Below are 134,707 nucleotides of genomic sequence, written 5' to 3'. Positions count from 1 at the left end.
GCTCACCCCTGCAGGAGAACAGGTGGATCACCCACCGGCCCCAGCCTCCAGACCCCGCCTGGGGCTCCCCGTCATCCGTGGGAGGAGTAACAGCAGCCCCGAGGGCACCGCGGACCTGGGGCCGGCCCTCGCCCAGGACGCCGGTCCTCCAGCCTTCACATCCTGAGCCGGGGCGGAGGCTGGACGCTGGAGCCGCCCCAGGGCGGGGCGGTCCCAGCTCCTGTGGGGGCGCCAGCTGCCCTGTCCTGCCACCCAGGCCGGGGTCTCTGGCCTCCGGTCGGCTCTCCAACCCCAACCTCCGCCTGGCCCTCTCAGGAATTCCCTTTGGCTCCTGTTACCAGAGCCGGCTTTCGAGGACTTCAAACCAGAGACCACGGAACACACAACAGGGGGTGACAGCGCACATGTGCTTCCATCAGGCCACCGTGCTGTGCGTGCCGTGTGTCAGCCGCTCCGTCGTGCCCGACGCTGCGACCCCATGGACCACAACCTCCAGGCTCCTCTGTCTGCGGGGATGCTCCAGGCCAGAATATTGGAGTGGGTTGCCCCCTCCAGGGGATCCTCCCAACCCAGGGATGGAACCCAGGTCTCCCGCATTGCAGGCGGATTCTTTACCAGCTGAGCTACCAGGGAAGCCCCATGGGCTATATTCACATCAAAAGAATGTGTTGAGCACCTACTGTATACCAGGGGCCCCAGTAGGTGCTGGGGAGACAGTGAGAGGGCAGGGCCTGTGCCCAGAGCAAGCCATCCGCTGGGACAGACCGTGAGGAGTATATCAAGCTTGAACCAACAAGTGATTTTAAGCTGGAAACACGGAGCAAACAGTCTGGCGGAGCATCTAGAGCTGAGGGTCAAGGTCCCCAAACAGACCAACACCCGCGTCGTCGCGCTGACGGATCCCGGGACTCAGGAATCCAGGCCCCAGCATCGAGGCCTGAGCTCGGAGCCTCAGGAGCTGGGGGTGACTTGCCTGGGGGCCAGCGGGAGGCGTCCTCCCTCACGTTTCCGGGGCCCCCGCCAGCCACCGTCCGGCCCTCTGGCCCGCTGGCCCGGCCGCCTCCAGGTGGCTGCTGGGGCTCCTCACAGCATGGCCACAGGGTCCCAGGGGCTCATCGGAGCCCTGCAGGTGGGAGGTGGAGACTGAGGCTCAGAGAGGTGACCCAGCTGCCGAGGGTCACACAGTGAGACCTGCCGGGCTGGAAATCAGGACTCAGAGCCCAAACCCCCAAGCGCCAGCCAGACACTCGCCGCAGGGGTAAATCCCCCGATCAGATGGCCCTGCGGGAAGTCCCAAAGACCCGGCCGGCCGGAGGTCACCGGGCGGGGGACACTCCAGGCTCCGGACCCCAGTCTGCACTGGCAGGAGATGAGGGGACCCCAAAGCCCCCCGAGACTCGTGTCCTGAGTGAAGCCTCGGTGGTCCTGCTGTGAGGATGACCAGAGGACCCCTCCCCCTCCGTTTCCCCACCCTGGGGCTGCTGCAGGCGTGAACTGCCGGGACTCAGACGACCCCACAAGGAAACAGGTGCAGGGAAGGGGGGGACGACCCCGCCGCAGAGCTGCTTCAGTCCAGGCCGACGGACCCCAGAATCCTCCTACTCTGTTCTGCCTCGGCGGGAGGGACGTGCCATCAGGAGTTCTGGGTCAAGGTGCTCCAGCCCATAAGCCGTGGGGAGACTACACACGCACACACACACGCGTGCACACACATTCACGCTGTCCCTGCTCAGCAGGGACCAGATGCACAGGCAGAATCAGGCTGCAGGCTTCGCGAAGAAGCGCATCCCCAGGGGCCCCCAGGAGCATAAACAAGCCTGGGGCTCCCACGGGAGCCGAGCCAGCCCAGGGCACCCGCCCTCCTGGCCCAGGGCCTTCCTGGGGCTGCAGCCAGGACGCGAATCCTTTCTCCAGTTCAGGCTTCTGTTTCTCCCTGCGCCCCGAGTGTGCCAGAATTTCTGGGGCCCAGAGCCCCCGCTCAGTCCTGATGAAGCCAAGACTCATCTCGGGCGCCAACCCCGCAGGCTGGGGCGCTGCACCCCCGAGTCCCCGGTTCGGGCCCTCCTCCCGCCTCATCCCATCACACAGGCTCTGGGGGAGCAAGACTGTCACCCAGAAGGTCAGACTCTTTGACCAATGCACACCCAGCTTGGGACAAAGTGACGCCAGCAGCAGCTTCTGCCCCTGGTCCTGCCAAGGCCCATGCAGACCCTCCCAAACACACATGGTGGGTTTTTATTAAACTTCCTTGTTAATTGCACAAGTAATGCATGAATACATCTGCAGTGAGTTTTAAAACAAATCCCAGACACCATATCATTTCACTCATAAATACTTCAGTGTACAAATGGGGCTCTAAATAATCTGCTGTTGAAATGATGTTGGTTTCTCCTATGATCAGCACAGTCCAGGCTGATGGAGCGGGGAGCGGGAGCCCGCCCCGGCGGCCCCAGCGTCCAGCGCCTCCCCGGGCTGCTCACGCCTGGGCAGTCCGTGCGTGGGGCCTCCGTATGCCATGCTCCCCTTGTGGACTGGGGTGCACACCTGCCTTCTCGCTTGGTCCCAGGATTAGCGTTTCCCCGGGGCTGTTCCCAGCTCACAGATCGTCGCCCCCCAGGGCCTCCTTGGACACCGTGATTGGGCGCGATTCTTCGCGGTTATAAACACCACACCGAACATCTTTGTGCTCCAGACGATGTGTGGTTTTTGGATCATTCTTCACAGAGAGGTTCCCAGACTCTGGATTCCACAATCAAAGCTTCCAGCCCCAAATTGCTTTCCAAGAAGACCCAAACACTTGAAACCCTCATAAATCACAGTGGGGCCCGGGCGCTGGGAGGCAGCAAGGTCGCTCTCGCCCCCGGGGTGAGGCGCGTGGGAAGGTGGCCTGGAAGGCTGGGATCTGTTCCTCGCTGGCCTGCTCATCGCCCTGCCCGTGGCGGGGCTGGGCACGGCTTCCTCCCTCCACGCCATCAGGTCCCCGTCCTGTCAGCTGGGCGCATGTCATGTGGGCTGTGTCTCCCAGGCATCCTCATGGGAGGCTGACCCTTGGCGCCCGGGACAAAGGACTGCCCTGTCCACTTTTGTGTGACTGCATCAGCTCTGGAGGAATCCAGGAGAGGGCTGGGGAGGGAAATATCCGTTCTGTGTGTGTGTGCTAAGTCCTTCAGTCGTGTCTGACTCTCTGCGACCCCGTGGACCATCACCCACCTGGGTCCTCTGTCCATGGGATTCTCCAGGCAAGAATACCGGAGTGGGTTGCCATGCCCTCCTCCAGGGGATCTTCCCCATCCAGCAATTGAACCCACATCTCTTAAGTCTCCTGCATGGACAGACAGGTTCTTTACCACTAGCGCCACCTGGAAAGCCCTATCCTGGGTGTGCATTAAAATCTGTTTTCTTTTGCTCTCTCCTTCTCCCCAGGGTCTCAGCCTTGCCCCTGGAGAAGGAAGGCAGCTTTGCTGAAACCAAGCAGGAAAGCTGAGATCTCAGTGTCAGGAGCCCCAGCCCTCATCTCTCCCCACCTGCTCATGTTCTGGGGCCCAGAGAGGGCAAGTAAGTTACCCCAAACCACACAGCATCTGGTAGCAAAACTCAGCACACACGCATCCACTCAAACCTCCTGCAGGCTTCCTCTCAGCTCTGAGGCCGGCAGATCGAGGAACTCAGCTGGCCGTGGATGAGGAGAGCCAGCAGGCAGGACCCCACAGCGGGCCCCCTTCCTGGGCGGCCTCCAGGTGGTAACACCTGGCCGAGCTGCCCTGGGGTGAGTTCTCAAGGCAGATGCTACCAGCATCCTTGTTTTAGTCGAGGAAACCGAGGCGGAGCCTGCGAGCCTGGAACAAGGGCAGTCAGCCCACTGACCCTACCCCCGCGGGGGTGTGTGTTTCTGTTCATTGGCTGAGGTCCTGCGGGGGGCGGGGTGGGGTGGGGGGGTGCAGATGGAATAAAATCAAGCTAGGTGAGAAATCCAGGGGGAGGGAATTGGGGGTGGGGTGGCAGATGGAATCGTCCCCCCGCCCGGGGTACCCCAGGGGCGAGGAGGCGGGGGGGGGGTGGGGAGAGGGCGGGAGGCCCGGTCCAGGCCCACTGCTGGTGCCTTCTGGCCTGTCCTCGGGGGGAGCCCCTGCGCCCCTCTCCCGCAGACCCCCACCCCCACGCAGACGCCCACCTCCAGGCCCAGCCCCAGGTGCGCAGCGCCGGGCGGCTCCAGCTGTCAGCGGGGCGATGAATTACACGCTGTAAGAAGGTGTTGACAGGAGCAGCTGGACGCGCAGGGGTGATGAAAAGAAGCAAATCCAGGGCGATCCCCGCGCGCGGCCTCCGGAGCGGCCAGGGCCGCCCCCTGGCGGCGGCGCGAGGAACCGCCCCTGCCCGCCCCGCCGCGCCACCCCATTTCACAGGTGAGGACGCCGAGGCCCTGCGGGGGCGCCCAGGCGCAGAGCCCGGGGAAGGGCCCCTGCGCACAGCGCAGAGGGGGCCAGTCGCTTCCCGCTCTGAGCTGCGGTCTGGCCGCTTGTCCACCAGCACGCAGAGGCCTGGCGGGCAGGGCGGTGGGCAGCAGGTAAGGACAGCTGAGTCTGGGCGTGGCCAGGGGCGGAGGGGGAGCCCGGTTCGCGAGCGCTGGGTCAGGCGCAGACTCGGCTTGACTTCCTGGACCTGTGCTCTGCACCTGCTGCCTGCCTGGGGAGAGGTCCTGGGGCTCCGGGGTAGAGGAGGGGACCCCACCAGCCTCATGGCAGAGGCCCTCTGCACACAGACACACGTTCAGAGCGGTAGGAAGAGGGGAGGTGGGCCAAAGACCCCGCACAGCTCAGCTGGGGGCTCTGCCCAGGGGCCTTCCCTGCCCCGTCCCCCCAGCGACAGAGAGACTCAAGACAGGGCGTCGGGAGCAGAGAGAAACCCGGAGTCACAGGATGGGACAGACTCTGAGACAGGTCCATGGCCAGGGAGGAGAGGGGGGTCTCAGGGAAGGTGTTCACAGGGGTTACGGCGTCTCCCTGGGGTAGTTGCACAAAGGATTTCCAAACGGTCATTGTCTAAGGCCGCCCACTGGTCGTCAAAGCCAGCAGTGACCACCCTGGGACCTGGGCAGGGCCGGCGGGTCCAGCATCCCCTCTCAGCCCCGATGTGGATGTCTGAGCACAGATACGAGTACTTCTGTCCCATGCAGGCCTGGGGTACCCGGGAAGGACAAGGCTCACCGAGGGGTCAGGCAGAGGCCAGCCAAGCAGCTACACCTGGATGGGGCCAGAGCTCCCAGCACCCACCCTGCTCAGCTGTGGAGGTGCATACACACAAGTGGTCTCCACTTGAATGCTCCTACTGATGGGGAGGTCACCACCCCCAGAGGTAGCTCAGAGGGTTAGTCTGGGCATTTTGGAGAATTTCAAAGTCCGTTCTTATTTGGAGAGAATCCTTCCTCCTTTCTCAGCCCTCTGCCCCTTAGTTTCCAACACTGAGCTCTGGAACCATTCATACCAGACATCGATTGGACAAGCATTTGTCAAGGGAGAAGGGCCCACAAGACCAGAGCAGAGGAGGCAGGGAGCAAGGTTTGACTCAGTACCCCCTGTGCCAGACCTCAGGCACCCTCATGATAATGTGGGGAGGGTGTCGCCCACTTCACAGAGGGGAAAACTGGGGCTCAGAGGAGTTAGGGCTCTGTGCTGGGCGCCAGGCAGGCTGGGGGTGGGGAGGGCATTCAGTGTCTATGGGGACAGAGGTTTCCTGTGGGAAACTTCTGGAGACGGATGGTGGAGATGTCGGCACAACCGTGTGAGTGTCGTTCCTGCCACAGGGCTGTACACCTCAAAGAGAGCCTCTGACAGACGGTGTGACGCGCAAAGGCCCTGCTGCGGGCCAGCCCGAGCCCGGGGCAGGGGCTGCTGGCCGACCCTGCACCCTTTCTGGCCAAACCTAGGCATCAGGTCCCCAGCACCAAACTCCCCCACACTTAGGAGCCCGAAACAACGCAACAGAGAGAAATCAGTTTCTTACAGTTCTGGAGGTCAGAAGCCTACGGGACATGCAGGGCCGCCTCCTTCTGAAGGCTCTTGGCCATTTCCTGGCCTTTTGCAGCTTCTTCAGCGGCCTGAACGCTTTGGCTCGGGGCCCCTTCCCGCTCTTAGCTTTCTGAGCCTAAGGACTCCTGGGCTCCGCCAGACCCGCTTGGACAATCCAGGCTCCCTTGCTTACCTCAACAGCCTTAACTTGCTGACAGAGTCTATGCTCCTTCTGCCGTGTGCGGTGAGCCGGTCACAGGACCTGGGACAAGGACGTGGACACTTCTTGGGGCCGTGTTTCGGGCGCCACACCTGGATTAGACCTCAGAGTCCTTCTCACCTCGGGGGTCAGAGGTGGCCCACGTGTTGACACAGCATCACAGCACACACGTTTCCTGGCATCCAGTCAGACATTGCCAGGAACGTGGTCAGCAGATGAAACGTTTTTTCGTGTCTACTTTGCATTTTCCAATTTTTACAGTGAACCTGTGTTCTTGCATTCAGGTAATGATCAATACATAAATGATATAGATGATAGGTAGCGGTGTTAGATGGAGAAATGGGAGATGACTGATAGATAAATGATATATCATCGATAGATGGATAAACGAGGGATGGGAATAGGTCAGTAGATCCATGACTGATGGGTAAGTGGTCCCTACACGACAGACGGATACGCGGATGGGTGATGGGTGGATGGTGCTGGCAGGGGGGCTTCCCGGGGATGCTGGACTCTGCCTGTAGCTCCAGGTGCTCACAGAGGTGGAGACGACCAGGGCGAAGGGTGCAGATGGGAGAGAGAGTGGAGTTGGTGCCCAGTGGGTCAGGGGGAGAGGTCCTCATGGAGCAGAGGCGCCGGACCGGAGGATGGAGGAGAGGGCCGGGCCGAGGCGAGCTGAGCCAGGCGGGAGCTCCTGCCAAAGCCCAGGGTCGGGTGGACCGCAGAAAGCCCCAGGAGGCGGGGTGGGGTGTGAGCTGGTCCCTGCCCTGTCTCCCTCTTATTCCCACAGCATCTGCGAGGTCAGCGGGCGCTCCCCTCACAGCAAGGGACAGGGCGTGGGGGATGGGGGCAGGCTGGGCAGGGTGCAGGGTGCCAGGGACAGGTCACCCACGGGAGGTGGCACAGGAGGAAGGCAGAGACAGAAGGGCCCAGAGGCCCGTGTGGGCAGCCCTGGGCAGGAGAGGGCCTGCTCCTCCCTGCTGGCAGAGCCCCTGGCTGGGGACTAGCCCCCGAATCCCAAAATCGAGGTGCCCGTGGCGGCGGGCCCACCGTTTGTCAGGAATTCAATTAGGTGGCAGAGTCGTTATTAATTTTATAGGCTTTTCTGGTCTGGAGGCTGTGCCGGGGGCGGAATCCGGCCGCCGCTTCCCTCGAGCCTGGGGTCAGCCCGCGCAGGCGCTGGCCGAGGTATTAATGAGATGCCTCTGGGTGCAAATAATAGTTTAATAGGTGTGACTTACCCGGGTGCTGCCGCCCGCACCTCCCCACACGCCCGGGCCGCCCGCCTTGTTGGAATAAGTAATTAGACCGTTCGGACACTCACTTTGACACTTTAATAAAGTGTCAGCCATCACCCATGTGGTACTTAATAAAATAAAATTAAACATTCATGACGTTTCTGTATGCATTGTATTTCAGATATATCAGCCCCACTCCTCGCCCCCTCCCTGCCCCCAAGGTTTAATTCCAAGGACACCCCCTTCCCACCTCTCAGAAACCGCAGCGTGGCTGGTGGGGTGTGGGGGGGAGGGAGGTGGGGGAGACCCACGGGCACCTGGGACCGCGACCCACAGGGCCCGGAGGGGCAGGAAGGGGAGAGGTGGCCACATCAGGGAGCGACAGGGACCGAGGCAGCTCCAGAGATGCCCCCAGGATCTGGGCCTGGCCTCTGGGTTTCTGCCTTCCCGTCACCCCGGCCAGCACGCTCAGCTCCCCCCGCCACCCTGGACCACCACTCGCAGAGGCCGCTGAGACCCCAACGGCACCTGCCTGGGGCCAGAGGAAACAGACTGGGGTGAGGAGGCTGTAGAGACCCTGGGCTCTGGGCATCCGAGACCCCCCAGAGAGCACCACTCCACCTGAGACCAAGAGTGGGCACCTTCTGAGGGTCTGTGGGGCCCGGGACCTGGGGCCACTCCGTCTCTCCGTGTGGACCCCCAACTCTGCCTCCCCCAGCTGAGGCCCCCCGATCCCTGCACCTGCCCCCACACCTGCTGGAGACGGAGTTTTCTTATGACGGAAGGAACAGCCAGGGAGGCCAGGAGAGCTGGGGGTGGGGGCATCGCGTGGAGGGCAAGGCCAGGGAGGGCCACGTGGTCACCGGGTCAGCCCGCCAGGACCTATCCTGGGGAGCCGGGGCTCTGTGCCCATGCCAGGACCTCACCCCCGGGGGCCCGGCGCTCAGCCCCATCCGGACGCAGCTCTCCCCGTGAGGGCAGTGCCTGTGGGACGACGCGTGTTCTCGCAGGCGGCCCCCGACATGTGGCTGGGACCGTGCTCGGACACGCCGGCCACTTGGCCAGAGGGGCCCGGGGGTGATGCCAGCACGGGCGCGGGCGCGGAGGGCCAGGCAGCGAGGAGAGGCCGCAGCCCAGGGCTCATCCCTGCCTATCCGGCTGCGAGAAGCCGGCCGCCGGACTTGGGGAGTGCGGGGTGGGGTGTCTGATGCGCGGACAGTAAGGGCACACGGTGAAGAATCCGCCTGCCATGCAGGAGCCCCGGGCTTGACCGCTGCATGGGGCAGATCCCCTGGAGATGGGAACGGCCGCCCACTCCAGTGTCCTTGCCTGGAGAACCCCGTGGACAGAGGAGCCTGGCGGGCCGTCCGTGGGGTCGCCCAGAGTTGGACACAACTGAGCGACTTTCACCTCACTGAGGGCCCGCTGAGAAAGACGTCCCAAAGGCGCCCCGGTTCCCTCTGCCAGCCTCAGAGAGCCTGCAGGGGGTGGGCCCCTAGCCCTGCTCAGGCCCGCCCCATCTCCCCACACGCACCCCCCCGGGATGGACGAGACCCTCTGCAGTGCCCGCCCGTCCCTTTTGGCTCCGGGGCTGGGGATGCCCCTGCCTCCGATGCCAACCTGAAGCACACACCCCCCTCACCCCCCACCTCGTCCTCCGGAGGTGAAAGCAGAGCGATGCCCATCGCAGCCTGTGGCCGGAAGGAGATCAGACACAGCTTTTCCTGCCTGGACTCTGTTTTCATTTGAGCGGTTCAAACACTGGACCTCGGGGCCGGGTTGGGCCTGCCCACCTCGCAGTCATCCCGGCCCGGGTAATTCGGCGCCTGGGGCCTCGCCTGGGGTTCCATCCACCCTCAGACGCCCACTGCAGCCTGTAGCGCCTAGGGGCTGTCCCAACCCGGCCCCCACAGCCCGGTCAGGCCTGGGCCTTCGGCAGACATGGGCGCGGCTGGGCTGGTTTCTGACAAATGCACAGGTTTTGAGGGACAGCTGAGCTGAGACAAGGCCACCTGATGCCTGGGGGCAGCGGGCGGCTGGCTGGCTCTGTCCTGCCCTCTCCTCTCCCGCTGTCTCTGCCTGTCTCTCTCCTCTCTCTTCCTCTCTCTCACCCCCCATGTTTGTAGCTGAATCCCTAGGGATTAAATTTACGGAGAAGATGGGCTCCCTGGCTCCCTGACGAGCGGCACCAGCTCACGAGGCACCGGCCTGCACCCTCGGGTGCTGCCCGCACGCCCTCCCTCTGCACATGGGGCTCCTGCGGACGTGTGAGGCGCCCGGCCCACCGGCAGCTCAGGCGGCGGGGGTCCCCAGGCCGACCCGTCTTCGGTCCTCAGCCCCCTGAGCTTCCTGCTGTGCCCCCACCAGCTGGCTCGTGGGCGCGCTGGACGGCCTGGAAGTGGTGACAACTTGGCATTGGGCACCGCAGGGGTGTCAGGGGAGGGGGCTTGGGTAGAGTGGGGTCACACCCACCCAGGCTGAGCAGAGGGGGTCCTGCCACAGAGCCAGGGCAGGCAGGACCCTGAGGGTGCGGGAGAGGAGGTCCCGGTGTCCCCGGCCCGGAAGCCTCCTGGACTGGTTTCCACAAGCTGCAGGGCCGTCAGGCAGGGCAAGCTGGGCTTCAACCTGGATCCCAGCTGCACCCCCCCCTCTGGGGACCAGGTTGAGCCGTGTGGGGGCCCTCCTGCTCTCTGCTCCCCCGACCCCCAGACTCCACAGTTGGGCTGCTCTACTGAGTTATGTGACTGGGGTCTGAGGGTCTCCCCACCTCCAAGACTCCTGGCAGATGTTTTGATGATATTCAATGATGCGGCCTTATTTGTCGGTTATTTGCAGGGCGTGTGCATGGGCTCTCTCCCTGCCCAGGGGAGAGGGATCTGGCTGGGGCCGCCACCGACCCCTTCTCACAGGAGATGTGAGCCCAGGATGCAAGCCCAGCCAGAGATCTTCCCACAATGCCCCGCAACCCTGGGCTATAGCAGCCACCGAGCAGAGTCCCCGCCCCGGGCTTCTGCCCATCACATCCTCCTCCTGCCCCTGCTGCCTGGCGCAGGGGTGAGTGGGCGAAGGGTTACGCCGTCAGGGCTGCAGGGCCCTCTGAGACCACCCACCCGCCGCCCACGCCAGGGAGGGACCGCCCATTGGCCCAGCCTCAACGGCCTGAAAACTCCAGGATTCAGCCTCTTGTTCTAGGTGCTAACCGCTGGCACTCAGACCCTCCCTTCGGGAAGGCTCCTCCCTGGGGCTGGGTGGGGGGCCTGTGTCATCCTGTCTGGAACTGGGTCTCCAGGCAACTTCCCAGAGGCGGGGGGCTTTGGGGGTCCCGTGGCTGCCCGGTCAGGACCCCACTCTTGTTGCTCCGAGGAAGCGTCTCCCTGGGCCTGCAGAGTCTTCTCCAGATAACACTTCCTGTGCCCGGGGAGCTGGTCCCCAGAGCTGCCCTGTCACCGCTGGGACGTCCCTGAGGCCTGTTGCCCGGCAACCGCCTGGTGCAGCCAGGGCAACCGCCATCCTGATCTCACCCAGGCCCCCGTGTTTCCACTGCGTCAGCACTCTCAGCCCCAGGAGCCAGGATGGACCGGCCCAGGGCAGCAGGGGCCTTGAGTCCCATCTCTGGGGGGCAGGCGTGGATCCTCAGTTTCTCCAGCCTCTCCAGTCAAGTGTCACACTGGAGTCCAGTGGAGGCCCAGTGGTGCGTGCCCTCAACCCAGCCACAGGGCACACAGGACCCCGTCAGCCTGCGGCGTCCAGCCCGGCGCTCAGGGCCTGTCCTTCAGCTGTCAGCCGGAAGCGGGAGGAGACGTCTGTGTAGTCAATTGGGGTGCTCTGTCTTCACCGGCCTGGGACGGGTAAACGGGGCTTCGAAAACTGAAAAGCGCCCGGTGTCCCCATCTGGGGTCCGAGTCCCAGCCGCTGTGAGGCCCACGTGGTCAGCAATTCCCAGTCTGCAAGACTGTACCAACAGCCCCAGCTGCATCTGCATCAAGATTAGTTGCAAAGAGCAATTAGCACTTCATTAATAATCAATGAGGTGCCAATTTACACATCGCCCAAGAACAAATTGCAGATTCAGTTTGGCCTGTGATGGAGAGGGCTCTGGTGCCAGCCTGGGCAGAGAGAGTTCCAGACTGATGGGCGACGGGCAGGGGCGGTTGGGCACCCCCTACTCTCCTCTGATGCCGCTGCCGTGGAGGCAGGAGCGGGGAGGTGGGTGGGTGAGTGAGTTCTCACCTGTGCAGGCCGGGAGGGCCCGCGGGGATGGAGGGGTTGACGAGCCGCCCTTGGCTGCCGTGGGACCCACCGTTTCCCCTGGCCATCAAGGGGTAAGCGGCGCTTTCCTGAGCATGTACACACGCCACGCTTCACTCTCCACGCCAGGCGTCCTTCTGTCCCTCTTCACAGGTAAGGATGCCACGCCCAGAGAGGGTGGTGGGCCTGAGCATGGCCCCCGGCTCCACACGCCGAAATCCCGCAAGTGCCACACAAGTGCTCATTTTCTGCCCCCACCACTTCATGGGCATCCTAGCACCCGACCCAGGAAGACTTGGCCTGATGAGTCTGACGAGGCCCCTGTGACCTGGGTCAATCAAGGAGGGCTCCCTGGAAGAGGAGGAGAGAGCAAGTCAGAGCCTGCCTTTGCCGCCTCCACCCACAGACCCCACTTGCCTCTGCTGCCCCCCACACTGCCCAGGTCACCCCAGTCCCATTCTGCTTTCAGGTTACCTGGAAGCCTCCTGGCCGGGGGGTACCCCTGGGTCGGCCTTCGGGCTAGCCGGCAGAGGGGCCGATCCCGAGGAGAGACCCACAGTGAATATTTAAGGTGACCTCCACGCCTGGGACGCGCCACCTAGTGGCTGGGAGGGGCTCTCCCAGCCAGCGAGGCCGCGGAGGTGCCGGCCGCTGGAGGGAAGCAGGCCTGGGATAGCAGGAGGAGGTCAGCTGAGACGGGGGTCTGGCTTCTACTCCGGGGTCTTCACAGGGACGGAGGCTGTGGCCTGGGGTCCACTGGCTGCCTTGGGGGGCTGCTGCTGGAGCCGAGAGAGGGTCCAGGTGTCACAGGGGAGGCGGACAGCAACTCTGGCGCAGGCGGGCCCACGGTGGGGGGAAGGCAAGGGCTGTGCTTCGGGTTTTCACGCCCTGGTCGGTCACTGGTCGGTGTAAGCAGACTCCCGGCCGGGGCCACGCAGGGCCTCTCCGATTCCACCCAGGACCCGGACCACTCACTGCCTCCTGCCTGCACGCGCCACCCTCACCATGAGATTGAATTTATAGCGGACTCCAACACATTTAAATCCATTTATTGCAAAATTACTTTTCAATAATTATATCACCATGCCGACTCTGTTGCATAATGAAATTAGCATGAGAGATATTAGAGAGAATATAAAATTATAAGAAATATTGAAATACCTCTTCCCGTCTGTCTCCATGAGGCCCCACAGCTTAACCGGGAAGCGGGCACACCTCACGGATGGGATTGGAATGTGTAGAGGGTAGTTTTATAATGTCTTTTGTATAAATTAATTATAACGATTATTGCAGCTCTCCATTATTGGATTGAAATTTCCGTTCACCAGAGCTGATTAGGGGAGAACAGGACCCTGGCTGGTGGCTCCAGGGTGGAGGGGCTGAAGGAGGGGCAGGGGGACAGGTCCGGGCTTTGCAGTCACACAGGTCACAGTTCAAATTTGGGCCCTGCTGTGTGTCTCCAGCAAAGTGACTTAACTTCTCTGATCTTGGGTTTCCCCTCAATTATTAAAAAAAAGAGAGAGAGAAAACCACTAGTAACTCAGTCACAGTGCAGGAGGATGAAAAGAGCATGTGTTCACTGCTGGTAAAAGTTGGTACCTCAGTTAAGTGTCTTCGCAAGGCAAGCAGCTCCTGGGCTCCACGGCTTACCACAGCAGTGAATGCTGGCTTGGCAGCAGGCTTCCTGGATCACAGATGGGAGGGCGGCTCAACTGGGGGTCTGGCTCAGGGTCTCCTGCCGCTGCTTCAGGACTCAGCTGGGCTGGGTCACCCGAAGGCTCGACAGAGGCCAGAGGCTGCCGTCCAGGCGGCTGGGGGCCGATGGCCGCGGCCTCAGTTCCTGCCTCCCAGCCCCGCACAAGCTGACAGTCCTCACATCCCCGTGCTGGCCTCCTGGAGCCAGTGACCCAGAGGACCAGCGTCCTCCATGGCCTGCATCAGGGCTCACATGCTGGCGCGTCCACCGACTCCGATTCGTCCTGGGAGGGGGCTACGTGGAGGCGTAAGGACCGGGAAGACAGCATCTCAGAGCACGTCCCTCACACCTCTCCCCTGGGGTTCGGCAGGGGGGTCCCCACGGCTGGCCAGGGCACGCTGTCCCCGAGGAGGGCCCGTGCTCTCGTCCAGCCCAGTCTGCCCACCCCAGGCCCAGCCCCTGCCCTCCAGGTGGGGGTCAGGCTCTGGGAGGGCGGGGAGGAGGCCCTGATGAGCAAGGGCAGAGCCTGGAAGACGAGGAGCGGGGGTGCAAGAGTGGGACCCGGCCCCGGGAGCCGCGGAGGCTGTGCCGGGGGAGACCGCAAGCAGAGCCTCAGCCTCCCCCACCCACAGAGGACCCCACTCTGGCCGCAGGGTCGGCAGTAGGGGCCCCCTCAGTGGCCTCACTCTTTAGACCTCATCCAGAGACCAGCTTTACTTGTGAGGCAGGGAGGCCATTTACGCAGCCGGAGCCGCCAGTCCTATCAATTCGGTGCTGAGAGTGGACGACCAGCCCTGCGGCATCTGGAGTTTAACCGCAGGACGTGCACCTTCTGGGGGGCCCTCGCCTCTGCATGCGCCCCGGAGAGCCCGGGGTTGACCGATGCGGCCCTGGGCTCCCGACCACAGGAGCCCTGAAGGGTCTTAGACTAACGCGCTTCGTGAAGCGTGAGTCTCCGATAGTGCGGCTAGCGGAAGAGTGTTCCTCTCGTGCCGTGGGACCCCTGAACCCAGGAAGAAGGCAGAGGAGGGACACCCCCAAATTTAGGAAGCATTCAGAGGGGCGCAGAGCACCAGTCGGCCCCCATGCAGACAGACACCCACCTGTGGCCCCCAGAAGCCACGCAGCTCATGAGGCTGAGGCCTGGCCCGCCCAGGCCCCTCAGCTCCTTGCCCCTGCTGCTTCTCTCTGGGGCCACACGTGGCTCTGCTCTGCAGGGTGGGCGGCCAGAGGACCCCCGGACCCCAACTGAGGTGCGGGGAGGGGGCCTTCACACTGCCCCCTGGGATGGGCCTCAACACTTTCCTCCCTACTTCCCTGACCCTCACAAAGCCCATTCCAGGGTCTATCTCCCAGCCCAGGGGCCCAGGCTCCACCAGAACATTTCCCAGTTTATTTACTTGCTGAATAGGTAATGTTTAAGATTTTAAAAAGAGAGAGGGGACTAGATGTGCATCCCAAAGAAGCCAGGGGCTACCTATGAATTTTCCATAAGCACCAGAAACTGGAAGCAACAATGTGTCCCTCCATAGGAGGATGGATAAATAAGCCTTGGGGTATTCAAGCAGTGGAATACTATGCAGCAGTGAAAAAGAACAAGGGCTGCCTGCACACCATAGATGGATCTCAGCATTTGATGATGAGTGAAGTGGCCTCACGGGGTTCCACGCAGGGGCCCCAGGACCAACTGGGCTGGACTGATGGGTCTCAGTATGTGACAATGAGTGAAGTGGCCTCACAGGGTTCCACGCAGGGGCCCCCAGGACCAGCTGTACTGGAGGATCCACTGGGCTGCTCACCTGAGAGGAGGCACTTTGTGGAACGTGGCTGTGGGGGCTTATTTTTTTAAGCAGAGAAGGGTTTACAGAGAAAAGATTTCATCTCGCTCTGTCTCCAGCCCAGTGAGCTCCCCTCTCACAGTCAATGTCAACGCTGCCTGGGAGCCGTTCCAGAAACATCCTGCACACGCACGTAAGAGCAGGTACGGCTCTGCCGGTGAAACAAACACCCCAGGTGACTGTGCTGATGGTTGAGCCTTAGATCCATCAGCCAAGACTCCGGTCCGGGACAGTGAGTTTTACACCTTCGGAGGGACAGCGAACAGAGGCCTGGGTGAGGGGGGTCCATCCTTGAGGGTGTCGACTAAGAAACTTCCATTATTCATGGATTTTCCAGGAAACCTTGAAAGTCCCATTGTGGACCATCCGTGACAAGTTGTCTGCAGAAGCATCTCCCAGGACCCAGGGTGACTGGCGGGGTTGGGAGTGAATTGAAGACACAAGTCTCTTGTTCAAAAGCTGGGAAAGGTGACCCTGGAGGGCCCCCACCCACAGCTGTTCCCGCTCTCCTGTGGCCTCCCTCCTACTGAGCGGAGACTCTCAGGACCCTGCGAAGAGATGCTAAAACACTGTTAGGTAGCAAAACACACATAACATGAAATTTACCACGTTAACCACTTGTCAGCATCCAGTTCAGAGAGATTAAGAACATCTGCATTGTTGTGCAACAGTCACCACCGTCATCTCCAGAACTTCCTCATCTTCCCAAACTGAGACTCGGTCCCCATAGACACCAACTCCCCATCCCCCTCCCCCCCGGCCCCGTCCTTGGCCTCCACCCCTTACTTCCTGTCTCCGTGAACCTGACGCCCCCGGGGACCTCACAGAAGTGGAGTCGCCCAGTGTCTGTCTTTCAGCGTCTGCTTATCCCACTGAGCATCACGTCCTCACTCCATCCGTGCTGTGACAGCTATCAGAGTTCCCTTCCGTGTTGAGGCTGAATCACAGCCCGTGTGTGGATGGAGCACACTGTGCTTACCCATCGCCCATCGACGGACACTTGGGTTGTTCCACTGTTCGGTTGCTCTGAGCGACGCTGCTCTGAACATGGGCGTAGAAGTATCTCTTCGAGTCCCTGGTTTCAATTCTTTGTGACTAGACCTAGAAGAGGGGGTGATTCCATTTCATTTTTTGAGGAAGCATCATACTGTTTTCCCTGGTAGCTGCACCATTTTACATTCCCACAGTCAAGTGATCCAGTCTCTCCATGTCCTCTTTGACACTTGCTATTTTCCATTTTATTTATGTCTTTAGAGTAGCTGTCCTAATAGGTGTAAAGTGGTAGTTACCTCATTGTAGTTTTGATTTGCATTTCTCTCATGATTCGTGATGCTGAGCATCTTTTTATGCACTTGTCAATTTGTATATTTTGTTTGGACAAATGTCTATATTTAAGTCATTGAATATGAACATGGAAATTTCTACTCTTCATTTGTTAATTGGGTTGAGTTTTCATTGCTGTTGTGGAGTGATTTTTTAGATATATTTCTGGATATTAACCTCTTATCGTATTTATGACTTTCAAGTATTTTCTCCCTCCTGTGGTAGCCCTTCATCCCATGGATCATGTTCTCTGGCGTACGAAGCTTTCATTTTGATGAATCCCAGTTTGTCTACTTTTCCTTTTGTTGCCTGTGTTTTAGTGTCACCTCCAAGAAGTCACTACCAGATATAAAGTCACAAAGGTGCTCCCATCTATTCGAAGAGCTTTATAGCTTCGCTGTTCTGTTCAGGTCTTTGATCCACTTTGAGTCGACGTTTGTATGTGGTGTGAGACAAGGATTCACCTTCATTCTAGAAGTGTGTGGATTCTCCGTTCTTGGCGTGTGGATTTCCAGTTTTCCCAGATCCATTTGTTGAAAGGACTGACCTTTCCCAGTTGAACAGCCTTGGTACCATGAGTGCCCAGTCGTGTCTGACTCTTTGCAACCCCAGGGACTGTAGCCCAGCAGGCTCCTCCGTCCAAGGGATTTTCCCAGCAAGAACACTGGAGTGGGTTGTCATTCCTCCTCCAGGGGGTCTTCCTGACCCAGATATTGAACCCGTGTCTCCTGAGTCTCCTGCATTGCAGGTGGATTCTTTATCGCTGAGCCACTGGGAAAGCCAAATGGTGGGTTTTATTTATTTCATATCATTCTAAGTAAAAAAAAATTTTTTTTAATTTTAATTATTAGCATGAATTTTACCACTCACCTTTGTATTGTACAATGTCAGCTTTAAATGAAAATATAAGGATATGTAACTCTATGCAAAATCATCAAATGACACAGTTCATATTTTCTTGCTCATACATCGTATGTTTTCTTATTACTAGAACAGTTGACGGCATTTCTCCAGGATGGCTGCTGTCCCCATGCTTTTCCAGAACCTTCCATCAGGTGGTCGAGTCCACGTCCCCTCCCCTCGAATCTGGGTGGACCTCAGTGGCTGTTCAGCCAGTTGCAGAGCAGTTTCAAAGGGAAGGTCGCAAAAATGCCAGTGCTGCCACGGTATTCTCTTAGAAGCCAGTCGCTGTGCTGGGAAGGAGCCCCAGCACGGAGAAGAACCAAGACCCCCGCCCACAGCCCGCTGGGCTCCTAGGCACGGCCATGCACACGAACAAGCCCTCACTTTGCTAAGTACAAGGAGCATGCGCCAGCTGGGGCCCCGCCACGGGCACCTGCTGTCCACCAGAGTCTCAGGGGAATCTGGAGGCCTTCCTGGAGCAGGGGACATCTGGGAACACTCCCGAGGTGAGGAAAGGGAGTGAGGCGGTGAATGACAAGACTGGCAGGGGGGAATCCCAGGACACCCTACACAGGCAGAGGCCCAGCTCAGGACCCACAGCGGACCCCTAGACAGCAGCCCCCGCCCTCTCACGGGCCCCGCCCTCTTGCAGGCCCCGCCCACACACAGGCCCGTCCTCTCACAGGCCCCATCCTCTCATAGGCCCCGCCCACACAGGCCCCGCCCCTCACAGACCCCCCCCCTGACAGGCCCCGCCCCCGCACAGGCCCCGCCCTCAATAGCCTGGAGGGTCAGCTCTCCGTCCCATGAACAGGGGTCCCAGGAGACAAAGGGGTGTGAGTGGGGGGCAGGGGCTTCTCACCACTCGCCAGTGACCACGGGTGGGGCCGCCCTCCAGCCGGCCCCTGAGCTGTCCCTCAGATCAGCTGGGTGTCTTCAAGCGCCCCGAGACCTCAGGTGAAACCACTCCCAGCTCTGGGCCACAGCCAACCACCTATTCTACCCGGGTCACCCCCACGCCCTGGGGACCTCCCCCTGCTCCACCCCGCATGGCAGGTTTGCCCTCCCTGCCCTCCTCGCCACCAGGCCCGCGCCTCCACGCAGGCTGACCCTGACGTTAGCCGGGCCAGCACCATCCAGGGCGCCCCAGCCCCTGGGAATGCGGCATCAGGCAGGCAGGAGGCAGAGGCGCTGCCCAGGGTATGTCCCGGCTCCTGGCTCCTCCGCGGAGTCTGTTTGTTTTCATAACCAATTCAATATTTAAGGCCCGGCGAGCCGCTGCCTGAGCTCGCGGGCTCCCCCTTCCTTTGTCTCAGCTCCCCTCCGCCCCTCGCACCTCCTGACAAGCCGAGCGGCTCTGATGGAAAATTCATTAGTGGTCCGGTCCGCCCTCCCGCCCGCGTTCCCAGGCAGCTCCGCGCCCGACGTGTCAGCCTCTCCATCCTGATTATCTGGAGACGCCAATTTCAAAGAGACATCTTAATAGTGATGTCAACGAATTAATTAGATGTGTTAATGAGCTAAAAGCAACCCAAATTAAATTAATGCAGTAATAAGTGCAGACAGCAAAATTAGCTCCAATTTCTCTAAATGATTCTGAACTGTACACAACACCTCATCTCACTAGAACATTACCATCCCCCAAAGCTAATCAAGAACCGGCGCAATTAACTGCTTAATTACAAACAGGCGCATGCACGGGCGAGTGCACACGCACACACACACGCGTGCACTCACGCACACGCGGCAGGCAGGGAGGAGTCAGCCTGGGCCAGCCTGGGGGGTGGGGTGGGGGCTGCAGACCCCCCTGAGTAGCCCAGGTCATCATTTCCTGCCTCCCTTCCTGGCTCCCGGAGGCTCAGCCTCCCCAGCGCCAAGCTGAGTGCTGTGGACAGTGTCAGGTGTTTGGGCCAGGCCAGTCAGGGGGAAGGGACAGCTGGAAGGCTCCCCCAGCACCCCTGGGCATCTGCCTGGTGGGGGGCCGAGGTGGGGGGGGTGGGGAGGAGGGGGGCTCGGTGGGGAGGAAGGGAAGAGGGAGGAGGGGCGTGACGGAGACCGAGGGCAGGGGAGGGGCAGTGTGCTGAGTTGTTTATTGCTTGCATCAGAATCTGAGTTGCAACTAAAGAGCTAATTGTCCAGCCTGGCTGATTTCCCAGCGGGCAGGGAGAGCCGCTAATAGCTTCCAAGTCACTCAGGTATCTGATTAGCTGTAATTGCAGCTGGAGACGAGAGAGAGGTGAGGACAGGAGTGGAGAAATGGGCAGGGAGTGAGGCCGGGGGCCAGAATGAGGCTGGGAGAGGACCAGGCAGGTACAGAGCAGGAGGGGCTACGGCCAGAGAAGGTGAGGGAGGGGGCGGAGGTGGCTTCGGAAGGCCAGCCCCCGGCAGCCTCTCCAAGGACCATGCAGCATACACACACCCTGTGTGGATCCAGGACCCCGCTGCCCCGGCCACGCTGTCTCTGGGGAGGCCTGCGCCCTGGCAGGCCCGTATGTAAAATGGGGCATGGTCCGCCTCGGGGGCTGGGCATGAAGGCTGCACCCAGGACCCCGAGCCAGGCGATGGGAGTGGGCCAGGGCTGCACAGTCGGTGCCAACAGGCAGGGGCTGGAGGAGCCTGTGGGCACCAGGCAGGCGGGTGGCGTAGCCGGGACCCCCACCCGCCTCCCGCCCTCCCGCCTTTTATAGGAAAGAGTTCTGTCTCCTAAGCCAAGAATGATTTTGTTCATGTCTGATTGATTCAGGGAGGAAGGAGATGATTGGTCAACCCTTGCCAACCGGGCCCCCTACTCCAGGCACCCCTTCCCAGAGGAGGGCAGGGTGAGGTCCCCAGGAGGACCACAGACAGGGTCGGGGGCAGGGGGCTGCCAGCCCCCATCAGTCTACAAGCTGCCCTCCCCCCGATGCAGGGCCTCCCCCCGGCCCCGTTCCCTGCCCTCCTCATTTCCTGGGTGTTTTCCCCTTGTGCGTATGTTCACTTGTCCATCTGTTTGTGTTTCAATGTGTTGATTCCTTAAAATACATTCATTTCCATCCTTGCTCCAAATGAGAAGGGAGGTGACGCCACCTCATTAACCCGTTGGCCACGCCGCAAGCTGCAGCCCCATGGTGGCATCCCCCCCCCGGGGACCGAGGTGACGGTCACACCCCTGCCCCCGGGAGCTCCTGGGTGCTGAGCCCCAACACGTGCTCTGATGATGGGCTGGAGAACCCCTGTGCACCAGGGGCAGAGGACAGGCCAGGGAGGTGGCTTTGGGGGGCAGGATGTGGGTTAGTGGGGTGGCACAGTGGGGTGCCAGATGTTACATGGAAGGAAAGTGGGGGGCTGCTGGAGCCCTGAGGGGTGGCCCCTCATAAGTCCCAGAGCCAGGCCTCACCCCCTTGGCCTCTGCTTTCAAGCCTGCAAAATGGGGGCATCGCAGCTGTGCTCTCAAGGAAAAAAAGGCTCAGCGACTTCGGGGCAAGCAGAGACTGCAGCCACCCAAGGCCACCCAGGCCACGGGCCCAAGGATGAGGCATCACGCAGTGCTCCTGAGTATGGGCAGGGCCGTGCCCCTGGGGCCGGAGTGTGTGGTCCCCAGGCTGGGGCCTCGCTCCAGTGTACTGGTGAGGAGGGTGAGGCTGGGGGCCAGGGGTGGATACGGCTCAGGGTCACCAGCCCTCTGCGTGTCCCCGTCCAATGCCAGGTGGTCGCCTTTGCCCGTGATTCCAGGACTTTATTTCTCAGCAGAAAGAAAAGATTGTTTTGCTCAGCAAGTGTTCTGACGAGCTTTCTCCTCCTGAGCAGGGGTGAGTCCCAGAGGCCCTGGGGTGGGGACAGCGGGCGTAAGGGTAGGAGGAGCTGTGGGGCCCGCAGGTGATGCAGAAGGGCGGGGCCACAGCTGGCCAATCGGATGGCTGGACGCGGCAGCCACGTGACCGCGCCTTGGTCTCCATCCTCCGTGGACAGCTTGTGTGCTGGGGGCTTCTGTGGCCGGGGAGGGTCCTGTATCAAGGCCCAGGTGCTCGTGGCCGTGCCGTTTGCATCCACACAGGTGCACACGCGGGCCGGCCAGCTGGCCTCGGGGAGCCGGGCGCACACCTGGAGGCCTCCAGGCTCCCACAGCCCACACCAATTAGGAACTCACTCTGCATTATTTTAATTTGTCTCTGGGGCCCTGAAAGGAAAGTCTTGCGATTATTATTATATTTTGGTTGCAAACTCCAGTCACCATTATATAAATTACGTATAATTGAATCCATCAGAGGCAGTTTCTTTTAAGCAATCATGTTTCCCCTTCCCAATCCATGGTCATCCTCTCCTCAAAACTGACCTCGATGCTCCTGCTGAGAATTTTCTGACCCTTTCGAGGAGGAAGGAGGCCTGTGGATCACCCGACCACCTCACCCACGGGATACTGGGTGCTTAAAATCTGACTGTCATGAGGCCCGCCCCTACAGTGCCACGTCTCGCTGTGTGACCTCCAACTAGTTGCCTGCCCTCTCTGGGCCTCAGTTTTCTCCTCTGTGACAGTCCCTGCCCCGAGGGCTGGCATGAGGCTTCAAGGCAATAGATAATGCCTGGAAGGCCCTCCGTGTGGTGCCCACTGGGAGCATCCTGCTTGGGGATCTCTGCCTCCAGCCTCCCAGCCCAGAGCGCAGGCACCCAGTACTGGGATCTGTTTTCATCAGGTGTGAGGGACACAGACTCAGACGTGCCTGTCATGAAAGAAGTTCATGCTATTGTCACGTTCCCGCAGGGCCACACGCGGAAGCCCCAAGATCAGGCAAGAGGGCGCGTGAGGGCCACTGCGGGCCTGGGGCTGCCCTTGGTGGCCTGGGACCTACCTGGAGGCGAAGGCAGGCAGACCGTGGCAGGGGGGTGCCAGCTCCTGGAGGAAGGGGTGGCGGGCTCTGCAACGGCTGGTTTGCGTCTGAAAAGCGCATCCTGGCAGATGAATGTTATCTGTCTCCAGGACTCGGCTAACCCTGGGGGGGGGGGCTCAGCCAGGCCCCCATGCCTGTCAGAGCTTCAAACAGACAGAAAACAAGGAAACAGTTAATATGAAATCCAAGTGAGGCCGGCAATGGAGCCCTCCGTCGGGGCCGAGAGAGGAGGCTGTCCCTGAGTGCAGGTGAGGACACTGAGGCCCAGGAGGAACCGCTTGCCTGAGGTCATGCAGGGGGCCGGGCAGGGTCTGGTGAAGACCAGCCTGGAGACTGCACCTTCCTTGGGCTGGGGCTGCGGGCTGCTGGGGGACGGAGGAAGGGCTGGACGTGGGAGCCATGCTGGTCTGCGTCACGGGCCGTCAAGGCCCTGGCCGTGCGCACAGGTGCACAGCCGGGGCTCCGTCAGCGCCCGCTCTCTGGGGGACCCCGTCTGCCCTGCGGGGGGTGCCATGTTGGGTCAGAGGCCAGGATGGCACACGCCCTTTGCCGGCTGCTATGGGGCCAGCAAGACACAGGGCTGCTGCTGTCCCTGTGGGGAAGGGGTCGGTTGACATGAGTCCTTGTGCAACCACACAGCCCTTCCGGATACACAAGAGGCCGCTGGCGGCCTGGGCTCCGCGGACAGGCAAACGTGTTTGTTGCTCCAGCCCAAAGTGCTGCCCTAAGCGTGTTTCTCACCACGTACCTGTGTTACTTTCTTTCCAAAGAAATTTCAAGCACTTCTAAATGTCCAGCAAGAAAACTGAGAATCTTTCTCCATGCACAAAGCTGTACACGGATATTCACAGAAGTGCAGCTCACAACAGCCAAAATGTGGGACCATCCCAAAAGTGCATCACACGATGAGGGGATAACAAACATGTTTATAGGATTCAGCTTCAGAGACAAAGGAAACACTGAGCCCGCTACAACATGGACAGGCCTTGAAGACTTACACACGAAAGAGGAAGAAGTCAACACAAAGGACACGTGTCCCATTGAGAAAAAATGTCCGGAATGAGCAAATCTCTAGAAACACAGGGGCGTCCCAGGTGCAGCTTATGGTAAAGAACTTGCTTGCCAATGCAGGAGATGTAAGAGACGAGGATTCCGTCCCTGGGTCAGGAAGATCCCCTGGAGGAGGGCAGGGCAGCCCACTCTAGCAGTCTTGCCTGGAGAATCCCATGGACAGAGGAGCCTGCAGGGCTATGATCCCTAGGGTCGCAAAGAGAGGACCCGACTGAAGCACGCATGCCCACATAGAAACAGAGAGGGCTGGGGGTTGGGGAGGATGGGAAGTGACCGCTGGTGGGGGCGGGGTTTCTTTTGGGGGTGACGACCCCGTACTGGGGTGGGGTGGTGCTGACGGCCGCACTGCTTTGCGCTCGCACTGAGAATGCTGAAGTGTACGCTTCAGAAAAGAGAATTGTGCGTCTAGCATGTGAGTTCCCCGTGGCTGCTGTAACAAAGAACCACAAGCTAGGTAGGCGGAACCACAGGTCCTGGAAGCCAGAAGTCAAGGTGTCGGCAGGGCCCGCCTCCCTCCAAGGACTCTAGGGTGTGCTGCCAGCTGCTCCAGGATTGGCTCCTGGGGCGGGGGGAATCCTTGGGTAGCGGCCACATCACTCCAATCTCTGTCTCCATCTTCCCGTGACTTCTCTTCTAGTAAGGACACCAGTCATCTTGAATCAGAGCCCACCCTAAAGCCCTCATCTCACTTGGATTACTTCTGCAAAGACCTTATTTCCAGGTAAGGCCTCATTCCAGTAGTCATGTATGGATGTGAGAGTTGGACTATAAAGAAAGCTGAGCACCGAAGAATTGATGCTTTTGAACTGTGGTGTTGGAGAGGACTCTTGAGAGTTCCTTGGACTGCAAGGAGATCCAGCCAGTCCATCCTAAAGGAAATCAGTCCTGAATATTCATTGGAAGGACTGATGCGGAAGCTGAAACTCCAATACTTTGGCCACCTGATGGGAAGAGTTGACTCATTGGGAAAGACCCTGATGCTGGGAAAGATTGAAGGCAGGAGGAGAGGGGATGACAGAGGCTGAGATGGTTGGATGGCATCACCAACTCGACGGACATGAGTTTGAGCAAACTCTGGGAGTTGGTGTTGGGCAGGGAGGCCTGGCGTGCTGCAGTCCATGGGGTCGCAAAGAGTTGGACACAACTGAGCGACTGAACTGAACTGAACAGGTTCTGGAGGTTAGGACATCTTTGGCAGGGGACAGTCACAGTTCACCCCACCGCACTTGTGAATTATATCTCAGTTATTGTTGTTTAGTCACTAAGTTGTGTCTGACTCTTTGTGACCCCATGGATAGAAGCTGTTATTTCTTCTAGAAAGTTTTAAACATTAAAATATAGAAAGAAAAGAAATATACCCCAGTGTAGGGGGCACAGAGCCTGAATCAAGCTGGGAAGTGACCAGTCTGGGAAGAGCAGACGCGACTCTCCGCTGGGCTTCCTAATAATCTCTCGAATAATGTCCGAGAAGGACAGCAGTGATAACCAGATCCCCGGCCTGTTGGTCCCGGCTGCCCTGATCACCGGGCCTTCGTGGAAGGCCCGCCCCGGCCGGGCCCTGAGCTCTGGCCCCACCCACCCTCCTGGCCCCTCCCGCGCCCCCACGCCCCACCCCAGGCCTGTCAGGGGCCCACATCCCCAACTTGTAAAGTAACAACCTGTCACATGCACAACCTCTTTGCACCCAAAATGTTCTCTGATCTGTGTAAACTGCAATTGAAGCTGCAGCGCTTGATATTAATATCTTTTGTTTGTGTGTCAGGGTTCTGCAGAATCTAATTAAGGCGTGTTCTCTGCGTATCCGGGGTGTTGGAACAATTCCGCGGAGCAGACAATGCAAGCTGTTGACCTGCAAGATAAACTGTGCTTACGCAGAATTTGGGGGCGGTGGGTGGGTGGCACACGGCTGCTCTTTTCTGCAAGGCACCAGCCACCCACTCGCCTGTCAGCCCTGGGTGCCTGAGGCGGGGGCGTCTTCACTGGGGGGCGTTTATCACTGCAGCGGTTTTCTGCGTGTACCTCTGTGTATACACTCGGGCATACGTGTGCACACACACAGATGCACAGGTACACGGGAGGCGGCCTCCCTGGCCAGGCGACTCCTGTCTCAACAGCCCCTCCCTGCCATGTATTGAGGTGGACCTAACAACCCTTATCAGAGATGAGGAAGCCAAGGCCTGAGACAGCTGTGTTAAGGTGGAGAACGGTAGAGGCCTCTGGGCGCCAGACAAGCCTGCGTCTGGGGTACGGGGAGCTGGGTCTGGGCTCAGCCCCAGTCAGGTGAGGCCACATGGCCCAACCTTCAAGGCAGGCCCAGGTAAAACTCATCTCTCCTGGACAGACGGGGAAACCGAGGCCCAGAGGGGTCAGGGGCTTGTTGGCGACACACAGCGGACTGGTGGCAGGCTGGGTCCTTCCTGACCACAGCCTGGAGGCTGAAAATAAGTGTCCTTCCATTCCAGGGCAACTTTGAGACACCCTCCACCTATGGTCCTGGCCCCCTCTGCGGGTGACCTTGGCCAGCGCCAGGCCTACTCGGATGTCAGTTACTCCCCTGGGAGGCAGGGTTGATGGGGGCATCATGGCAAAGTGACCAGCCCACCAGCCCTGCCTGACCTAGCGCCCAGTGGGGCTGCCGTCTCACTGCTCCTGTCCCAGCTCCAGGGTCGGCAGCCCTGCTTCAGCCTCTGCCCCGCCCCACTCGGGACCTGCCTGCCCACCGGGGCGCCAAATAGAGGGGTCCACTCCAGGTCTGAGGGGCTTCCTTTGGGCTCCGCATTTGCAAGTTGGAGACGGGACTGCAGACTCTGAGAGCCCCGAGTAGAGAAAACCGGAGCTGAGGTCTGCTGAAGGCCAGGTGGGGAAAGACTCCAGGACCCGGGCTGCAGGAGGAGGAGGCGGCCAGCCAGGAGGCGGACAGCCTGAGCCCGGGATTCAGCGGAGCAGGGAGCCAGTGTGGCCCTGCGCGGCGCGGGTCTGCTCCCGTGTGTGTATGTGTGTAAGGGAAGCGCAGGCAAGCGGCTTACGTGTGCACAGAACCGGGTGCACACGCACCCGTGCACACGGAGCACCTGCCCCACGCGCCCGGCCGGGCCTCGCCGCCCGCGCGCTTTAGGAGACGCCGCAGCGCCACCTGCTGGCCCCGCTCCCGCCGCACGGAGGGCGCGCGGCGGGACAAGAGGCCCCGCCCCGGTGGCCCCGCCCCAGGCCCTCCTCCCGATGCCCCGCCCCCAGGCCCAGGCCCCGCCCTTTGAGGCCGTGGCCCAGGAGGCGGCCCTGGGACCCTGACCCACAGGTGCCTGGGAGAGGTGGGCACCGGGGTCTGAGCTTCTGGGAGCCCGACTGAAGTGGGGACCCCTGCGATGATTAAACGTGCACCAGGGGCACAGCACACTGCCCTGACATGGCCCCATTTTACAGATGCAGAAAATGTCACCCACCAAGTTTCCACGGGGGTGGAGGGTGGGGTGAAGTTTGAGCGCAATGTGCGTTCAGCCACGACCAGCAAACCGAGATGCATTTGTTAACTATTAATTAGTAGTTATTTACAAGTAGCGACCCCGTTAGCCCTGCACCGCTTTGCAGTGGGTGTGCTGACAGCGCTCCAGCAGCCCTTGCGGGGCTCTCCGTATATCTCTAAGTGAGGGGTAGGGGTCACCCTGCCTTCCGGGCTGCCGCCAGTGCCTGACAGGAGCAGGGATTGGGGTTGGGAGCGGAAATGGTCAGGAGTTCAGAGCAGTCAGTAGGGTTGACCCCCACAGGCCTGGCTTTTCCTAGGAGTACAGTGTTGGGGGGTGGCTAGAATAGGTATTTTCTCAGGTTCTGTCCCTGCCGCCCGCCTTCCCCCCCCCCCCCCCCACGACCCCGCAAGGCAGTGCAGGATGCCAGGAACCTGTGAGGGACTGAGCAGGTCCAGGGACTGGCAGTTCGGGACGTCAAGCGTCTGGCCCCCTGCGGGGTCCCTCCCGGCGTCCATGCCAATCCCTGATGGGAAGTTCGAGCGCCTCTGCCTGACCAGGCCCCCACGCCCACCATCCTGCTCCAAGGGAGGGGCCTCTTGGAAAAGAAGGGGCTGCCAGGACAGATGGTGTCGGCCCAGGTACCAGCCCAGTTAAAGTCGCCAGAGGAGCCGGGAAGAGCCTGCTGCTGGGAAAGCCTCTGCCAAGTGCATGGCAGGCCCTGCACCTGGGGGGCGGGGGGCCACACCAAGAAGACCCTGGGGGGTGAGCGGGAGGGGCAGCTGCTGGCCTGGCTTGGCGATGTCCCGGACAAGCTTGACCTTCGGCGAGTCCCTCTGCCAGCCCTCCTTTCCCAGGCCCCCAGGCCCTGCTGTCCGAACTCCTGCCCACCAGCTGTGTGGGCACCTGGTCACGCACAGCTCCATTTGTACCCCACTGGGCTCCTGACTGGCTGTGCGGCTTTGGGCAGGCTGCTTCGCTTCTCTGAGCCTCAGTGGTATCATCTGGAAAATGGGCTGATGCCTGGGCTGGCTCTGGCTGGGGCGTGGGTCCAGATCCAGCCTCCGAGACCCTACTGTGGGATGTCGTGGCGACAGGTGCAGGTCACTGCTGGTTCACTCCGTCCACACAGCCGGCCCGACAGGCCAGTGGGCCTTTGTTTTACAGGTGGGACAACGGAGGCGCGGGCAGTGCGTCTTCCCCATGGAAGCTGTAAACAGGGCTTGAAGTGGATCACTGCACCCATCTTCAGGCCAGGATCCCCCGCCTCACCTCTGCCTGACCTGGGGGCTGGACTCGGGACCCCAGGAGGGAGGACGTCTACACGGCTCAAGGGCTGTGGTGCTGCTGAGCCCTTCAACCCGGTTTACAGTCAGCCTGAGGCTGGGGCAGAGCTGGGGGAGCCTGAAGTATGCGTGCCCCTGATGACCACTGCAGGCTGGACATGCCATGGGCGGGACAGCCACCTGGACCCCCAGCCACATGGCACGCAGCACACACAGCCCAGAGCATACCGTGGCCACACCCCCATGCTGATGACAGGCTCCCCTCTGGGGCCCCAGAGAACAGCAGGAGCCGAGGGGTCGGGGCCTGACTTCTTCCATCCTTGGGTTCAACCCCCAGCTCAGAGCGAGGAGGCCTGAGACCAAGGGCCCAGGACAGAGGTCCCTCCAGGCTGTCACCATTTGCCTGATCCCCCCACACAGACACACGTGCACACACATATGCACACAGGTGTGCCCAGACTCACACCTGCCCACCCACCCACCACAGGTGTGCCTGTAGGCTGTAGGCTGAGTTAAGTCAGGTACCTGCTTTCATATGTTGACGCTGGGCAGACAAATGTCCACTGCAGTTGCTGGAAGGATGGACGGATAGACAGGGAGGGAGGGACAGACAGGCAGATGGTGGGTAAAAAAATTGAAGCTGAGTGCACTGCTCACACCCCTTGTTTCCCGGTCAAGACCGGTTACTCTAAGGCCTGCTATGAACCCATTTCATAGATGAGGAAACAAAGGCAGGAGGTACGATGTGACTGGCACGGGGTCACACGGCGAGCTCTCAGTGATGCCCAGGACCCAGTCTCCAGGGAGGCGTCTGCCTGGCCTGGTGATGCAGGTGGTGTTGGCACCATAGCCATGCAGATCTCAGGCACTGGTTTCAGCATCTCCTGCAGTCCTGTACCAGGGGCCACCTGCTCCCCTGGGCCTGCAGGTCAGGCCTCAGTGGCCTGGGGACCTTCCCCACCTGGCTCTCTAGACCCCCTCCCCACCTAAGCCGGACCCGAGAGGCTCAGAAGCAGTGCACAGCGGGATGAAGCCTGGAACTCTCCCCGCCCACAGCGTTCACAGCACACGGTACTCAGAAGCTTGTAATTAAACACTTGAGTGTCATCAGATACCCCAGCACGGGGCCTGATGAATTCATCACCAGGACACAGACCCCTCGCTTTCCTCCTCCCCACCCAGTGTGCAGTGGTGGCCCTGAGCTGCGAAGTGGGGGCGACGTTCTAGGAGAGCAGAGCCCACTCACCCCACCCCCACAGGCCCGCTCCCACCCCCAGCTCTAGCAGCCGCCCACCCAGGCGCCAAGGCCAGAGACAGGGGTCCTCCTGGCCCTGCTCAAGACTCAACTCCTGAGCCGCCCACCCGCCCCTCCCTTACTGTCCCTTACTCCCACCCACCCCTGCCCCCGAGTCCTGTCCGGCCCACCCTGAGGGGCCCAGATGCAGCCCCTCCACCACCTCCCAGGCAGCCAGACTCGTTCTCAAAACCCGCATCTGACGACGGGACTCTTCCTCCAGAAAACCAGAACCCCAGAACCCCAACCTAAGCCCAAGAAAAGCTTCAGATAAACCCAAACGAAGGGGCGCCCTGCAAAACGCCCACCTAGAGGCCCTCAGAAGCAAGGACTGTCACAAAACAAAGGAGACGCGGGGATGGAATGTCACGTGGGATCGCGGAACAGGAAAGGGGATTAGCGGAAACAAGGAAATCTGAGTCAAGTGTGGGTGAACTACCAGGAAGGTACCAGCCTGGGTGTCTCCGCCAGCGCCCACAGCCCACCAGATGAGGTGAGATGTTGCAGGACGGGGGTGGCCTGTGTGTGCCCAGGAGCCCTCCCTGCCATCTCCGCACCTGCTCTGTAAATCTAAACTATCCTAAAATAAAAAATGTTTGAAAAGGAGATAAAGTGCGTACCAGGGATCTGATTAAAGTGTGGTGAAATGTTCACAGCTGTTTAATCTTGGTTGGGAGTGGGGGTTTCCCGGGGGGCGCTCGTGGTAAAGAATCAAAGAACCCTCTTGCCAATGTAGGAGAGGTTACGAGACGCGGGTTCGATCCTGGTCGGGAAGGTCCCCTGGAGGAGGAACTGGCCACCCACTCCAGTGTTCTTGCCTAGAGAATCCCATGGACAGAGGAGCCTGGCCGGCCACAGTCCATGGGGTCACAGGTGTCGGACACGACTCAGCGACTGTGGTGAGGCAACGGGTATCTGTTATATTGTTTTCTGTGTGTTTGAAATGTCTCATAATTAAACATTTAAGAAAAAAGAAACCCAAATCTAGTACATTACCCAGCCCTGACACCCTCCAAAGCCCCCCTTAAACTTTAGGATTTAGTGCAAAATTCTTAACCTCCTCCACAAGACAGCCCAGGACTCTCCCGCCCACCACTTTACCCTGATGTCACACAGGGCCTGGCCAATCCCTAGGGCTCTGCCCTCTGACGTCACACAAGGCTTGGCCAATCCCCAGCATTTGGCCTCCGTGTCACACAGGGACAAACGCCTTCAAGTTTGCCTGGTTCTGGCCCCTGGACCAGGCTGCCCGCCTGCAGCTCTGGCAGATCCAGCCTTTGTAGGGAGGGGTCACCTCACTGGACATCACGAGTTGTGGTGCGTGAAGCTCTCCCTACCCCCAGGCCCAGGTCTAGGGGCCACCTGTGAGGCAGGCGTTGTTCTCCCATTTCAGAGATGGGGAAGCCGAGGCTTCCCAGTGATTAGAGGGGTGTGGGCTAGAAGCCAGAGTCTGTCCTGTGGACCAACGCTTTCCGCCTCACTGCCTTCCTGGCCCTGGTTTCCCATCTGTGAAATATTTCCGGGGCCACAAGGCCAGCCTGGGTGGAAGAAATCTTGGGGCCCTTGTATTCTGGGCCCTGTTGCCTCTCAACACTAGGGTGAAGGACACCATAGTAATTTTACTGAGCACCTTCTATGTGCCAAGCCCTGGGTTTACAATAGCATTGATTCAAGTCCTGGGTGGGGCTTGTGTTCTGGAGGTGGGGGGCAACTGACAGCACACAAACAGGCGCATACTGTACTGACTGGAGGTCTGTGAAGAATGCAAGAGGCCAGGCGCCTGGGAAATCATGGCAGTGAAGGAGGATGTCCCAGGAGGCCCCTCGGAAAGCCAAGACCTCCTTGAGCAGGTGAGGGAGCCAAGCAAGGACTCAGGGAAAAGCATGACAGGCCGGCGAGAGCGGGTGCGAAGGCCCTGAGGCAGGCGCTCCTCTGCTCCGCTTGAGAACAGCAGAGAGGCCAGCGTGGCTGCGGCAGAGTGAGGGGCCTCGAGGAGGCCAGGGCCTCCTGGGGGACAAGCCCCCCGGTGGGACATCCGTGGTCCCGGTCACACGGGACCAGGCTGCTGCAGTCTGGGGGCTGGCCGGCTGGTGGGCCCTGGATGTCTTGGGCGCCTACTGCGCCAGGCTCTTCCACCGTCTTCAGAAGTCTCCCTCTGGCTTAGTGAGTGCCACCCCCCCCCGCCCCTCACAGGGCTGGCAGGGAAGTGGGGGCCAGCAGGGATGGGGCAGGAGGGGTGGCCAACAGTCTTCAGAGTCCGGGCAGCCTGACTCCCACCATGCCAGAGGGAAACTGAGGCCCGGAGGAGACTCAGAACAAGCTTCTGGGACTAGTCCTGCTACACCTGCTTCCCCGGCCAGGTGTGTACAGGTAGGCAGGCAGGTGCATGGCTTACCTGCTGGGCAGGTTTAACAGGGCACAGCCAACTGTTCTGATGGGAGAACCAGTCAAAGTGCCAGACAGAGCTAAAGGCCCTGCGAGGCCAGCTGGGTCCACCAGCTGGGCTTCCAGAAAGGGAAACTGAGGCCCGGAGCAGGCCTGCCAGCTCCTAAGAAGCTACAGCGCACCTGGGTCAAATGGTGCCCCCTCTTCCCGCCCTGTCCCCCGGCCTCGTGACAAAAAGACGCCTGGGCCGGGGGCTGCGGCCCACCGTGGACTCACCCTGCCCCAGCCCCCAAGGAACAATTTACCTTTCAGAGCCGGTCCAAGATATTAATTAAGATAAATCTACCTCAATTTTGAGATTCTCTTATCATGTAATTTATCAAAAGTATGTTAATTATTTCTGTAGGGCAGCAAAATTATTACCTCTTTTGTGTCTGATTTGTATTAATATTCATAATTTAATAATTCAGCATCCTGGCCATCTGGTCCAGGAGCAGCTCCCTTCCCTCCCTTGGTCCTTGCAGAAGCGTCCCCACCACGCTCCCCGTGTCCCCGGGGCCCGGCCTCCCTGGTCCCCACACCTTCTTGCATCCAGTTCTGTGGTCGCCGCTCGCAGCCAGCCCGCCCGGCCCAAGGCCCCCGTGGCCTCAGCCTGCAGGTTGAAGCGCAGGTACCGCGCGCACACCGCCACCCCCGCTTGGCAGGTGAGCCAAGCTGAATTGACATTTTCCACACTTTGTGAGTTTTACACTGTAATTTGACATAATTAATGCCTACATTACTGCTGATAATTTAGCTAGTTAATTAAACTCGGAGGAGATAATTAAGGAAAGGCTACTGCTTGGATTGCTAATTGTTTTTGTCATTATTTCAGGGGCCGACAGCTGCCGGCTGAGTCATCCTGTTTTGTCAGCTGACAGGTCACATGATGCGGGGGTCCCCTGGGGGGCCCCCCACTTCCAGGGGAGGGAGGCACGCAGCCGGCTACCTGGCTGCTGCCTGGAGCCCGGCCAGGTGCTGCTGGCTGGTCCTGCCCCTCCCCCTCCTCCCCCTCCCCACTCCTCCTGCTGAGGTGACAGCCGCCCCCACCCGGAGCACTGGGTCTGGGGTCACTCCAAGGTCAGCCTGAGCAAGCCGGGGGAGGAGGGCAGCCCTCCCAGCCCTGCATCCAAGCCCATGGGCTGATGTGCCTGGGCAGCACCCGAGCCTTCTGCAATAGGCAGATAGAACGGGGGACTTCCTGGGCCTGCTGGAAGTCAGCACAGATTATCCCACGTGGCGGAGAAAGACTGGAGACCGTGGGAGCAGGTGGGGGGGCGGGACTGTGCGCCCAGCTCTCTGACATCCATCAGCAGGTGGAGCTGGCTTTGGAGAACTACTCTGACTTTGCTCCAACCCTCCCAAGGGTGGAGGGCTGCCCACCCCCTGTGGCAGGTAGACCTGAGACCAGGGGAAAGGGGAGCCGCTGAGATCCGCCCCCGGCGGGCCACACTCCCCGATGAGCCGACAAAGCGCACACAGCCACCTGCCCACGGCACAAGGGGTGTCACGCTGTCACCGGCGCCTCCACTTTCGGGGAAGCTCCAGGTCGCACCGCAGACCCGACGCAGGCCCCAGGGAGGGCAGGGAGTGCAGGAGGGCGAGCTGCTGGTCCCGGGCCACGCTGCCACAGATGGGGGACAGCCCTGAGGGAGTATGTGATCCCGTGGTCAGGGCCAGGGCCTCATCTCCATGGGGCTCACACAGACAAGGGGAAGGACTGCACACGTAGCTGGGCGTCCTTAGAGGGCTCGACCTGGCTCTCAGAACATGCAAGGCAGAAGCTGAGACAATCCTGGTTTATCATCCCTTGGAACAACAAGTCTCCACGTAGGAAAGTTCTAGATCAGCTCATTCGGGGCAAGGCAACAGCCACAGGATGTCAGCAAACATCCAGGAGCCTTCCCTGTCTCCGCCCTGCCAGTCTCTGTGTGGTGACCGTATCTTCCCTCGTGGTCCCAAGCTGGCTGCTGTGGCACCGTGAGTCCCAAGTCCCACCCTGGCACCCCCACGTCCCGGGTAGCACCCAGCAAAGACGGGAGGGGGGTGGTGTCTCGCCTAGTCACATGACTGTCTTAACGGCAGGTTTGCAGGGAGGCCTAGAAACGTGAGCTTTTCTCCCCATGAGCCTTCCTCCTTTCTGCTTTTGGCAAGAGCTCTAGCTCGGCCCGTGAGAGCTGGCTTCCCTCCCACAGCAGAGCTCCTTCGTGGAATGCTTCACCGGTCTGGATGAAAGTGCTGTTAGCAAATCTGCAGTGTCCTTCCTCGAGCTTTCGGCTTGGCTACCTTCACCCCAAACACCTCTCTCATAAGACTTATCAAAGGCACAAGAAGCAGTCAGTTAACACTGATATTCTGACTGTTTTCCTACTATTTCCCCAGCTTTGATGAATCTGTGGTCTGGAAGCTAAGGCAGCACAGGTTAACAGCTGCATCTAACTTTCCGTGAGTTCATCATTACGATCACCAACTTCCCAACCAGAGCGCCGGGCCTCACTGCCCGCTGCCCACCGGCCCTCCTGCAGACAGTTCCACAGTCTGAGGTTCTGCTAGTGGCCACACCTCCATTCCAGGAAATAAATTTCCAGTCATCTACAAATATCAGGAAATCTGAGTAAAACAAAAAGGGGATGATTTTCCCATACAGAGTAGGTTGAACGATGCCCCCTAAAACTTCATGTCTGCCAGGAACCTCACAATGCAACTTTATCTGGAAATGGGGTCATCAGAGAGGGCCCTGATCTGGTGTGACGTGTCCATGTGAAAGGAGGCGTCTGGACCCAGACCTGCACTCCGCGGATTGCTGGCAGCACCAGGAGCTAGTGAGAGGCCCAGAAGAGGCCTTCCTCACAGCCTCAGAGGGAGCCAACTCCACAGACACCTTGGCTCCGGAACGGGGTACTTTCTGGCTGCACCACGTGGCTCATGGGACCTTAGTTCCCTGAGCAGGGATTGTGTCCAGGCCCTCGGCAGTGAAAGCGCAGAGTCCTAACCACTGGGCTCCCAGGGAATCCCCAAATGTCTGTTTTTCAAGCTAGCAAGTCAGTCGTACTTTGTTCTCACAGCCCTAGGAAACTCACACACCGCAAGAAACCCAGAGATACAGAGGATCTGAGCGCGTACTGAGACTGTCAGTCGTGTCCGACTCTTTTGTGACCCCGTGGACTGCAGCCCGCCAGGCTCCGGTGTCCATGGGATTCTCCAGGCAAGAACACTAGAGTGGGTTGCCATGCCCTCCTCCAGGGGATCTTCCTGACCCAGGGATCGAACCCTGGTCTCCTGCATTGCAGGCGGGTTCTTTACGGTCTGAGCCTCCCAGAGCCTCCTTTACCGGGGATGAGAATGGCCATGATTGGCTTGTACGAAGTATGACTCATTTCCTAGGGTTGGGGAGGGGGCCATCTGCCCTGAGCCAAGGATACCAGAAGCCATCTACCCTGGAGGGGGACAACCAGACGAAATGGGGAAGCCAGCAGGGTCTGCTCTCCGGCACACGCAGGGCCCGCTCTCCGGCACACGCAGGGCCCTGGGAGTGAGCAGCGGAGGGGACGCTGCGGGGACTCTGGTGGGCAGCGGGTGGGAACAGGCCCCCTGTGGGAACTAGACAGCAGCCACTCAGGCCGCTGGCAGCAGCCCGGTCAGAGCCGCTGGCCCTTTGATAAGAGGGGCGGCGGGGTCTGGAAGGAGGGCAGGGGCAGGGGTGGTGGGCGAGGGTGGTGTCCGCACCCCTAGAGGTGGGCAGGAAGAGAGGGCCACCGAGCCGGCGCAGGTGGACGCCCCCAGTGGGCACGCGGGGTCATAGCCACTGACGGGGCAGCAGCCCTGACTGCCAGACAGAGGGTTCAGGCCACGGCCGCGAGGGCCGGGCGCGCGACGGTGGACTCTCTAGCTGCTGCACTAAAACAATGAGCAAGAGACGAGATCAGTCTCGTAACATATCTTATGGAACCCAATATGTGTGAAATGTCTCCATTTCAACATGTGATCAACATAAAATGCTCTGAACGGGCGGTCCTGTCCTTCCTGCGAGCACAGTGTGGGAAAGCCCGGCCGCCTCTCACCCTGGGGCGAGCTTTCCCGGGACTGGCCCGGCTGCAGGTGTGTGACGACGCCCCAGCCATCACCCAGGCCGTCTGAGCGCCCCTCTTCCCCAGACTGGCGAGTGGGGGGCTCTGCCAGAACTCAAGGCTGCAGCCCAGCTTCTTCTGCCCCAAGGAAGCCCAGGTGCACTCAGGGTCACCCCTGCTGTTCACCTACCTGCCCGCCCTCCGACCCCCAGCTCCGAGGGGCTTCCTTCCCCTCCCATGCGCCCCTCTGGCCGCTCAGCTTGTCCCTCACGGTACCAGCAGTCCCTCCCTCTCCCCCTCTGTCCTAGAGACAGCATTTTCCCGCTAAGATGCCCCCAACCCCCCGTGGAGCCTTGGACCCTGGCCCCAGCCCCCGACTCACAGAGAGAGGCGGATCCACCCCGGGGGGCCAGCCCTGGACGCCCCCATCCCCTCTCCCCAGCAGGTCCTCCCGCCTCAATAAACGAGAGGAGAAATGGCCCACATGGAAGCATCACATTGTTAAAACCACTGATGAAGTTTCACACAGCCGTGCGGTTTCAGCTTTTTAATTTAATACGATATAATTTCAATTTGTGATAAGATAAGATGTCCTCAGACTGCACTCCGATTGGACTAGGGTTAGGGTTAGGGTTTGGGAGGTGAGGCGTGTGTCAGGGGGACAATCTTGGCTAACAGCATAATGGGCCAGCGGTCACACCATCCGCCCTCATCAGGGTCTCTGGCCCACCTGGCAGAGCCTGTCAGCACAGAGCCTGGGACCCCGGGATAGGATGGCTGGGAGAGGCGCCTGGGTGGGCCTGCAGAGGGGCTCCCAGGCCCCCGGCCCCCAGGCACAGGTCTCTGCTGGGAGGGGTGGGAGGGGGCATGGGGAGGCCCTGGAGTCAGAGCGCTGCTGTTGGGGGTGACTGGGAGCCCCAGCAGCCTCAGGGGCGGGGAGGCTGCACGCGAGGCATGAGGAGGGCCCCCATCTTCCCGCCGCACCCCTCCTGCAGGGCTGGGAGCCTGTGGGCCGAGGGGTGTCCACCCTGAGCTCACGTCCACTGCCCACACAGCGTGCTCTGGGTCCCTGGGCTCAGGGTGCCCTGATCTGACAGCCTAGCTCTGACACCCTCCTTGGGGTCTTCACGAGCCCCCATCCACTGGTGTGCATGCTCCTAGGCCCACCCCTGCATCTACCAGGGGCGAGGAGACCCCTCCCAGGGCAGGACAGGCCCCGTGGGGAGAGAAGAGTGTGGCACACGGGCCCCGGGGAGGCCCCTCCCCCGAGAGACCCAGCTCGACCTCCGGCGCCTTCACACTGACTCCATTAGGAAGGGCTGCAGCCAGCCCTGGGGTCGGTGGCCCAGGAGGGACTCGGAGGGGCTGGCGGAAGCCAGGCACACCCTGCCCGTGTCCCCTAGAGGCCTGGGCAGCCCCTTCTTCCCGGGAAGCCTGAGATGCTGAGAGGTGAAAACGTGACCACAGCGGTGACCACAGACTTTGTGGGGCGACTGTGGCTCCTGCCTGGGCCCAGCCAGACAGGGCCCCTCCCCAGTGAGGTCCCAGACAGGAGGGGGGCCTGGAGTGACTCCAGGCTCTGCTCCCCACACCTCCCAGATGGAGGCTAAGGACACCCGAGTCCAGGCCCCGCCATGCCCGCCACGTGACCTGGCCCTCCTCCGGGACCCACTCACCTTCCTGGCAGAGGCAGTGATGCTTCCCGAGGCCATGCCTGCACGCTAACCCCAGGACCGGTCCCGCCCCAGGTGCCCACCCCGCCCCGCCCCGCCCAGCCAAGGATGGCCCTGTTGACCCCTCCTCCTCCTGCCTCTGATCCAGGGGGGCGCTTCCCCCCTCTAGGGTGGGAGTGCAGGTGGCTGGGGCCTGGGCGCAGGGAGCCCGGGCTGTCCATGGGAGGGGCCGTCACAGCCCGAGACTCCTGCCCAGGGCACGCCCCGCGGGCCCCAGCCCCGCGGACATGGCTGAGAGAAGCGAGTCTGGACGAGCCAGTGGGGGTTGCGGGGGTGAAGGAGGCCGTGGGGCCCCGCTGAGGTCTCCGCTGTTTACAGCCACGGGGTCCTCGTGTGCGTGCTCGTCCCCTACTCCTGCCCACGGGCTGTGCTGGGAGGGGGTCCCCAGAGGGAGACCTTCTCTCTGACACTCCAGGGGGCCCGGGGCTCCCCAGGCTGAGCGCCCTCTGGGCTCAGGAGGCGGGGCCGCCAGCCCTGAGATGCCCCAGGAACCCCAAGGCCTTGACCCCTGCCCTGGCTCCCTCAGGTCCGAGCAGGGCAGGAGGGGCCGCCCACCTGTGGGCACTCTGCCCCCGAGCCCACGCAGCTCTCCAGCCCCGGGCGGCACCCCCCACCCCCCACCCGCAGCAGTTCGGTGCCAGCCCGGGGCTCAGGCTGGCTCTCCGGGGGCCGCGGCTGCCCAGCAGCATCGCGAGCCCCTCCCCGGGCGAGAAAGCTCAGGCCCAGGAAGGGTGAGGAGACAAAGCACCTAAACCAGGGTGACCTCCGGAGCCCAAATGGGCCAGGGTGGTGGGCAGCCGGGGGCTCAGGGAGCCTCCTTGAAGAGCCAGGCTTGTGGAGGGCTGGGCTCCAGGCGAGGGGCAATCAGGGCTGCCCCACCTCTGCCCGGGGGGCGAGGCGGGGGTAAGGAGGCCAGGGCGGCGGAGCCTCCGGCGGCAGCAGAGGGAGAAGGCCGGGCTGGAGGGTCCCAGTGGGCTCGGGGTCTGGTAGACAGGAGCCCCTGCTGGGCCACCTCACCCTTCCTCCTGCAGCCACCACCCACTCCCCACCCTGAGCTCCCCTCAACACCCCGGACCCTCCACGCAGCCAGGCCTGTCTGAGGGTCGCCTCTGCCCTGAAAGTCCGTCGGTGAGGCCCCGGGCCCGCGTGTGGGCCCCAGGAGGGCCCCGGGGAACAGCCTCCAAACACACAGCCCACCACCGTGTCCGCTGAGGGAAGCACGGTTCCTCCGGGCCACGTCTGGGAAGAGAAAGGCCGTATTAAGCGCCTCCTGTATGCACAGGTGAATCTCAGAGCCCGAGGAGCTGCCCAGCAGATGTGGCCTTGGGTCCAGCTAAGCCTCCCACTCAGCGCTGTGACCTCTGGACACTGCCGTGCCCACTCCCGCCTGGGCTGCGGGCCCCTTGCAGTCGTCGGGGTCCCCTGAGGCGGGAGCACCAGCTGATTCCCCTCCAAGTTGGGGGCAGCAGTGAAGCCGGGTCCCACCTATACCCCTCGAGAGTGATCCCTGTGGCCCCTCCTGCCTGCCCTGTGGATGGACGCTGTATGACCTGGTACCTCCTCTGCCCCCAAGGACACCGCCATGACCGGGCATGGACAGCCTGCCAGCAGCTCAGACCCTGGGGGTGTGACCGCCAGCAGGGGCTCTGCTACCCTGAGCCCCCCAGCACCCCCAGGGTGGCCCCCAGGACCCAAGGAGGAGCCATGATGGAGGGCAGCCCCCTCTCCCCGGGGGTGCATGTCCTCAGAAGGTGCATGTCCCCAGCGGGGCCGTCCCCTAACACACGCCCGGAGGAAGCCTTCCCACCCCGTCTCGAGACGCCCTGTGCACCCACCCGCCCGGGCCACGTGGAGGGCACTGCCGCAGGAGTGCTGGAGGAGGGCCGCAGGTTCCAGCCCCAGGCCTCACCTCGCTTGCTGTGTGACCCCGGGGCTGGCCTCACCTCGCTTGCTGTGTGACCCCGGGGCCGGCCTCACCTCGCTTGCTGTGTGACCCCGGGGCCGGCCTCACCTCTCTGAGCCCGTCTCCTTGTCAGTCAAGTGGACCTACCGGCTCTGCTGAGCGGCCCTCTGCCTCCCCCTGGTGGTAAGAGGCCGCGCTGCCGCGGGGGCCCGCGTGGGAGGATGGCCTGGGCGCTGGCGCTCAGGGAGAGTCAGACTGACCGCCAGGCCGCCCTTCCCGGTCCTCCTCCTAACACGCGAGGGCCCCGGGCCTCTGCTCAGAGCCACCATGGCGCCCAGCGCCTGCGGAAGGACGTCTGGCTGCCCTACCTGGCCAAGACCCTGCAGGGCCCAGGCCCCACTGACCGCCCCACTGACCGCCCCGTCACCCCGCCCTCCAGCGGCATCTGGCTGCAATGGGGGGGTGGCAGGAGGTCTCTGAGCCCCTCCGCCATCACTGCTGGGCCAGGTTCAGCCCATGACCCCGTCAACCTCACAGGGAGCACGCAGCCGTCGCCACCAAAGGCTCAAGGAGCGCAGGGCCCTGGCCCAAGGCCACGCGGCTGAGCAGCGCGGCCGGGACAGGGAGTCCACCTCCACACCAGGCAGCCCCCCGCCCGCTCAGGTCACATCCTGACCCCAGCAGAGACCCCACAGCCCGTGAGGACAGAGCTGAGAGCCGGTGGGCCCGGCAGACTCAGCCGGGGGCTCCCACCCCCATGGGGACCCAGGGGTCCTGATGCCACCTGTCACCGGCTGGGGGAGTGTCGGTGCTTTGCTGTCGCAGGGGGCCCTGAGGCGAGACCACCATGGTGGGCTCCGCGGTGGCTGCAGACCCCACAGAAGACACGGCTGTGGCCCGGCGTGCCAGGCTGGGAGGCTGAGCCCTGGGAGGGAAGGGGACTGCAGTCCAGGGCGCTGGGCTGGCGCCACCAAGGACGCAGGTCTGGGCTGCGAGGAAGCTCTGCTCCCTCAGGCCTGCTCCACGTGACCGTGGCCCCCTCACCCAGGGTTGGGCAGGGCGGTACCCGGCTCCCTTGCTGGACGCCAGGAACGCGGCCCACAGGGGCCCAGCTGGCCTCCACCTCAAAGGTCAAACTCACAGATCTAGACCGCAATCCCCAGGAAGGGGTGCGGTTTGCAGAGACCCCGCCCTGTCCTGGCTCCTGGAAGGCTCGCGTCAGCCTGTCTGCGGAGCCAGGCCAGGAAGCAGCCAGTAGGCCCATCCCAGAGGGCCCAGGCCGGGCCCAGAGAGGCAGCAAGCGCCCGAGGCCACAGGCCGGTCCACGTGGCGGCAGAGGTGGACGGTGGCTGAGACCTCTGTGCTACCCAGGAGCTTAGGGCCGGACAGGACACGGAGCCCAGGCCACGGGTCAGTTTCTTTATTGAGGCGCCCCAGACCCCGCAGAGCGGGCAGCGTGGGTCCCACCCCACCCGCGGGCAAGGGTCTTGCAGCGCCGCCAAGCGGCTACTCGGGGGTCCTGCTCCGGCTCTTGGGGGACCAGATGCTGGACAAGCGGAACCTGGGCTTCCTCCTCTGCTCCTCGCCGTTCCTCTGCAGGTCTGGGGGTGAACCCAGGGGCCTCGCTCGCCCACCTGGAGGCCGGCTCCCCACGGCCTCCCACTCGCGGGGCCTCCTGGGGCCCCAGCAGAGCCCACCCGCCGCCCTCCCCAGGGGGACACGCCAAGAGCCTGCCCCGAGAGCACCCGCCTGGCTGGGCACATCTGGGGGACGAGGCCTCCCCTCGCCGCGACCTCGGGGCCCCTCAAGCCTGGGGGACGCACTCCCTCGCGGTGAGCCTTCCTGACCCCGCGCGCGCCCCGCCCCCCGCGCCGGCGCCCCCAGTCACCCAGCTTCTGGATCATGCTCTGCAGCACCTCGTCCTCCTCCTGCTCCCTGAAACGGAGCGGCCGTGAGGGCACGCGGCGGGGGTGCGGGCCCCCCCCCACCGCCCGACCTCACCAGCCTCTGACCACATGCCCGCGGGCCACACCACGGAACAACCCTCTCCCGCCCGGCGCAGGTCCCTGCCTCTTGGCCCCGAAGGACCTGGGACAGTGACCCGGGGCCGGAAGGGCCAGGATGCACCAGGGGCCTCACTGGGGAAGACCCTGGGAGCCGGGCTGCCTGGCAGCCTCGGGCCCCACCTGCAAAATGCACAGGGTGGGCCTCCTCCGGCTGATCAGTAGGGGAGGTCCTGAGCCCCCCCCACCCGGACCCCCCTCACCTGGACCCCCTGGACACCTCACCTGAGCCGGTCCTCATCCAGGAAGTCGATGATGTCGCTGCGGTTGTTGACCGTGTCCACGTACTGGTCCAGCAAATCCTGCTCCCGCTGCCGGTCCTGAGGGGACTTCAGACCCTCTGCAGGGACAGCTGGTGTCAGCGGAGCGCTGCTGTCCCCACTCCCCAAGGGCCAGGCTCCTCCCCCGGTGGAGAACGGGGGTCCCCAGGCCCGTGAGGGGCAGCGCTGGCTGAGGGAGTGAGTGAACAGCGCCTGAACAGGAGGCGGGCGCTGCGGGCCCCTCCCAGCTGTCACAGCCACACACACAACACCGCCCGCCCATCCCAGACATGGCAGATTCGGGGTGCACACAGCGGGCGGGCGGGCCTGCCAGGACCCGGGCCCCCAGCCCAGCACTCAGCCGCGGGGACCACGCTGCCAACAGACTCTCGTCAGCTGCTCCCTGCACGCCCTGCACAACCCTCACCGCCGCCGCAGGAGGGGTGCTAGAACTACCCCCACTTTCCAGGAATGAAACCCAGGCACAGAGAGGTTGAGAGCTCAGCCAGGCAGCCAGCCCAAGGGCCTGGGGAAGCCTGCACCCGAGCCCCTCAGCCCCACCCCAGCCCCGCCGGCCCCGCCCCAGCCCCTGGCTGGGCGCACCTGGTTTGGCCATCAGCCGGCGCAGCTCCCCCTCGAGGTCCAGCTGCCGCTCCTCCAGGCGCTGGGCCCTGGCCCTGCCGAGGGGGTGTGGCTGTGAGCCCGCCGCCCGCGAGCACGCACGCGAGCACGCCGTGTGCATGCCTGTGTGTGTACCCATGCACGTGCACGGAGAAGGCCCGTCCAGGGGGCCACGGCCAGACACTCACTTGTACATCAGCTCTGACTCCAGCCTCAGCAGCAGCTGCTTCTCGTGGACGAGCCGGAACCAGTCCACCATGAGGGCATCCTCCGAGTCATCTACGGAGAGGAGCGGGGTGGGTGTGGGCGGGCCGAGGGGCCCAGGGCCATGCTGCCCGAGACCAGGCCAGGGTGCTGGGCGGGGAGGGGAGGCCTGACCGGGGGAGGAAAAGGGGGGCCCAACCCGGGCTGTGGGGGCGCTCACCCCCCTCAGCCGCTCGCAGACGCTTCTCCAGCTCCACGCCCCGGAGCTCCAGGGCGTCCAGCTGCCTCTCGATGTCCTGCACCTGACGCTGGATCTCGGGCGGCACGTAGTCAGTGTGCAGCTGGGGACGAGGCGGTGGTGAGAGGTGGGGGGTGGCCGTGGGCCCGGGGCTGCGCTCCTCACCCACCCGCACCCCAGCCCACTCACCCCGACCGGGGAGGTTGCTGACTTGGCAGGTGGAGCGGCTACGCTGGCTGGGCCCGGGGGCCTCCCTGGGGAAGGGGCAGGACAAGCCTTTTCAGGAACCAGGCCCAGTGTGACCCAGACGTGGTCTGGAGAGGGCCCACCCAGCTCTGCCCCCCAGAATGCCCTGGCATCCTGGTATGCCTGCCAGGCCCAGCAGCCCCTGCTGGTGCCCAAAGGGTGCGAGCTGGCAGACACATCCTGGGAGACACCGTGCCCACCCAGGCCCTGCCCTCCTCCAGGACAGCAAGGACACCCTGCCAGCACCCCAGCCGTCCTTCCCGTGAGATGCTGGGAGCAAACGCCCCATCGCCGCCAGGGTGGCTCAGGCTCCAGGAGGAAGGCAGGGCCTGTATCCCGTCCGGCTGTCCCTACACGTGGGAAGGGCCTGGGGCCCAGCCCAGACCCTCCAGACACCCAGCCCCACCTCAGATACACAGAACCCAGCCACCTCCGGGTGTGCTCGAGCCTGCTGGCACTGGAGGCCTGTCTTCCTCCATTCTGGGCTCCACGAGCTCCTATGCACCCTCCAAAGCCCCATGGGGCACGTTCTCTAAAGGAGCCCCCTCCAGCTGCCACCCCAAGCAGGAATGCGGTGTGCCCTGGACTCACCTGGTTTGCCTTGGGGAGGGCCTTTCTCCTCCTCCTTCTGGCTCCGGGCAGGGCCTTCCTTCCTCGATGGTTCAAGCTGCAGCCAGTCGCCAGAAATATCCAGGCTAGCTGGGACGGCCAGCTTCTTGAGAGGGGATGCAGACGCAGACGTGGCTGCCCACGGGGGGGACAAGCCATGTGTCAGGCCAGTAGGTCCGGGCCGTCCCCCTCCTGCTTTCCTGAGCTGGGCCCCATTGGAGGGGCACCCACACAGGTGTCAGGCCACGATCCATGTCTGCCTGGCTGGCCACATCCCCAGGAGGGGAAGGGGACAGAAGGCTGACCCTTGAGAGCACCGGGGACCTGCTTTGGGGAGGCAGAGCGCGGCTGGGAGCAGACATGCACAGTCACACCTCACACATGCACGCACGCCTGCCGGGACCACCGGCTCCTCTGCCCCCGGGGAAAGGGCCTGCTACACCGGGGCTGCCTGGCTAAGGAGGGTCGGGGGCCTCCGGCCAGCAGTACCTGGGAGGCTGGCCCCGGGGCCGGCTGCGCCCGGCGTCCTGTCCACCCGCACGGAGGTCACCGTGATACGGACGCCCCTCTCGGAGCTCCCGGAGGCCTTCCCGGCTGCGTCGCCTGCCCGTGGCTCTCCCAGGACCCGAGGCTCCTTTGGCTCTGGGACCCTGGGCAGAGAGGCAGGAGGTCAGTGGAGGGAGACAGGCCTCCCTGCACGCCCCATGCAGACCAGCCCGGAGCACACGTGCCAGCTCCCGGCCCCAACGGTCTCACCTCCTGGACCACAGGTGCACACGGCCGACACACACACGGGCCCCCTGGAGCATGTATGAGGGCGGGTCCCCGTGGCTCACACAGGCGGCCATCCCGCACCGCGGACCTGGAGTGGCCCTCTCACCCTCCCCGCCCCTCTCTGCCAAGCCTGCGGTGAGTGGGGGTCCCGGCTGGGCTCTGGGGTCAGCCCTGGGGGGACGCACATCAGGTGCTCTCATTCCCCAGGGCCTCCAGGCTGGTTCAGTGAGGATCCAAGGGCTGGGGGACCCTCCCTGGAGCAGTCTGATCCCCTTGAGTCCAGCAGCCCGAGGGCACGTGGCCTGTCCACGCAGGCTTCTGCTTCCACAGCTGACCCGCACGGGCTGACGGCACACGGCCCTGCCGTGGGTGCCAAGTGGCTGCCGTGTGGCTGGCCTGTGAGAAGCAGGTGCCGTGTGCCCACCCTGGCTGCAGGCAGGGGATGCTGGGCGCCCCCGGGGGAGTCCGCCGCACGCACCTGTCCTCGGGGCTCTTCTCCACGGGCTTCAGGCGGGCCCTCCACCCCGCCGGCCGGTCCTCTGGGCCGTCCTGGGGGCTGGTGCCCGGGCCTGGGTGGGAGCGAGTGCGCTGCTGGGAAAGGCTGCCCCTCCCCCTCCTCCCACGGCCCACCTTCGGGTGCCCCCGCAGCCAGCCTGGCTCCTGGGAAGGGGCGCTGAGTTGGGCACAGGACTCCTCCGATGCTGTGTGCCTGGGGGGTCCCTGCCCGCTTCTGCTGCCAAACAGGGCATGTGAGCCCTGGGGACCCCGCGTGGGTGTGGGGTGACCGTCTACAGCCTCTTCAGCTCCGGGCAGAGTGGCCTTCAGGCCGGGGGCTCAACCACGAATGAGTGGGAAGAATGCTTTGGGTCCTGCGTTCTCTGACCCGCCCAGTGACCCCACAGGTGCCCTCGGGGGCAGCCCCGGAACCCAGAAAAAGCCAGGTCCACAGTCCTGCAGCAAAGTGTCCGCAACACTGGCCCTGGAACACGAGGCCCGGGCAGTCCAGGGGCCTCGGGGCCTTCAGAGAACAGGGCCCCCGTGGCCAGTTCGGGGCAGTGATGAGGGACACAGGCCGTGGGCGCACCCCCCACAGGAGGGGGACCCTGCCGGGCACTGTCACCACAGAGCGGCGGGGTGGGTGGGCTGGGACAGCAGGTGACCGCCCCCCAGACGGGCCCCCAGGAGCCGGGCTGTGAAACAAGACCGCGGGCCGGGAACAGAGCGGCTGGCTGGGCGCGGGGACCCTGGGGACCCCACCACCCCCACAGCCCGGCCCTTGCCCCGCCCACATCTCTTACCCTTGGCCAGCGGGGCCTCCGGCTTCAGCCGGGAGCCAGCACCAGCTCCGACGGCCCCTGAGGAGACAGCTGGGCCCTTCTTGGCCTCCTGGGACGACTGTGAGGAGCTGCCCACACCTGGGGCGGTGGGCGGCCCCGTCCTCGCGGCGGGGCTGAGGGTCTGTGGGGACGTGGGCTGTGACACCCTGGCTGGTGGACTGGCTCCGGGCCCCTCGAATCTGGGATGGGAGCTGGGAGCGGGGACAGTGGCGGTGGGGGACCTGTGGGGGGGCACGGGTGTCAGCAGGGGTGGGAGCCCCCTCGACCCCCAGGCAGTAAGCAGCCCCTCATCTCCCTGAGACGCTTCCCGAGGCCCACCCTCCTGAGGGCCGCCACGGGTGTGGGCATCGCATCTGGCCCTGGCACGCGTCACCCTCCTCTGAGCTCTGGGGTCGGCTGGCACTGAACACCCCCCGAGGCACCACGTGCAGGGTGTGGGGGAGGGCAGCACCAAGACCTCCCTCCCTGACCCCCCGGCCTGCCTGGAGCAGCCAGGCCTGCACCGTGGAGTCTGCGCTCCATCCTGAGTGACACGCACGAGGCCTGCCCACGGCCACCGCGTCCCCGGGGGCGCAATCGGGCAGGAAGTGGGGCTTGGGCGCCTCAGGCAAGGCAGTTCTCTCCCCCAGCTCCCCCAGACAGGGCTCCCCGCAGGGGAGCTCCCCCGGGGAGCACTCACACAGCCACAGCCCCCGACAGCTCTGGATGCCCCTCAGCGCTGTGGCCGCAGGGGGTCTGCCTGCCCGTGCCCACCCTGGGAGGCCCCGGCACCCGCCGGCATCAGCAGCTCCGAGCCAGGAGCGCCCCCCACGGGAGGGGCAGCTCTGGGCAGTGGGTGCAGCCTTGTCACCGGAATGGTGTGGACCCTCCAGCGGTGTACCGGGCGCCACAGTGTCCCCCATTTTCCCGTCCCCCCCGGGGCTCCAGGCATGACCTTATTTGGAAACAGGCTCTTTGCAGGTGAGATCAAGCTAGGACTTGCTCATCCTGGACGGGGGGGGCCCTGACGCCAAAGACAAGAGGGAAAAGGAGAGGAGAGGACAGACAGACAGACAGCAGCCCGTGAAGACAGCAGAGACGAGCCGGGGGCCACGAGCGCCCCGCGAGCCTGCGTTGGGGCGCGGCCCTGCCCACCTCTGGAGCTCGGACCCAGGGCCTCCAGCTCTGTGAAGGAACAACGCCTGCGGTTGCAGCCACCCAGGCCCTGCTTGTCCAGCAGCCCCAGGATGTGAGCGCAGAGACCTGCCTCTACCCACCACCCCCTGCCCTGGGTCCCCACGCACCGAAGGTGCTGGGCCGTGCTCAGCCCCGCCGACACTCAGACCACCATGGCCCTGCTTCCTCATCTGTGCACAGCGTCCTCACGGTGGACTGAGCGTGGCCAGGCGCCCCGCACACACGCAGCCAGCTCTACAGGGCCAGCCACGGACCCTGCCTGTGGCCACCAGGCTCTCCGTGGTTGGCTCAGGCTCCACACCCCCCGGTCGGGAAACAAGCTGGGGACGGGCAGCCCCGGTGCCACACGCCAGGCAGGGCCAGAGCCCCGAGCACCTCCCTGGCTGCCCCAACCCCGCCGGGCCCCAGGCCCCTCCTGCACCCACCTGCCGGGTGCCCCGAGCTCTGGGAGGGCCTTGCGGAGGAAGCTCAGCGCCTGCTCCCTGCGGCTGTCCCCGGAAGGCGCGTCTGCAGTAGCCGGGCCAGGGCCAGGGGTGCCTCCGGGGGTCTGGAAGAACCGCTCCCGGGCCTGCTGGGTCTTTGAGGACGACGGGGTCCAGGCCAGGGTGCTTGCAGGTACCGGAGATGCTGGCCTGGAACTGAGCTTGGTCTGGGGGGCTGTGACTCGGGGCGTGGCCCAGCCTTGCGGTGTGGCCGGGCAAGGGTCTGGGGCACATGAGGTCCCGGTGGGCCGGGGGCTGCCTGCTGGTGATGGCCATATCGTCAGGGAGCTGCTGGTCACGTGAGTGCTGGGTTTACCCCCCACAGGGCCCGCCATGAGCCTGGGTGCAGCTGGGCTCCCTGCGGGGACTCGGGATGAGGCAGGGGCCGGCGGGTTGGTTGCAGCTGGAGCGGAACCTCTGGCAGAAGCACTGCCTGCCGCAGGGTCCCCGCCAGGCAGCCTGGCCTTTGGCCCCGTGTCTCTCTGTCCGCTCGCCTCCTGCGTCTTCCTCAGGCCTCCAGGGGTCTCTGAGTCCGTGGACGTGGCTCCAGGCCACCTGGAGGCCAGGCTGGGCGATGTGGGGCTGGCAGAGGCGGTTTCGGGGCGATGGCTGGAGCAGATGAACACGCCGGGCTCTCCTGTGGCCCTGTAGGCCCCTGAGTGCAGCGTGCCGGAGCACTGCTTACACCTGGGGGGTGGGCGGGGAGACCAGGGGAGGCTCCAACCACATACGTGTTCATTCCTTCCTCCCCAGAGCACACACACGTGCATCCCGTGTCCCCTCGTGTGCCTGGCGAGTCACTCAACACCCCATCCCCTAATCATTTTTTTTCCCCCTAATCATTTTGAGGTAGTCTCCCCCAAGGCCCTCAGGGTTGTGGACACCCTGGGAAGTGCCCATACCTGTCAGCACACACACGGATGTACATGTGCACACAGGCACTCACACACACGCACGCACACACAACTGCACACGCACACACAAATGCATGAACATGCACTCACAAGTGCACACGCTCACAAGTGCACACACAGGAGTGCATGCATACGCACAGACACGAGTGAGCGCACACACGAGTGCATGCACACACAGCGTACATGCGCTCACAAGTGCACACAGAGTGCACACGCTCACAAGTGCACACGCTCACGAGTGCACACACACGAGTGCATGCACACGCACATAGACATGAGTGAATGCACACACGAGTACACGCGCACACAGCATGCACATGCTCACAAGTGCACACGCTCACGAGTGCACACGCTCACGAGTGCACACAGAGTGCATGCACACGCACATAGACACGAGTGAACGCACACACGAGTGCACGCGCACACAGCATGCACACGCTCACAAGTGCACACGCTCACGAGTGCACACACGAGTGCATGCACACGCACATAGACACGAGTGAACGCACACACGAGTGCACGCGCACACAGCATGCACACGCTCACAAGTGCACACACACGAGTGCATGCACACGCACACAGACACGAGTGAACGCACACAGACACGAGTGAACGCACACACAGCATGCACACGCTCACGAGTGCACACAGGAGTGCATGCACACGCACACAGACACGAGTGAACGCACACACGAGTGCACGCGCACACAGCATGCACACGCTCAAGAGCACACACGCACACAGCACGCGCGCGCCCACCTGAAGCAGCCGCGGTGGTACAGCCTCCCGTCCGCCAGGTGGCGCTGCACGAGGTGCACGTGCTGCCCGCAGACGCCGCAGGAGCTGCTGCGGGAGCCCCCCGCGGCCTGGCCCTGGGGGGTGGGCACTACTGAGCTGCCTCTGGCGCCCCCTCACACCCAGCCTGGCCCAACGGGAGGGGGGCTGGGGCTGATGCTGGGGGCCCCTGAGGACCAGGACAGTTTCCAACACCTCCCGTTCCCACCCCAAGGTGCAGAAAGCCAACCCCACGCCCAGCGCCCCGGGCGGGGAAGCCTGGAGTGACCGCCTACCCCGTCCTGTCTCCACCTCACCTTGCAGGGCCAGCCTGGGAGCAAAGGACACGCTGTGTGTCCTCTGGGCCCGCTGGGCGGGGGAGGGGCTGGGGCAAAGCAGCTGCTTGCAGCCTGCTGGGCCTGCGGGGCCTCCCTGGCCTCTGTTAACCCGTCTGTACAGTGGGCATCACACCCCCACCATCACACAGCATTGAAGGAGCTCAGAGGGCCAGTCTTGCGGGCAGCTGGGGCCACGTCTGGGCCCCAGGGGGACTGCCCCACCCCAGGCGCACTCAGGCCCCAGAGCCCTGCTCGGGGGAAGCTGACAGAGAACCCCTGAACCAGAGGGAGGGGTGGGGCGCTTACAGCCTTCCGCGGGGGGCCCTCCGAGCCCCCATCCTTCTGCTGGACGGTGCGGTTTAGGCTGACTGGAGATAGCGGCTGTCCCCGGGCAGGGACGGATGCAGGCTGGGCGGGCTGGGATGGGGCCTTCTTTCCAGACGGCTCCTCACTGGTGTTGGACGAGGGCCTTTTGACACCGGCCGTGTGCCCAGCTGGCATGAGACGCAGGGTCAGGGCCCAGGCCCCACACGCTGGCTCTGAGAGTCCAGGCCCATTCCCCCCCCATGCGGGTTCCCTGGAGGTGCCAGTGCCAGCTCGGGAGCTGGAGTGGGGGGCAGGGGCAGGGGCCGGGGTAGGGGGTGGCCCCAGTGGCTTCCACTCCCAGCAGGGCCTGGCCTCCCCCGCTCCCAAGAGCCCTGCTCTGCGGTCAGGGAATAGGGACTTTCTGCTTCCCCACCAAGTGGGGCTCTAGGGCAGGCTGGCCCCGAGCCCAGAGCGATCTGGGGATTTCTGAGCCCGAGTGAGGCTAGGCGAGGCGGGAGGCGGGGGTACTGCTGCACGAAGTGTCTGGAGTGACGGCCCCCCGGCCAGCCCCGCCCTGTCCAGCCTGCTCGCAGCCGCACGCTGCCAGGGCCAGCTGACCATCAGCACCAAACGGGGGGTCTCCGCGTCAGGCCTGACAGCCTACGTGGGGTCGGCCCCGCTGCCTGAGGCAAGAGCTGTGGGCGCAGACCCCAGGGGTGCAGACAGGCAGATCTAGGCCCGGAGGGGAATGGGGGAGCTGGGTGTGTCTGCCCACGGACAGGGAGGTGCATGGCTGAGCCTGTGTCCATGGGGGTCACCTGCAGGCCCGGGGCGGGGCCTCACCAGGGGCATGCCTCTGGAAGTAGTTATAGTATTGGGACACGTAGGTCAGGATGCTCAGCCGGTCGGGCACCTTCAGGGCCACCATGTCCTCGGCGTCCAGCAGGGCCGGGATGCCCAGCTGCTCCTCCGCCACACGGAAGGCCTGAGGGAGGGCGGCGGTCAGCGGGGGGGTGCCGGGAGGCCCCAACCCTCCTCGGCCAGACCACCAGCTCCCCCTGGAGAGGGAGGGGCTCGAGGCAGCAGAACCGCCTGGAGCCCAGAAAGGTCTGGTTCCTGTTCGCGGTCTGCTCGGCCTGTGTGGGCTGCCTGGCCTCAGTTTACCCTTCTGTACAACGGGGTTTGCACCCCAACGACAGGATTGAAGGAGTCGGGGGCTGGTCCGGGCCCTGGTCCTCAGGGACTCCAGCCCATCACCGTGGCCCCACCGGCGAACCTGTGCGCCCCAGGCTGGCACGGGCCTTACAGGTCAGGGGGCAGCTTTCTCCATGGGAGAAGCCCTCCCCAGGCCAACGGGGCCCCGTGTCCTAGGAGCCAAGGCCAGGGGCGGCGGGAGGGGCTCCCCACTGGCCGCGGCCTCTGCGCCTCCCGGCCCGTGCCCGGCTCTGCGCTGTGAGGGCTCTTCCGGCCTCCCCTCCTGCCTCCCCCCTCCTGCCCGCCCAGTGGGCTCCCGCCTTTGCGTTCCAGTCCCCCCCTAAACTACCATGACTTCCCCAATCTCTGTGCATCCAAGAGGCTCCTGGGCCCGCAGACTTGCAGCCCCCCAGCAGTGACGGCCCCTCCACGCCAGATACAGAGGCCTCCCACCGCCTCTAACTCCTTCAACACACAGGCGGGATCTGGCTCCTCTGGCTGCCCCCCGCCCTGCACAGACCCTGTGGCACCAGCGGCAGCTCCCAGAACAACAGCCTTCAGAGAAAAAGCCACGTTCTCCCCACACCCCGGCTGCCCGCGGCTCCAGGCTCCTCCCTGCTCCAGCCTCCCCTCCAGCTCTGTTCCGGACTCCTGCCTCAGTGCCAGCCTCCCCCTCCACCCCGGCCTCCTCTTTCTTTTCCAGCCTCCTCCCTCGTCCCACTCCAAGCATCCACGCGTGGCTGGCTGGTGAGGGTCTGAAACGTGGCCAGTGCCACTGAGAAACTGAAAACAACATTTCATTTCATCTCAATTAAGTTATGTTTAAACTCCCATCGCCCACGCCGAGCCGCGGCCGCACCCGGCCGGGCCTGCAAGGGAACGTGGGGACACAGGCAGGCACGCTAGGCCGTCGGCGGGCAGTCAAGAGCTCGCTGAGCAGCAGAGAAGCTGAGGCCAGCCTGGAGCGGTCCATGGTGGGAGGGCCAGGCAGCACTTGAGGCCATTAGCCTGAGAGCAGGCCCGTCCCAGGACCCGCGGAGCCCTGCCCGGACCGCTCCCCCTGGCTCTGCTGTGGGTGGGAAGGAGGGTCCAAGAAGACGGACTGGGAAGGCCTGGCTGCAAGATCAGGGGCTGCTCTGGGAGCGGGGGTCACCCCGCGTGGGCCGGCCCTTCCCCGACCGCCTGCAGGCAGCGGCGACCCTGAAGCAGGCCCTGGGGATGTCACTCCACGAGGGTCCCTGGGACACAGGCCCGGGAGGCACCAGCGGGCACTCACCAGTTTGTTGTTCTCATAAACGTTTTCCTTCCTGAGAGCATCGAAGTTTCTGGAAAATAAGAACACTGGTGTTCAAAGCAGCTCAGGGTCCAAGAAAGGGAGGGGCCAGAAGGGCCTGGGGGGAGGGGAAACTGAGGCCAGGGTGGGGGCCAGGAAGGAACCAGGTCACACGGCAACCGTGAGGAGGGCAGGGCTGGGCAGCAGGCTGCAGGCTCCGGCCCCGCTCTGGCCCAGGGAGGCCGTCCAGCGCTTCCGCCGACCTGGGCCCCCGCGGCCCATACAAGCCCCCAGCTGCAGCCTTCACCTCTCGCCCTGTGGAGGACGAGCCCCGAGCACCACGCCGCCTGTTAGGTGTGGCTGGAAGCAGGCCCCGGGTGGCAGAGTGGTCAGCCTGGCCAGGCCCCCGCTCAGGGAAGGCAGCCCCCCAGCAGGCAGCTGACAGGCCTGTGGGTCCCAAGAGGCCAGCATCCCAAGCGAGTGGACCCACAGACAGAGGTGCGCACGGCCCAGTGGTCAGGGCAGGCCAGGCACCGCGCCAGCTCCGGGCTCCCTCACTCCCTGTATGAACCCAGCGCCGCCTGAGCACTGCTGTCCTCGGCTCCGTACAAACACTGCCCCGCACCTGCAGGCTCTGTCCACGCCCCCCTCACAGACAGGGAGGTGGCACAGAGAGCCTCCGTAACACGCCCGAGGCCACACAGCAGGACGACAGGACCAGAGCAGGGTCAAGGCCCCAGAGTCCTGGCATTTGAGGTTTAAGCGTGCCCACCAGTGCCTGGCCGTCCTCCTAAGGGGGGCAGACCCTCCAGGCTGAGAATGTCAGAGCCCCCACGCCCACCCCCACCCTGCACTTTCCCGAAAGTGTGCAGGGGCCCCAGGCCCGGCCTGGAGAAGCACAGAGGTCGCTCCGGAAGGGGGAGAAGCCTAGCACCGGCTCCAGGCGGGCCCTGGGACTCCGCATAGCACCACATGGCAACCCCGGGAGGAAGGTCTGGGCAGAAGACGCAGCCGGGCCCCAGCAGGCAGCCTGGACGCTCAGCTGGGCGGCCCAATGCCTCCAGGAGGCCTGGTCACATACGGGTTCATCTGTCTGTCCACGTGCTGGGCGGCAGCCTTGCCACTTTGGGGTGAACTGCTCCGGAAGCCTCGGGGCACAGCAGAGAGCTGAGCGCTGCACCCCAGTGCTGCCCGAGCCGGGCAGGGCCCTCTTGTCTTGGGGCCCCACCTAAGAGGGCGACCACAGCTGCTGACGGCCACAGCGCCGGCTCGAAGCTGGGAGGGTCACAAACGGAGTGGAGACCCCGCAGCCACCTGGCCCGGGAGGCCCTGGCTCCCAGCCCTGACTGTGCACAGACCCCCTGACCCCTGACATCCCGGGGAGGCCGAGCACCCAGGTGAGGAAACTGAGGCGGCCCTGGGCCACAGGTCGGGAGGGGCCCCCAGGCTTCCGGCTGTTCATTGCCCTGCCCGGCTCCTTGGGACCCTCCCGGTCTCCGCCTGGACCCCCACCTCCAAGGTAACGTGTCCCAGATGTGAGACCACCCGGGAGAACAGAGGTGCTTTGTGCGGACAGGGCGGCCGGCAGACCTGTCTGCGGGGACAAATGACGGCGGGGCGGGAAGGTGGGCGTGGCGGCCTGGCCTCCCCTCCCCCACCGTCCGTGGCCCGAGGACTGGCCGGGCTCCGTCCATCACCCGGGGACTCCCGGCCAAGCTGGCCCTTCTGACCTCAGCATCTGGGGGCTCGGGAGCACCCCCTCCCCGCCGCCCCCAACCATCCCTTTGAAAGCCCAATCTCTTCTCCAGACCTGCCCTGGGTCACTGACCAAAACGGCCGTGTCCTCAGCAAGATGGTCGGCGCTGCAGGGCAGGATAACAAGGTCTGTTTTGTCTCCAAACAAGCAGAAGGAAGCCCTCTGCCCCCTGCGGTGGCCTCGGTCCACCCAGGGGGCTGCAGAGGCTCCGTCCTGCGGGGAGGGCAGCCAGCTGCTCGCAGGACCCTGTCCGCCTGCAGACCCAGAGTGAGCGTCTCAGAGCCCAGGGCAGGTCGAGGCACCCACGACTGGGGCCAGCTCCGCGAGCAGGCTCAAGGTGTGCCAGCCAGAGCGTGCAGAACCGCCCTTCCACTCATGGTGCAGGCCACCACCCTCAGCACCAAAGCCAACCTGCCTCCTGAAGGTGCCTTGGCTGGGCCAGACCACCCTGGTCAGGCCCACAGCGACCATGCCCCACCCAGACCCGGTTCTCTCCAAACTCCCTGTCTCCTGCCTCCGGGCCTTGGCTCACGCTGTTCCCTGCATGCAGAGCGCCCCTTCCCATCTCCCGGAACCTGAGCTCACAGCTCCCTCAGCAGGGGGTTCGGCCAGCATCGCCCTGGTCCAGCGGGGTGGTGGAAACAGCCAGAGTCAGAGAGGTCTCGCAAACCCTTTCAGAGAGCGCCAAGGAGCGCCCACCCCAGGGCGCCAGCGAATCCCCTGAGACGGGCGGAATTATCCTCCTCAAGGGGCCCTTTGGAGCCCTAACCCCCACGACTTCAGGACGTGACCCTGCTGGGAAGCAGAGATTTCACAGAGAGAATCAAGGTAAGTCAGCGGGGGCCCTAACCCAAAACGCCTGGCGCCCTTCTAAACGGGAAACGTGGTCCAAGAGAGGTGCAGAGTGAAGGCTCGGGGAGCAGACCGCATCCGCATGTCCAGGGCGGAGGCCCAGAGGGAACTGGCCCCGCAGACAGCCGCCTGGGGCTCCTGGACGGGCCGGTGGGGCGGCTTCCTTCTGTGTCTCAGCCACCATTGGCAGGACCTTGTCCAACAGACCCTGCGGGCTGATCCCTTGGTCTGACTCAGGGAGGCCCATCGCCAGCTTGTGTTTCGGTTTAAGGCCTGGAGGGGTCAGAACCTGCATACTTGTGGGCGGGGACCCGGAGCACCACCCCCCTGCCCAGGTAAATCAGACATGTTCCCGGACTTTCCCATCGGTGCACTGGTTAGGACTCTGTGCTTCCCCTGGGGGTGGGGGTGGGGACACTGGTTTAATCCCTGGTTGGGGAATAAGATACCACAAGCCACTTGGTGTGACCAAAAATAAAAATAAAATAACCACAGCAACGATAAAATCATGGATGTTCTGTTACGACTCCAAGGCACACAGCTGGCGCTCCACAAACGCCACTGACGAGCTCCTCTGTCCAGTGCCGGCTGAGCGAGCAGCCCCGGCGGCATCTGTTCACTGTTGCAACACTGGCCGAATGAATGAACTCGCTGGGTCTGCGTGCCCTGCCCTGGCTGGCGCCCAGCCTGGCCGAGTGCCTGGGCACGCACAGCCCCTGCCGGCCTGCCCCCCGTGGCCACAGCTGAGCAGGGCTGCTGACCTCCAACGCCCCGGGGGCTCTTGGGAGGGTGTACCCTCTTCCAAATTCTTGGAGGGCTGACCTCACACTGTTTATTTCCTGGAACTAAAAGCAGCTGCGTGGGGGTGGGCTCTGGGGCTGGGGTGGGGGGTGGGGAATGCCAGAAGCAGAGCTTTTTTCCAGGTGACCCCAGCACATCTGGGGTTAATCCCACGGGGAAGGGGAGCAGGAAGCAGAGGGGGGGACAGACGGACAGACAGGCCGAGACACAGACGGAGGGACACGTGGGCACCAAAGCATCAGGGAAGAGACGGGAGAGGCCATGGGGCAGAAGAGAGTGTTGGGGCGGGGGGAGCTGGTTTGGGGCCAGAGACACCAAGGCAGATGCCCCAGAAGAGGCCAGGGGAGGGCGGACGGAGCTGGGGGACCGGGGTGAGGCGGGGTGTGGTCCCCACGCGTGGAGCTGGGTCCTAGGACGCCCTACTGCTTGCCGTCCAGCTGCAGGTCTCCCCCAAGCCGGAGCAGACCGACCCCCACCTGAGCAGACGCAGCCAAGAGGGGTCAGCCTGGGGCTCCTGCAGCAGCGGACTGGGGAGTCGGGGGGTGGGGGTTCAGACCCGAGCCTCTTCCCACAGGCACCCTAAAGAGCCGGCCGGAAGGTGGCAATGGGGCCGGGGCCGGGCTGCAGCCCTCAGGCCAGAGCCAGGGCCGGGTCCCCAGGTGGCTTCCTGCTGAGCACAAGGGGGTGGGCTCCAGTGGCCTGCCCGCCCCAAAGGCCCTGGAGAAGGAAGCCCTGCCTCTGGGAAGGGCTCCGCCCTGGCACCATGCCTGCCCGCCCGCCTTCCTGCTGGCCTCCTGGAGCCTTGGTCCCTCCAGGTCCAGCCCCACAGGTTTACTGCCTCGAGGCAGAACGGGAGTGTTTACTTTGAGCCGTTCCTGAGCTCACCTGGCTGCCGGGCAGGTGTGGCATCAGTCGGGAAGCAGACCCTGCGGGCAGGCCCCTCCAGGCCCAGCTGTGAAAGCTGCAGCTGCAGAATGGGCTCGGCAGGCGGGCTGGGGGCAGGGACAGACCGCTGGGACTCTGCAGGCCTGCCGGGGCGCCTGCAGGCAACCAGCGCAGGGCACACGGGAGCGCCAGGTCCCGCTCGGCAGCGCCGCCGTGAGGCCCGCTGGCAGGCTCAGCGCCCCCTCCTCCAGAGCTGTGCTCCTCCGCTGGGCGCCAGGAGGAGACAGGCAGCAGGAAGGCCTGAGATGAGATAAAGGGAAGGCCTTCCTGGTGGCAAAGCTAGGAGACGCGGAGACAGGATGTCCACTTTCCTGCAGCTGGGGGGTCTCACAGGATGGGGAGGGAGGGGGCAAGTGTCACCCAGGTCTGACCAGGGAGGACAGCCACGCTGCCAAGTTCCCACGTGCTTCCTCCCCATCCTGCACCATGGGGCTGGCGGGACGGCTCAGAGCTTCTTGGGGAGGCCACCCCCTTGCCCAGAGGCATGGCCGGAACCAGAGGTGGCGTAGGGGTGTTTAGGGCACAGACAGAGGCCCGTCACGCACGTGGGCCCACGCTCATGGGATCCCACCAGTTAGTAGCTCTGGAGTCCCTTCCAGGCCCCACCATGTACAGGAGCCTGACCCATCGCCCACAGCTGCCGTGATGAACATCCGAAAACAGGGCGGCTGAGAGTAACAGATGTTTACTCCCTTTCACGCTGGAGACCGGAAGTCCAACATCAAGGTGTCGGCAGGGCTGAGCTCCCTGCGGAAGCTCCATGTCCCTCTAGCCTCCGGTGGCCTTCCCCGGCTGCAGCCACGTGCCTCCATCCGTGCCTCTGTGGTCACAGGCCGCCTCTGCCCCCGTCTGCTGCTCCCAGGCTCCTGCAGAGCCCTCACCTGGCAACGACAGCCGTTGGCCCCAAGCACCAGCCACATCTGTCGACCTCCAGCTGCGTGCTGTTAGCTACTGGGCGCCTGGCACATGCCAGATATGGTTCCAGGCACTGGGGACACAGCAGTGCACAAAGCAGACATCCCCACCCCCTGGAGCTGAAAGTCCAGTGGGGGCAGGTGACACCAAGCCAGCAGGAAGGGGCTACTCTACCCCTCCTCCTCCCCCCAGCAGCCCCTGCCCCACCCTCACCACCCCCCGGAGCTGCCCGGAGCCTCTGTCCGTGTGTCTGTTTGCTGTCCGTCTCTACATCAGTCCCTGCCTGAGGCAGGGGCCAAGGCTACCTTGCACAGTACGCAGTGCTGAGTATACAGCAGGCACTCAGTAACGGTTATCGGAATGGCTGTAAGACACCAGCTTGCGCCAGGACACAGACACACCCATATGTGCACTCCTGTGCTCACCTGTGAGCAGTGCATGTTGGGACAGGCTTGCGCGCGCGCGCACACACACACACACACACACACACACACACACAAAGGCCTCCAACCCCAGCTCAGCTGAGAACAGATGGGCACTCCCGGGGCTCGGAAAGGCCCCAGATTTCCAGCTACACCCACGCAGTGTCCTGAGGCTGCGGGGCTGGCAGAGGGCCGCACCCGCCGGTTTTTCCGCCAATGGCAGACTCCTCCCACTGACCCCATGTGGGTTTCCTGGGCTCAGTCACCAGCCAGCCTTCCCCAGGACTCTGCCTGCCCCAGCCTCCACGACTAGTCCGTGCCCCAGTCTCCAAGACACCAGCCCATCCCTCAAAGCCCAGCTTCAGCTGTTCAGTGTGGAACACTCACTGCCCTGATATCTGGCTCCAAGGACGACCAAGGCACATCCCCAGGCCGGGGCTGTGAGGAGACAGCATGGCCCACCAGCTCCACACGTGCATTTCACAACCCCCGGCTACAGGAGGAAATCCTTGCGGGCCTCTTTCTTAAGACCAGCTTCCCTCTAGAGGCCCTGGGGACAGTCCCCAGGGATACAGGGGACATCTGTGTGTGGGGGGGGATGGGGCATGTGCCAGCCCTGGTTCTGCCTGACATGCTCTGTGTCCCAAGCAAGGATGCCCCCTCCCCGGGCCTCAGTCTCCTGGTCTGAACAGCAGACCCCTGAGGGCGGCACTAACGTGGGAGGTGTAGCCTCAGGCCTCTCCCACCCGCGGGCTCCCTGGAAAACCCGCTCCACCCACCTCTGGCTCCACCCGCGACTTCTCAGGGAGCACTTTGAAACACCCTGCTTCCCCAGAAGGCATTTTCTGAGGACACCCTTCCCAAGCCTCTGTTTGGCCAGCCCAGGCACCCGCCCGGGCAGCTTTACTCATTGTGAATTCTCACGATGCGGGGGGCCAGGGCCTCACGGCACAGAGCTTTGTCCCAGCCAGCTGGGTCCCAGTCCCAGCCAAAGAGTGTTTGCTGACTGAGTAACAGATGGAGGGCCCAGAATGGGGACAAGGCTGGCAGCAGGGCAGGGTCCACCTCCCAGCCTCGGCTCCGAGACCTTCCTGGGGGGAGACGACCTAGTCCCCAGGCCTCTCCACCTCCCAAGGCTCCTGCCTCTGGCCCTATCACCCTCTGGTACTGAGGCCTGGCCAGTGGGACCTGGACCGGGCAGTCTCAAGCTTTTGGCTCTGTTGGCCCCTCCCCCACAGTGACCCTGGGCGGCATTCCTAAAGGTGCCTAAACAGGCTCGCGTAGGGGCAGTACCCCACAGTCATTCCCATCAGTAAGGACCCCTGATCTGGTGGCTAGGTCTCAGGACAGTGGGGGGTCTCAGAGGGCCCAGAAGGGCAGCTGTGCCGGCCCTTTCCCAGGGAGACCGGCCAAGAAGGCTGGCTGTGGCCACAGCCCAGGTCGCTGGCCTGAGTCACAGACTGACTAAGCCGGCGGGGGCGGCCGGAGGTCCTGGCTCCGGCCGAGCTCCATTTGGCGGTCGGGCAAACTGAGGCCGCCGGGGGCAGCCTGCGGAGCGTCCCGCCGGGCCGGGAGTCCTGACCGCAGCTCACTGCCCCGCCCCCGGCCCCGGTCTCCCCGGCGGCGCGCGGGCGGCGGGCGCACTCACATGAGGTCCGGCCGGTGGCGGTGCAGGATGGCGCAGAAGGCCAGGCCGTCGCGGAACGACGTGGTCATGTTGGTGATGCTTACGTCCCGGTAGCCCTCGCACTGCTGCCGGCACCACTGCTCCAGGGCCTTGATGGCCGCCATGCGGGCGGCGGCGTCCGCCCGGCCGGGGCCAGAGCTCGGACAGCGCTTCCTGGGGGCCGTCGCCCGGCCCGAGCCCGGGGGGCGGACGAGAACCCCGACCCCGAACGCTGGGAGGACGAGGAGACGCGGCCGAGGAGCCCCGAGAGAGCGAGGAGCCGGCGAGAGCGCGGCCGGAGCCCGCCCGCCTGGCCCTGCCCCCGACGAAGCCCCGCCCCCTACCACGAGGTCCCGCCCACCAGGCCCCACTCCTCCAGTCAGGGTGCGTCTCGGAGAGGCCCCGCCCCCGGGCAGGGCCGGGCCCCGCCCCCGCCTGGCCCTGAAAGGCTTCGGCCAGAGCAAGCCCCGCCCCACAGGCCCCGCCCAGGCCCCGCCAGCCGCTCGCCCCTCCCTCCCGGGGTCCCGCGGAGGCACTTCGACGCTTTTTTTTTTTCCTACCCGCTCCCGCACCCTCCTGGGGCGCGGAGACTGAGGCCTGATCCGGGTGCCGCCAGGCGGGCCGGCCGGTGCCCCCCCCCCCACGCCCTCCGGGCGCGCGGCAGGAATGGCCCTTGCATTTCTGGCCTTTGGAAGGACTTTCCGATCCGGCTTGTCTTGCAGGCGGGCCCGTGAACCTTCCGGATTCAAGGAAGAGGCAGCAGAGACCGTGGAAGGGGCGTGGTGTCGTTGGCGGCCCTGCCGGTGGGGCGACGTCCTCCAGGAGTCTCCCTGCCTGAGACCCCTGGGGGGTCTCGGTGTTCTGATCTGTGTCCCAGTTTTCCACTACGAGCATCTGAGACCCAGGTTATTAAGGAAAAGGTCCCCGTGGGGACCTCAGTTACGGGGCTGCTCCCGGCCGTCCGCGTTCTCAGGGAACCCTGTCTGTGTGGAGGACAGCTGGTCAGAAACATTGACACCAGACATGTGCGGTGACCCCGCCCACCCCGCCGGGCCCAGGGCTTGTCCAGACAAGGCCTCCGGAGGGCAGGAAGGAAGGTGTTTTCCCGATAGAGGCCCAGCAAGGGGACTGGGTGGCCTCTGTGCCCACTCGAAGGAATGGAGACGGTCTTCCCGTGCAGAGCCAACTCCTTTCTGCGGCTGGGCCCAGTGGTGGTGAGCTCCCCATCACCAGGGGCAAGCAGATACTAGACAGGGAGCCCCTGTGACCTGAGACCGTGGCCGCTGCCCTGACCTGCTGGGGTTTTCCAGATAGAGGACAAAGGGTTATGTCCTGCCAGCTGGGCTGGGCTGGTGGTTAGTCCTAGAGCCAAGTGGGTTTTCCTGACTCCAGGGCAGAATTTAGAACTGGAAAAGCCAGTGAGGCAGGGGAAGGCCAAGACCACGAAGGGGCGGTCAGGGCTGGATGAGGCTGGGGGCTCAGAAGGAAGAGGGAGGTGACCAGAGCTCTGACTCTTAGGAGTTTAAGCTGCACCCTTGCCCACATGGCTCCCTCTGGGGACAGTGACGTGGAAGGCAGCATGTGTGGGGTGTCCCCTTCAGCATCTCACAGAGAGCGTGTCCTTCCACCAGCTCCGCTCCTCTCCAGCCCCCCAGCCGGGATACCCCCAGTCTGCCCACGCCTCCCAGCTGCGGCCCCTTCCGTCCAGGCCACCAACACCTGGCCCCTGACTGTGGGCCCGTCTCCCTCAGCTCCCTCCCGTCCTCCTGCCCTCTGGCCACCATAGTCCACCCCTCCCCCGCAGCCTAGGGATCCTTCCAGAAAGCCAGCAGAACGAGCCCTTTCCAGCTTGGCCCCAGCAGCACCCAGAGTGAAGTCCTGCCTCTTATCACAGCTCTGGCTGCTCCCTGGCCCCACCCTCCCACGCCCGCCCTGCCCCTCTGGCCTAGAGCCTCTGCCCCAGGGCCCCCTGCACTCGTCAGCTCCTGGGCCTCCCAGCCCCCAGCCAGCCCCGCCCGCAGCCTGCCGATGTGGTCCTGTCCTGCGGCTGGGGCTGCAAGCCTGGGCATGACCCTCGCCTCCTGTCTTCTCCCTGCCCACATCCAGTCCAGCCGGAAGCTGACCATTGCCACCACCTCCACAGCCACCAGCTGCTGCAAGCCTGTGTTTCTCCAGGAATCCAGGAATCATCTTAGCCATGCCTCTGCTTCTGGCGTGGCACCTTCAGTCTCTTCTCAGCACAAAATCTTTGACAGCAGTGGGGGCCAGAACTTGCCCCCCAACTTCTCAAACCCCTCCTCTGACCCCTCCCCCCCCCACTCAACAGAAAAGCACTGTCTTCAAAACGGGGCCATCCACCCCTCCCCCAAAGTCAACTCTCCACGTCCCCTCCCTCCACTGCCCCTCAGACGTCCTCCTCTTCCTGCCGTTTCCGCTGCCTGGGGCTGTGTCTCCAGCCTCCCCCGCAGGTCAGGGGGCTGCTGTGGCCCACGGAGGCGGTGGGTGCACTCGGCCTCCATCTTCTCCGTGGTCTGCTGGCTGGGTGGAGAGAACTTACCAGGTGATGGGGCCGCAGATGGAGGAGCTTGGACGATGCAGGTCGGGCAGAAGGTCATCACTGACCAGGCTGGCCTCTGGGTAGTGAGCAACACTGGCGGGCTGGATCCAGTTGCTGGAACTCTGGGACCTGTTTGTTACAGCAGCTAGCATTCCTACCTGATTGATACACGTAACAGACAAAGGCAAAACTGTCCCCATGACAGCGCCCCAAGGGGATCCGCAGTCCCTTTAGATGGTGAACGAGGGGCCCCTGTGTTGAGCCAGAGGCAGGAGATGGCTTCCCTGGGGAGGAGACAGGAGAACTGAGACCTGAGGGTAAGTGGGAATTGGCTTGTCACAGAGGAAAAGGGGGAGTGTCCCAGGCACAGGGACTGGCCTGCATGGAGCTCGGCAGCAGGAATGAAGCCAGAGGAGCACCGGAGGGATGGAGAGACCCAGCTGCGGGGGCGGCTGGCGGGGCTCAGGGAGGCAGCAGGGCCAGGCCGGCCCCACTCCAACCTTTTCTAGCATTTCCACACCCATTTTTTCACGAAAAGTGGGTTGACCCAATCTGTTCTGCAGCTCAGGAAAACGAGGCTCTGAGGGGAGAGGGGACCACCGGGTTGGCAGACAGAGCTGAGACCTCGGAGCCCCAGCCCTGGCGTAGGGGAGGGCCGGGGGAGCCTGGGTCAGCCCGGCTGGCCTCCTGCGCGGGCGGGGGACACCCTGGTCCAGGGCAGGACTTCCAGGCCAGATGTTCTCGATCTGCCCCCTCCTGCTTTCCAGACCTCTTGGTGACACTGGGGGGCCCTCCCTGGGAGGAAGGCTGGCAGGCCCAGTGCTGGGGACCAGGGACATTCCGGCCACAGGCAGCGCTGATTTGTATCCAAAAAGCCTGCTGGGCCCCTAGGCAGGTTCGCGGTGGGGGGACCGTGGAGTGGTGGGGTGGGGTCTGCAGACCCTTTAACCGGTAGATTGAACGGCACATAACAGATCTGGTCAAGGCTGATGGCCTGAGCTGGAACAAAATGGGGGGTGCCTGTCCAGACACGGCAGAGCTGGCAGTGTCTGGAGCCTTGAAGCAGAGGGAGGAAACCAGAGCGGGAGTGGGGGGCGGGTGGAGAAAGAAGGGAAAAGTGCCCGCCCACGAGGCCCTTCTGCGGGACTTCTCAGAGCCTTCATCCCCTGCCGAGCAGCGTGGCGCCCAAGGGGGTGGCCGCGCTGCACAGCGGTTCCCAAACTGACCCCCTCGCCAGGGCTGTCGGGAAGCAGCGCTGGGAGCCCGGGCCTGTGAGGACGACACGCTCGGGCCCCATCGGGCAGGCCAGGCTGGCAGCCCCGCTAGGCACAGCTTTGCCCCATCCGTCACCCCCCTTCTCTGAGCCTCCTGCGCTTCTGCCTGGGTGCCCTCACCCTGAATCTCTGCTCCACCCCGGGGTCCTCCAGTCCTGCTCCCTTCAAGGCCAGGGGCAGCCGTGTCTGAACTCTCAACCCCAAGCTGGGGGCTGGTGACTCGGGGCACCCCAGGCCTCCACGGCCAGCTTAGCACCCCTGACTGCAGCCTCTGCGTCCACATAATGAAATGCGACAACAACGCCCGGGTCTGGGTGGCTGAGAACAGGGCCAGTGCTCAGTGAAGGGGGTCTGTCCTTGCAACCTGCTTTTTGAACAGAGAGATGGTGCGATCTCACCAAGGACACACAGTCACTGCAGGCAGGGCTGGGCTTCCTTTGGCCCTGGTCCCACTGGCTGGTGCCTCCACCAGCCCCTGCGTACTGTTAACAGGATGGGAGGGCTGGGCCCTATTACACTGGGTTCTTATAAATGGCATGAGGAGAATTAATAATGTATTTATAACACATCGTCGTGGTAGCCGAAAATGATCTATAAATGTGCGGTTAATGTTTTATAATGTTTTTGTAACCTGTTATAAATGATAAATGGCAGACTATAGATGCTGGATCAAATATTTATAATGCATTGTGTGCAATGTTGGGCTGCTACAGTTCGGGAAAGCCATTAATAATAAAGTGGATGGAAATGTAAAAGTTACCGACATGCCCAGCAAAGCCATTTATAATGAAATGTAAAATTCGGCTATTGGAAGCAAACCACGAGTCCCAGTCGAAGCACCGGCTGGGTTCCCCCAGATCCCGGGGAAGGAGCGGATTGTGAATTATTCCTGAGGTGTTCGGACGAGAATGTATACTATCCATAGCACGCTGTATAAATATGCTATTAATATACCCAAGGCAGTGTGCATTATTCATGGAGCCTAATTAATTAATAGGTGGCCCCTTAAAATGGGGCGTCACAGCTTCCAGCTCCCTCCTGCCTGGGGTGCTGGCATCCACAGCCGCCCATGTGGGCCATCGCGGAGCTGACCGTGGCCTTGGGAACCAGGGGAGGACGGGACACCCCTTGGATGCTCTGCTGTGAAGTCCATGTGACCCCCTGGTACCCCTGCAAATGGCTCTGGCTCCCCTCGGGGTGCTCCGCTCAGCTGTTCCCCACAAGCGTCCGGCGGCCACAACCGCAGCTGCCCTCACTTCCATGGTCAGTCCCGGTGCTGCTGGGGACAGCCGCCCGCCTTGCCCTGAACCGCAGGAGGGGTCCGGTGGGGCCCGAGCGTGTCGTCCGCACAGGCCCGGGCTCCCAGCGCTGCTTCCCGACAGCCCTGGCGAGGGGGTCAGTTTGGGAACCCCGGTGCAGCGCGGCCACCCCCTTGGGTGCCACGCTGCTCGGCAGAGGATGAAGGCTCTGAGAAGTCCCCGCAGGAAGGCCCTTGTGGGCGGGCACCTTTCCCTTCTTTCTCCACCCGCCCCCCACTCCCGCCCAGCCTGTCCTCCCCAGAGCCTTCCAAACAGGACACTTCCCCAGGGAGGGAGGGGCTGGCAATCCCTGGGGAGCCCCCCGCCATACCCCTCGTGGCCAAGACGCCTGAAATAACCCCACCTCAGCCCAGCCAGACCGAACTGCATCAGTTTTCAGCTGCTCTGAGGGAGCATCCTGGCCCAGGACTCCGCGGCAGCTCTGCCTCGTGTGACCTGAACAACTAACTGGGCCTTGGGGCCTCATCTGCAAAGTGGGGCCATGAGCCGGCCCTCCCCGGGTGAAGGTGGGGCCCTGCTGCTGGGAACCTCCGTGAGGACACCTGGGCCCTGGGCCCCCGCCGCCCACGCCCTTCTGGCCCTCTGCCTGGCCGCCTGGCCATCTGCAGGTCAGGGTCCACCCCTTGCCAGGACCGAAAATGAAACCAGGAAGCGTTTGTTAAAGAGGCTATAAGGAAACAGGTGAACTCGTCACCATGGCAACGGTGCATCTGGCCCCACCCCTCAGCGTCTGGTGAGGACAGCCGGGTCCCCTGCGCCCTCCGACAGACCTCCCTGGACAGCGAGGGGGCTGCGGGCTGGCGGGACTCCTCAGCTCACCGCCTCCCTCTGCTGTCAAGGGGCGCTGAGGCCCAGGGAGGGTGCGGGGCTCACACGTCTGGACTGGGACTGGAGCCGGGGGGCTCCACCCCACCCCCGCTGGGCCCTGTGGGTCCAGCCAGGCTTCTGGACCTTGGACATCCCCTGGGCAGCTGAGCCCACCCTGCTCTGTGGGGAGAGGCCCCGAGTTTCCGCCTTGTAGGGAGCTAGGACTCAGGCTGCCCCCCGCATGGCTGTGCACACACAGGTGCCCATCAGGCGGCCTTGCTCCCCCGAGGGGCTCAGTCGGCGTCCCCACACCCTCGCTCGCCCCACACGTGCACACTCCGCCCCTGCCCCCCTCCACTGGGCCCTGTCTAAGATGGAGCTGGCCGAGGGCGCTCACGGGGACAGGGGCCAAGCCAGGAGGCCACCCGCACCCCCGCTCTGCCCTCCCCTGCACATGGCCACGTGCTCCCCAAGCCAGCCCCGAGGGCCCCACGGCCCCCACCCACCAGGCAACGCTACAGCACGGACACTGCACTGCCGAGCCCCAGCCACCCGCCCGCAGCCCCGCCTCTGCCCCTGTGGGTGGGGGCAGGCAGCACCCCTCCCCCAGGGCCCGGCCGCACCTCCCCCCAGCCTCGGCCCCGACCTTGGGACTGGGCAGCAAGGAGCCCCAGGCTCCCCGGAGCCTGCCTGCCGGCTTGGCCTGTCCTCAGCCCATGCTGGGGTGAAACGCCCCAGCCCCCATCCTCCCAAACCCCAGGGCACCTGTGTTCCCAGCCACCCTGGCCCGGGGTGAGGCCTGCGGGTGTCCCCACGGCCGCCACCCAGGCTCAGATGGGGGGCTACGGCACTGTGGAGGTGCCATGGGCCCCCTACAGGGCGCCCGGGCGGGGAGGGGACTCTTCAGGTCCACACCTGTCTCTGCAGGGGCAGCAGCAGGGCTCCAGCCCCCAGGAGGGGCATCCATCCCATGTGCCTGGGGCAGGAGCCACACAGACAGGACGGGAGGGTCTCCCGGGACTCCACCAGGGAGTGGGTGGGACCTGGACACCAAGGGGCCGTCGCACAGGCAGCTGTGTGGCTGACCCATGAGGGGCACGGGGAGCAGGGAGGCTGGGTGTGGGCGCAGGGGTGGTAGGGGGCCTGGTGAGGCCGTTCTACAGCGGACAAGGCCCTGGCTGCCCCGGGGCCCTGGGGCAGGGAGCAAGGCCCTGTCCCTGGCTGGCTGGAGGCACTGCCCGCCCCTGCCCACGTGGGCCTGTTCGCCTCACCCAGGCTGGGCCTCACCGCCCCCTAGTGGACCCGGGTGAGCAGGAGCCCGGTGACCCTGCTGGGGGGTGGCAGTGATGAACCCAGGGGGCAGCAGGAGGGAAGATGGAGGCGCCCTATGTGCGGGGAACACCCCGCTGCTATGAGTGTTGATGGGGTGGGACAGTGTCACCCTGCGAGAGGGACACTGGCCTGGAGAAACCAGTGCCGCCTGGGGGCCCGGGCCCTCACTGGACACGGCCCTCCCCCGCCCTCAGCGCCCCAGGCCAGATTCTCAGGCAGACCATCCTCCAGCACTGTGGCTCCACGGGGCTGCAAGCCACCCCCACCCCCAGTGGACAGATGGGGCTGGCCGACCCCTGCAGCTGGAACACAGAGGCTTCTGAGAAGCCTGCAGCCTCAGGCCCCAGGCCCTGTGGTCCCTTCTGGGGATGGAGCGGGGACTGGTTTGCACCCCCAGCACGCCCCACTCCCCTGGGAGCCGATAAGGCCGGGCCCGTGGGCAGGGGGTGCCCGGGCACCGTCGTCTCTCTCCCCCCAGCGCTGCCAGAAAGGAGAATCAGCTGGAGGGCCAGGACCGTGCCCAGGCGGGGGGCCCTCCTGTCTCCAGTTGGACATCCCCCATGCCCCCCAGGGGCAGGAAGGCTGGGTCTAGGGGCCAGGCTCCCGGCTCCCACTCACTCCCCCCGACCCCCTCCTCCAGGTCTCCAGAAACCACACAGGCAGCGGGATCAGGGAATTCAGCACGTTTCATTTGAACCCGCAGGATGTCAGCACCCCTTCCCCTGGCTGCACCCCCAGCAGCCGCAGGCGGGACAGCCTCTGGGGCGGGCAGCCCCCCACTGCCAGCAGGGCCTGGGTGTGGGCTCCAAGTGCCCGCGGCCCGCCTTGGTGGTTCTGAAACTCGGCTCACATCACGGCCTCCAAGTGCAGGATCCTCAGGGCCTCAGAGATCTGGGCGCTGGTGTCCATCTGGCCGTACATGCCCACCAGGAAGGCTCGGTGCAGTAACACAGCCGCGTGCTCTGTGGACAGATGAAGGCCTGTCAGCTCCGCCCCCGCACCCCGGCCGCTCTCGCTCCGGGCCAGAGGACTGAGGCCCCCAGGGGCAGCAGACGGACCTTGGCAGAGGAGGGTGTACTCGGGCAGGTTCCTCAGGGCCGTCTGCACCACCTCGAAGTCGCGGCTGCCCAGGCAGTACATGAATGTGGGCAGGAAGTCGGCTGCGATGCTGAAAAAGCCACATGTCAAGGGCAGCCTCGGCCCTCCATCCCTAACCCAAGCCAGGACAGCTGAGGCCCTGAGGCCCCCCACAGCCCCGGTCCCAGGCAGGGATGCTGGCTCACCCAGGGTTGTTCTGGATGGAGCGCAGGGCCAGGCTGAAGGCCAGGCTTCGGCAGGACTCCTCAGCCGAGCTCATGAGCCGCTGCAGGCTGGTCTGTGGGAGGACACACGTCAGAAGGCCACCTCCCGTCGGGGCTCCCTCCTCAGCAAGTGCAGCCGAGGACCCCACTCCCCCAGCCCCGCTCCGCCTTGCTGGGCTGCCTCTGTTCCAGGCTGGCCGGCGAGGCGCCCTGCCCCCGCAGGAAGGGGGGTGGGGGTGGCCGTGCCTCCCGTCCCAGCCCCCTGGGGCCCGTGGCCGCTTCTCACCGAGAAGAAGCCCAGGATCTCCGGTCTCCGCCGGGACATCTCGTCCACGTCGCTCAGGACCTCCAGCAGATCTAGGTCGGGCAGAAGGCGCGTGTGATGGAGCTGTGTACCCCCTACCCCAGCAACCTGGAGGCGGGAGGTGGAGTCCGGGGCCGGCCCACTGCCCTCTGCACACCGGCTGGGCAGGGATCCCAGATGCAGCACAGCTGCTCAGAACAAGGCACCCGAGCCTCCTGGGACCCTCCACACTGCCTCAGCGCTCGCTCAGGCGAGGGAGACCCCAGCACCTCCGGATGCCAAACACTGGGGTTCTGCTGCCTTCCCAACTCCACAGTGACGGCGTCTCTGGTCTGGGATCGACCAGGAGGTGCCCGCTCCCCCAAGACCCTCCTCCAGGTCTGCAGGGCCTGGATCTGCGTGTGCACATCCCTGGGTGTCTGTTCCTGGCCACCTCAGAGTCACGCTGCAGACTCACCGCCCTGCCCTCCCCCAGGGGCCATCCGGGCTCAGCTCCCCCGGGGGGGACCAGGGGCCACCGGCCAGCTCCTCCCTTCCTCGGTGCCCACAGGGACTCCAGAGGGTTCCCCAAGAACACCGGCCAGCAGAGCAGCCCCCACTCTGGTCTCCAGCTTCCTCCTCCAATCCCCTCTCTATGGCCCCTCCCCCACTGTGAGCAAAGACCCAGCCCTCCCAGGGGCCCTGCAGTCTCCTGGATGCCCCCCAGGAGAAGCTGCAGGGCTGCTTTGGGACCCAGGACTGCGGGGACAGAACGGGAGACCACCCCCACCACAGGGGCGCCCAGCCTGGAGGAGCCACACCCCCTAACTCACCCTCGACCGTCTGGCCCCTGGACAGCCTCTTCATGTAGGGAGCCATCTCGGCTGCGGTCAGAGGGGTGAAGATGCAGACACTGACCAAAGGCAGGGGGCCGGCTGAGCTCTCGTCTGCAGGACAGGAAGCCAGGGCCAGTCATGGGCGGGGGGCAGGATGGCCCGCCCCCGGCCGCCGAGGGCCTGTGCAGTCCAGACACACTCAACGCCGCGGCCACAGGACCCCGGCGTGGAGGGGAGGGGTGTCCCTGCTGAGCAGCATCTGGACTCACAGCAGACCCCCGAAGACGCGGCCCTGCCCAGGCGGGGCAGAGCGCCTACACGCAGCGGGCGCTCAGAGTGAGGAGCCCAGAGGCCTGCAGGGGGGCGCCTGTGAGGCGCGCGCTTCTCCCAGAGCTCTGCACTCCCCGCTGCCGCCGCGCACACAGCAGGCACTCAACAAAGGCACCGCTGTGCACAGCACCGTGCCAGACGTGTCGGTGGACGGCTGAGAGTCATACTCAGCACCGACAACTGGGCAAAACCGGGGCAGGATTGCCGTGAAGGGCCAGCATTGGAGCGGTCCCTGGTCCTCAGCCTGTTCACGAACCCACCACTCTCCGGACACGCTGCTGCAGGTGCCGGGTTGCCGCCGGGGCAGTGGGGGCTGCGGAACGGGGGCAGGAACGGAGATGCAGCCAGGCAGGGGGACAGAGGACCCGGCTGGTCCCAGAGGGCAGGTGCTGGAGGTCATGCGGGCCACGGCGCCACCTGGGGCTGCGTGCGCATCACAGAGCCGGGGCCAGTGACACCCCAGGGCCACCCAGGGCAGTCCAACCCACCCCCTGCCCAGCAGAAGTCCAGCCCCACTCACCCTCACCCTCCTCGTCCAGGACCCGGTCAGCCCCACCGTCCCTGCTGGGAAGGCTGAGACCTGCCAGGAGTGACTTAAGCATCACCAGGTCGCTGCTGTCAAGGGACAGGTCACTAGGGGGACAAAAGGCGGGCGGGACAAGGCTCTGCGTGAGGACCACACGGGGGCGGGGGGCAAGGCTGTGCCTGAGGAGCATGGGGCTGGGGGGCCCAGGGAGGAGGGAGTCCGCTCAGGACAGCCCTGGAGCAGACCCAGCGTCTGTGACCCGGGCACCACGACCCTTGGAGCTCGCAGCCCTGAGCCCCGCCACGCTGCGCCCAGACCGAGACAGCCCGGACGGGGGCGCACTCACTGGAGCACATTCAGGTGCTTCTGCAAGAAGGCGACGGCGGCCACGGGGCTGCAGCTGATGTACTTGTGCGTGAACCGCACGAACTTGCTGGCGAAGGGCACCAGGTGGCGGGAGAACTTCCGATAGTTCTGCAAAGGGCATCGTGAGGCAGCGCTCAGAGCCGGGTCTGCCCGAGACAGAGGCCGTGTCACCGGTCCCGCTCGCACCCCTCCCGGAGCCTCACAACACAGGCTGGACACCCCCAGATGCCGCCCTCTGCTGGGTCCCTAAGGCTCAGGAGTGGCCCACACCCTGCAGGGGCTCCCCAGGCTGGGGGGCAGCTGGGGGGGCCTGGCCCTGCCCCCCCCCCCCTGCGGCCCAGGGCTCTGCTCTCCTGCAGGGCTCCCTGGAGCCGCGTCTGCCCTCACCCAGCGGCCTCTGGGGACAGACTCCCAGTCCTGGTCAGGAGGACCGAGCCTGCCGGAATTGTGGAAGCAGGACAAACCGACTGGGGAGAGAATTCAGAATGGGGGGACGGGGCATGGCGGCGGGAGTGGGAAGCCGGGAGGCGGGGCGGGGCCGGGCGTGGGGTGGGGCGCGGCGTGGCGGGCCAAGCAGGCAGTGGGAGCGGGGCAGGGCCGGGAGGCGGGCGTAGGGGCGGGGCGAGGCGGGCGTAGGGGCGGGGCGGGGCGGGCACCCACCCGCAGCAGGCGTACGAAGGAGAGCAGGCAGTCCCACAGCGCCCCCTGGTGCTCGCTCTGGAACACCTGCGGCTGCAGCAGCTCCAAGACCCCCAGCACGTGCATGAAGAAGGTCAGGTGGTTCTGCTGGCGGAACTCCTGGAAGTTGAGGTGAGTGCGGCCGTGCAGGAGGGCAGCGATCATGGGCAGGTGCCTGCGGCCAAGCAAGAGCCGCCTGGTCGACAGCGTCCTCCAGTCCCTCCTCTCAGAGACCTCATCCTCTGGGACCCAGACCACCAGCAGGCCACGGATGCCCGCTCGACTGACCAGCCCAGCCCCGCCCCCCAAGCTTGGCTTGTCAGCAAGCAGCCTCCGGCCCTGACCGCCCTGAGGATGACCAGCGCGTAACCCTCGGCCACTTTCGTCCCGCAGAGCCCACTCTTGTAGGAACGCCAGGTGTGGGGCCTGCCCCTGGCTGGGGGTGGGGAGACACCAGGCCAGATGGTCAGGCGGTACCTCAGTAGCAGGAGGGGGTGGGCCACCGCCAGCTTCCGACAGGCCATGCTGGCATCAGCCACTCGGCTCTCGGCCGCCCGAGAGTCACTGGTGTCCGCCAGGAGGGTGATGAAGCGGTGGATGAGGCCATCCAGCTGAGAGGGGCAGGGAGTCAGGGCCAGGGCCCCTGCAACCTTCGCGCCCACCTGCCCACCCAGGCTCAGCCCTGAGACCCTGGCATGGTCCCTGAGGGCCCACATGGTGTCCCAGAGAAACCTGCCCCCACCACCTTCTGGGGCTTCGGAGGATCAAGCTGGCCGTAGCCGGAGCTCCTGGCCAACCTCAGCACGTGGTGTGACGTCAGCCACTCCCCACAGACAGAAGCCCTGAACTAACGCAGGTGAGAAAGACCAACCTCACAGGTAAAGCTTAACTTCAGGTGCGTGAAACACAGCACACACAAAGGGAAGGAAACACGGCTGGAGAAACGCCGCCCCCCCTCGTCCTGAGAAGCAGCGCTGGAGGCAGAGCCAACTCAGGGAAGACGGGGCGGGGGCAGGGAGACCCGCTAGACCACACGGCCCCCGCACCACCGAAAGAAGGCGAAGGCAGACACTGCACACGGAGGACCCACACTAGGCAGGCAGGGGAGGCAGGCAGCCAGGAAGGGACATGCTGTCCACACGCGCCCAGCACGGCGGCTCTGAAGCCACCACACCGAGAGCCTGCTGACATGCAGGGACAGAGCACGGGGCTGGGGCACAAGAGACATCACACACGTGCAGCCTGCAGTTGTCAACAGTCCCCATCAGGGAAGAAGGGGGACATGGGGGGATGCCCACTCTGCTCTGCTCCACACCTGGAGGACTTCTTGGAGGAGGAAGGACCCTCCAAGAGGTTAGATAGGAACGGGTGGCAGGGCAGGCTCCACCCTCAGACACTCTATCCACTCAATGAGTCCTTCTCGGCCTTTAGGTTTGAGAAAGAGCACTTCCCTACCTCCCGGTCTGGGTTCCTACTCCCAAGCAAAGGACCCAGGCGCCCCAGAGGCCCGTTGGGCCTCACCTTGCAGACGCTGCTGCCGGCGGCCCCTTGGCTATGCAGCAAGACGTCGGGCAGGGGCACGCGCAAGTCCGGCCGCTGCAGGTAGAGCTGCACTAGCAGGTCACGGCCGCACCTGCCCAGGACACTGCGGGAGAGCAGATGCGGTTACTGCGTGGCTGGGGCGCCCCCCCCCCCCCCCCACGGGGCCCTGAGCCGGGCGGGCCCTCACCTGTCGCCCCCCGCCCCCCTCCACGGGGCCCTGAGCCGGGCGGGCCCTCACCTGTCGCCCCACCGCCCCCCTCCACGGGGCCCTGAGCCGGGCGGGCCCTCACCTGTCGCCCCACTGCTGGACGCAGCCCATCAAGTGTGCCGTCACCTTCCTGACGCCCTCGTCGCCACCACGGCAGCAGCTGAGCAGCAGGGGCAGCCGTGCCTGGAGCAGCCCGCAGGCGCCCGCGTCCCCGTCCTGGCTGCGCGCTTCTGCCTCGGCCAGGATCAGCTCCACCAGCCCCACGAGCTCGGCCGGCTGCACCCGCAACACCAGCTCCTCCCGCCGTTTCTGCAGTCGGACGCCGTCAGTCAGGCAGGCGTGGGACGGCCGAGCCCGGCCACCCCGCCCTCCGGGCAGGGGACACCCCAAACCTGCCTGTGGGGTGCGCTGGTCCCTACCCTGCCAGATCCGAGGGACGTGGATGCAGGCCCAGAGGAAGTCAAGGGAGGCCGAGGGGTCAAACCTGGAGGAGGCGGGGAGGCCAGACCCAGCAGGAGGCGTGACTCCAGGGGAGGGAGGCGGAGGAGACGGGCAAGATGCCCCACCTGCTGGGACCCCAGCTGGCCGCGGAGGACGTGGGCCACCTGCCCGACCTCGTCCCAGCCTTGCCCCTACCCACCCCCTCACTCGCAGCCACGCAGCACAGACAACAGCCCTTTACTGTGACTGGAGCCCAGGGGACCGGCCACCCGGGTCAGAGAGCCGCTCCTGAGGGGCTGGGGTGGTGTTGGGCCAGATCCCCCGGGCCAGGCTTCCAGACGAGCTCTGCACCAGGCGGCTCCACACGGCACCCTGGGGCCTCGCGATGCCCGTGGTGCCAGGGAAGGAGCCGGCCTGTGGGGGTGGGGGGCTCACCCCGGGGGAGGGCCAGCGGGGCAGGGGGGCTCACCCCTGGGGGGAGGGGTGGCGGGGGGACTCACCTCTGTTCCCGGCCCCTGCCCAGCAAGAGGCGGATACACTGGTGCAGGGTGGACCAGCTGGACTGGTGTGTGAGCAGGGCCAGTAGGTAGGGGCGGAAAGATGGCACCTGGGGGCCAGGGTGGCCTTTGCCCTGGGACGGAGGAAACCTGGGTTGGCCCCTGCTGGGCTGCCCAGCTCTGACGAGTGGGGTCAGTGGATGGTGGGCGGCCTGTGGGAGGCGGCACAGGGCAGAGAGAAGCCGCCGCTTTGGGGCAGGGCCTCCCAGGCTGGTGGATCACTCCGCAGGTTAAACGTGGGCTGAACTGAACCCACTTCTCAGAAACAGGGATACGCGAGCAGCGCTGTTGGCGCAGGAGGGTGAACCACACCCTGGGATGCGCAGACCCGCCAGCATGGGGCAGGAACAGGGCGGGGCCACACAGCCCCTCCCCAGCCTCCCGGTCAGTTTCTTCATCTTCCCAGGGCCAGAGGGGCCCTGACGTGGGCTCCGGCCTCGCCCCTCCTCAGGGGAGCAAGCCTCCACTCTCCCTCCAGCACCCTGTGAGGACCTGGGCCCACAGGGACCAACTCCGCCCCTGTCGTCCCGCCTCTGTGACCAGATCTGGCAGGTCGTGGCGACTGGCTCGGCACACTGGGGACCTGTCCGGCCAATGAGACTCCAGCCTGGGGCCTGCCAGAACCGACGGGAAGAGCACGCGCCAGGCCCGGCGAGGCCCACCTTGCCCCGGGAGAAGAGAAGCCTCTGCTGAAGGTCGGGGCAGCTGCCGACCACCTCAGGGTCCAGCATCTCCAGCCAGTCGACGAGCAGCCCCGAGCAGGGCCCCAGGCGCACGGCCTCCTGGCTGCAAGGAAGGGGGAACGGTCAGACACAGCCGCCTGGGGCTGACCCCAGGCCCGGCCGCAGCTCCGCCGGCTCACCTGCAGCTGTCGGCTTCCTGCTTCCCTGGGACCAGGGGCTCCTCCTTCTCAGGCAGCAGCAGCGAGCTGACCACCGCCACGGGCCCTGAGGCTGGGACGGCGGACGCGGTGGAGAAGAGCGCGGCCAGCAGCTCCTCCAAGTGAGGTGACCTCGCCTCGATCAAACCCCGGAGGACTGCGGGGCAGAGGGGGTGCCTGTCACACTGGCCCAGGGCACGCCCAACTCCAGCACACAGCCCCGCCCCCGGGGTTCTCTTTTCCTGGGGGCGCCCGGCAGAGGGACTATGGAGCAGCAAGGGGTCTTCAATGGAGCCCGCGGCCCAGGTACCTTTGCTGATGAGCTCGGGCTCCACGTCACACTGCTCCCCAGACTTGAGGGTGGCCACGATGGCACGCACAGTGGAGCTGACCGCTTCCGGGTCCCCGCGGAACGTCAGGGCCTCCGCCAGGTGCAGAAATCCACTCCGCACTGCAGGGGAGCATGTGACCAGCTGGACTCCCGCCAGGGCCCCGGGTGTGACCCCCTCGGTTCCCACACACATTCTCCTCCCCGAGGGACCGTCCCTGGGTCCCGGCCCTGAAACTACTGGGCCGTGCCCCCTGATGCCTCTGGGCCCCCCGGGAACAGGCCCCCTGACACAGCGGCAGAGCCCGGGAGCCCTGCCTCACCGTTGCTGATCCGGCGCCGTGCCGAGCACTGGGCAGCAAACAGTCTGAGCTGGGCCTGCAGGGGCCCGGCCTCCACGGAGGGACCGTCCAGCCACTGCAGGGCCTGTGCGAGCACTTTGAGGAAAAGCGACGAGAAGCCGGTGTCCTGGGGCACACAGCGCTGGGGGGGGCAGGGCGCGGCTCAGACAGGGCCAGGGCCCTGGAACCCACCCGCCGCAGAGGTGCCGCGTGAGCGCCCTGCCCTCGGCCGGCGAGGGCCCGTGTGCAGCTCCTCCCAGTGACCCAGGGACACACGACGGGGGCGAGCACGTGGGCGAGGCGTCGCGGCCCACCCCGACCCACCTGGTACTGGCAGAGCTGGCGCATCAGGGGGCAGGTGAGGACATGGCCACGGTGCATGGCCAGGGCCAGGGCCCCGCCGTGCGGGGCGCTCAGCAGGGTGGCGAGGGCCTGCAGGAGGCGCACTGCGACGCCCGGCACCTCGGGGCTCCCCTGGCGGACATGCGCCAGCTCCCGGCCCAGGGCCTGCTGCAGCGCCAGAGCGGCAGGGCGCGCGCTGGAGCTCTGCCACCGCGGGCCCGGGCTCAGTGGGAAGATCTGCACAGAGGAGGGCGGCCGTCAGGCCAGCAGCGGGCACCCTGACCCACCACACTCTCCAGGCAGGCGTGCGGAGGGGGCTGTGGCCTGGGGACGGGGCCCAGGGCGACAGGCCCGGGAGAATGCATGTGGACCTGTGCACACACGTGCGTGTGCACGAGTGTCAGCCAGGAAACAGCACGTGTGCTCTGCAGCATCCATCACGGGGCCCAGGGAGCCCAGGCCACAGCCCGGGTGGGAGGGCAGGCGGGGGGCGGGGGGGCACCCGTACCTGCAGGAGCAAGCCAGCCAGGTCGTCCTCCGGGCCCAGCACTCGCACCTGCGTCACGGCGCGGGTCCTGCCCTGGCCCAGCGGCTGCTCCGGGCTGCTTTTGGGTTTCGGCGCCTCTGCGCTGTCTGCAGGGAGGAAGGAGCAGCGTTAGTGAGAAGCCCTCCCACCTGCTTTACGGGGACCCTGCCAACCAAAGCCAGCCGCCCACGGAGAAGCAGCTCACGGGCCCTCCTGAGAGCTCTCGCCAGGGACCCCAGCCTCGCCGGGGCTCCCGAGGCCTATGAGGTACAGAGCCCGCTAACAGGAGGGGCACGGGGCAGACGCAGCCTGGGTGGCCGTGCAGGGGACTCGGGGGGGGGTGCAGGTACCTCGCCGGGCGGGCAGGGAGGCTGTGAGCAGGGAGTGGAAAGTCTGGCCTCCGGACGCCCCGCGCTCGTGTTGGACCTCCACCAGGTGCGCCATGTAGTCTGCGGGGACACCGTGGGGTCAGGAAGAGGGCTCCTTCCCACAGCACCCACAGAGCCCCGCGCCTCCCCGGGACCGGCAAACGGGGTCTGAGGCGGCCGTCAGCTCAGAGCCCGGCCCGGGGCGCTCACTCTTGTCCATGATGTTCTGCTCCAGGGTCTGGGGGTCGTGGGCCACGGCCTGGTCCAGGTACTGCAGCAGCTTGCTCATGCTGGACACGGGGATGCCGAAGGACTGCACGAACAGCAGCAGCTGCTGCGGCTCCAGGTCCTGCAGGGCTGTGGGCGGCTCCCTCAGCGGCCAGCGGGCGGGCACAGCGCCGGAGGACAGCCCCGAGGCCAGCCGCTGGGTCCTCCGGCCCCCGCCCCACGTCACACTCGCCCAAGTGTGTCCTCTGTGCTTCCCAAACCAACTCGCCCCCAACCTGCCCACCCGCCCCAGCTGCTGGGCACCCTTCCTCCTCACTGCAGGCTGCCCAAGCCCACCCCACAGTCCAGACCACTGCCTCCCTCCCTCCTCCAGCACCCCGTTCTCTCCAAGGCATCGTAAGGCCATTAAGAGCTTGCAAACGGGGTCAGCTCCCTGAAGGATCTAGACACAAGCCGAATAACGGATGCCCCAGAACTGCCAGAGGCCCCCGAGCTGCCTTCTGTCCTCGGCAATGGCCTGCAGCGAGGCCCAGTTCCCCTTGGGCCATACCAGCATTTCCCCCGGCCATCCCTCCCCACCCCGGGCAGTACCGGCATCCCCTCCCGGCCGTCCGCCCCCAGGCAGTACCAGCGTCCCCCTCCCCAGGCCAACCTTCCCCCCCCTCCCACCCCGGGCAGTACCAGCGCCCCCTCCCCCGGGCAGTACCGGCATCCACCAGCCGTGGGACCTCTGAGCGGATCATACGCAGCTTTAGCCAGTCAGGCAGCAGCAGCGCCTCCTCCGACGTGTCCACCAGGAATGCCGTGGGCAGTGGCTTCTTCTCCGGGAACCAGATGTCCAGCAGCGCCTGGAACTCGCTGTCACCAGCTTCAAGAGAGACAGCGGGGTCAGCACTGGGGCCGCTCCAGGACCTCACGCTGAAGGCTCAGGCCAGCATGTCCCCAGCTTACAGGGGGAGCCAAGGCTGCTGAGAAACAGGGAGGGGGGGAGTCTACCAAGACCGAGCACAATCAGCACCAGAGGCTTCAAGGGGTGGGCTTATCTAATCCTCACAACCGCCGTGTTCTCCCCTCTCAGTCAAGGAAACCCAAGTGCAGGGAGCCGGCCAGGCCCCCCAGGAGCCCAGGTGAGGCCGGGGCCGGCATGGGCCACCATGGGCTCCAGGGGCTTGGCCGAACCAGCTCCTTCCCACCCTTGTCTCCACAAAGCCCTGGGCAGCCAACAGGCCAGACCAGCATAAGGCCACCTCCCTGAACATAAGACGCAGAGTCACCCACACCATCAGCCTCACAGGAGGGACGGAGAGGCTGCCAGGTTGGGAGGTTTCAGGCGGCCAGAGGATCGGCCAGCTCTGGACACAGCCCCTGGCCGACACGTCAAGGGCCACGCCCAGGCCTGTGGAGGGGACTGGAGACTCGGTGCTCTGGGCCCCTCGGCCCCTCGGGCAGCTGTGTGGACATCTTCACCTCCAGAAACCCGGCAGGAGGAGGAGTAGGCCCAGGTGTCCAGCAACACCCACGTGCATCTCAGGACAACGGGACAGCGCCTGGACCTCAGGGGTCCCGCCAGGGAGAGGTGCACGTGCTCCCCAGGAGGGGCATCTGCCTCCATGGGAGACCCGGCCACCCCCCCGCAGCCTGCTCACCACGGGGCGGGCCCAGAGTCAGGAGGATGACCATGGCGTGGACCACGAGGATGTGCATGGTGGCCGTCTCCCCGCTGCTCCAGCGCAGGAAGACCTGGTCCTGTGACTCTGACTGCAGGAGAAGCAGGGGCTGAGCGGCAGAGGCGGGGCACGGGGCTGGGCGGGGCCTGGTGGGGCACCGCCCCCTTACCCAGCTGTAGACCTCCTCGCCTTCCTTGCTCTTGCGCATGCGCTGCACGTAGCGGGAGAAGATGGACAGCAGGGCGGCCAGCACCGCGTCGGACTCGGCGCTGCAGGAGCGCTTAGAGAAGAGGTGGGACATGATGGTGGAGCGCTCCACGATGAGCCGGGCCACGTCCTGGGGGACCGGGCGGTAGGGGGCGGGGTCAGCGGCTCGGGCTCTCCTCCCATCGCCGGACCAACGGCCCATCCCCGTCCAAGGCCACGTGACGCCGCACCCCATTCGGCACAGACACCCCGACGCCGGCCAGCACGCCGGAGCCAGAGGAGGCCCCACGTGCAGCCCCCTCAGACACACGGGCTGCGAACTGGAGAGGGCCGGCCCCGCGGGGAGGAGGGAGTGAAAGGAACACAGGCGTCTCAGGACCCACAGGGAAAAGCCGCCTGCCCATAGTCAGACACGCGTCTACTTGCAACCGGCAGCAGTGACGCAGGGCAGGCTGGCCCCTAGACCAGCCTCAGAAGGGTGAGGCCGCCGGCCCCTCGGCAAGAACCTAAGGTTGGACAGAATCCCCACTATCCACCAACCTCGGTCCTGGGCCATTCCCTCCACTCACTCCCTCTATAGGGACCTGGGGCCTTCAGGACCCCCGGGCTGCCAGCCGACAAACTCACAGAAGAGCAAGGTCAGGAGAAAGACAGTCACGAAAGAGCAGGCCACGGGAGAACACAGGCCCGTGCCCAGCTCACAGGGCCCCGCAGGAGCAGGATGCGTGGACCTGGCCGCTCTGCCTCCCAGGCTGGCCAAACCCCACCTCTCTGACCCAGAGCCACAGAGATAAGCAGCCCTGGGTGACCACAGACACGGGGGCCTCCTGCCCTCAACTCCTGCTCTGGACAGAAGGTCCCTGCCGAGGCAGCTTGGTACTTGGGGCCCAGAGCTAAGGCGTGGCCCTGCCACCTGCCGGCTCTTGACCAGGCTGGGTCACAAGCTCCCCCATCCCCGTCCCCTCACCAGGGCCAGGTCGCTGTGCTGGCCCTGCTCCTCCACGGGCGTGTGCTGGGACAGATAGACCAGGTAGGCGCTGATGGTCTGCGGGTCGGTCTCCATGTGGATGGCCTGCGTAGGGGGCCGTGTGAGCAGGTGCCGGCAGCGGGGATGGCCCCGCCCCTCGCGCCCGCCCCCGCCCCGCCCCGCCCCATCGTGCCCGCCCCCGCCCATCGGTGCCTCGCCCCCGCCCGCACCTGCTGTAGCGCCAGCGCAGTGGTGCTCCTCACGCTCTCGAAGAGCGGCAGCCGGGGCAGGTCCCGCAGCAGCCACTGGTAGCCCTGCAGCGCGTCCGCGTCGCCCGAGTCCTCCTCCAGGGGCGGCTCCTTCTCCTCCCCGTCCCTCAGGCTGCCCTCCGAGAGCACCAGGGACAGGCCCTGCAAGTGGACACGCGGGCTCTGGGGCTGCCGACTCCCTCCAGCCCAGTAGAGACGCCGCGCGCTCAGAGCTTCCACGACGGAGGGCCGGCTGCCTGGGAGTCCGGCACCAGCGCCTCGGGGAGGCAGCAGAACGGACATGGGGCTGCCCCTGGGGCACTTCGGGCCATCCCCAGGGCGGGAAGGGCCCAGCAGGAAAGGACCCAGTGTCTATACGCTACTACCGTGCCCTTTCCCTTGATGGTCTCTTACGTTGAAGCCCCGGTGAGAAAAACGGTTGTTTTAACAAAAAAGACAATCGTGCCAGGGGAGCAGAGGGCCCGGCCCCCTCACCTTCATGGCCAGCACCCGGGCGGCCACCTGCGAGGAGCCCAGCCGTCGCAGGAAGTAGTCCAACACCTCACACGTGGTCTGCTCGTCGGCCTTGGGGCCCAGCAGCAGGTCCTGCAGGCGGCCCAGCAGCTGCTTCTGTTTCTGCTGCCTCTGTGGGGATGATGTTAGGGGTCAGGAGAAGGGGTCGGGGTGGGCGTGTGGTCACCCAAGTGGGGGGCGGGGGGTCAGGGCGGGCGTGTGGGCCCCGGGCGGGCACGGACCTGCCGCTTCCTAGCCTTCTGCTCCTTGCTCTCGCCCTCCTCCTCCTCCCCGCCTGAGGCGGGCTCGTCGGCGGCATCATGCAGCAGGAACTCGCAGAGGCACTGGACGGGCAGCACGTCCAAGGAGCCCTCGCTGGACTGCACCAGGTCAGCCAGCCAGGGCATGGACTGCGAGGAAGCCTGGGCGGGCGGCAGTCACATGGCTCTTCCTAGTCAGTCCCGCCGCCGCCCTCCCCCCCGCAACGGCCCGCCACCTGCGGGGACTCCGGAGGCAGCTCTCTGCACCCTGGAGCCATCGCTGAGGGGCCCGGTCTCTGGGTGTGCCCTCCAGCCCACGGTCTCACCTAATGCCAGGGCCCCCCTGCAGCCTCGGGGGCACTCACCTGCCTCTGGATGATGTTGAGGAGGAAGTCGGGGTTCCGGCTACGACACAGCAGGTGCCCAAGGCGCAGGGACTGGTTGAGGCCTTTCACCTGGTCCAGGATGTGAGGGGGAGGCCTCCGAGGCGGCCCTCTGAGAGCGCCAGGCGACACACACGTGTCAGAGCCGCAAGTGCAGTGCCCCGCCCAGCTGAGAGTGGGGGGGCGCCTGCCTCCCACCTGCAGCCAGCTGCCCTCCTCCTGCAGGGCCCGCGACTCCTCCCCTCCCAGCCTGGCCTCCCATTCGTCCCCGCCCCCGCCCGGCTGCCCCCCAGGCCCAGCCACCCCACCCCTCACACACTGGGGCTCGAGGCTGGTGAGCTGGGACAGCAGCAGGCTGCTGCTCTCGGTGATGGTCTGTCGGGTGGAGGCCGCGGCCAGGTGCCCCTCAAACGCCAGGATCTCCTGCTTCTCCCGCTGCGAGACCTGCAGCTCCCGGCTGATCATCTCGGCACGGCTCTCCTCGTCCGTCAGGGTGCAGGGCGGGTACGAGTAGTTGCTGGGACCAGGGAACAGGAGCGTGTCGCCGTGCCGCCCCCAGGTGGCGCTCAAGAGTAGGGGTCAGCGCCCACGGCGACGCCCCCACCCAGGCCCGGCTGGAGCCGGCAGACTGTGGAAGGTGTCTGGGCACCATTGGCAACACGGCCACAGTCAGACCCCAGTGAAGGAGCGGGTGGCCCTCAGACAGCCGGCCACCCTCCTTCCACATGACCGCATGCTGGTGCCTCCAAAACTGGCCAACAGGTGTCAGGGCCCCAGACCCCAGAGTGGCATGTGTGTGGGAGGGCCATGGGAGACCCCGGACACAGGGCCAGGTGGTCCGGCACAGGCACCCAGGCCGACTCCCACTTTAGAGACACAGGCGCCCTCCGGGGGCCCGACTGCCAGGATCCCCGGCACACGTTCTGAACGTGACCAAGCCCCCACGTCCTGGCCCCGCGTGGCGGCGAGCGACTCACTTGGTCATCGCCATCTCCATGAGCATCTTCAGCGTGGGGTACTCTTCCCAGGCGGCCAGGCCTAGGGGGCAAGGTGACAGGTGGTGGCGGGACCCTGGCCCAAGCCCCAGCCACGCCCCCACCCCACTCACCACCTGGCCCCCAGCCAGACCTGACAGGACGACCAGGAGAGGCGAGGCCCACACAGGCTCAGGGGGTGGGGCCGGGGCGGGGCAGACAGACGCTCACCAATGTTCTCCGGGTTGAACGCAGCGACAACCAGCAGGAGGGGCCACGCCTTCCAGTAGAGAGTGGAGATGGCGAGGTTCGGAGGCTGGTACCTGGAACCAAGGTGTCCATAGCTCAGCCTCAGCACCCGAGGTCCGAGAGGCGGACAGGTCCAGACCAGGGCCCCAACAGCCCGACATCCTATGAAGGGCCACCCGGACACCGCATCTCAGCCGTAAAACGTCTAGAAACGTCTAAGCTACAGGATTTGTGGTGTCTGACAGCTGTTGTGTGTCTGAGGGGAAGGGGATGGGAGCACCACCTGGTGGGAACAGGCTCCTTGGAGGGACAACGCTCTCAGTTTACACAGACCACGGCTGCGGAACCCTGCGGGTGTGCTGAAACCACGCTATCACAACTGCAAGCGAACGATGCACACGGCAAGTGAAAACTGCACCGCGATCAGGTGCTGGGAAACAGTGTGAACGCACTGCCGTCTAGGAGCCAGACATGGTTTCCTAGTTCACACACAGGAACTAAGCATCGAGGCAACACGGGCCAGGGAGAGAACAGGCAGCAGGCAGGGGGGCCCGGGGGCCCGGGGCCTCACCCTGGCGGGAGCTGGATGTTCTCAGGGTGGTGGTAGGTGCACAGGTTCAGGACGGCGTCGATCAGCTGCACTCGCTCCACCTTCAGCACTTCCACGTCTGAAACGCAGGAGCCACACGCGGGTCCCTCGGCGGACGTCCTGCCCGGACTCGGGCCGTGGCCGTCCGAGCGCGAGGACACGGGGGTGGGGCGGGGACGATACAGGCATGGGATGTGCTGCCAAGGAGCCCTGGGGCGCCGGGACGCATCTGCACCGCTGGCGCTCTAGAGGGTGCAGCACGGCCGGGCTCGGGGACGGGCAAGGCTGCGCCGACACCTGTGGGTGCAGTGGATGCCCCAGGGAGGGCAGGGGGATGGGGAGCCCCCCACGCTGCAAGCCGGCCCAGGCCCACCAGCAGCGAGACCCGTGCTCTAGACGGAGGGCCGCTCTGCGTCAGGCGCCCCCACGACCCTTCAGAGAGGCGAGGGACAGACGCTCCTGCCAGGTTAAACTGTGCAGAGAACACGCGAGTCCAGGTGAGGCCCTGGAGGTCACGGGGAGGGGAGCCGGTGGCGGGAGGCCCTCACCGTCGGCCTGCACGGCCGCAGCCCGCTTCACCAAGTGGTCGGCCAGCTCCATGGCATCGGCAGGGCCCAGCGGGAGCTCCCGTGAGAGCCCGATGACCAGGATGCGCATCAGCGTGTCCTCCAGGATGGGCACCTCTGAGCAGAGGCGGAGGAAGAAGCTGCGGGCAGAGTGGGCAGTGGCAGGCTCGTGAGAGCCCCCCAGGCCTGCAGGGCCCACCTGCCCCCGGGGCAGGGGAAGCACCAGCTCGTCTCGTCTGGGCAGAGGGAGCACCGCCCACCCTCCCCGTGGTCTCTTGTGCCTCATGCCCATGTGGACCGGGCCCCGCAGCCCCAAGGAGGACCGTGAGTGGGAGCCCGGCCTCAGGGTCTCACAGGCCAGCCTCGCCCCCAAGCCATGCCCCCAGACAGCGGCGGGGCTCGGGCGGATGTGAGGGGAGCACACTGACCCCGTGGTGGGGCCCAAAGTGGCAACAGAGGGGAGCGAGCTGTCAGAAGCTCAGGGAGGGGGACCCGGCTCGGGGACTGGAGGGGCAGACAGAGGACACGTGTGTGCGTGCCTGGACGCGACGGGAGGGGGTGGGGACGGGGACGTCTCGGGCCCCTGCGCAGCCAAGCACCCGGGGGGGCGCAGGGGACTGCAGAGCACCTGGCGGAAGGGCGGCACAGGTGTGGGCACAGGGACGGTGACCCCCAAGACCGCCCGAGGCCTGCCTGGCCTGGGTGCCCGGCCCCGCCCCCACCAGGTGGCCTGCTCACTTGCGGTCACTCTCGGGCGGCCAGTTGTCCCATTTGTAGTAGGTCTCAGGCTGCTCCGTGAAGAGAACCTTATGGAGGCTGCAGGGCGGCAGGGCCATCAGGGAGGGGTCCTGGGCCCCGCCACCTCATCAGTCCCCACGGGCGGGGAAGCCTGTGTGCAGAGGGATGACCCTCCTCCCGGCTCTGCAGTGAGGCCTGGGGAGGCTGGCAGGCGATGGGCCCCTCCCACAGGGCGCTCCCCACTCCAGACAGGACCCCGCCTTCCTGAGGCCCTGCCGGAAGCTCGGACACCACAAGGTGTTGGCTGCTGCCCACTGGCCCCTCTGGTCTCTGAGAGGCTGGCGCCAGCTCGTGACCTCTCACCCGGGGAGGGGCCCTGTCACTCGTCACCGTGAGCTGGGAGCGCAGCTGGCCGGGAGCAGGGCAGAGCTGGTCGTACCAGTGCACATAGTCCTTGGGGGCGAGCTTGCTAATGGAGGGCACGACGGTGTGCAGCCACCACACGGCGTCCCGCTGGATCGCGGCGATCTGGGTCTGGAAGGAGCGCAGCGCCTCGAGATCTAGGGAGGAGGAGATGCTCACGGCGCCTGCACGGCGGCCAGCGGTGGGTTCACGGCCAGGCGCACAGAGAAGGCCTGGTGGGCGGCACCAGCATCCTGAGAACTCCGCAGCGGGGCGGGGCTGAGGCGCTGGAGCCAGGCTCAGCTAGCACCTGACCTGACGGTCCTCCAGGGCTGAGGACACCTCAGGGAAATGAAACCCTGAAATCCCAAGTGTCCTTCCAGTCAGTCGCTTAAAGGGCCTTACAACCAACCCTTTCCAGGGTCAGTAATGACCCAGAGCAGGCTGACCCAGACACCGCTGCCCTGCCCCCAACCCTAGCCCCAGCCCAAAGACCCCAGGACCCGCACAAGCAGACCGGCAGAGACGACCCCGGGCTGGGCGCTGTTGCGCTCCGCCTGGACAGAGTGGGAACCAGCAGTTTCAGAAGCTTCTGGGACTCCAGGGCAAGTTGCCTCCCGCCCCACCCCCCCAGGCCCACACTCAGAGCAGAGCCCCCTTCTCCTACCCCAGGCCGCCTCCCCACCAGGAGAGCCCCCGCAGCAGGCAGCCCACCCCCAGCTCCTCACTCTTCTTCTCTCCTTTGTCCCAGGCGACGCCAGCCTCCTTCACCTGGGCGGTGATGCCAAGCATCATGGACACGGCCAGCACGTCCGTGACGTGCACCACGAAGCGCTCCTGCCGGACAGCTCAGCTCAGCTCAGCTCAGCGGGCCCACGTCCCTGTCTCCCCCCACCCCCACAGGGCCAGCCAGACGGCAGGAGGCTGGGGACCCAGAACCGGCCACAGCAAGGCCAGGTCGGGCCACAGCTGGAGGTTCAGCCCTCAGAGCTACCCTCCGGAGAACAGGACCCCCACGGGCTGTCTGCTGACTCGCTTACGTGGCACTTGAGATCCGCCACCCTCGGCCCCAGGTCCTATTCTCCAGAGGCCCTTCCCACCTCCTCCACCTCCTCAAATCTACCCTGAGCAGACTTCCCCGCCCTGGGGGCGCCGGCAGCCTGCGGCGGGGTTCTGCACACCTTGAACTCCATGTCCAGGTACTGCGGCTCCTTGCGCTCCTGCATGAGCCCGAGGCAGAAGGCCTGGAAGTTAATCTCGTGCTTGGTCTGCTTGATGATCTCACGCAACAAAGCCCGGGAGGCCCGCAGGTAGTCGTCCTTGTTGGTCAGTAGGTCCTGGAACACCATGGCCAGGAACTGGGGAGAGAGAGCGGGGAGCTGCCGGCCGCCTGCCCCAGGTCACGCGGCCCTCGCAGCTCTCATCCTCGGGACAACAGGAGGCCGCCCAGGGACCCAGGGACCCACAGGCCCCAGGACAGGCCCCGACGGCTGCTGCTGCACGGCCAGGCCCGGCCCCTGGCCCCTGGCAGGGCCTCCTCACACACGCTCTCCTCCCGTGGGGGCTGGGGCGGGGGTCCCAGGGCCCCACCTTGGGTGCCAGCTCGGAGCTGTGCTGGAGCACGGTGTACAGGATCTGCATGTTGTTGGGGTTCCGCGCGTTGGAGAGCTCGTTGAAGATCACGAACTTGATCGTGGTGCCCAGGTTGTCCTTGTGCGCGTTCAGCAGCTCCCTGGGCACGGCCAGGCAGAGGGAGCTGGAGCGGCTGCCGCCCCGCCCGGCGGCCGCGCCCCCATGCCCCGCGCCCCCGCCCCCCGCGCACCTGATGCAGAGCATGTAGTGGTTCAGCAGGACCTTGGGCTTGAGGCGGATCTTGATCAGGTGGGAGATGACATCCATGTCCTCGGCGCCGTGCGTGCTGCAGTTCATGCACACGGACATGAGCAGGTCCTGGGCGGGCCGCGTCAGCTGCGGGTGGCGGGGCAGGGAGACGCGTCAGCCCCACGGCCCCGGGCGCCGGGAGGCCCCTCCTGCACGTGCTCGCGAGCCCTCACCTTGGGGTTCTGCAGCCACATCTCCAGCTTCTGCACCGTCATCAGCCGCACCTCCTTGTAGCCGCAGGTGGAGGTGAGCAGCCGCAGGAGGTTCCGCGAGACGCTGTCGATGGGCTGCCGGCGGTTGAGCTGGTCGCGCAGCATGTCCAAGACGTACTCCTCCACGCTCTCCGCCAGCTCCTCGTACCTAGGCCAGAGGGGGGACAGCAGCGGGCAGGAAGGCAGACGGGCGGGGGGCTCTCCCGGGGCCGTGCGGGCGGGGGGCGCATGGCACACCTACCTGGGCATGAGCTGGCCCTCCTGCTCAGGGCTGAGCTTCTCCTCGGCGATCAGGAGCTCCGTCTGGCTGTCCTCCTCTTCCGTGAGGGACGGGTGTGGGCTGCTCCCTGCAGAAGGAGCACCTCGTGGACACCGGCTCCCCTGGCACCACATGCCTGGGCCCCTCCCACGGGGAACCCCAGCCCAGCTGCGGGGTGGGGGGGGGCCTCACCAGCACTGAGGTCCCCTCCGCCACGCCCCGCCTCCCCCTGCAGGAGCACACCCTTGGGGGGCATCTTGGTGTTGAAAGCCGTCTGGATGTTGTCCACAAAGGTCCTGCAGTGCGGGCTGTCCACCCAGATTCGCTCCCCTAGGGAGTCTTCAATGTACACCTGCAAGGACAGAGCCAGAACCTCAGCCTGCCCTCCACTGCATCCCCCTGCACATGGGCAGCAGCAAGCTGGGAGCCTCCCCGACCTCCCGCTGCCCCTTCACAGCCAGCAGCTCGGGAGAGGAGATGCTCTGGGTTGTCACATGCAGCCCTCGGGGCTCAGATGCCTTTAACCCCCTGGTGGTACAGTGGTCCACCCACCCCGATCGCAGCCCTCTGCCTTCACCAGAGTGATCGCCTGGGAGAGGCCGCTCACCTTAACGAAGATCTCGGGCCAGTTCTCGTCCTCCTCATATGCGGCCATGAGGAGGTTGCAGGCCAGCACAGACACCAGGCTGTTGCCCTTGGCCTTGAAGTTGATGGAGGCGTCCCGCCGCAGGAGGCTGCACAGGGCCTGCGGGAGACGGTGCGGTGGCAGGGAGGCCCAGCTGGCTCCACCCGCCCCTCCCCGCTTCCTGACACAGAGGAGGGGACGGTGGCCCTCACCTCGATGACGCCCTCCGTGGCGAAGATGTTGGGCTTCATCTTGGCCAGGTACATGAGACTGAGGTACAGGACGCTGTCCGGCTTGGCCCGCGTCACCTTCAGCTGCCTCACGGCCCCGCACAGCACGCCCTCCAGCCGGTCATCATTGCCCTCCAGCTCGGCCGCCTCAATCTCGTCCAACAGCACCGTCGGTGGGACTGGACAGGGGGACGGCTGGTCAGCCCCAAGCGAGACCGCCCCGCGGGGCCCCCAGGCCAGGGGCTTCCTGGGGTGTCCTCCAAAGAGCTGTCCGAGGGCCTGGGCCGAAGCCGCAGGGAGGGGGGACAGCCGGGCAGCACAGGGCAGGGGCCACCCGCCCCCAGGAGTGAGCAGGCCCAGGAGGCGCCACGTGGGAGCCCATCGGGCGCGGCCAGAGCCCTCCCGCTGCACCCACGTGGCTACTCTAGGGCGACCTGGCCTAGGAACGTCTCTTTTTCTACAAATTGGCCCTTTTATCTAAGCTTCCGAGCGAACCGGCAGGGTGCCACCTGTGGCCTCCTCCTCCACCGCGGCCGCTCCTGCGTGGTCTCCTCAGGTCTGCCCCTCCGAGGCTGCTCCCCGTGTCTCTGCGAGAGCCCGCTGGGGGCTCCGACTCTCCCCCCGCGCAGCTGCCCTCTGCTGTTTCCCTCCTGCTACCTACTCAGGCGTCCTGGCCCCCACCTTCCTTCTCTGACGGGACTGGAGGCCCCCCTTCCCACCCCCCACCTCTGGGGGTCCCCCAGGGCCAGGTTCGGCTCCACCCACGTCTGCTCTGTACCTCACTTGCCATTACTCGGACCCATCTGTTCTCTCACTTCCACTGTGATTTCTTCTCTGAACCAAGGAGTTTTTTAGGACTGTGTTTTTAGATACCCAAGTGATGGCAATGCGACGGATTTCTGACTCAAATGCATGGAGGACAGAGGTTGACCGACATTCCCCGAGTGCTTTCCACGTGCCAGGGAGAAAGACAAACAGGCAGGACAGAGGGGTGGAGCTCGGAAGGTCCTGGCTGTGGAGACACTCCAAGTGCCAGACGCCATGAAGTAGCTGAACTCAGCCTCTTCTGTTTTGCTAAATGTGTTTCATTTGTAATAGGCCTTTCATAACCATACTCCACGTAACCTTCAAATGCACCTTAGCTGGGACTTGTGTGATGATAAAACCAACGCATGGCCAGTGAGGAGAGAGCTGTGGCCTGAGTCGGGACTCGGCCCCTCAAGTGCTCCCAGCGCTGACCCGGCCCAGCCACTGGGGGGGGGGGGGGGGTTTGGCGCTGAGCCGGGGCTCCAAGGGGGCCACCCCCTAGCGCAGCCCCGGCTGTTCCCCAAGCACAGGTCCCTCCACCGGCACGAAGGCCTCCACGCCACGGCTTCCCTCCTAGCCCCGCGCTGCCAGTCAAATCCCAGCCAGCCTCTCGGGCTCGATCTCCCGCCACAGACCCCGATGGGCCTCCTCCCACCCCGTGCTGCCACGTGAGCACCTGCACACTTTAACACCTGGGACTGGAGTGATGTTAAACAGACGCGATCTACAGAAAAACAGGGGAATGTCACGTGCAGAACTAACAGCTTCTGTGTAAACAGCGGGCTTGTGGATAAGCTTTATACCTGTCTCCAATGCTATCATGATACCTCATCAGCTAAGAGATAAAAAGCAAGCAGGTAAACTCTGTGTTGTTAGGAATTGGGAAGAGGTTTGAGGCAGCACAAACCACCCAATCCTGGGTGGACAGAGTCCTCACGAGACACACAGCCCCCAAGGACAGCACCTGTCTGTCTGCACTGCCCTGGACTCCCGCGCTCAGAGAAGACTGTCACAGAGGCGGCCTCGGAAAATACACCAGACCAGCAAGCAAACAAGAGAGTGAGTCCGTTCCCCGAGGACAGGAGCAGGCAGCCCTCCAGGAGGGCATCAGGCTCATGCCGGCTCCAGCCCTGGAGCTGGGCCGACAGAAATCCGTACAAGGCTTTCCAATGCCAGAGGCCCCTGCATGGCTGTCTGCTCCCCAGAGAGGGCCACGGAGGCGCGCACACAGCAGCAGCCCCTTCGGGCCCCGGATCGACGCGGGCCACCCTGCTCTGAGTGACATAAGCACCTCATGTCACTGGCAGTCTGAAGCAGAGGTATGAAGGCGGCCCTAGGAGACATGCTCTAAAAAACAAACTCACAGCTGACTCCTGTTCTCCATTCTCCAAAGAGCCTACACTGCTAATAAGCCTGGAAGGAGCCTTTCTGAACCCCGGTGCACGGACGACGCAGGGGCTGGGGGACGTCCAGAGGCCATCTTTACCTTCAATCGGGACCACGGACGGCTCTTTAATCGAGGGAGAGATGGCACGCTTCTCTGCAACTGCAGCCTCAGCCAGGCGTCCCAGGGCACTCAGTGGGGGCGTGGAGGAGAGTTTGGGGCGCTTGGTGAGCCCGGGCAGGGCTGAGGCACCCGCCAACGCAGCCGCAGCATCGCGCTTCCGCTCCGAGGGCAGGCCGGAAGGGGCAGGCTTCAGCAGGGTAGAGGCTGTTTTCGACTCAGTGGTCTGACCCTTTGAGCCCAGAGCAATGAAGTCTCCTGGTGGAGGGTGACCTGCAGAGGAACACGCACCTTCACACAGCAGCTAGGTGGAAAGGGTGTCGGAGAAGAACTCCAACCTCCCACGATTTCCATGGGGATTCAACTACGGTCAGGGGAGGCGAAAAAACGACACCCAGCAAGTCCACAGCAGTGCTGGGACCAGAGAGTGAGCAACAGCGACCAGTCACACTGGCGCTGACTGCAGACCAGGCCGTTTCCAGCTGATTGGCATCCGTTCCCATCATCCTCAACAAGTTTCTGAAACAAGCATCATTAACCTCACTTTACAGGTTGAGTACCACCAGGCACAGAGAAGTTAAGTAAAGCGCCCGAGGCCACTCAGCTAGGAGGGGCGAAGCGCGGGTTGGCGGCCAGTCTGGCTCCAGCCTGCTGTCAGCCCCTGCGTTTGTGCCGCCCCCTCCGCCCCCCAGGGATGCTGTCCATGGCCTCGGACGCGCAGACCAACGAGACGGCCTGGGTCGAGGAGGCGGTGGCTGCGGTCCCAACCCCCCGCCCCGGGACTCCCAGGGCCGCCGGGACCAAGGGCTGCTGTCTGAGACCCCATTCCTGGGAACCGCGTTCGGCTCGGAGAAACAAAGCCGCGACCCGAAGGCGCAGCGCCGCGTGCCGCGAGGGCGCGCACCCGAAGGCTTGGCCGCAGCGCTGGGCCTGCGGACAGCGGTGGGCTTAGCCCGGTTCATCCTGCCCCCGGGCCCTCGCCGCTCCGCGCTGCCGACGCCGCACTAGGGGGAAGACCGACGCTAGTCAGCAGTCCGCCGCTCGCCCATTCATTCCAATCTGGGACTGGGGCCCGGGGCGAACGCTCCGCCCCGCCGCAGGGAGCAACGCCTGAAGCGGCCGCGCGACCCCGCCTTTCCGCCTCGGATCCGGGAAGCTCTATCTCTCCGGCAGAGGCGGCCCAGTCACTTCTAGTGAGATGTACAGGTGCCCATCGCAGCGGCGCCCTGGCACTGCCGCGGCCGCCCCGGAACCAGAAGTCGTCCTCCGAGCCTGACTTCCGGAACACCTGGAAGCAAAACAGCGAGGGGGCGGGGCAGGAGGGATTAGACGAGCGCGCCCGCGATGCCTGCAGCGCCCCCTTGCGGCGGGAGGCCGGTGCAGCCTCCTCGGTGAGGCGGGTTCTGTCACTCGCTCCGGCAGGTGCGGCTGCCCTTAGTGAGTGTCAAGCCCAAGGACACGCCGCTCGGAACGGGGGCCTCGGCCTTTTCCCGTACGTGCTGGGCCTTCAGCGACCTCTCCCACCTGTGGGCCGAAGGGCAGGTGGCGGGGTCCCCTGGGGCGTCTAGGAGGGAGCCGGGCGGCCGGGAGTGGGCGAAGCCGGCACCGGGCAGGGCCTCGGGGTGCCCGCCTGCGCAGCGGGGCCCGCTCGGTGCTGAGGACGTGGGAGCCAGCCACGCGCCGAGGGAGGGTCCACGTCAGACGCTCAGCCTCCTCTTCCTGCGGGTCTCCACGCCGTCCCCACCTCCTAACCAGGGACGAGGACCGGGTGGACAGCCAGGCTCCACCCGGCCACTTGCAGTGGGCGGACCCCCTTGAAGGCAGAGCAGAGGGTCCCCGCGCGAAGGACGAGGTGACCGTGGGAAGGACGCGGGAGCCACTCACCGACCGAGCGCGTCGGAAAGGCGGCATTGCTGACAAAGGAAACCGGACGTGGGCCGGAGCTGAGAAACGGATTTTATTCAGTAACTGCTGCAGTGGGGGCAGCGCTGAGTTTTGAAAGGCGCAGAGTGGGTGGGCTCAGGTGAAAACCTGCGGATGGTGGTCAGTGTAGACGCACCGGATCAGTTGCCAGCGGCTCTCAGAGTCCGGGGTCTGCCCTCCGAGCCCCGGACGGGCCTTCCGAGGATGGTGGTTGGAGAAAGGGTGATCCTGGAGAGGCTCCTGCAGGGGAAGGGGTCCCGGAGGGCGGGTGCTGGCTGCACAGTCAGTCCTCTTGGCAGCCCTGACGTTGCCTGACAGGAACACACACGGAGGCGGGCGTCCTGGGACGTGGCGTCAGCTAGAAGCCCTGCTGGTCTCGGTCAGGTCTCTGAGTGAGAGTGTTTGTGCAGAGGTGGTTTCTTGTTTGTTTTTTAAAATTAAGTTTGTGCCTGTGCTGGGTCTTCGTTGCAGTGTGGGCTTCCCTCCAGCTGCGGTGTGTGGGGGCTTCCCTACTCTTTTGGGGTTTTGGGGTGCGAGTGGCTCACTTCAGTGGCTTCTTTTGACAAAGAGCACGGGCTTCTGAGCACAGGGGCTTCAGAAATTGCAGTCCAGAGGCTTAGTTGCTCCATGGGATGGGGGGTCTTCCCAGACCAGGGGCCGAGCCCATGTCCCCTGCACTGGCACGCGGATTCTTCTCCACTGCACCGCCAGGGAACCCCCTGAGCAGAGATGGCGTGTGGTTCTCACAACCCAGCCCCAGCCCGAGAGGGGCCTTCCCTGACCCCGCCAGCCCTGCCCCTGCTCCCCCGGCCTCTGATGCCCACCTGGGGCAAGGTGGGCCGTGGTCACTCTTCCCTCTGCGGTGACAACATCAGTTGCAGTTGGGGTGTCGAGGTTGTAGGCCAAGGGTCCAAAGGTTCCCAGGGGCGTCTGCAGGAAGGACCGCTCTCTAGGGACCCTCAGCGCCAGAGAGGCTGCCCTTGAGTCCCCTGGACGGGGCCAGGCAAGCCCTAGAAGGCGCCAGGGAGCGGGGGCCGGTCTGCTGAGACCAGGCAGGAGGGCCAAAGGCTCAGCAGAGGCTGCGGGGAGGGCTGGACTCTCTGTTTTGCTCCTTGGAGCTCGTCTGCCCGTTTGGTGAAAGATGAAGGGTGGAACAAGCGAGGGACGCCCAGTGAGGACAGAGGTGCCCACCTCCTGAGAGGGAAGACAGGCGGGGAGGCTGGGCTGGAGGGGCGCTGGGGTGGGTGGACAGCCAGGGGTGCGTTTGGGTGGACAGGTCAAGACATGCCCCGTGTGACGGGGTTGGGGATGGGAGGGGGGCTCCAGAGCAGGGGACACGTGTATACCTACGGCTGATCCGTGCCGGTGTGTGGCAGATACCAATACAGCAGTGTAATTATCCTTCAATTAAGAATAAATTTAAAAAATTGAAACAAAGAAAACCCCTCTGCATCAGACTCCCAGCGGCCTGCCCAGTGCTCCCCATCAAGCCTGCCCCCGGTGGCACAGGAGAGGCCCCCCTTCTCAAACACCGAGTGGGAGCTGGGCTGCTGCGGACAGTAGGGCTCTAGGAAGACGGCCCAGGGAGCCGTCATGCCAAGGCCAGGTTCTGGCAGAGGCTCTGCCAATGCGGGCCTTCCCCCGGGACTGCCAGCCGCCCCCACACCACGTGAACACACAACCATCCTGGGGGTGTCTGGCGACAGCCTGATTCTGTGAGCTGTGCCCGACCTCTGACCCAGCCAGCGCTCCGAGGGTCTGACCTCAAATGTGCAGGAATTGCAGCACCAAGCTGATCCTCTCGGAGGCCCCAGGTCCAGCTGCCTGGACCGGTCAGCACAGCCACAGGGCGTCCAGACGACGCACTCGTCAGAAGCTGCTGCGGAAGGACCAAGCAGACCTCCTGTGACGGAACAGCCCAATCGGTGGGGAAGGGAAGGAGGCCATCCGTGCGTCAGGAGGCCGGGAGTGACCACGTCTGTGTAACGGTGGAAACGGCCTGGGAAGACGCACACCCAGTGGTCCCCGTGACTACGAGCAGGGCCGGGCTGGGGCGGGGGACAGCGGACAAGCTGTCCTCTGTGCTTCGTTTTCACTGACACGTGAATGGCCCTGACAAGGTTCCCACTCGGGAATGAAGGGCCATGCGCCTGCCCCCCGGGGCTGTCCGGGCTCCTCCTCTTCTCTCAGTGGATTCAGGGCCCTCCCCAACCCAGCATGACCTCAGCTAGAGAGCGTTCCCTGAATTAGAGCCGCAGAGACCCTGTTTCCTGACAAGGTCCACTCTGCGGGTCCAAGGGGGCATGTGTTTTGGGGTGGCCCGCCCGCCCGCGGCAGCTGCATTCCGAGGACTCCCGCCTAGTCTGCCGCGCCCCCGGACCCCGTCCAGCTCCCCAGCCTTCTTATCTCTGCGTGCGCCAGGCTCCTGTCTCGGGGCCTCCGCCTGCCTGGGCTCTTCCTGCGTCAGAAACCCCAGGCGCTGCCGTCCTCACCCCAGGACTGTGGCCCAGGCCCCCCGCAGCTCCCCTTGGAGCCCCTGCCACCCCAAAATCCTATCGTTCACCTCCTTCTTTAAGGCCTGCCTCCTCCTGCCTCCCCCCAGCAGCACCTCGCTGGCGTGTCCCCTGCCAGGTGAACGCGGGCGGGGTGAGGGGACCGGGTGGGCAGAGCGAGATCACGAGCAGAGGAGCAGTGATGGGCCAGAGCGGGGTTCAGCCTGGACGGACACGTCGGATGGACAAGCCCCAGCCTCTGACCCCCGCAGCCCCAGGTCATCTGGGTGGCGGCCCCGGAGCCCCAGTGAGAGCCCTCGGCCCCCAGACTCCCGACCTAGCGACCGCGTGGCGGGCACGCGCCTCCACCAAGCCCCCGCAGTTCTGCAGGAGGCATCTGGGGGTCTCAGAGCCGAGCGGGCCGGGAGGAGGGGGTCAGAGGTGAGAGGCACCTCCCCTGGGGAGGGGGCAGGGCTGCAGCTGCGTGTGGTCTAACGGCCTCCACGCAGGAAGCAGCTGCCCCAGTCTGGGGCCCTGGGCGCCCCCTGAACTGGGCTCCAGCCCCGGGGGGCAGGATGTCTCTGGCTGAGGTCTCCTCACCCGGGGCAGGGGTCCCCAGCCCAGCCAGGCCTGGCCCAGCCCGGCACTCATGGTGGGGGTGCTGAGAGATGGGTGCCCCCGCGCGACCGTCAGCTCCTAAATCTGGAAGCTGCCTCATCCGCGCTGGTGGCCGGGTCAGCCCTGAGTCAGCGGCCATGGGGACTCTCGGGAATTCCCTCCGCCAACACCGGGGCTGTCAGGGGGCGCAGGGGCCTGCCGTGGGGTGCGGCTGTGATGAGGCCAGCTGGGGAGTGGGTGCCCTGGGCACCCCCCACCCCCTTACCCCCCGCCTGAAACCTCTCTGGGGGCCGGGGGGCTGGGAAGGTGGAGCGGAAGCCCCAGGGAGGCCGCCTCTGGCCGGAGGTGGGAAGCGCCTTCCAACAATGGTCTGAAAATAGAACAGGCAGCTCCCGAGGAAGCTGACCCGTCAGGGGAAGGGGTGGGAGAAGGAAGGCTGCCTGGCCCGGAAGGGGCCTCAGGCCTCAGTTTCTCCGCTGGCACCGCGCAGGTGTGGGGACGTTCGGCTGAGGAATCAGGCCTGGGGGACAGCCCCCCACGGGAGCGCCTCTCTGAGGGCACACTTCCCACCAGGGATGGGGAAACAGACAGGGGTCCCGTGTCGGCCGGCACCCCCTCCCGCGCAGTGAGGGCTGGCACCCACCCACCCCAGCACCCAGGACCAGGCTCAGTGCCTCTGGGGACAGGACTGAGCCCGGGCCCACCTCCAGTGGAAACGCCAACCCACTTATGACACGCTGCTTCCACGCCTTCGAGAGCCTGCGAGGCGGCGGGAAGCAAGTGTCAGCCACAGAGAGCAGGGCGGGAGGAGCCGGGTGCCCCGGAACGGGGGCGGGGGGCGGGGGGCTGGACCCTTCTGCCTGCGGAACCCTGGAGCCCCAGGGAACACCGCTGGGGAACCAGGGCAAGTGGACTAGGCAGCAGGGACCCCAGGCCCAGCCCGACCCTCCTGACCTGTGCTTCGCCGGGTTCCCGGCTCCCGGAACGGTGGAGGCTGAGCACCTCCACTGTGGCTGGGAAGCCCCAGGGGCACCTCGAGGGCCAGTCAGCAATGGTGGGGAGAAGAGGTCAGGGGTCAAGGGCATGGGGCTGGCAGGGCTGGGTCACCGGTGTCCGGGCCAACATCACGGGACGGGGGGGCGGCCTGGGTGGGAGGGCTCCTCCAGGCCTGCACTGCCCTGCTCAGCGCACGGAGACCCTCAGCCCAGCCCCTCCTCCTCTCCTGTCCTCCGCTGGCGGGCCGCACGGGGGCTCCTGTGACCACCACGGCGAGGACGGCGCCCCTCTGCCCAGGGCAGCCCCGGGTCCACGCTCCCGATGCCGCCGCGGAGACTCCCAGCCCCGCCAGCCGGGCTCAGGTTCCTTGTGGGGTTTGCTCAGGTTGCCTGCAGAGAGCATGCACCAGGTTTGAAATTAGGAAAATACCCGCACCTATTTTTCTTTCTTCTTCCTACTTTTCTTAAAAGCAGATACACAGACAAACGTCCCAGAGGTTCCGACCCCGTCCCAAGCCCACTTCTCCCAGTTGACACTTTTCTGTGGGAAGTGCCTTCACAGACACACTCCATCACATGTTCCAGGTTTTGGCTCAGAAACGAGTCAGATGTCCCCAGGCTGGCTTGGTCTCGGTGATATTCTCAGGCTGAGCAGAGGCCGGTGGCGGGGGGGGGGGCACCCCCAGGTGGCTGACCTGCAGGTCCCACGGGTCACGGGACTCTTTATTCACAGCTCCTGTTATCATCTCTCCTGGCCCAGGGCTCACTGGGCTCAGTTGTGCAGTTCTGGGGTGCGTCTGTGTGTTTATCTGTGTGCATGTGTGTGCACGCGTCTGTGTGTGTATCTGTGTGTGCGCGTTATCTGTGTGTGCGTGTGTCTCTGTGTGTGTGTGCGTGTCTCTGTGTGTATGTGTGTGTGTGCGTGTGCGTCTGTGTGCGTGTGTGTCTGTGTCTGTGTCCCCACGGGCATGCATGCAGTGAGGGAGACAGAGGCAGGTACAGATGGACGGGCTGCAGCCTCTGTGGTCACTCTGGTCTGTGTGTGTGTGTGTGTGTGTGTGCGCGCGTGTCTGTGTGTGTATCTGTGTGCATGTGTGTCTGTGTCTGTGTCCCCACGGGCATGCATGCAGTGAGGGAGACAGAGGCAGGTACAGATGGACGGGCTGCAGCCTCTGTGGTCACTCTGGTCTGTGTGTGTGTGTGTGTGTGTGTGTGCGCGCGTGTCTGTGTGTGTATCTGTGTGCATGTGTGTCTGTGTCTGTGTCCCCACGGGCATGCATGCAGTGAGGGAGACAGAGGCAGGTACAGATGGACGGGCTGCAGCCTCTGTGGTCACTCTGGTCTGTGTGTGTGTGTGTGCACGCGTGTCTGTGTGTGTATCTGTGTGTGTGCGTGTCTCTGTGTGTATGTGTGTGTGCGTGTGCGTCTGTGTGCGTGTGTGTCTGTGTCTGTGTCCCCACGGGCATGCATGCAGTGAGGGAGACAGAGGCAGGTACAGATGGACGGGCTGCAGCCATCTGCGGTCACTCTGGTCTGTGTGTGTGTGTGTGTGCATTATCTGTGTGTGTGTGCGTGTGTGTGTGCACGCACACCTGTGGGGCGGGGGAGGCAGGGACAGAGGGCCAGACGGGAGCACCGGCAGGTTCTGGTCAGGGGTTGGGACCTCCTGGAGCCTCCGCACTGCGGGACACCGGCTTTCCAGGTCAGGAGGCAGAGAGACGCTGTGTAGCAAGAAGGGCGTGCCCTTCCCCGTTGGTCCAGCGGCTAAGACCGCACGCTCCCAGCAGCGGGAGTTTGATCCCTGGTCAGGGAACTAGATCCCTTGGACTACAACTAAGACCCACCAGGGCCAAATGACCTTTTTTAAAAAAAATGAAGGATGTGTTTGGTCTTTGTGCAGACCTCCCGGCAGGGAGGTCCTGAAGCCTTGACGCTTCCTGAAGGACAGGGTGGCCCGCGGTTGGTCCTAACAAGCCCCCGTGGACCCCACCAGAGTTCACGCTAAGGAGGACGCTATGGGCGGGGCCTTGCGCGCCTGCGGGTGGAACCGCCCTCGTGAGGAGGGGGCGGAGCTTACAGCTGACCCCACCCCCAACCCGCAGGAGGTGGGGGCGGGGGGGGGCGGGCCGGAGAAGGTACAGTGAGGTCAGTGGTCAATGGCCAGGGGCTGGATCGATCCTGTGTACATAATGAAACCTTGATAGAAGCTCTGGAAGGAGCGCTCCTAGGAGCCTCCGGGCCGCTGCAGGCGCAGCTGTGCGGGGAGGATGTCTGCGCGTGGCGCGCACGGAGCTCTGCGCCCCGGCCCGCCCCACCCCGGGCCAGTGACCAGGCCCCGGGCCTCCCCACGCCTTCCCTGTGACCGCGCCCCGGTGGTTCCTGGGTTACACCCTCAGTGATGCCCTGCCCTGAGTAAAAGTCGTTCCTGGGTCCTGTGCGTTGTTCTCTTTGGGTGAATCATTGAACCGAGATTGGGGTCATGGGAACCCCCGAATCTGCTGTCAGACAGGTAGATGTGTGGGGAGCCTGGGGACCTGGGGCTTGGAGTGGGCTCCTGAAATCGAGGGGGCACCTCATGGGACCGAGCCCTCCCCCGCGGGGTCTGCACTGACCCGAGCAGCGAGTGCTCGAGTCGAGTTGAGTTGCCGGACACCCTGCTGATGTTGGAGAGTGACAGAGTTGGTTGGTATTTGGAAAAACCGAACAGCCCCTTTCGTGACCTGGCGTGGACGCCCCCCCACCATCCTCTGGGGCCCCGGCGCGCTTTGGTCTTGAAAATGGGACTCAGGGCCCGGCTGCCACTGATCAGAGCACGTAGTAACATCCCTGCCTGCTGCTCAGAGGACGCAGTGGGTTCCAGTTTGGGGAGATTACAAATCAGGCCAAAATAAATTCCCGTGCACAGGCCTGTTACTTGGACTGACTTCACCTGCACACAGTCCCCCAGACGTGGTTCTCTGTCCTCCATCACTGGGAGGTGACAGAGCTGTGTCTCCGGTCCTTGGCAGGGGCGTCCAGTGAAGGCGTCTGATGGCCTCACCCTGCGTCTGGGGCCAAAAAGAACACAAAACGCAGCTTTTCTGTCGCTGTTGTTGTGGCACGTGGGGGACACGAGACTCGCGTTTCCGCAGTGCAGTTTCTCACCATCCTTTTTAAAAAAATCGATATACTGCTTATTGATAGGAAGTGTGTGTATATATTGGAGAAGGAAATGGCAACCCACTCCAGTACTCTTGCCTGGAAAACTCTGTGGATGGAGGAGCCTGGTCGGCTCCCGTCCATGTGATGTCACGAAGCCAAATGACTGAGCCGCTTCACTGGTGTGTGTTTCTGGTTGTTCAGCCGCTAAGCCGAGTCCTGCTCTTTGCCACCGAGTGTGTGGTAGCTCCCCAGGTTCCTCCGTCCATGGGCTTCCCCAGGCAAGAGCACTGGAGTGGGTCGCCACTTCCTTCTCAGTCCGCCCTGCAGTCTTCTTTGCTTTCTGGGCTGGCCTGTGCATTGTGGGGTGTTTAGCAGCATTCCTGGCTGCCACAAGCTCGATGCCAGTAGCAATTTTTTTTCTCCGTAGGACAGGGGAGAACCGCTCAAAATGTCCTCTTCAGCAGACCCGCAGCATCAGCAGGGAAAGCTACAGGGTTTCTGTGTAGGTCTCACACACACAGAGCATCGCTGGCTTCAGTGGTGAGGAAGCCTCTGCTGTGCTCTCTGTAGCAAGGCCCACGTGGCTGTGTGAACAGGGACCATTATCGCGGTCACTTACGACTCCAGACGGAAAGGCATGACTTGGCAAAAGAATTTTTAGTTTTGGATCCTAGAGTCAAGTGCAGTCACTGAGAGAGAAAGGTCTGACCACAGCCTTTGTCGCTTCTCCAAGCTGTGACAACCGAAAATACAAAACTGTGTCTGGTCTTGACCAAGTGTCCCCAGGCCCGAATCCTCCTGGCTGAGACCCCCACCCTCCAGCATCTCCAAGCCCCACGGGTAGGAAAGGAAAGGTGCGTTTCTTTGCAGAATCAAAGGCATGTCTCCTGTGGTGACTGACGGAACGTGGCGAGTGGTCTCCCCGCCCCACAGGCACCTGTGAGAACCGGCTCTCAGAGCCTTGGTCACCGTGGGCCCTCCTTTATAACCCGCAGGCTTTGGTCCCCAGGCCCGGAGACAAGGGAGTGAGCATCTTCAGCAAGATGCTGGTGGCCACGAGCGGGCGAGCTTGCCATCGCCTGTGTCTCAGGTGCCCCACCTGGGAAAGGGAGCCGAGTAGCACCTGGGTAGCCCGTGGGTACCAGTGTGGGGCGGGGCTGCAGACCACAGGGCAGCCAGCGTGCCCCTCCTGGCCGGCCGCCGCGGCTGGGCTGGAAATGCCGGGTGGGGCGGCTGCAGGACCCTCACCTGGGAGCAGGGGCTTTGCAGAGCGCCCAGCTGCCACCCGACTCCTAAATCTCAGATCCCGCCAACACTAACTCCCAGGGTCAGTGCAGACCCCGTGGGTGGGGGCTCAGCCCCGCGAGGACCCCCCACAACTCCAGGAGCCTGTTCCAAGCCCCAGGGCCCCGGGTAAACACAGGAGAGGCGGTGGGCCAGGGAGGTTGCGGGGTGTAGGGAGGGAGGTACCTTCTTTAGGAATCTTGATAGAACTGTTCTCAAAGTGTGACTGGAGACCAGCTTTATTTCTCGGGAATATGTGAACCTGGGGCCACGATAACTGAGGTCTTTTCCTTTCATGGAGAGCTCCCCCGTGTGATCCTAAGGCAGCTCTGCTTGAATGGGCTCAGAGAGGACCCCACGCAGAGCAGCGCCCTTGGAAGCCTGACGCCGCTTCCTCCCTCTGCGGCCCCTTGTCCCCCTCCCAGGGTGGAGATGTGAGGGGCCCCTTCCCCGGAGCTGGAGTGGGAGGAGACTGCTGGGACACAGAGGGTTCCAGATGGGCCCCTGTCCTCACCAGGCCACCACCTCCTTCGCCTCAGAAGCCAGGTGGGAACCAGCAGGCAGAGGCTCCCAGCTGCCCCTCCAGCCCCTGCTTCCTGGTGGGGCCCAGGCTGCGGGGAGCAGGGCAGTTGTGCCCTCCCAGGAGGGGCCTTGGCCCCGGAAGCTTCCCCGAGGGAGGGCAGGGGGCCCGGAGCAGGTGCACACATCCCCCAACGAGGGCGGCCCCTTGCAGGCCTGAGTGCCAGTGCCAGCCCTTGGTTCCTCCAGAGCCCTGCTGGCCTGTCTGGGGCTGGGTGGGCGTGCAGGAGGAGTCCATGCATGCCGACCCCCCAAGCCTCCAGCCCTCCACCTTTCAGGGGTTCTGGGTCCTGAGGTTAACTGTGGGGATGCCGAGGGGTTGTAACTGTTGGGAGCCCTCCAGGCTGAAGCGGGCCCCTCGTCCCCTCCGCTGCAGACAGAGTCACTGATCTCCAGGCCTCAGTGTCCCTCTTTCCCCGGACCTTGGCCAGGATCACCTGAGTCTGCCCACGGCCTCCAGCTGTCTGGGAGGAGGGAGGAGCCGGGTGGACCCTGGGCGGGGCCGGGGGGGGGGGGCCCAGACTCCTCCCTGGGGACCAGCTCTACCCAGCTGGGCAATGGGCAGGTCTGCCTGCCCCAGGCAGGGGCCTTGACGGTCACAAGCCTCTTCCCAGGGCAAAGAGAAGCCGTTTATCTGGTAACCAGCTCTGCCTTCCCCATAAAGCTGTCATAAAAGGGCCATTTGTCAAGGCCAAGCAGGACCCGGAGCTGTGCAAAGGTCTTCGCAGCCGTTCAGAAACTGCTCTCACGACAGTCCTGTGAGGTCAGCCTAGTTTCCTCCACTTTATTTCATTTTTAATTTGATTTTATAGCCTTGAATAGCTAATACGTTACATGGTCTGGCAGTGGAACTGACATAGAGAGGCTGACACAGCATCTCGTTTCTGTCCCCGTGGCGTCGGCCCCGCCAGCCACAGGCAACCCTCGCCCTGGGTTTTCGTTTCCCCCCCAGCCTGCCTTCTGCAGGTGCAGACGTGAACACAGCCGTAGGTCCTCCAGGGATACCAAGCTCCGAGGATGCTCACGTCCCTTCTGTAACATAGCACAGGGGACTTCCCTGGTGGTCCAGTGGTTAAGACTCTGCGCTTCTAATTCAGGGGGCCAGAGGTTCGGCCCCTGGTCAGGGAACTAAGATCCCATATACCGTGAGGCACAACCCCTAAAATTTTTTTTAAATCGCACAGTATTTGCATGAAACCTACACAAATGTGCTGTCAATCTTCTCTAGATTACCTGTGACACTTAATGTGATATAATTGCTATGTAAATAGCTGCCAGGGCATTGCAGGCTCGAGTTTTTGCTTTCTGGAACTTCTGAGAAGTTTTACCCCTGAATATTTTCAATCTGAAACTGGTTGCATCTGAGGATATGGATCCAGAAGACACAGAGCGCCGATTGCATACATTTTTATGTCCTTCCCTTCCTTACACTAAAAGTCGCACATCTTTCCCTCGTTCTGCACCGTGATACTCTGTGTATGACAGACCCTGAAGTCCTTGATATCAATGCAGGGGCCTCTTGCCTTCTTTTCGCATGGCCTCGTAGTACCCCCTCGTGCAGGCGTGCCACAGTGTATTCAGCTGGCCCTTTGATAATGACAATGCGGTTTCCCATCTTCCTTTATTACAGGGACCGCCACAATGGTGAGCTCGTACACTCCCAGCTTCACATGTGACCAGGTGCACATGTGGCACAGATTTCCAGAAGTGAGTGACTGGGTCTGAGGTCAAGTGAGGTCCAGATAAGTATGCAAGAAGCTGCCAGATACACCCCCCCTGACACCCCACACGCCCCGAGCAGTGTGCCCCAGGGCTCATGCCCCCAGCCTTCCCATCCAAGGAAGCGCTCTGGCTTTCGGACCCTGGGAGATGAGCCGCAGTGTCGCGATGCCCTGGTAACGTGTGTTTTCTCTGCGGTGGATGCCTTTGCTGCGTCTGTCATGTTGATGTCCTTTTCTGTGACTGATCTCTTCCTATCCTTTGCTCCTTTTATTTGTCTTTTACGTCTCTAGGAGTCCTTTGTGTACGAGAACAGTCCTAGTCTATTGTTCGCATGGTAACTTTGCTGATGGTGATTTTTGCCTGAAATCACTTTTCAGGTTTTTATTGTTCTGTGGCTGTGCTGGGGCTCTGCTGCTCCCCAGGGCTTTCTCTAGTTGTGGTGAGTGGAGTCTCCGTTGGTGTTCGCAGGCTTCTCATTGCGGTGACTTCTCCTGTTGCAGGGCGCGGGCTCTAGGGCACGCGGGCTTCGGTAGCTGTGACGCACGGGCTTCTGCTGCTCCACAGCCTGTGGGATCTTCCTGGACCAGGGACCGAACCCATGTCCCCTGCATTGGCAGGCGGACTCTCAGCCACTGTACCACCAGGGAAGTTATTAATCATTTTTACGAGTCTTGATTTTTCATCATAATTAGAAGAAACATTTTCCCACTGTGAAGTTTTAAAGGAAGTCACTCATGTATTCTTCAATATGTGAATGTTCTCTTAAGCTTATTTTTTTTTGTTGTGATGACATAAAAGTAAAGTGTAATTCCCCATTTTAACCTTTTTTGGTGTTTCAGCTCCAGGGCATCAAGCACATTTGCATTGCTGGGCAACCACTGCCATCCATTTCCAGAACCTTCTAATCATTTCATGGTTTTTTTAAAAATATTATTAATAATTACTTGATCCCTTTGAGATGCATAATGCTGCCGTATCCTGTAGGTAAACCGTGGGCCCAAGTTTATCTTGTCCTGAATGGTTATCATGTTGTCTCAACATCACTTATTTAAAAAGCCCATCTTGGGACTTGCCTGATGGTCCAGTGGTTAAGACGCTGTGCTCCCACTGCAGGGGGCGCCCAGTGCGGGTTCGAAGCCTGGTCTGGGAACTGGGTCCCACCTGCCGCAACTAAGACCCACTGTAGCCAAATTAATTAATTAATTAAAAATGAAAAGCCCATCTTAATTTGATTTTATCAAGCCCGTATTATTTTTTATTTAAAAAACTTATTTTAAAAAATTTTAAAAAATAAAAAATATAATCTATGTTGGAGAACTGACTAACACTGCTGTGTTAGTTTCAGGTATATAGCAACGTGATTCAGTTATACATGTATATGCATCTGTTCTTTATCAAATTCTTTTCCCATTGAGGTTATTAGAGAATATTGAGCAGAGTTCCCTGTGCTATAGAGGGAGCTTGTGATACAGGTACTTGTTGGTTATCTGTTTTAAGTACAGCAGTGTGTACATGTCAATACTAAACTCCCGGCATCTCTGTCCCCTTACACTCCCCCGCCCCCACCCTGGTGACCATAAGCTCCTGCTCTAAGTCTGTGAGCCAGTTTCTGTTTTGTAAAGTCTGTTTCTCAAGCCCATTTTCCAGCTGGGGAAGCTGAGACCCAGAAGTGAACCCACGTATCGGTCCCGGCTCAGCTGCGTCCTCCGGCTCCCACATCCACCTGCTGCTGCTTCTCTGCGCCCGTCGGCCGTGGCCCCGAGACCATTTAGACAGTGCCCTTCGTGACCACATTAATACGAAGAGCCTGCAGGCCAGGAGGGAAATGCGGACACTGAGGAGAGTCCATCACCCTGACCTCTCAGCGTGGAGTCCTGCTGAGAGAGCCACAATCTGGGACAGAGGGCGTGGGCTGGGAGAAGGGGAAACACCTTTCAAATTCCAGCTCTGAAAACATCCTGGAGAGGCGAACGAGGCTGTGTTTGTTGGCAGCTGTTACTGCTGCAGACTCCAGCCTGCCTGGTGGCCCCCCGGGGCCAGGTCACTCAGAAGGAAGCCCACCTGTCTGGGGGCTGCAGACAGGGGGCCTGAAACCCCTCTGGCACTTTCCCCCGCTTGTTGCCGGGATACACTCTAAAAGGCCCAAGATGGTTCAGGCCCCCCACCCCCACACCAGCCTGAGCGACTTTCCCTGCTCTCTCAGAACTCAGAAATGCGGCCTCATGGACATAGCTCATTATTTCCGAGAGGATCCAGAAACCGTCCAGGGATCCAGCCTCCCATCCAAGTGCTGCGGAGGGGAGTGGGTCGGGGCGTGTGACCGCACGGGTCAGCTCCCCAGCTTCCGTGCAGCCGGAGGGGGCTCTCCTCCCCAGGCCTGGCCCTGGCCTGAGGCCGGGCAGCATTCTATTCTGCCTTTTCGGGGTCTGCCTCCCCACAGCAACCATCACCTGGGCCTTAGGTGGGCGTTGTTTCCAGGCCAGGGGTCTTGGAGCCCCTTAACCCTGAGGCTCTGGGTTGAAACCATTTAACACCATTTTATCTTGTTCTCTCTACCCGTATCTTGGTCAAACCGGGAAATCAAAAGACAGGGGTGTCTATCATGTCAGGGCTCTTCCCTCATTGGTGGGGCCAACCCCCCTACCAAGACAGGGAGTTTGGTGTGTCCCCAGACCCACCTCCTCTCCTGACAAAACCACCAGACTGTCCCCAACAGGGGCTCCCCAACAGGGGTTTCTGCTGCAGCTAATCCTGGGGAGATCGAGGTCTCTGAGAGCCCTAGTGAATCTCGAAGACGAGAGGGCCTGGGAGGTGGGGGGCGTTGAGGTTTGGGAGGCCAACTGAAGAATATGGATGTGGATTGCAGACAGGAGCTTGCCCTCCCGCCGAGCTGCCAGCGGACAAGCGACGGGGAGACTGGGGGTGCTCCCGGCTCTCGACGTCTGGGGACTGCTGTCGCCACCACGCGGCGCGCGCTGCACCTGCGGTCACAGGTACTGCCGGTTCGCTCAGCGCAGGTGGGCTCGGGGGCGGAGCCTCAGGTGGGCGGGGCCTGGGCGGGGCGTCGGCCCGCGGTGGGTGGTGCCTCGAGTGGGCGGGGCGCTGGCGCGCGCGCGCGCGGCGGATGGGCGGGGCGGCGCGCGCGGTGGGCGGGGCGGCGTGACGCGCCCCGACGCCGATCCCGGAAGCGGTGTCAGATGCTGGGGAGCCGGGCGGGCGGGCTGGCGGCGGGCGGTGGGGGGGACTTGTTGTTCTCCGCGAGGTCGGAGCCCGAGCGCTCGGCGGAGGCGGCGGCCGACGGGAAGCGCGAGACTGAGCGCGAGGAGAGCGCGTGCCCGCGAGGAGCCGCCGCGCGCCCGCGCCCCCCGCGCGACGCCAGGTGAGGGGCGGCCGGGTGGGGCCGGGCGGGGGGCCGAGGGGCCGCCCGGGGGGCGCCCGCCGCCGAGTCTTCTGCCGCCTCGGACCCGCGGCTGCTGGTGTCGGACCTCGGGACCCCGGCCTGGCCGGCGCACCTGCGGTCGGGTGTTCTGCCCCGAGCGCGCCGTGCGGGCGGGGGGCCCTTCCTCGGGGGCGCACCCCCATTCCTGAGCCCCGGCCCGCGTCCGGGGGCGGCAGGTGCCAGGTGGGCCCGGGGAGGGACGGGTGGGCAGCGCGGCTTTCCGGCGGGCCTGGCGCCGCTGCCCGGCCCGCCCCACCTGTTCTGCCCTCCGGGTCCCCGGAGATGCGCTTGGGGGAAGCGGGGGCGCAGCGGGGGCCACGTGCCGGGGAGCGCATGGCGACCCGGGCGACCCGGGCCTCGCGCACCTGGGCGCTGCCCGGCTCTGCGGCGCGGTCCCGCCCCGGCGGCGCTCAGGCCCGGCCTGCGCTGCCCGCGCGCCCCCGGGTCCCCGCCGCGCCGGACGTGCGCAGGGCGAGGAGCAGGGGCCTCGCTGACCGGGTCCCTGTCCGAGCAGCGGACCTGCCGGGGTTCACCGAGGGAGGCCTCGGCGTGGGAGCTTGGGGTAGGGAGGGGGGCGGCGAGCGCGTCACTTCCCGAAGCCGGTGGCTCGCGTCTCATCTTTCTCCTCGGTGAGTGGGGGTCTCCGCCTCTTCTAACTGGAAACAGAGGCCATTCGCTACTTCTGCAGAGTTCCGGACACTGCGCACTTCCACACACCTGCCCCGCCACCTGGCCTCGGGTCTGTGTTGGGAAAGCACGGTCGCTCTGCCCTGCCCCTGCCCGTCCCCTGCCCCCCGAAGCAGTGTCCTCACTCGCCACGTGTCCCGGAGCCCTTACCCAAGCGGCGCTCGCCCCTTCTGCTCACATTCCGGGAGCAGCCGGAGGCCGCGTTGCTGGAAGTCCCCCGCTCTCCCTCTTGTGTTAATGATTACGCTCTTGTTTACCTTCCCCACGGTAGGGTAGCCTAGAGAAGTGAGATCCTCCCCCTGACAGTTCATTCAGAGTTGGCTGCCACTCAGCCCCCCCTTGCCAGGTGTCTGTTATCTGGAGGTCCCATGGTGACAGATGGGTGGCTTCCGGGCAGTGTGGCCTGGCTGCCCATTGCCCTCCCCTCGCCCCTCGGTTGGCATCGGCCAGGTTTTGCCAGCACGGGTTGCTACACAGGAGTCTTAATGAAGTGTTGCCGAATGCCTTGGCTGCCATCTCTGAAGCCCAGTCCGCAAGCCTGATGTCTTTGCTGGCTGGGGGTTGGGGGGGGCGGTGACCCTTTTTAAAAGAGCATTCCTTTAAGCAGGTGGGAGGGCCTGGAACACTGAAAGTGGGCTGTGCAGGTGGGTGGGGCACACCTGCAACTTGTTGCATTGTGGATGCTTGCCTCCTATCCGAGAACTTCCCTCCCTGGGTCCAGTAGGAATGTTTGAGCTCGGTAGAGGATGTCTGCTCTTACAACTTTAAGCTGGACCTCTCGGTATTCCAGAATAAAACATTTATTAATTCAGAACCACAAGCGAGGCTTCTCGCCCGAGCGCGTTTGCGTCTCGTGCTTGAGCAGGGCTGGCCTTTAAGGGACAGCTTCCAAGTTCAGCATCGCTCACTTTCAAGGTAGTTGCTAAAAATGGGAGTTGAATCGCGGCTACTGGGGAAGTCGGCTCCGGGGCTTGCTGCGTTCCAGCCCTTTCTCCAGCCCTGCGGCTGAGGGCTGAGGCTGCCGCCAAGCGAGGTCGTTTTCCGGACCATTCTTTGTCTACTGTGGTGCGTGCTTTCACCCTCAGGCTCTGCCATAGCTGGAGAGTTGTTTACAGTCTCAGGCAACCTCGGATTCCTGCCTGTGTCCTAGCTGTTCCCGAGTCTAAAGGTTTCTGGATGGACTTTCTGGGCAGCAGGTCCAGTCCGCACGGGAAATGGAGCCCCGGCCAGTGGGGACGGCCCTCTGTGTGGCTGCTCCTCGGGGCAGTAAACAGTGACTCACTCTCCACCCTGCTCCCCACCTCCCTGTTCTCGGCTGATGGAAGATGCATTGCTCCGGTATTTACTTTTGCTTTTTATAAGTCACAGACTCGTCATGTTTCCTCTTTCTTACAGTTTCAGGAAATTGAGAGTGTCATCTCACAATCGTAGGATTTTAGAGCAGGTAGAGATGAACCTGTGGGGTCTCAGTCTACAGAACAGTCTACAGGTTCTCGCTGAGGAAACAGCCCCACGCGCACTGCCTGCCTTTCCTCACTGCCCACCTGGGTGCCCTGGGCAGAGGGGCAGAGAGGAGACGGGGTGGAAGCTGCCCCAGCCCTCTCCCTCATGCAGGTGCTGGCACCTGCTCATGCAGCAGACCTTCCACCTGCCAGGAGTCGTGGGGAGCGGGGAGGTGAGAGTGCCCCTGCCATCCATCCGGGCACTGCCCTGGCTGCGTGTTCAGGAGGGGGGCGCCCACCTCCTGCACGTGAAGCGAGGGAAGGAAGGGGGCAACGGCGGAGGGGCAGGGGCTCGGAAGCAGGAGGGTCCCCGGCACAGATGGGCGGGGGCTTCAGGAAGCTCGTGGGGGAGGCCTGGCATGGCACCAGGTGGCCCTGGGAGTGGCGGCTTCAGGAGGGACTCGCCCCGCCTGCTTGTGGGGGCTGCGTTTGAGGCACTGGGATGGGAATCCAGACCAGACTCGGGGGCCCATGCCCAGCAGTGCTGGAGGGCTGCAGCATCACAGGGTATATGGGCCAAGCCAGCAGGTGGGCGCAGAGGGGAGGGGAGGCCTGGGGCCGCCACCCAAGCTGGAGACCCAGGAGGAGCGCAGTGCAAGAGGGGATGTCTCTGGGACCGTGCAGGCTGGGGTGCTCCACGGCTATCGTATTCCTGGCTGGACAGAGAGGTGGGGCTGGTCGGAGCCCTGGTTGGCCCCACTGGGCTGGGGGGGAGCAGGGGCCCTGCCTGAAGCTGGGTGGTGGGGGTGGGGCATCGTTCAGTCTGCTGTCAGCCTGGCAGCCGCCTGAGTCACCTCTGGACGTGGCCAGGATGACACAGCTTCCTCAGGCTGCAAAGGCAAGGTGACCAGACGTCCTCCAGGCCAGGCAGACAGTCACGTCTTGCCGGAGGGCAGCCAGCCAGGGCCAGCCTGCAGGCTGGGTGCGGGCCGGGCCGGTGGGGTGGCCGGCAGGGTGCGGTGGGACACACCCCCATCTCAGGGAGCTGGCACAGGCGGTGGGTGCCCTCCGGGTTCTGGGCCCTGCCTCTGCTGGCCCTTTTCTGGGACTGATGAGCCGATCGGTGCTTGTCTGGGAGACAGGCACCTGCCGTGGGGCCAGCCTGAGGGGCAGTTGGCCGGGGGTCTCTCAAGAGGAGGCCCCGGTCCCCAGAGTAGAGGCAGCAGGCATGGTGGTTCAGGCTTTGGGGTTCACTCTTGGCTGCCGTGACGGTGACCTGTCCCCTCCCCCCAGATGCCCCGAGGCCTGGGAGGGAAGGTCCGCTTCATCCCCCTCTCGGGCTGAGCGGCACGGGCGTCTGGAGCCTGCCCTGCTCCACGTTGGCTCGGCTTTTCCCGCCCGGGCCCACGACCTTGGCGTGCAGACTGGTCGTGCAGTCTGGTGAGAGTCTGAGCCTCTCGAGGCCCCCTTTGCTCCTGGGGAATCTAAACCCAGGGCTGCCCAGGTGGGTCGCGTTCCCGTTTACCAGTGGCTGCGCTGATGAAGAACGGGTTCCCTGGGCCCCAGCCCAGGGAGGGCTGGAGCACACAGGGGCCGGCCAGGCCTTGTGTCACCCCAGGAGCCAGATCTCAGCCGCGGCAGGGACAAGAGAGAAGGAGGGCAGGAAGAGAGCTTGGCCCGGGCTCACCTGCCTCCTGGAAGGGCCATCCTGCGCTGTCAGACCCGGGCTCCCTACCCTGCCCTGTTTCTCACGGGCCCAGAAGGGGAGGGCCGCTCCCGAATTTACTGCAGACCACTACAGACCGTGTGGTCCTCAGGGTTGCCTCTGTCTAGGCTGCTGGGTTCCCCTTCCCTACAGGGAACGCCCTGTTTGGTGTTCAGCTGGACATCGGAATGGAGTTTCTGGCTTTGGGTTGAAAAGCAGCGTCTTAGCCAACAGCTGGCTGGGAGGTGTTCCTGGGAGAGGTGCTGGCTGCGCGTGCTGGACCAGCGGCTTCCCGGGGCGGGAGAGGCAGCTGAGGAGCCCCATCTGGGGTCCCAGCCTGCCGGCCCAGCTTTGCAGGTGACGCCGCCATGACGAGCTGCTGGCCAGGCTGTTGGGAAGGTGTGTGGAGGGTCCAGGCTCCGACGCAGCAGCGCTGGCCCTGCGCGCCCTGCCCGCGCCTGGCCACCGTCTCCCCCTGCCGGGTCCCCGCCTGTGAGCTCCGCTGGCCCGCACTGCTGCAGGGGTCACAGACACTCTTTCAGGGCGGCTCTTCCCCAGTCAGCTATCCTACAGACTCCCTCTCACACCTGCAAAACCCTTCTCTGAACCTCTTTCCAAAAGTGGGCTGTTGTTTTCTGAAGCCTGAAGTGACATCAGGTCGGTCTGGGGGTGTTTTGGGGAGAGGCAAGTAGCCTGCCGCTCCCGTCCCCACACTGAGTCCACGGGAGGGCTCTCGGCCTGCCGACCCACAGTCTGACTTTATCTTGAGCCCCCGGGCCCTCAGCGGGTGGAAGCCGAGCGCTGAAGCTCCCGGGTCTGTGGGGGTTGTGACAGTGGGCAGGGCCGGCTGGCATCTGCTTGCCTGTGGCTCACCCCCCTTCCCCCTGGGGTGGGGGTCCTGATGCAGACCCTGGGGTGAGCGCCCAGGGTCAGGGTGTGTCTCCCAGTGTCACTGGAGTGGCCCAGCTGAGGACGTTTGGTGCTGGGCCCTTGGTTCCGAGCCCCACATTTTTCAGAAGAGAAAACCAAGAGCCACAGAGAAGAGAGGGTCTGTCACCCCCAGCTTGTCTCAGAGGCTGGGATCTAGCCCCTTGGCTCCGTTTGGTTGGGTGGGGCCCTAAGGACTGGGTAAAGGCCCCTGAGGGCAGGCCCCGGGGGAACCCCAGCCAGGCTGCGCTCCTCGCCCCGGGCCCGGAGGCCAGGCGGACCCGGTGGGTTCAGCACGGGCAGACGGGGGGCCTGGGGTCTGACCCGGTGGACGGGGGCCCTGGGTGCCCTGCTGGGCGACATCGCGGTAGGCAGGTCCCCAGGGGAGGCACCCCTGGGAAGGCGCTGGAGCCCCGGCCGGGCTGGCAGGTCCTGAGGGTCTGCTTGGCCCAGCGCAGGCCCCCTGCCCTTCCTTTTCCCACCGGGGTGGGCGGGGCCTCCGCCTGTGGGAATGTGAGCCCGGCTCTGTAAACAGCTGGTGACTCACCGCCCAGCTATGCCCTGGCGTGCTGGGAGCGGGCTGGAATGATCGCGGCCCCTCCTCGCTCAGCATGGAGAAGTTTCTCATGGCCTCTCAGCCACCCGGCCTGCCGGCCCTCCCAGTGGCTTCTCCAGGCCCAGGCTGACTCCCGAGCCAGGGAAGGGTGGCCCAGAGGGTGCCCTGGGTCCCCAGGGGTCAAGCCGCAGTCAGGCTGCAGCCCTCACCTCCTGGTGGGGTCACCGTGGGCACATGCGCGAGCTCACGAGGGCCCGGGGGCCCAGTGCCTCCAGGGCTGGGAGAGCAGACGGGGCACAGGCCAGGGTGCTGAGGTCCTCTGGTGCTGAAGGGTGGGCTGGCCGCCAGAGGCGGGGCCGGTGCCTGGGGGGTCCCGGCGGTGCCACCGTGAGGGTCTCGGGGCTCCAGGGGAAGGCGGCCCAGCACGTCTCCCTCACCTGGAGACGGGGCCTCTGCTGAGCCTCCATGTCCGCCCCCAGACCCTCCTCGGGCGTCTCTGTCTGCTCAGTTCCTCTCGGGGTGCCCGTGAGCCCGAGACCCATGCGGGAGTTGGGGCCAGGTCTTCCGCACGCCTCGCCCGGCTGCAGGCCTGGGGGGCCCGCTTGCCCACAACCTGCGCTGTCAGTGCGGCCTGCCCAAAGCCATTGTTGCTGTGGGCTTCTCCATTTCCATGACAACCACCAGGGGCTGGCTACGTCCCAAGGTCGCCATGGCAACTATCTGAGGGGAATCATGCTTGGGATGCTTTGGCTGGCTTTTTCATGAATGATTAGAATGTGTGACACAATGCAGACGCGAAAATGAGAAGGGCGGGCGGTGGGGGCTGACAGGCGGCGGGGACAGCTCCCGCCAGACGGTCGGTGGGTGCTGGAGGCAGCGGCTCCCGCTCCCCCAGTCCTGGGCTGGCCTGCGTTGGGAGCCCCCACCCACCCTCCGGGCCTCGGGTCACGGCTGTGGGGCAGCCTCAGTGGAGGGGGTGATGTCGCCGCTGCAGTGCCCTTGGAGGAGGTAGGTCTTCCGGGGAGGGTGGGGCTCCCCCCACTGGGTGTGGGGGCGAGCTCAGCAAGGCTGGAGTTCCCCAAAGGGGGCCTTCCTGTCGGGGGCCAGGTGGGCCCAGGGCAACAGGTCCCGCCAGGGCAGGCGCGTCCCTGGGGCCGGCGCGCTTCTCGGCTGAGGTGTGGCCTCCCGGGAAGGGACTCTGCTGCTGCACATGTGGAGCCCTGGGCGAGGCGTCCCACACGCTGCCCCGGTGCTGCCATCCAGCTCAGGGCCGGAGCAGCCACGGCTCCTGCCTGGTGCTGGCGCTCGTGGCCGGGGCCCTGCGGGCGCGACAGCCAGGTGACCGCTGGACCCCAGACGAGGTGCGTCCAGGCCGCCCCGAGCGTGGATGCTGGCCTGGAGGGCGTGACCCGGCGTCCCCTCCGCCCTCGGCAGAGGCTCAGGCCCACCAGGATGCCCTTGCTTTCAGGGTGCTGCGACCGGATGGTGCGGACTGGGGAGCAGAGCCTCCCGGGTGTCCCTGCAGGGGGCCGTCCCCACTCGGGTCACTTGTGACGGCAACCTGTCCCCCCAGCCCCTGCCAGAAACTGACTGCACTCGTCTCTCTGATTTCCAGCTACCATTTCCAGGTGGTTCTGTCCGGGTGACTGTGCCCAGGTTATGACGACTAATCCCAAAGCGAACAAGGCGTTGAAGGTAAGGGAGGGTGGGCGCAGCCCCTTCTCTGCCCCGGGACCGCCCTGGCGTGTGTGGAAGGGTGCCAGTCAGCAAGGTGGGGAGGGGGCCGCGGGCTGGAGGAAGTACCTGAGGGAAGCGGGAAGAGTCAGGGCTGCGGCCTCTGGAGACGCTGGGGTAGAGGGGTGGGTGCCTACCGGCCGGGATGTGCTTATCAGCCCAGCACCTGGATGTGGGCAGCGCGGCCTCTGGTCCCGCAGAGCCCCCTGGGGCTGGCCGGAGTTGGTTCTCTGTGTCTGTGTGTGTGTGTGGCCTGCAGACCTCCGGGCCCCTGCTGGGTCCTGCTGGGTCAAGGTGGCCTTGGGGACACCCCATGGACCCGAGGGGCGGGCAGGGCAGGGCTGGGCTAAGGAGCCCAGCAGCCCGCACCAGGTACTGGAGGTCCCCAGAGGGCAGCATAGCTGGGTGGGCCTCACAGGGTTGAGATAGCTGGCTCACAGCAGGCCGTAGCCAACGGCCCCCTTGGGGTGCTCTGCGCCCGCGCGGTGTGTGCCTGACGCCCGCTGAGGCCGCAGTGCCCGTCTCTTGCCTGGTGGGGTGGCAGAGGGGCTTGGCCTGTCGCACCACTCACAGCCTGAGTGCTGACCCCGCACCCGCGGCCCCGCAGGTCAAGAAGGAGGCGGGCGAGAACGCCGCAGCGCTCAGCGACGATGAGCTGGTGTCCATGTCAGTGCGGGAGCTGAATCAGCACCTGCGGGGCCTCACGCGCGAGGAGGTGGTGCGCCTGAAGCAGCGGCGCCGCACTCTCAAGAACCGCGGCTACGCGGCCAGCTGCCGCATCAAGCGCGTGACGCAGAAGGAAGAGCTGGAGCGCCAGCGCGTGGAGCTGCAGCAGGAGGTGGAGAAGCTGGCCCGCGAGAACAGCAGCATGCGGCTCGAGCTGGATGCCCTGCGCTCCAAGTACGAGGCGCTGCAGACCTTCGCCCGCACCGTGGCCCGCGGCCCTGTCACGCCCACCAAGGTGGCCACCACCAGTGTCATCACCATCGTCAAGTCTGCCGAGATGGCCGCCTCCGCCTCCGTGCCCTTCTCGGCCGCTTCCTAGTGCCCGCCCGGCCGAGGGGCGCGGTCCCGCGGAGAGTGGACCTTGTGGACTCCTGTGGGCCGGCAGGCGGGAACAGAGGGCGTTCCGCGCGCCGCCCGCCCTGCACACTCACACGCACACCGCACGCCCCGCCTGCCCCGGGCTCCGCCGCCCACTCCGGGCCGTCTCCTGCTTCTGGCCGCCTCCTGGGCTCTCTGTCCGGCGCCGGCGGGGGCAGGGTGTGTGGACGAAGGCTGTCAGGAGGCCCCCGGCCCAGACGTCTTCCACCCCTCCCTCGAGCTGCTCGTCTATGCGCAGCAGTGTGTCCACACCCCGCACGGGCCCCCAGCTGGGCCAGCACCCCTTCAACACGCCGACTGCGCCTGGGCGCCCGGGAGGAACTGCCCTCCGCGGGGCCCAAACACTGTGATCCTGCTGCAGCCTCGGCCAGAGGCCCAGACCCCCTGAGTGGGCGGAGGAAGGGCTGACCGCGTGTGCCAGGGTATGCCAGCCTGCGCACACGTGTACCTGCCGTCCTGCTGGGGTGCCAGCCGCTCTGGGGGCCTCCGGGAGCGGCTTGTTCCTGGGGCACGTCCAAGCTTTGGGTTTCCTCTCCGTGTCAGGTGACCTAGGGGCAGTCCCCAGCGAGGAGCAGCAACCGCCTGACCAGGAGAGGGGAGCCCTGGGGGGCGGGGGGGCACATTCTGTGGAGCAGGTGTGAAGTTGGCAGCAGCTGAGGTCCTGCTGGGTGAGATGGAAAGCAGGGAGGAGGGCGGGTGGGAGGACGAGGAGTGTTGGTGGTGGGGAAGCTGAGGACGGGGGTGGGGCGGGCCCAAGGAGCTGCCTCCCGGGGGCGCTCGGATGGTGGGCCGGCAGAGGCCGCCGTGGTGCTTGGTCGTTGCCTGGAGCCTTCATCCGCTCTTCCTTCTTGGCACTCGGAGCCACTGACGATCCGGGGGCCTTTGCTGGGTGCCCCTTCCCTGACCGTGGCCAGGCTTGGCTGCCCCTTCCCGCCCTTCTTGGGAAAGGGCCGGGCCGAGAGGCGGGTGGTGGGTGGGTGGTGAGCCCCAAGCCCCCCGCAGGCCGGAAGCCCTGAGCTCCAGCTCTGGCTCCTCGGCTTGCTTCCCACCGTTGGCCCACCTGGAAGGAGGAGGTGGCGTGCGGGGAGGGCAGAGGGCCCCAAGGGCTGCAGACGGGAAAAGCGTCCCCCTGTCGGGGAGGCACGGCCTCGGGGACGTCTGGGTCCCTTCAGAGCCAGGCGGGCGTGGAGAGAAGCTGTCCGCACCATAGCCATGGTAGGTAATCCACATTGGATATCAGTAAGGACCACGGGGATATTTAAGAGAGAAGAGTATATATATATATAAAAATTATATACACATTTTATCGTACAGATTTTCGTACCTTTTCTTCCTGTTTGATACTGTAAATCTCTATAGAGCAGAGCTCCCTGGTAGTGCGGGTTGGGGGAGACCCCCTCCCACGCCTGGCCTCTTAAGTCGGCCGCCCACCGCCCAGTGCCGCCCTCGGGCCTCCGCCCGCTCCCAGGACCAGGCCTGGGAGACCCGTGTGCCCCCTCCTCCTTTCAGAGCGTTGGAGTTTCATTGTCACAGTTTTAATATATGGGTTTTTTTTTTAATTTAAGAAGACATCCCCGTCCCCCTGCTCCCGGGCGACAGGGCCCTGCGCGTCAGCTCCACACCCGTCTCCCACACCTCCGGCCACTCAGCAGTTTCATTTCAATATTTATTTTTGTGCTGCTTTTATCATGATATAAATTATTGAGAAGAGACCCTCTGTCGTGGCCCCGAGGTGCGAAGCGGCGCGCCCGGCCGGCCACACCTAATTTATTGCTGTGCATCTCTGCTGTGGCGCTTTTGTACCTTTCAATAAAGAGTTTTCTGGTTTCACGTCGTCGAACTGCCCGAGTGGGCTGTGGGCGCGCTGCGCGTGCCCCACATCGCCGTGACCACGCCCTCAGGGCCGGGCTGCGTGGGGCGGGCTCCCCAGGACCACCCTGCCCTGACCGGGAGGCCCTGACCGAGAGACCCCGTCGCAGACGCCCGCGCAGCTGTCTTGGCTGGGGCTCTAGTGGGCCCACAGGAGGCGGCAGGGCTGGCGTCTGCCTGGGGTGAGGGGGAAGGCAAAGAGGCAGGCTACCCTGAAAGCCAGTGCCGGGGCCCAGACAGCCTGGGCCTGCTGGGGTGGGGTGCCCATCATCCTCAGATGCTGCCCTCTCCGCGTCCCCACGGACCCGCGGAGGGACAGGCAGGTCAGCACTCGGCCTCTGGAGAGAGTCAGGCTTGCAGGGGAGCTGCTTATCGGCGTTTCTGACCACTGGCGTCCCTCCCGCCCACCCCTGCCTGAGCTGACCCGGGCGGCACCTGGTAACCTAGGGACTCTGCTTCAGCGCCAGCCGCCGCTCTGCACGAGTCCACGCCCGGCCTCCCCGTGGCCTCCGCCGGCTCCTTCCCGCACGCGCCCTGAGTGCCCTTCCGTGGAGTCAGGTCTGGGTACAGGTGCACTCAGCTCCCCACGGCCTTCTCAGCGAGGCTGGACCCCCGCCCCGGCCTGCTGCTTCTCAGCACCCGCAGGACGGGCCCGGAGACCAGGGCAGGCAGCAGCCGCGGGTGTGGGCAGGGGAGGCATGGAGCCAGGCATCCTCTCCGTCTGTCAGGTCAGGAGGGCCTGGCCACAGGTAGAGGGGCTGCGGGGCAGAACCGGGGTGAGCCGCCCTCCTGCTTCCCGGCTCTGTGACCTCAGGCAAGTGGCTCAACCTCCCCAAGCCTTCGTGAGCAGTGTGTGTGTGTGTGTGAGACAGCGGGAGTGTGTGTGTGTGTGTGTGAGTGTGACACACAGCCGGTGCTCCCGAGTGCCCCTGCCGCCAGGACCCCACCACCCTCGGGGGCTCCAGGAGGAGGCCTGGCCCACGGGCTCCCCCGGTGCATAGCTTCGGGCGACTCTAGTCGCAAGGAGGTCCCTGCGGACAAGGGCCTCCAGGCTGCCCTGCCCCCGGCTCGCCACAGAGCCTGGGCGCCAGGCCCCTGTCCTACAGCCTCCAGAAAACCTCCCTCCTGGGCCGGCGGGTCTCTGGGGAGCACTGTGGCTGCTCCCAGAGCAGCTGACAGACGAGGGGCCTCCCCGAGCTGGGTCTGACAGCCGCAGAGGGCGATAAGGCAGGTGGGGACTTCCCAGGGGGCGGCAGGGAGGAGGCCGGCCTATCTTATCATGCAGGCGGGCTGGGCCCTGGGAGAGGCCGCTGGCCTTGAGCCCCATGTCCCCAGGCCCAGGGGTGACCCGTTCTGGCCCGTTCACTGCAGGCCGTTCCTGCCTGGCTGAGCCTCTCCGAGCCCCTCTGCCATTCCCTTTTTCCCTGGTGACGTGGGAGCCAGCGACCGGGAGGCGTGGGGGTGTCGCGGCTGGGTGGTGCCCGGGCCTTCCTGCCCACCCAGCCGTGCCACAGGCCCCCGCCCTGCTCCTTCCCCCAGACACACTGGACCGACTCAGCCTCCCGGCTGTCTGCCGCCCCTCCCCTGCCCTGCTGACCCCTGACGCCTGGGGCCCACCCTCACTTGCCCTGCTTCTGTTCCCCCTCCCAGGTCCCAGGCCTTCCCCACGCTCCAGCCTGGCACGGTAAGGGGAGAGGCCAAGGAGGCGGTTCCAGGGACCAGTCCCCTCCTTGGCCTCTGGGTTCTGCACACCCAGCCTCATGAACCCATCCCAGGCAGGGAGGTACGGGGCCTCGAACCAGGAGAGCGGAGGCTCTGGATATCAGGGCCCGCGAGGGGCAGGCCACCCCATCTCAGGTCCAAGCCCCTCACCCACCTGCTTGGAGCTGTGACCGTGGCCGGCCGCCCCATGGTGGACGAGACCCTCCCCACAGCACCCAGACTGTCCCCCCCACCCCGCTATCTGTCCGTCAGAGTGCTGACCCTGCAGGGACACAGGCTGCTGGAGGCACGAGAAAACTTGGCTGTTTATGTATAAATAAGTGCAGGTCACCAGGAGACCCCGTGCCCTCTGGGGTCCCTGCCCCTCCCCCAGGCCACGGCCAGCACACCCACCCCTCCGTGGGTCGCCCTGCCTCCCGCAGCCTGCATGGAGCCCCCCCACCTGTGCGGCCCGCAACTCGGGGCCGCCCACGTCCTTCCCCATCGCTGCCCCGCCTGGGGTCTGTCCATGCAGGGAGGCCGCCTGGGCTGACAGCCAGGGGAGCCTGGCAGCTCCCTGGGGCCATCTGGGGGGCACAAGTGCCCTCTTCTGGGGCTGCGGGCCCAGCAGCTGAGGGTGCGGCCCCTGGGCGCCTGGCAGGGCCACCAGGTGACCCACTCCACCGGCCGCAGGCGGGTGGGCAGGACGCTCCCGGGAGAGGCCTGACCTTTGGCAAGATGGTCAGTGGGCGGGGCGCCCTGTCCTTCCTGGGCGGCCACTGACCGCGGGCCCCCTACAGCTCCTCCGTGGGTATCAGCATCCTCTTCTCCACGTTGCGGCCCTTCCTGCCCCCACCGGGGCCGCCAGCCGGGCCGTGGGGGGGCGTGCGGGGCGATGGCGCTCTGCCCTGGGCCGGCCGGGGGGCCTCCTGCGTGGCCTGCTGCGTGTACTGCTGGTAGGCAGGTGAGAAGTTGTGGATGGCGTCCTGCACGATGTCCTGCGGGCTCATGGTCTCCTTGAGGCCACTGGAGATGCTCTGCATGGGCGCTGAGGGGGCTGGGGGCAGGTGGCGGGTGGGCTGGGTGCTCCCCGGGCACGCACCACCCCGCCCCTCATGCACCCGGCCCCCAGGACCCAGCTTCCTCCCTGCCAGCCTGCGGGCTGCCTAGGGCTGAGGCCTTTCGGCCAGCAGGGGGTGACTCCAGGACCCCTGAATCTCGGCCCAGCCCTGGGGCGCTCCCAGCCCAGACCCTTTGCCAGGGCCAACGGCGGGAGGCCGCCTTGGGTTGGCCCCCACCTTATCTCCACCTCCTCACCACTCCAGGCTGACCAGTCCAGGCCGAGGCCCATCCCTACCCACACGGGCCTTTCTCTAGGGGCGCCAGTGCCAGCCAGCCCCCTGACTGTCCTGCCAGGCCTTTCTGGGCACCTGGGAGTGCTGGCGGGTACCCCAGGCCCGGGGGGCAGCAGGGCCCTGGGCCCAAACGCCGGGTCCTGCCAGCTCACTCAGCTCATCCTGGCCCTGGTCTCCTCCCCTGGACCGTGAGCAGGTGAGGCTCCTGTCGGGGGCTCGGGCCCACCTTGGGGCCGTCTCCCTGCCCACCAGGGTGAGATGGGGAACACAGGCATGGTTCAGGGGGCTGCTCGGGCCCCCCTCAGCACCCCTGCCCTCAAGACGGTCCAGGGGCTCCACACCCTGGGGCTGCGGGTCCTGCATACCTGGAGAGTGCTCTTTCTTCTCCGAGTACACCTGGCAGGTGAAGGCGTAGCGCAGGGCGATGGAAGCAAAGAGCATCTCGATGCAGATGATGAAGTTCTGGTACCCGGCGGCCACCGTGCCGGCCCCCACTGTGTTCCCGTCGATGACCTGGACCTCGGGGATGACCCCACACCTCTCCAGGATGGCCAGCAGCAGCCCTGGGGGTGGTGCCGGCCGCTCAGTCAGTTGCGCCGGACAGGAGGCTAGACAGGAGCTGACCCCAGCCAAGACCAACCCCCTGCCGAGGCTGCGTGAGCTTGGGGGGGTCTGCAGGGTCTGAGCTCAGTTCAGGGGGACTGGGCACCTCCGTGCGGGGTCCTTGGCACAGCGGGCATCAAGAATCCCCCGAGGGCCTGTCTTGTTCTCCCCCGGCCCCAGCTGCTCATTGTCCTCTGAGAAGTGGGGGCCAGGAGTGCCCAGGGGCTGGTGGGCGCAGGGCTCCTGCACCCCTCTGGGCGTCCTGTCTCCCCACATCAGGCCCCACCTGCCGGGGGGTCCTCGCTGTCTCCCCTGCTAAGAGGGCCACCCACTGACCGCGGCTGCAGCTGGGGGTGGGGCTGGGCCTGAGGGCACCCGGGGCCGTGTCCACCCACCCTGCCAGAAAGAGAGGAAGATGACAGCCTTGATGGTGAGGAACTTGAGGACGGGCTCGAAAGGTCGCAGCAGCTCGCTGGTGCCAGAGTAGAAGAGAAACAGGGCGTAGAGCGCCAGGCTGACTGAGGCATTGTAGACGAGGGTGACATACAGGTAGCCGCTGCGGACGCTGGGGGCCAGGGCGGGAGCCCGTCAGGGCGGCCACGGCCCTGTGCCCGCCCCGCCCCGCCTGCTGCGCCAGTGGCCTGAGCCCCCAGCCTGGGCACCGCAGAGACTCAGACCCGGGCCCCCCTCCAGGGCCGCACGGGGCACCCAGGTGGGGTGGCTGAGGAGCTGGGGACGCTGGCCTCCAGATCCTGTCCCCTCCAGGCAGGGGCCCCGCTGCCCCTCTCCAGCCTCCTGTCACGGGCACAGCCCTGCGCAAGGCAGACCCACGTCGTATGCGGGCGTTGCTGTGCATGTGACCGTGTGCGCATGCACATGTGTGCACACGCATGCACGCGTGAGCCTTATGTGTGCACTCCCCTGTGTGAGTGTGTGTCTGAACCCATGCATGTGTGTGAGACGTGCCTGTGGGCCTGGCCCAGGGGGCAAATGCAAGGGCGGAGCTTGGCTCCCCGCTGCCCTCAAATCCATCCTCACTGTCTGGGGGCTGTGCTGTCGGGGCTGTGAAGCCCTGGGGTTCCCAGGGCCTACCTGTGACAAGGGTCTGTTTGCCAAAGCCTTGCCCCCGGCCCTTCTCCCTGCGCTGAGCCCTACCTCCTGCCCCTGCCCCCCAAGGGTGCCCCCCACCCCACCCGCATGCCAGCCGGGCCTTACTTGAAGTCCCCGTCGTGGTATTTGCCGAATGCCTGCAGGACGATGGTGACCAAGGCCATGATGGGCTTCACAATGCAGAACTGCAGCGTGGCCTGGGGGTCGGGGAGGGGCTGAGGATGGTGGCTGGGGGCCGCTGGTGAGGAGCCAGCCCAGCATGCTGGGCACAGAGGGGCCATGGGGGACTGGCCGGGGGGGCCCAGGCACTCACCTGCTTGCAGAAGCGCAGAAAGCCGATGGAGTGGGTCATGCCCCGAAGGCAGCAGGTGCCGTGCAAGCAGCTGGCCCTGGGGTGCAGGAGTCCCTGAGGCGTGTCCCCGGAGGACACCCCCAGAGTGGCCTGGCTGCCCACCGGGGTGTGGGGCACCCACGGGCTCTGGGCAGATGCTTACCGGATGGGCTTTCCCCGGATCTCAGCCATGATGGCGCTCTCGCCCCCCAGGTACTGGAAGCAGAGGCTCAGGAAGCTGTAGATGACAAAGGCTGCTGGGCCGTGAGCCCGGGCCGCCCAGGCGTCCTGCGCGGCCCCACCCGGCGCACGCGGACCCAGCCCTCACGGGGCTGCAGCCCTCCCTGGGGCGCCCCCGGGGTGGGGGCGGTGGGGCCCACGGCAGTCCCCCGCCTCTGACGCCCCCACCCCGGTCCGCGACCCCTCCCAGGCTCCAGGCGGGCCCAGCTGCAGCCCCACCCCCACCTTGGGACCCCGGGAGTCTCCTTGGCGCCCTTGATCTGGCCATCCGGAGGGGCCCTCGCTAAGCTGGACTCAGACTGGCAGGGGCTGTGCAAGCCCCCGGGAGCCGCTCACTCGCTCCGCGGGCCCTGGAGAGCCGGCAGCACTCACCTTCGTAGCAATCCCGCACGGAGTCTAAGTAGACGTAGTGCTGCTGGGCCCCCAGGAGGAGGAGGCTGAGCCATGAGTCGAAGGCATAGACGGGGACGACCAGCAGCAGGCGGATGATGTACCGCTGCTCGTTGGGCACCGTGTAGGAGCGCAGGTGCAGGTAGATCTGGGCGGGCGGAGAGGGCAGGCCTGGGGCACGCTGCCTGCCCGCCCCTGGCCCCCCAGCCAGTGGGAGGAAGCAGAGCCGGCCTCCCCTGAGCAGACGCTGCGCACCGGGAATGTGCGTTCAGTCACGGGCTCGTCCATTCATTCATCTCAGGGGTGGGCATGTACACTGGCCTGGGAGCAGTGTGGTACTGCGACATGGGGTCGTTAGAACGGCTGATGCCTCTGACCCCTCCTAGGGACTTAGCCCACCGAACAGATTTATCCAGAAACAAAGACAGGATTCATGTTCAAAGACGTTCATCGTAGGGACACAGGAGACCGAGCCTGGTGGTGGGCCCGTGACTGTGATGCCAAGCAGAGGGCGACCCTTGGCCCCAGGCACCAGGCTGGGGAGCTGCTCCGAGAGAACAGGACAGGACGGCAAGCCAAGTAGGACCCAGGTGTGTGCCAGAGCCGGCAGAGATGACGGGGGAGACATCCCTGGACGAAAGGGACAGATGGGTGGTCCCCGTGATCGTCTGTGACCTTCCCACATCTTCCTTGTTTTCTATGAGGACATGAACAAGCAGTGGGGGGAAGAAGCACAGGGAGCCAGGCAGAGGGGTAGCTGGCCGTGGTCCCCAGCACCCCTGGGAGGCTTCCTGGAGGAAGCGCCATGAGGGAGGTGGAGGGGCAGGCAGGAGGCAGGCTGAGCGCAGAAGCCCAGCCTCTGGGGGCACAGCCCCGGGTGGCGGGGGCAGGCTGGCGTCAGTCAGGCTCCTTATCAGCCGCTCCCTCCCCAGCGGCTGCAGTGGGAAGGGCACGGCCTGACCAGCTATCGGGAGACAGACTGCCTGCTGCGGGCCTCGGCAAGCTGCTGTCCTCTCGGGCCTCAATGCCCCGTCTTTAAAGTAAGGGCCGAGTCGCTCTCTGTCCCCCTGGGTGGAGAGTGAGGGACTCCCTGTCGGGGTGGGGGGAGGACGGGGTGGGGAAGTGCCGCCCATGGGGTCTCCGTCAGCCCTGCCCAGGCCGTGGGGCCCTGGGACACGGCTCCAGACACACACTCCCAGAATCACAGAAGGTCAGGGCTGGACTGAGGGCCAAGCCAAGGCCTAGACTGTGGCTGGAACTGGGACAGCCTGGACCCAGGACGCTGGGTGCCCATCCCCCACCCCGGTGCTCCTTGTCCCACAAAGCACAGCCGCCTGGGAACCTAAAGCCATGCTGCCACCAGGAAGAAGGCCTGGCTTCTGCATGATGCCAACGTACCACCCACCTGTCCTGTCTGCCATCCAGATGCCCTGGGACAGCTTGCTAAAACTCAGGGCAAATACTGCCTCCTCTGGGAAGGCCTCCTGGGTGGCCCCAAAAGGAAGGGGCCACCTCCTCCTGCCACTCTCAGCTGCGCCTGGCCCACCCTAATACGCTTGCCCTGTCCCCCTTACCACCTGCTTATCTGAGTCCACGCCTAGACATGCACCACCCTGGGGGCGACTCTCACTGGGGTGGGGGCATCGGCCCCCACGGCCCTGCCTCGAGGCCTCTGGCCACCTGCTGCCCTGCTAGCCAGTCTCCTGACTGCCCCTGCCCCAGGCTCACTCCGCCAGTCCAGCCCCTGCAAGGCCGCCAGCCAAGCCATCCCATGGGGCCACTCTGCCCTCGGTGCCCAGACCCAGCGTCCTCTGGCTCCCCAGCACCCCTGGCTGAAGGCCAAACTCCCGCATGTCCGGGGAGCCCTTCTTTCGGGGCCCCCAATGCCTCCAGCCCTCTCTCTGTCTGCTCATGCCTCTCTGGGCTGGTCCTGGGCTCCCGAGCCTCTCTGCTATCTGCGATGCCTGATACCCACTGCCCAGCGCTGCCCGCGAGCACCGCCTCTCACCCCCACCCCGGCCACTCCCTCACTCTCGCTGCCAGGCCCGGCGCGTCCACCTGGGGCGACCTGGCTCTCCAGCTTTGGGCCCCTCCAGCCACGCTCTGACCTGTGGCCTCTCCCAGCCTCAGTCTTCTCATCTGTGAAAGGGGACCCTGCCGCTGACCTCAGTGAACGGGCGCACAGGCTGACGAAGCGCCCTGGGGTGGGGGGGGCCGGGCGTCCGGCAGGAGTTCTTCCCACTGCTGGGCGGAGGCCGTCTGTCCTCCGGCCTGGCTCTCTGCGTCCCCTGACCCTCCCCCATGCGGCAAGCCCCAGGTGCTGCTCCTCCAGCCGGCCAGGCCTCCGGGTCTGCCCCAAGGCTGCAGGCCGAGCAGGCCTCCTGGGGCTGGGCTGCGGCTCCCAGGGCGCGGGTCCCCAGGGGGCTCTGAGGGGAGGCTCACCTGGTGGCCAGTGAGCACCAGGGCCGCCCACACGAAGACGCCCGAGACACCGCGGGCCAGCGGCGAGGTGAGGAAGAGGGGCCCGGCGCCCTGCGAGCCATTTCCCGCACGCTCCATCTGTGGCTCTGCAGGCCCGGCCGGCGGCGTCCACGCCAGGGGGTGGCCCAGGAGCCCGGGGGCGTCAGTCATCTGCAGAGGGAGGGAGGGCACACGGGACGTGGTGAGGGCAAAGGTGCACCGGGGGCGGGCGGCAGTGTGGGCGGGCGGGAGCGCCAGGCTGGGCGGCTGTGCTGGGCTCCTGGCAGCGGCCCTCCTGCAAGGGGGCCAGGTGACCCCTCCTGCCCACGCACCTGGGCTCCGCGCAGCCCTCTGTGTGCAGGGACACAACTCCGAGGCCCGGCCCCGAGGCACCCTCCTTCCCAGAGTCGGCCGCCCGGGTGCAGATGCCAGCCGCCCAGCCGTGACCTGGGGCGGTGCCCCTCTGGTGTCCTGGTTTTGCAGGGAGCCCGCGTCCAGGGGCCAAAGACATCTGAGGAAGTTGGGGAGCCTTTCTGGCCCTGCCTGCCAGGGGTGGGGTCTGGGAAGCCGGCCAGACTGGCCCTGCCCTCAGCAGCAGACAGGGTGGCGGGGTACCCCCCACCCAGCCTGCCTGCCTGATCTTCTGGCGTCCTGCTTGGCCGGGGCCCCTGGCCACCCCAGGACTGCTCGCCTGTCCTGGGTGCCCGCTCTGCAGTCTCTTGTGACCTGCTGGGGCGCCAGGCACCTCCCTGCTTTCGCACTCGAGGCTGCCACCCCTCCCTGCAGCCCTGGTCACGGGGCCCAGCACCTACCTCTCGGGCAGGAAGCTCCCGGGCCAGTGCTGGGTGGCCAGGCCTCCAGGGAAGCCAGGCTGGTCGTTTGCGTGGCCAGTGAGCCCGGCGGGTGGCCCCAGTGGGGGTGGGACCGGACTACCTTCGGGAGGCCCGGGGAGGGGCAGCCACCTGCACGCACAGCCCCGTGGCCCCTCAGACTCGGGCGGAGGGCGGGCCGGCAGAGGGCGGCGCGGAGGGCGGGCCCCTCCCCTGACGCTCTATCCCTCCCCCGGCTGTTTGCTCCAGGTGGCTGGCTCCCGGGACTGCCCTCTCCTGCCTGCACCAGAAGGCCAGGCTGGCAGGGGCCTGACACAGGGGGCGGGTCTGCGGCGGGCCAGGGTGGGCTAAGCCCCTGTGGGTATGGGCTTCCCGTCAGGCTGATGGGGTTCTCCGAGGATACAGAGGGGGCATAGCATGACGTGGAGGGATTAAATGCCCCTTCAAAGGGGTAAATCTATCATCGGGTCCCCATCCCCAAAAGTCCACTGGAAACGTTCCTGTGTTTGTTTGCTGGAGGAGGGGAGGAGGGACCAGGGTGAGTGAGAAAGCCGGGCTGGGCCTGCGGGGTCAGCCCTGGGCAGGGGTCAGTGGAGGGGGTGGGCACCCGCCCGGCCTCGGAGGGGGTGGCGGGGCGCCTCGGCGGGCGTCAGCGTGGGTGCCTGCCCTCACAGTCTGTCCTTGGTGACGCCCAGCCTCCCCCAGGCCCTGGGTCAAGGGGTCAGGCTCCTTCCAGAGGTGGGAGTCTTTGGGGGACGTGACCGGGGTCCCCAGGGGCATCGGGGGCCTGGGGAGAGGCCGGCAGCCCTTGCGCCTGCACCCGTCCACCCACACGGTCGCCCCAGGGAGCCCCTAGACACGCCCTGAGGTCCTGGTCCTGACGCAGGGAAAGCCCTGGCCCGCCCCTCCCCCAGGCCTCCTGCAGGCCGCCTCGTCCTGCGTCCCGAATGTCACCTCCTCTCCCGTCACCCCCTTCAATTCCACAGGCGTCAGGATCCCTGTGCCCTGCCCAGCCCGTGCCCGGGCCGTGGGGAGCCAGCACCCTGCCCGTGGGCTCCCACACCGCTGCGGCCTGTGGCTTTTCCCGCCGCCGCGAGTTCCCGCGGGCCCCCAGCCCCACCGGCCCCCGGCGCAGTGGCCGCCCGTTATAAGCCTGGGCGCCCGCCTGTCCTGCGGCTTCCTGATCAGGTCACCCCAGCAGCCGCCTCGGCCCTGCCCCCTGCCAGGATCCCAGCCTCCTCAGAGACCTCTTCACCTCGCCGCCTCTGCTTTCTCGTCTGCAAAGGTGAGTCTGGGCTCTGCCAGCCCTTCCCTGGGGTGCTGTGTGCAGACTGCAGTCCCTGCCCCACCCAATCCCTCCTTGAGCCTCAGACCCCAGACGCAGACCCCAGACCGCAGAGCAGGGCCATGTGCCTGGCACGGCAGCCAGGGGCCCTGGGTTGGGGGGGGGGGGTCAGGCGTGGCTTCTCCAGTTTAGAGGGAAGGGCCAACTGTGCCAAGCCCGCGCATGACTGGCGAAGGGTCCCGGCTCTAGGGAGGCGAGGGCTTCAGCACCCTGGTCCTGGGGAGGGCCAGGGTGAGGCCAACCCTTCGGCCACCATGGGACTCTCCAGCCAAAGAAGGCCCTACTGCTGTCGCAGCCACGCTTCCCTGGGAGAGGTGGCCGGTCCGGCTGGGCCTGCTTGCCTGCCCATGGCTGGACACTGACCAAGCCCGTCTCGGGACAAACCTGCCCGTCCAGAGGCTGAGGCCCCTGACTGCGGGTCACCTGACAGGTGACAGGGCCCCAGGTGGCTCCTGGCCGGGCTGCGGGAGGCTGAGATGCCGCGGCCCATCACAGACCTCAGCGCCCTCGTCCTGACGCCTGTCCCTCACCTCAGTGACCTGATGCCCGGGGCTCTTGACCTGCGTAGGGCACCAAACCACCCTCCAGGCGTCCCTGCCGAGCCAGCCCCTTTCTAGGCCTCCCTGCCGCCTGGGGACATCTCTGGGGGCACGCGGCAGGCAGACTCTCCCCTCCCGCCCTCCTTGCAGGCAGGCCCTTCCCCTGCTGAGAGCCACCCACCCTGAGCTGGCCTGCCAGGGTCCTTTGATGCTCCCCGGGCCCTTGCTGACAGTGCCCATGGGCGGCAAACGGACTCACTCGTGGGCTGTGGCTGCTGCCCGCAGAACGCCCACCGACTCAGCCAACGCCTGCACGGCCTGGGCCGGGAGCCTGGTCAGGCCCCCAGGGCGCCTCTGCAGCCTGCGGGGGGTGAGGCCCGGCCTGGCCGCCCACCAGCCTGGGGACCCCGAGCCCCTCCTCCACTCCCCCTGGGCCTCAGCGGGGCGGGGGCTGAGGGTCCTTCCAGCTCCAGTTTTGGGGCAGTTTTGGAAGCGTGGCCTCCCCCTGTCCAAGGTGCTGGCTCCTTGCCTGGGCGGGGCCCTGGGCCTGAAGCCGGGGGTGCAGGGCGCCAGTCAGAGGCAGGCCCGGGACCTGCGGGTCCCTCCCTGCGTCTGTGGCCTCGGCCGACTGTGGCCTCTCCCGGCCCTGGTTTCCGCGGGTGACGGATGGCTGTGTGCGGCAGGGCAGCCCTGGTGAGCGCGGGATTCAGGAGGCTCTGCCGGCTCCTCCTAAAGGCGGCCTCGGCTGCCGCCACTGGAGGCTGGGCGTGGGGTCCCGCCAGCGAGTGCACGTGGGTGGCCTTCTGCTGCCCGGTCACCAAGCCAACCAGGCCTGCCCCGCGGCCGCGCGGGCACCCACATGGGGCCATCTCCTTGCATCCTGCCCTCTTTCCTGCCTGTGCCCAGGCCTGCTGCCCCGGTCCCCGGGAGAGCCTGTGCCTGCCGGGGTCCTGTCTGTACCTGCCCGTTGCCCCAGAGCAGACTGCCAGCCCTGGCTGCCTGCCTGGGGGGGGCACTCTTCCCGGTGGCGCTGGGGCAGGGGTGCTGACCTGGGCCTGGCCAGAGGCCCTTTTTGGTCACCTGGTGGCACCCGGGGGCCTGGCAGGGGGCATAGCCTCAGGGGTGGGGACGGGCTGGGGATGGAGCTGCTGTGGAGCTCAGAATCTCAGGGTGTGGGCATTTCTCTCCAGGGGTGCGCAGGGCCCAGCCTGGACACCTCTGTCTCCTGGGTGTGCCGGTGCGCGCGCGCACACACACACACACACACACACACACACACACACAGAGCTCACCTCCCTGGTAACGCCCTCAGCTGTCCGGCCGGGCCCGAGGCAGGTCTGACGCAGGCCTCCGGGCCCAAGGGGATGGCTGAGCTGTCCGGAACCACCGCCAGACCTCCAGGCCTCTGCCGTGCCTCCTCCCGGCCGCCTGGGTCAGTCCGATAGGCCTGCTGCTGGGAAGTGCTGGCCTTGCCCCGGACCCAGCAGACGCCTCCCTGCCACCCGCCCCAGCCACCCTGCCAGGCCGGCCCTACCTGCCCGGGTAGCCCGGCCACGCCCTCCACTGTGCCCTGCCCAGGGTCGGGGCCGGCCATCCTTCCCACCCACCACCCACCTGCCTATCGCGTCTCCGACCCCAGGGTGTGGTCCTGCTGGACCAGGGATGGCTGTGGCTCTGGTTCCTGCGTCTGCCCAGCCCGTCTGTGTGGCCGGGGGTCTGAGGCCCACTTCACGTGCGGCGAGGGTTGAGTGGGGTGACGTGGTGTCTGCCACACCCAGAGCACCCCGACCCAGCCCTGCTCCTTTCACGCTGTTCCATCTTCCTGTCTTCTGTCCCTTCTGCCCTCAACTGCCCCACATCAGGGAGCCGCGCCTCCCAGGGCTCCGGCACCTCCCGCGTCTCGCAGTCCATGCGCAATGTACCATCCTGACGTCCCTGGTCCCCACAGGAGGCCAGGCCTGCCCCCTGCTCTGCTTCTGTGACTGTGGGAGCCGATGGCGCGGTCACCGTCCACGTCACTCAGCCACCTCTGAGCTCACGGATCCAGCCATCACCTTCGTCCCCTGCCCAGCGCCCCCTCCTGATTTCTGGTTTCGCTCCAAGGTGCTAAACAAAACAGCCAACACCAGCTTATCCAGCTGAGCCCGCAGCCGCTGCCTCACTCCACGGGTTGCCCGTCATAATTGGTTCAGGTGGATCCACGGCTCCGTCAAACCCCAGACAAGCTGCTTGGATGGATAACCTAGGGCAGCCGCCCTCCTGGCCTCTCTTGACTGCCAAGGGACCCACTCGGCCTTGACTCTGAGCCAGAGCTGCAAGCCTGTGTCCACTTAGGAAAAGGCGGCGAGCAGGAGGGGAACGTGGGCTTCTCTGCTTGCAACTCAGCAGCAGGAGTGTCCACCCCACACTGCATGTCCATCCCACACCACACCGCGTGTCCACCCCACACTGCATTAGTCCAAGGGCATGGCCTTGAACAAGGGCACTTCCTGCGCCTGTCGGTGTTGCAGGGGCTGGCACATCGGCCCCACGTGCGTTATTCACATTCAGCCATAAATTGCTGGGAGTTGTAATTACAGTTTGAATGCTGGGTGAAGCACCATATGCAGCCTTTCCATCTAAAGGAATAACAATTTCCATGAAGCCGACAGCCCTGCCTGCGGAAAGCCCGGCTTTATGGATCTCTTTATTGGAGCATGTATCTCTCCTCCTGAATTATAGCAGCTGTGAGCAGAGCACCGCGGAAAACAAGGGCCAAGCGCCTTCTCACGAGCCGCTCATCTTGATTTACAAGGCAGAGCAGAGCAGCGAGGTGCTGGCTTCAGTGATGGAAGTCTTTGCTCTCGATAGCCACCAAACAGCTTCGGGCAGCTGTACGTACCACTCCGGACAGCGCTGGGGACCCTGCTTTCAGTCATACGTCAGCCGTCCCCCAACATTCCAGGCAGGCAGCCATGGGACAGCACAGATAACAGAGGCTCAAGTGTATTTGTATCCTGGGGCCAGTCCCCTGCAGGTCTGAGCAACTCGCCTGGTCCTGCTGAGCCTCCATTTCCTCCACTGTCCACCTGCCTCTCAATAACAGTCACGAGGGCTCGGTCAGACAGCGGGGGCGCCGCCAGGGCCTGGTGCGCAGGACGCCTCCGGACGAGGCCGCACCAGAGCTCTGCATGCAGAGCAGGGAGGGACATCCGCCTGCAGTGTCGATGAGGATGGCCTGTCCCTCAGAACGGGGACCAAGGAGTGTCAGCAAGGGGCTGGGGCCGGGTAAACAGTGTGGAAAAGTGAAACTGGCTAAGTCACGTCCAACTCTGCAGCCCCATGGACTGTAGCCCGCCAGGCTCCTCTGTCCATGGAATTCTCCAGGCAAGAATCCTGGAGTGGGCAGCTTTTCCCTTCTCCAGGGGATCTTCCCGACCCAGCGATCACACTCCTGTCTCCTGCACTGCAGGTGGATTCTTTATCAGCTGAGCTGCCAGGGAAGACGGTGTGGCCCATCCAAGGAGTGTTGGTGAGGGGCCTGGGGCCGGGTGACTAATGTGGCCTCAGGGCCCTCCGCTTGCTTCAAACCCCAGCCCTGCCGCTTGGTGGCAGCGTGCCCCCGATTCAACTGCAGTGTAGGTGAGAGGAGTGACCTTGTGGGGTGGGCGGGAGGATTAAACGTGTTAACAGGATTGAAGGGTGAGCCCAGAGCTCACCAACGGGCAGCATGAGCTGGACGTCTCATACATTTAGGGGCCGAGTCAGAAAACCAAAGCTGCAAATCTGGAGTTAGCCCCAGGCTGGAGCCTGACCCGAGGTTTAGGTTCCCAGCTGCTCAAGCGGGAGAAGCGTGTTTCCAGACTCGTCTGATGCTTAGATGACAAGCACGCTGATTACAGGCTGATACAGATTGAGGCGGCTCCGTGCACCCAGCCAGGCGCCGGTTCTGCAGGATTCCCACCCCCCACCCCCCAATCATTCCCAGGTCCTGCCATGCCCCCAACACATCTCTCCTCCAGTATCTGTGTCCCCATAGCTGCCGGGACCTGGGTTGCCCCTCGGGTCCGCACACATGGGTGGACAGGCCTTTCCCTTCTCTGGTTGGTCAGCTGCTTTCTGGCCTTTAAAGCATTCGCGCAGGCCCCCCAAGTGCGGACGCCAGGTGGGGTCTTCTCAGGAGAAAGGCTGGGGCTGAGAGCGAGCAACAGGGAGGCGGGACCCGGGGCCCCCAGCCAGATGTGGCCGCCAAAGAGCCCTGTGCCTCCAGGCGTGGATCTGCCTGTTTCCCTGGGTGGGGGCCTGGCTCCCAGGTCCCTCAAGCTCCCCACACAGGGGCATCTGCACCCGCTCTGGAAGCCTGGTGGACCCTCGTAGACTGCCCGGCCCTCCTGACACAGGTCACCGGGTCACTCCGCAGGTGTGTGCCTGCGGGCTTACCCGACAGTCCTGAGGGGCTGTGACGGTGTGTCCCCGGCATCTGCTGAGGGAACGAGCCTTTGAACACGGCTGTCCTGTCCCATGCTCAGCAACCTCACTGAACCCTTCTCAGGTTACACCAGCATCGTGGTCTCGACATCACCGGTCCCAGTCTGCGCTTCTGCCTCCCGGCCATTCTCACAAGCACCTGCGCCAGTGGGGGATGCTCCTCTACCCCCCGCCTTTAAGCACACGGCTCTGGAGGCTAGCGGCCAGCCCACCGTGAGGATGTGAACGGCGTCTGGGCAACGGAAGGCTCAGAAAAGCCACAGGAAGAGGAGCAGGATGAGGAAAGGGCAGTCAGCTCCTGCAGCCATCTCACCATGTGAACCTCAGATCGAGCTTTTGCCAAATAGGTTTTCCTCCCCCTGGCCGTTCACTGCAGTAAACGTGTGCTGTGTCCCTGACATTTCTCAGCATTGTTAAGAATGGTAAGGTATTTGGGAATATGCATTTATTTTTAATTAAAAAAAAAATTTCCCCCAACATTTAACGGCCTTGACTCATTTCGTCAATTCTCACACAGGTACAACTGTCTGGACCTGGGGAGGAGGACTCACAACCTTCTCAGGACACGTTTCCTGTCCTCCCTCCACGGGGGACGTCAGCCTCCAAACCAAGGTCAGCCTGAGGAGTTTGTGCCTCTTCTAGCTTCAAGGGCCACAGCCAGAGAGCTCCTCCTCCTAACTCAAGGAGGACCTTCAGATCCTTGCGTCCCTCGGGACGGCAGGGGTGGCCGCTCCAGGTTCACCACACCTGGCACGTCTGGATCACCTCCTTCAGGGCCTTCACCACCTCCATGTTCTTGTCCTTCATGGCCAGGGCGAGGAGAACGGCTCTGTTTCCAGCTTCTTGAGACACAAATGCCACCAGGTTCTTTGCAAAGACATGGACGAGAGGCTGATAAAGGGCAAGAGGAGAAAACTGCTTTAACTGAAAGAAACCTTTTTCTTCTTAATGCCTTCTCCCAGTACCTCTCAGGAGCCCAGGCCAGCTTCCCACTCCATTAAATCATCACCTGGCTAGTGGGGAACGACAGTGATTCAGACTTAACAAGACCCTCTGGACACTCAGTCATAAACACACTGCTTGGGAGCATCATTAAACGTGTTTCCTTAGTGCTTTCCGGCTCCTGCCTCTCCTGGTTATCTCTACTCTGGAAGGGCCGTGAGAGTCCCCAGAGAGAAAGCCTGTCAGACCTCACAGATGATCTTTCCAGAATGGGGCAGGACAGGCACTCATAACCATAGGTACTACGATGGGGTCACACTGCGGCACAGGCTTGCATTACAAAATCAATGCCTCTGCGTGTCTGACTGATAAAATGCTGATGAGTTGCATGTAGCAGGTGCACACCTTCAAATTATCTGGGAGGCCCGAACAATGCTGCCTTGGGCTGTGGTGGCGGGGGAAGACAGGCAGTGCGCTTGCCTACCAGATGCTCCACATTCTGACAAAGTATGGGCACTGGGAGCCCTTCCCAACCACATTACCTCATCCTTCCCGAGGAGGACTTTCGTGGTCAGCACAGGCTTGCCGATGTCACTAGTCACACTGCTGGGTTCCAGGGAGACCAGGGTACCCATCTTCCCCAACTGGGTCACCACTACCAGGATGTGACTGCTGAAGGCTGTGCAGACCACCTGAGTGGGGACTCCACACACCACTGCAGTCTTCTGTTTGGATGTCACCAATGGTTTACCTTCCATAGCTGAGTCTGCTCAACGGCACCTTTCATTACGTTAAGAAAAAACGAAAATAAGTAAATCGATCAATGGCAGACAGCCTGGGAGCTCCAGAATAAACACTATTTGGCATTAAAAGAGAAACACAAGTTGGCCCATTCAAAAGCCTGTGTCTGTTCGCCCACACAGGCTTTATTCCCCGGAACTTTCTGGATTCACTCAGACACACAGAGGTACACAGGCTGGATGTCAAAGTACGCTCCTCCTGTGGAGGCAGACGAGGGCTCGCCTTCCCCGCGCGGGGGCCCCACCCCACCCCACCCCGAGGGCCCTCCCTGAGTCCCGGCGGCCCGCCCTCGAAGGGGGAGTAGGCGCCGCAGGTTCGGAAACCCGGCAGAGCGGCAGGCCGCGCCTCCGCCGCCCCTCCGGCCCGCCCACTAGTCGTTTTCTGCGTCTGGGGAAACCATCAGTCCCACAGAAGTAGCAACACCCCGACTAAAGTGCGAGGAAGAGGGCGGCGGGGGCCGGCCGGCGCCCGCGGGGGCGCCCAGCCTCTCCGCCCGTCGCCAGCCTCGCGGAACACCCACCTAGCCCGCCACCCGCCATGCCGCCCGCGCTCACCGCGCCGCGCCCGGAAGTGACGCACGCAGGCGCCGCGGGCCCGCCCCCGACAGGCCCCGCCCTACGAGCGCCGAGCCGGAGCTGCGAGCGCCGAGCCCTCCCGCTCGCTCCGCCCCCCCGCCGGAAGTGCAGCCTGAGGGACTTCCGGTTCCGGCGGCAGCCTCGGGACTCTGAGTTGTAGGGTTCCGTGCTTCCGGGCAGGGAGGGTTGGGCGCCATGTTTGCGGAAAGAGGCTTCCCCACCACCCCGTGGGCCTCTGGCCCTTGGCCCTCAGGCGAAGGGCGTCTGACTTCTCCAGAAGTGCGTGCTCGCGCCCTCCTGAGGGAGACCCTGCAGCTCTGTGGTTGAGGAAGCTCAGAAACGGGGTTTCTGGCCCCTTGGCCATAGGCTCCAGGACCCTCAAGGAAGCACGGGGAGCTGAGAGAAAAGCAGG

At 64.6% G+C, this 134,707-nt stretch overlaps 6 protein-coding genes and 2 long non-coding RNA genes across 15 annotated transcripts; 2 read left to right on the top strand and 6 right to left on the bottom strand.

Moving 5' to 3' along the window:
* Nucleotides 1–32,934: 32,934 nt before the first annotated feature.
* Nucleotides 32,935–35,429, top strand: LOC110136770 (uncharacterized). The gene is made up of 3 exons (XR_002313723.2): nt 32,935–33,849; nt 34,252–34,767; nt 34,935–35,429. It is a non-coding gene; the product is annotated as an uncharacterized lncRNA (long non-coding RNA).
* A 4,801-nt stretch (nt 35,430–40,230) lies between these two features.
* Nucleotides 40,231–60,059, bottom strand: MICALL2 (MICAL like 2). 6 transcript variants are annotated; one of them, XM_070460603.1, is made up of 19 exons: nt 59,721–59,802; nt 56,676–57,616; nt 52,385–52,433; nt 50,758–50,899; nt 49,915–50,102; nt 49,256–49,368; nt 47,526–48,269; nt 47,059–47,088; nt 45,886–46,145; nt 45,066–45,156; nt 44,303–44,463; nt 43,796–43,948; nt 43,148–43,212; nt 42,941–43,061; nt 42,705–42,795; nt 42,499–42,572; nt 41,861–41,975; nt 41,489–41,507; nt 40,231–41,173 (listed from the first exon to the last, which is right to left on the bottom strand). In XM_070460603.1, exons 4-19 carry the CDS (start codon nt 50,840–50,842, stop codon nt 40,718–40,720), a joined length of 2,766 nt encoding a protein of 921 aa, XP_070316704.1. In that variant the 5' UTR covers nt 50,843–50,899; nt 52,385–52,433; nt 56,676–57,616; nt 59,721–59,802; the 3' UTR covers nt 40,231–40,717. The 6 variants fall into 6 exon arrangements, with proteins under 6 accessions (XP_070316704.1, XP_070316702.1, XP_070316703.1 ...); XM_070460601.1 differs by lacking the exon at nt 56,676–57,616 and having other exon boundaries at nt 59,721–60,059; XM_070460604.1 differs by lacking the exon at nt 56,676–57,616 and having other exon boundaries at nt 40,978–41,173; nt 41,461–41,507; nt 59,721–60,059.
* Nucleotides 60,060–67,695: 7,636 nt separating this feature from the next.
* Nucleotides 67,696–91,675, bottom strand: INTS1 (integrator complex subunit 1). Its single transcript, XM_070460600.1, has 47 exons — nt 91,294–91,675; nt 90,372–90,662; nt 88,061–88,257; nt 87,831–87,968; nt 87,416–87,575; nt 87,206–87,311; nt 86,926–87,112; nt 86,694–86,839; nt 86,462–86,603; nt 86,053–86,229; nt 85,600–85,708; nt 84,909–85,029; nt 84,470–84,547; nt 83,714–83,871; nt 83,148–83,244; nt 82,559–82,650; nt 82,331–82,391; nt 81,673–81,870; nt 81,336–81,465; nt 80,953–81,132; nt 80,693–80,842; nt 80,180–80,359; nt 79,950–80,054; nt 78,945–79,112; nt 78,755–78,866; nt 77,815–77,976; nt 77,091–77,237; nt 76,863–76,961; nt 76,495–76,619; nt 75,969–76,223; nt 75,627–75,786; nt 75,286–75,426; nt 74,958–75,132; nt 74,758–74,881; nt 74,039–74,169; nt 73,494–73,581; nt 73,180–73,406; nt 72,869–72,992; nt 71,825–71,958; nt 71,330–71,522; nt 70,650–70,777; nt 70,298–70,410; nt 69,445–69,558; nt 68,615–68,685; nt 68,311–68,402; nt 68,086–68,195; nt 67,696–67,989 (listed from the first exon to the last, which is right to left on the bottom strand). The coding sequence occupies exons 1-47, from the start codon at nt 91,349–91,351 to the stop codon at nt 67,874–67,876; spliced, it is 6,570 nt and encodes a 2,189-aa protein (XP_070316701.1). The 5' UTR covers nt 91,352–91,675; the 3' UTR covers nt 67,696–67,873.
* A 14,246-nt stretch (nt 91,676–105,921) lies between these two features.
* Nucleotides 105,922–106,917, bottom strand: LOC139032771 (uncharacterized). Its single transcript, XM_070460685.1, has one exon. The coding sequence runs from the start codon at nt 106,915–106,917 to the stop codon at nt 105,922–105,924; it is 996 nt and encodes a 331-aa protein (XP_070316786.1).
* On the top strand, nt 106,361–116,567 carry MAFK (MAF bZIP transcription factor K). Of its 3 annotated transcripts, none has more exons than XM_070460597.1 (3): nt 106,361–106,522; nt 113,515–113,594; nt 114,241–116,567. In XM_070460597.1, exons 2-3 carry the CDS (start codon nt 113,559–113,561, stop codon nt 114,676–114,678), a joined length of 474 nt encoding a protein of 157 aa, XP_070316698.1. In that variant the 5' UTR covers nt 106,361–106,522; nt 113,515–113,558; the 3' UTR covers nt 114,679–116,567. The 3 variants fall into 3 exon arrangements, with proteins under 3 accessions (XP_070316698.1, XP_020748163.1, XP_020748168.1); XM_020892504.2 differs by lacking the exon at nt 106,361–106,522 and adding an exon at nt 107,531–108,607; XM_020892509.2 differs by lacking the exon at nt 106,361–106,522 and adding an exon at nt 112,263–112,907.
* A 2,048-nt stretch (nt 116,568–118,615) lies between these two features.
* Nucleotides 118,616–125,758, bottom strand: TMEM184A (transmembrane protein 184A). Its single transcript, XM_020892485.2, has 9 exons — nt 125,609–125,758; nt 124,779–124,967; nt 122,319–122,484; nt 121,870–121,960; nt 121,689–121,764; nt 121,481–121,572; nt 120,661–120,830; nt 120,028–120,225; nt 118,616–119,364 (listed from the first exon to the last, which is right to left on the bottom strand). Exons 2-9 carry the CDS (start codon nt 124,965–124,967, stop codon nt 119,102–119,104), a joined length of 1,245 nt encoding a protein of 414 aa, XP_020748144.2. The 5' UTR covers nt 125,609–125,758; the 3' UTR covers nt 118,616–119,101.
* LOC139032755 (uncharacterized) lies at nt 118,616–125,828 on the bottom strand. The gene is made up of 2 exons (XR_011485354.1): nt 125,759–125,828; nt 118,616–118,686 (listed from the first exon to the last, which is right to left on the bottom strand). It is a non-coding gene; the product is annotated as an uncharacterized lncRNA (long non-coding RNA).
* A 6,579-nt stretch (nt 125,829–132,407) lies between these two features.
* PSMG3 (proteasome assembly chaperone 3) lies at nt 132,408–134,337 on the bottom strand. Its single transcript, XM_070460598.1, has 3 exons — nt 134,241–134,337; nt 133,462–133,699; nt 132,408–132,868 (listed from the first exon to the last, which is right to left on the bottom strand). Exons 2-3 carry the CDS (start codon nt 133,675–133,677, stop codon nt 132,716–132,718), a joined length of 369 nt encoding a protein of 122 aa, XP_070316699.1. The 5' UTR covers nt 133,678–133,699; nt 134,241–134,337; the 3' UTR covers nt 132,408–132,715.
* Nucleotides 134,338–134,707: the final 370 nt, after the last annotated feature.

This window comes from Odocoileus virginianus, chromosome 33 (assembly GCF_023699985.2).
Source record: "Odocoileus virginianus isolate 20LAN1187 ecotype Illinois chromosome 33, Ovbor_1.2, whole genome shotgun sequence".
Taxonomy (NCBI): Eukaryota; Metazoa; Chordata; class Mammalia; order Artiodactyla; family Cervidae; genus Odocoileus; species Odocoileus virginianus.
The sequence above is the reverse complement of the archived record's forward strand: the minus strand, read 5'-3'. Positions and strand labels throughout refer to the sequence as shown.

Excerpts from the sequence above, each read along its gene's own strand:
- MICALL2 (XM_070460601.1), bottom strand. The coding sequence starts at position 59,863 with ATGGCGGCCATCAAGGCCCTGGAGCAGTGGTGCCGGCAGCAGTGCGAG. Across the intron at positions 46,146-47,058 it reads CCTGGGTCCGAGCTCCAGAG|GTCCCCCACCGCCACTGTCC; the intron begins GTGGGCAGGGCC and ends GCCCCCCCACAG. Across the intron at positions 45,157-45,885 it reads GGAGGCCCCGCTGGCCAAGG|GCCCGGGCACCAGCCCCCAG; the intron begins GTAAGAGATGTG and ends GCTCCCACCCAG.
- INTS1 (XM_070460600.1), bottom strand. The coding sequence starts at position 91,351 with ATGAACCGGGCTAAGCCCACCGCTGTCCGCAGGCCCAGCGCTGCGGCC. Across the intron at positions 82,651-83,147 it reads AACATCCAGCTCCCGCCAGG|GTACCAGCCTCCGAACCTCG; the intron begins GTGAGGCCCCGG and ends CCTTGGTTCCAG. Across the intron at positions 67,990-68,085 it reads GTACACCCTCCTCTGCCAAG|AGCACGCGGCTGTGTTACTG; the intron begins GTCCGTCTGCTG and ends ATCTGTCCACAG.
- LOC139032771 (XM_070460685.1), bottom strand. The coding sequence starts at position 106,917 with ATGCGCTCCCCGGCACGTGGCCCCCGCTGCGCCCCCGCTTCCCCCAAG.
- MAFK (XM_020892504.2), top strand. Across the intron at positions 113,595-114,240 it reads AAGCGAACAAGGCGTTGAAG|GTCAAGAAGGAGGCGGGCGA; the intron begins GTAAGGGAGGGT and ends GCGGCCCCGCAG.
- TMEM184A (XM_020892485.2), bottom strand. The coding sequence starts at position 124,967 with ATGACTGACGCCCCCGGGCTCCTGGGCCACCCCCTGGCGTGGACGCCG. Across the intron at positions 122,485-124,778 it reads TGGTGCTCACTGGCCACCAG|ATCTACCTGCACCTGCGCTC; the intron begins GTGAGCCTCCCC and ends CCGCCCGCCCAG. Across the intron at positions 121,961-122,318 it reads CGTGCGGGATTGCTACGAAG|CCTTTGTCATCTACAGCTTC; the intron begins GTGAGTGCTGCC and ends ACGGCCCAGCAG.
- PSMG3 (XM_070460598.1), bottom strand. The coding sequence starts at position 133,677 with ATGGAAGGTAAACCATTGGTGACATCCAAACAGAAGACTGCAGTGGTG. Across the intron at positions 132,869-133,461 it reads TCCTCCTCGGGAAGGATGAG|CCTCTCGTCCATGTCTTTGC; the intron begins GTAATGTGGTTG and ends GCCCTTTATCAG.